We start from the raw sequence: 144,179 nt of genomic DNA on the forward strand, positions 1-144,179 counted from the left end.
GTACTTATTTGAAACATGGGGCTCTGCGTGAGTGTTGTAACCACATTTCACTGGAGGGATTTCCTCTGTTATCTTTATCTGCACCACGACAACTCACTTCCTGTCTGGCCACTGTCTGCGCCTCCCAAAAATACGACCAAACTCCAACGTCTATTTATGCAGCTCGTGTTGTAGCCAGCAATAGAGTTTACTGGAAGATTTTATTTTAGAAGTTTTAATTTGAACGTTTGCAATTTATCACAGTTTATCATATCGTTTATGCACGGAATAAAACATCTAAATTATACTGTGGTAAATGTGTTTTTCTTTTGTTTATGATGAGTGCAACTTGAGCTGTGATTATACTCAGTTTTCAGATGCTAAAATAAGACTCACTTAGCACTGGCATTGTTTACAGACTGCTCATTAGCGAGTGTGAGCGTTTGGCTGCCGTGAGTTGCCGTGATGTTTCCTTCTTACAGGTGTTTGTGCTGGGCCAGGTATTTACCACACACACAAGGTAGAAGATAAAAAGTACACAAAACACAGTGCGGTGTATGAAAAGTATGCAAACTGTATTTTCTGTGCTCACGAAGAAAGACTTGGCAAACAATATTGTAATATCAAAAGGTGTAGTTGAATTGAATAATAATAAAGATGCATTTATGTATTTGTTTTCCTTATTAGCTTCTGTATTTGGGATTTCACAGCAAAATATCAGTGTTATTATGTAGTTATTAAAATATCAGTGTTATTATGTAGAATTATTAAAATATCAGTGTTAGTATGTAGAATTATTAAAATATCACAGTTATTATGTAGTTATTAAAATATAAGATTTATTATGTAGAGTTATTAAAATATCAGTGTTGTTATGTAGTTATTAAAATATCAGTTATTAATATATCAGTGTTATTATGTAGAGTTATTAAAATATCAGCGTTATTATGTAGAGTTATTAAAATATCAGATTTATTATGTAGGGTTATTAAAATATCAGTTATTGAGATATCAGTGTTATTATGTAGTTATTAAAATATCAGTTATTAAGATATCAGTGTTATCAAAATATCAGTGTTATTATATAGAGTTATTAAGATATCAGTGTTATTATGTAGTTATTAAAATATCAGTTATTAAGATATCAGTCTTATTATGTAGAGTTATTAAAATATCAGTTATTAAAATATCAGTGTTATCAAAATATCAGTGTTATTATATAGAGTTATTAAGATATCAGTGTTATTATGTAGTAATTAAAATATCAGCGTTATCAAAATATCAGTGTTATTATGTAGAGTTATTAAAATATCAGTGTTATTATGTAGAGTTATTAAGATATCAGTGTTGTTATGTAGAGTTATTAAAATATCAGAGTTATTATGTAGAGTTATTAAAATATCGGTGTTATTATGTAGTTATTAAAATATCAGTTATTAAGATATCAGTGTTATTATGTAGAGTTATTAAAATATCAGTGTTATTAAAATATCAGTGTTGTTATGTAGAGTTATTAAAGTATCAGTGTTATTATGTAGAGCTCTTAACCCTAATTCCTGTGTATCGAGGCTTGTGAGCGCTCAAACTCATAATCCTCTCTGATTAGAATGGTTTTGTTTTAATCATCCCTCTTTTATACATGTTGGTGTTATTATTATTAGTGTGTGCATCCTTTTCTGTAGCTGTTTGTCGTGGCCTTTGACACCATGGCCTTGTGTGTTTCACCTGTGCAGCTCAGTGACACCTCGCCCACTGAGGGGAGCTGTTGGCTCTGCAGGGACGCCACACGCTTCTGGATTTGAAAACCTTTGGCAAGTTGTCCCTCGCTCTCCCTGGAGGTTCCCTCTTTCAATCGGGTGTTTGATAAAGGAATCTTTGTCTTTTAAATGGCTGTAAAGTTTAATGAACAATGGTGTGAAAGCTTTAGAGAATTTCAAACTTGACAACACTATTCACCTCAAATGAGCCAGCGGTACAGTACAGTTTTACTACTTTACTACAACAACATTGACCTTAATCATAAACACAATCATTTCAATACACCACAGTATTTGAAAGTCCATGTTTTTGAAGTCACCCAATTCCCATTAAAGGTCAGGTTACATTTGGCTCGAGTGACTTTGGGCCTGATGCGAAACATTGTGGGAAAAAAACAGCTTTATACAGACACAACTGCAGGACACACACTATGATAATTTATGTACAATATTATATTTTACACATCTCTAGCGCGTAAAGCCAGAGCAAGATTTCTACTTTTAATAGCACTTAAAATAATCTCTAAAATGTTTTACTCTGAAACATTTCTGCATCCTAATAAAATGCTCCATTGTGGATAATGTTACTGTACAGTATAATGCTATGTACATAATGCTAAAATGCTTAACAGCTGAAATGAATGGATTATGTCAAATTACTTGAATTGAGATAATTAAATTTTGTGTAGTTTCATAGATTTTAGTATTTAGCAACAAAATGTACATATTGGCCCAATGAATAAAAATTAAACTGCTCCAAACTACCCAAAGCTCTCTAAATGTAAGTAATTGTATCTTGTAATAGATAGTACATATTGTTAACTCTCTCTGGTGTGTGCGACTAATGTTTCCTGTCCAGATGGATCTTTCCCAACACCTCGTCGCTGAATTGATACGTCAGCTTCTTCTTGATCTTCTTCACCTCTCCAGTTTTGCCGTAGTTACGCAAAGCCCGCGCCATTTTCTGATATGTCATTTTTTTGCGGTTGCCCTTCTGGATGCCCCAGCGGTGAGCGAGGGCCTCTTTGTGCTTGGACGAGAACTGGAACGTGCCTTTGTCCCGGTCAACCCACCAAACACTGTCCTTCATGTCGCCGTTTCGCAACAGGTCCAAAAGAAACTGGTACAGGCGGATCTTCTTTTTGTTGCCTGGAGTGAATAAACAAATAAGTCAAATGTATTTTTACACTAAACACTAAGTGGGGACCATAAATCATCCGTCTGCTTCTTAATCAGTTACTGTCGTGATGTCCAATGAGTCATTTTCTTTTTTTTACATTTATATTTCTCTTGTACGTGTCAGTACTCCATAGTGTCTCATTACCGGAGTATTACCCGTACATACTTCAATAAATGAAGTCAGAAACGTTTTTTTATTGGAGCAATACATTACTTGTGTGAAATGTATCAAAGCAACTGAACCTTCATTGTTTTTTACACACTGCCGCCATATTGGTTCTAGTTGCTTATGTAAACTTGAAAGGAAACCTGCATCAACTGCCTAAATTATCAGTATTAATCAGTTTTTAGATCATTTTGAGCTTTCACTTCTTGGATTAGTAGTATACGCTACAGTCCACAAAAAACACTTTTTTCCCCTCCAAACTGTGTTCATCGCATCTTAGGATCATTCTCCAGAGCAGACTTTAGTCTCACTTTAATCATCAAAATAAAAGTATCATTAAAAAGTCTCAAATAATGGTAACATTTGAATGAATTAAGCTGCCAATTGTCTCGAAACTCATGTCGACTGCCTTAAATAACATAACATTGTGTATTTGTTTTTAGCGACCCCGGCTGACCCTTTGCCCCGTACCGAGTTCTCCGACGAGGTACGGCAGCCGGTCCCGGTGGCACTCTTCGTCGGACACCTCCAGAGTCCTGTTGTCTTCATCGTCGGAGCTGCGCTGTGAGAGCTGAGGATACACCGCCCGAGAATAGTAGGCCACCTGTGACACGCAAAGGCTCTTTTAAGCTTTTGAGGTTCGTTTCAATCATTCTTTCATTCATATTCTACCGCTTGTCCCCAAATGTATTGTTATTGACAAAATGACATTAGAGCATCAATCAGTCAATCAACATATCTATAATATAATACAGGTGCTTTGCTTTTGTCCAGCTACATTTAGCCAGGACGCTCGCAAAATGTCAAGGAGTTTTTAATCCTGGTTAATTAAAGGTTAAAAAAAAGAAGACTCTTTCAATTGTTTTGCTGTTTGTGTTTGTCTGGAATGCATTTTTACTTGAAAATGCATTAAAAAGAGAGTAAAGTGTCCATAAACGTATTTAACCTTTTGTTCACCAGGAGGTCCCTTGAGATAAGGGGCACCTCGGCAAACTATACAACAGTAATTAAACAGCTAGAATAACATCTGCACATTTCACTTAAACTCTTCTTAAAATGTGCTATCTGTGTCCCCAGAGACGAGGTAAACATCAAATCAAACATAGATTTTACTGAGAACTACTGAGAACAATTGTAATGTCAATTTATCCAAAACATGATGGACAAGTTGCAGCTCCGTGAGTGAACTCCATTTACTGAGACAGAAGAAACAGTCATGAAGCAGGTGAAGGCGCGGGTTCAAATGTGACGGTAATTCCTATTTGAAACCAGCAAGAGGCTTCACACGGTTCCTTTAAGCAAAGCGATCATGTGGAACAAGCTCACGAAGCTGCAGAGAGTTTTAAATAAAACAACAACTTTTCTTTCAAAGTTTAAATGACCTCTGTTTAGGTGACCGATAAATAAAGTTTTGATATCAGTTGAGATTAACCAACGCTTGAGTGCAATACCGCAAACGTCTGTTTCCATGGAGAAGTTATTTAAACCGCAGATGAAACATGACATGAAACATTTTCCTTCTTTATTTCACAGTAGATCAATTTAATTGACTGTCGACGGCTTGGCAACCGTCTAAAGCGTTTCATGATCTTAACAAATACATGTATAATAATAAGTAAACACACGCAGCATTTTAACAGTGTTGGGTGGCAGTTATTCACAGTTGTGTGTGGGCTGAACTAAATTTACCCGGTTACAGTAAGAGGAGCACGTTTCTGCATGGGCTGTGATGTGTGGTCGCTGTATGCCTGGGTGGGCAACACTTTATCAGTGGAAACGCTTGAAATTTAGTGAAAGCGGCAGTTTGCACATTTTAAGGCTGCGTTTTACACATTATAATGCAGCAGCAGCGCTTCTGTGTTCACTGTGTTTTAAGCACACCCACCCCACACCGAATTGTCCAATAATATGAGATTCTGAGAAAGGCTAGGCTGCTTTTTTAATTTTTTCTTTTAATCAAAAATACCACGAAACAAGACAATACAATAACGCAATGACAAAAAAACAAAACATCAACTAACTTTTTACAGTATTTGCCCACGCACTGGAGAGTAAGAGGTTCAAACAGACTTGATAAATGAGTAATAAATGAGTGACGAAAAATAAAGTTGCGACAACTATTTCACCACGTTTGGCAACTCATACTGTCCGATGTCCAATATAAGATTTTTAGAGTTCAGAATTGGTCTCTCTCCATGTATTGACAGTGGCACAGAGGATTAAGTATTTGCCCACTCACTGGAGGGTAACAGGTTCAGATAATTAAATTTTTTGGGCAAGACATGGAGCGAAACAGACTAAATGAATAATCTGTGAAAGAAATGAAAGTTGTTTCCACTCTTTCATTTGTTCCATCATTTATCAATTCAGAAATATCTTTAGACAAATACTTTTATGTAGTAATAGTTATGTAGTTAAGTCCCTTTTTTAAACTCAAATCTGTAAAGATCTGTATTTAATTTGTTTTTTAACAGTACATACTTTTTACTTTTACTGCAGTATTTCAGAGCAGGAATCTGTGCTTTTCTGAACTGGACTGAAGTAGAGAGTACTTTTTTGATTGGTCATTTTAGGCACATTCATGGTGACATTTTGAGTTCCAGTACCAGCTTCGAACAAACACAAACAGACTCATAAATTATCCAGAAATATTTAGATTTTGCACAATTATTTATCAAAATCACAAAATTTAACTCAATTTTCCAAACCTCTGTGAAATACTTTTTTCACTCTTTAAAGTACATTTTCAAACGAGTTCTTCAAAACAATGACTCAAGTAGATGTTTCATGTGATAGATTTACTGCACATGTCTCTGTACTTTTACTCAACACACACATGAAGAATACTCACAGGCTGCTGCAGGACATGGGGGTGGGCGCCCAGGTTGGGGTCCAGCAGGTTGTCGGGGTCGTAGTGAATGGCGTCGTGCCTGATGAGCGTCGGGTGAAGCGACTGGACGCTCTGTAACTCTGTGAAATTGGTCTCTGGGAGGGTTTCGAACTCCACTGAATGAACCTGAGGGTGAGTGTGGTACTCCCAGTGATCTGCACACAACACGACAACAGACGTTTGTCCACTGTGGGAACCGAGATACGAGGACACGCAACAGCAGCTTACAGCATATTATTTTATGCACTAAAGGGCATTCAATAACTCAAGCTTTTAGGCCTACACAGAAAGTTCCAAGCGACGTTTTACTTTCTTGGATCAATAAAGTATGTATCTATCTTGACAAGTATAATTTGTCCGAACTATTTTTGATTCACAATCATTAACCAAACAGCAATGAAATCCTTTGTTCATTCACACAAACCATCATTTGTCTACGGGAATAGCTTTAATAAATAATAATAATAATAATAAATATAGCCGCAAGCGGCAATGATCGGCCCTCGCCACGCATGATCGGCCCTCGCCTCGACAATTGGGGCGCTTACGCGCCCCAATTGTCCTTTTATTACGCCTACTGCTGAATCTGTGACACTGTCACATCTTCTCCCCTTTGTTTTACCATCAAAAAGCAATTTTATTTTGAATTCTTGGCAAAATGTGCGGCTTTGCTGCACCGTGACTCTTTGAATAAAAATGTGGATAACTTTTGACGGTTCACCCCTGAAGATGAGTCTCACCAAATTTCAAGTTAATAGGGCTAACGCCCTGGGAGGAGTTTGTGAAAGTCTAAAGTGTAAACATGTTCTGGCGATTTCCCCATTGGAATAACATGGGAGGTTTTGGTCATCGTTACGGCAAAACCATAACAATTATGACATGGGTCTCATTGACTTTTTTGATGGGGATGCCAAAATTGAGTTGTGTGTCAAATTTCATAAAATTTCGCAAAACTAAACATTTAACCTCCATATAAAATCTGTAGGGGGCGCTGTGGCGCCAAATAAATTTATTTCACTTCAAGTACGTTTAGCGCAAAGAGTTTAACAACTGATTCTAATTTGACGCAATTCGGACTTTATCTGTGCAAACGGCAGAAATGTTAAATTTGGGAGATTTCTGAAATTCTTGCTACAGTTTGCGGCTTCGCCGCACCGAGACCGTGACAGGTATCAATGTAATTTGAATAACTTTTGATGTCCCACTCCTCAGTAGCATTTTCACCAAATTTCAGCTTTTTAGGGCCAACGCCCTGGGAGGAGTTTGTAAAAGTAAGACGTTTGGAAAAACTCCCAAGTCATAATTAGCCATTTTTGAAGCAATATGGCCAACATTTGGTTGGGCGGACGGCGTTGCCGTGATAATATTTTTTACTTCTCTTGTCACCATCTACCTCTGCGCCAAATTTCATGATTCTACGATAAGATTTTTTTTGGGTCATTTTCTATCTTAATGCATTTTTGGTACATTTGAGGGCGCTGACACGCCAATTTTTTTAATTTTAGAAAAGTGAGATAGCCAGAATGTAAGGAGGCACGATTTTTGTGACTTTTCGTCAATGTTCACTGGGTGAAAAATAGGGGGGTTGGTCCCGAGAAGAAGAAGAAGAAGAAGAAGAAGAAGAATATTCCGATGCGAAAACAATGTTTCCCATTTTTCAAATATCATAAACAATACATTTTCGGAAAGCGCTCGCGCTTTCCTACCTCATGGTGTGGGTCCCTGGTCACTGACGGGTACTTTCGTTAATTTTGAGTGGGCTCCGCCCACTTTGTGTCTTTGGCCCTCTATACAGTAATAATGTTCAATTTTTGCATTACATGCTTATATGCACGGAACATGCAAGAGATGGGGAACGTATTTGTGAGCTACTTAGCGCAAATGAGTGCTTTATATGTAAAGTGCTCGTTTAGTGCGCACTTTTGCACGGGCTTCGCCCGTTTACAACGGTAATGTTCCATTTTCCTACAACTAATTAGTATGCACGGGGCGTGCATGAGTGAAGGAGTGCGTTAGTGAGTGTTTGGAAGTGGGCGAGCGCTTCGCGCTCGATTTCGTGCGCACTATGTGCGCACTTTCGCAGCCGTGCTTCGCACGGCCTTACGAGACTAATAGGCCTCTCGCCAGCTTGTGGCGCTCGGGCCTAATAATTTGACTATGATTTGACATAAAAGTTCAGAAAAAAGCACTTTGCATTTAGGTTTTCGTTTTTTGAAGTAGAGATTGAATTGAATTGACTTTTTGGATTCTTACGATTATTATTTAGTTCAGATGATATTGAAGCATCTTTATCATTTAACCTCTTTATCTTGACTTTTCAAACTAACTAATGGCATATACATTGCTAATATACTGTACATTGGCATTTCCTTCTTTTTATGCACAGTACAAGGCTGTTACTCAAACAAAATGTAGGTTTAAATAAATATTAACATTTAATGTACATGTTTTTGAACATCTGCCTGGTCACAGAACAGCACTGAGCTCAGCATGAAGCTCTTTCCTGTTTGTTTTTGCACTTCTTTTGCCACGAGGACTTTTTCAAAATGTGTCATAGCTTTTTCATAAAGAAATATTAACCCCTAAAATCAAAATAAACTATTTTTGTTATTACTATTTTAAGTAGAGCGATACATTTCCACTTTAGTCAGCGTTGTTAAATCAAGGCATACTTTTTTTACATAAAAAAAAAAAGAAGTGTTTCCCAAAATGTTATTTAAGCTCCAGGTAAAACATCAGAGAACTCAATACAATTTTAATGTGCTATTTAGGTTTATTTATACACAAAACCGTTGATGAGTAGAGAAAGTAAAGCACCTTTCTTGTGTCAAAATAAACCCTTGGGAAAAGATGTCTTAAATGTGTCTCGGGCGAAACAAATGGCATCTGTTTCCTGTGCATGGTTCTGCAGCAGGCGCTTTAATATCGAAAAGATACTGTCACAGTCAACTCACAATGTATTTAAAGATCAAAATGCCTTGTACCCTTCGGCCAGTAACCAGCCGCAACATTGGAAACAGCAGATCTCAACACATATTCTTACCTTCTATGAAAATATGGCATTTAAAGTTGAGCAAACGTGCAATAAAAGCATACAAAAGTCAAACTCACCAGACTGGATATCTGTCTCGAGCACATACGGGTTGTAATATTCGGCCATTGGATGTCGGTAAATCTCTGGGTCATACATTTCTTCGGAGGGCTAAAAGGCAGTGAATTTGCATATCAGTATATCACAAAGTCGCAATAAACAAAGAATCACAAAATACAATAACAATGTTTATTCTTATACTTTATTGAATTGTGTCTTTATTGCCAGTTCGTCATTTCCAAAATTAATAAAGCCTTTGTCATCTTCCACGTCTCTCTAAAGAGTCGATTACCATTTTCGGGGTTGACGGTTTTGAAACCCAAACTCAGTAGTAGTTTCAATTTCATGTTTCCCCTGGTTCATTGTGTATAAATATATATTTTTTTAACCAGAAACCAATACCCAAGAAGGTTTTTAAGTCGAATGGCAGAATAAGATCAGAGGCGCAACATTTTGAAACTGAAACGATAGCACGGAACAGAAATAGAATTTAGGGAGTTGAGTGAAATATAGTTTGTATTTTGGTAAAATGTTGAATTGTACTTACAGGGGGGATGAGGTAGCTCTCCATTCTGTACGGATGCAACATGGAGACCTGTAGTCCAACGACCAGACTCACGAGATGCTCAGGCAAATTGCTCTCACAACCTTTCAAAACTTTTGTGGCTCCATTGCACAATATTTCAAAATTTCCTCTCAGTCAACGTCAAACCAGAATTGTGTCTCTGCCTGAATCTGCAGTTGTATCTGTGGAACTCGGAGGCCTGTAGATGTGTTTTAACCCCGAGAAATTACCCCGGGCCGACGCTGGACTGACAAACGAATGGGGAACTTCTGACTTCTGTAAATGTGTGTGGGTGGGAGCATTGGAGTGCGTCTGCCACTGGCTTTTGGTCATTGATGAAACTTTTATCAGGGTCTTAATGCTGTGCTCGCCTCAAACAGCCAATCAGAGGCGAGTCAAGCAATCCCCCACAAAGAGGCTGTAAAATACAGGGGGGGGGGCAATTAATCGAGATAAAGACACTTTCTCAATCCACATTTATTTGTAGGGCACAATTGGTACAAAATGCAATTGAAAATGCTTTACAGACATTTAAAACACATTGAAATTGCAATACAAATGCTTTAAAATTACAATGCAATAAAATACAAGCAAAGAAAAACATAAAGAGTTAGTAATTTATTTGTGTTGCCAAATGATTTCATTAAAAAAAAAACAATTTGAGACAAAAATAAATAAAAAAAATACTTGAACAATCAATTGCACTGACAGTGTGTTGTTGTTGTTGTTGTTTTTGCCAAGTATTACTTCAACAGACTTTGTAGTTTGACAATAAGCGTTATGTTTTATTAGTCAAGATGGAGTTTGCTTGCGTAAAAACACACAAATGCACGTGCAGACTGTCAAGAATTTGTCAAAAATGCCCTATACCTCAATAGTGGAGTTGGCGTACTTCCCTTGGTCTTTTTAGCCCTTTCTAGCGTCATCAAAGGCTGTTGTGCTTTAAATGTACTGTAACAGTGGCTGACAACTGTATGATAAGATACTTGTGCCTGTGTCGTCAGATGACTGCGATGTGGTGGTCCTGGTTATCATTCCCTGTTTGATAACCAAACAGGGAAGATACGGATGCCACAGCAGCAGCTGCATCTCTATGGGTCCATGATGAAGCATGGTTTGTGAAAGCTGTTTGACTAATGTGGTTTCTCAATGCGTTTAGCAGAGGGGGACATCACCGATGATGGCTGGCAACTATAAATACAAAGAAACAGGACAAAATGGGACCTTTCCTGAAAAGTATTTGAAGGATCTTGAGCTTTATCGGACCATGTGGTAATATATAGAAAGTGCTATTATTTTTTTTATTTTTTTTTATTACCATCTATTGTTTGAAAAAGAGCATTTTACTATTATTGGTAACATTCCTTAGTATCAAAATTGTGTTCAAAATGTTCATATTGGGACAACATTATCACAAACCAAAGACAACAAGATTATTCAGATAATGGATAATTATGATTATTCAGGTCACAATATAATCATAAGAAATGAAGCAGCTACTTGGAAGAGTGACAAAATGTATTAACTCTAAAAACTCTGTCCAGTTCAGAGAATTCAACCTTCTTTTGCTCTGGTCCCTACGTGGATGACTGAGGGATTACACACAACCAAACTAAAACTAATAATAATGATTTTTCCCTCTCCCAAGTGTCTTGGGAGAGGGAAGTCTGGGAGTCCCTGCTTACACTGCTGCCCCCGCGACCCGGCCCCGGATAAGCGGAAGAAGATGGATGGATGGATGGATGTTTTTCTTTTTTTTTTAAAGCATATAAAGCATAAGTAATTCTGTTAAATATGGACTCCAAAAACTTTGTGTGTACTTTATTATTCAGTTTCATGTCATTTACCAGAGAAATTGCACAGTATCAGACCAGTGGTTCCCATAGTGGGGTTTGGGACCGTCCAGGGAGGGTCTCAAAACATGAGCTGGGGGTCGCGAGATTATTTCATAATGTAATTTTTAGATTATGCCACTGTATTACATCTATTTATTGACAAAAGACTGTTTTATTGAGACTGATAACACAATAAAATACTAAAATGTATGCAAATAAACCTAATTTTAAAACTTGAAATGATTACAGTCGGCCTAAAAAGTGTGCGAGCCCCTGTATTAGACAATAGGATTTTTTTTTTTTAAAAAAGAGAGATTTTTACTGTTGTTTGGGCATGGCGTCTATAATGGTTTAAAATTGTTAAATTGTAATGTCTCTTCTCACAATTACCGGTATTGTACTATTAAATATTTATATTGGGACATAATTAGCTGCCTTCACTTGTCTTGGATTGTTAAATGTTGCAGTGGCAGAGAGGAGGAAGTATTTTGTTCTTCATAATTGTTCCGTCAAGTAAAGGTAAAAGTACTCAATAGGACTTGATGGATATTTACTCTGACTACTACTAATCTGCTCTGTGTCTGACTTGCTGCTACTGCAGTAACAGGCATGGAACCACTCTGCTAAAACAATACACAAATACTGTCACTTAAAGGGCAAGTAGCATGTAAACGTGACTTTTTTACCTGTAATCCCGCGGTCAAAATGTCTGTTTTCCCCTACCTCCTATCTCCACCCACTGCCCTGTACTTGCCATTATGAAAGAAATTCGGAGGTTAAAAATGTCACAAAGTCATTTTTCGACAATAAAAACACATCAAATCCACTGTGTGAAATTCCACAATGACGAGGATGTGTTATCAGTTCTGCAGTTTTGAACAGGAAGTCAATGGACCCGTTTCTATTATTAAGCTCTTTTAGATCAATTTTACAGTTTACAATTAATACAATTTAAAACTCGGCTCTACTTCTGATATAATTCAATACTAAGTACGGCCCCAAAAAGCATAAAATGTCATAAAAAATTTAATGGAAATCTTCTCCCAAAAGTAGACCCTGGACCCTGGACCATTAAAAGTATAAAGAGTAATACGTTTGACCTTTATTGAACGAACAGTTCTCAGAAAACAGGATAGAGATCACTGAGAGACACCCGTGAATCATTGTAGACCAAACTCAAATCCACGTTGTGAAGCCGGGACTCTGCTGCACTTAAAGAAATCTGTATACTTATATATGTTCCATGTTATGATAATAATGAGATTGTACATGTACTACTGGTGTTGCTCGTGTTAGAGAAAGACTGCAGCTCCGTGATAAGAGCGCTTCTTAAAATCCAAAATACACTGGATATATTTGTCCTTCTTGTGCTTAATTTGTTTGGGTCAATAAATGCCTCCCTCTGACTTGTGTGGTCAGGCAATATTTAAAACAGAATCAACAGTTTTGCCTGGTTTCTCTTCCCCAATGCAGTTGATACTTCTGATTTTGTTGAACAATTGAGGTATTTATTCTTTAAAATTGTTAAACTACATATTCCAACTCATAGCTTATAAAAAACTACTTTTTGCAAATGATTGGTCTGTACCGCGCACATCTAAAGTCCATATGATGGGTCAGAATACTCATTTCACAAAATCTGGCCCAGTTTTCCTTAGTTTGACAATTTGGTGAAGTTTATAGTTTTACTTCCTCGTTGGACATTGGCAGCTAATAACTGTTAATAACTAGCAACTATACTGTAAACAAGGGCCCGATGGCTTGTATTAATAAAACTAGAATAATGATGGATACTGTCGTCTTGGGATTTTAGGACAAGCAAAAATGTAATGGAAAATAGTGTGAAAACTATAAATGCCATTGAGTAAAGGCTTGAAATTGAGTCGCAGCAAGTCGCAGCAATGCAGAGAACTCCGTCTGTCAGAGCCTGTTTTCACTGAATTATTTATGCATTGATAAATAAAGTATTCCATAGATGAATAATGGCCTTGTGAAAATTTGTACGAGCAAAATGTGTACATTTTTCAGGTTTTCCCATCAGTGTGATACAAGCTCAGTTACAAGATGGCCGCTGGAACTGGATGTCTGTTTCTATAGGTTGCCATGTTGCTTCTAGTTTTATTATACTACATTGACAAGGGCCGAAATGTATGGGATTTATGCCTTTTTTGGTAAATGAATGTTTAAACGGTCAGACGTTTTCTCCTTTGTGCGTAAATGAAGTAATACACTGAAAAAGGCATGTACTTTTACATGCAGCGGAACACTAAAACCAAAAACAAGTGGTACTAAGGTCTCTATCGGCTCTAATCTTCTTTTTTTTTTTAACATCGCTGATTGTGTAACTGTCCTGTTTCTGCCACAGTAGACAAGAAATTCTATAGTGAAACAGTCCAGAAACTGTGACCTATTGATGAAAAGGGGAAGTGACAAACCTTTCAGATTCAGTTCCCTGAAGCTGGACTGAAATGGATGTCTTACTTGAGGCCTGGACACCAGCACTCGGACTTAAAGTTATTAGTAACTTTGACATTATCTAAACCTGACTTTGTACAGATTCTGTTTTTGCTCGTTACAAAAATTCTCTCTCTAATCGCACGTTTCGGGTCAAGTATGAATTGTGGCTAAGTCTTGGAAATGCAAAGATTGTTTGTGTAGTTTTTCATCACAATACTTTTTTTTTTTGCATTAAGACATAAAGTTGAAAAGAAAACCTGTTCACTTTGGTTTCTCTCAATTGGAAGATCATGTGGCCATTTACCAATTTAGCCGTTTGGAGTTTGAGTCTGTGTGTCAACGGATGGAAAAGCCTCACAAATATAGATCAAAACAAACAAATTAGGGGCTTTTCAGGCATTAGACATACCATGCTTATACAATACCAATTGGATAAAATGTATCATATTTAAACATTTGCTCTTTATTTCAAACCAAAGATATTGTGAAAACTGCGTGCTCCTTCACACTCTCACAGTCTGCAGACACTTGCATTGCACCATCGCAAAAACACCACCATTACAAAAATATGAAAATCACATGAGTTTTCCAAATACTTAATATTTATGATATGCTAATTATAACTCATGTATTATCATTATGTTGTCACTACGTCTGAACAATTTAACATGTGCATCACAGGGTTTGGTTATAGAGAGTGTTTATTTGAAATGATGAAGCTGCCTGTTATTACGGTACATTTTTATGTATTGAAACTTATTATTACCGTATTTTCCGGACAATAAGTTGGAAAATACCGTTTTGGTCGGGGTGCAACTTATACTCCAGTGCAACTTATATGTGATATTATTCATTATTTTCACACTTGCAACCACATTTCACATGAGGGCGCTCAAAGGTGCTCTAGACTCTAATCGACGCAGAAGAAGAATCTGCACTTTCTCTGCCTCCGGAATTTGTGGAGTTGTATAGAAATGACACAGAGGAAGAGGAATTCAATGGATTTAGTGATTTGGAGTAATACTAATGCTTTGGTAAACTTTTTAGCATGTTCTTTATGTTATAGTTATCTGAATAACTGTTAATATGTTACGTTAACATATCAGACACTTACAAGAGTTCGACATCTTTGCGTCATGTAGCTGAAGGTGTTATGTTAGCATACACCATGTTCTTTGATCTGATATTATTCTAAATTGCATTTCAAGATGAAATGTCTGTTCTTGGTCTTGGATTTTATCAAATTAATTTCCCCAAAAAATGCGATTTATACTCCAGTGCGACTTATATATGTTTTTTTCTTCTCTATTATGGATTTTTTGGCTGGTGCGACTTATATTCCGGAAAATACGGTATACAGTACATTATTTGCAACGACTGTCAAATCCAAGCCAGCACAGAGCGTCCACTGCCTGAACATATTGCTTTTTGCTACATTTGTGTGTTTAAAGGAGAAACTGGGACCAGCTCCAAAAAACAAACAAAGCCAAAGCTCAAAACTCTTCTTCATTTGTAAAATAGACGTTTAAATAATAAGTTCTGACATCATTATATTTCTGTAATTTAAAGTTGAGCTGGAGCGAGTCAAAATGGTGAAATGTGCTGATTTTTTGACCTGATTTTATTGTTCATATTGCTATAATTACTGGACCTATCCACTTGAAATAAAACCCAGCAAATAGTTCAATGCATTCTCTGTCAGCATAAATAAGCAAAATTGAAATGCTTTTTTCAAAATCACCTCAAAAAGTGGTGCCATTATTCAACTCTAAAGTGTCAGTTGAAAGGAATTTAAGATATGAGATTAATGTTGCAGATTTGTGAACCCAAACAATTAATGATAAGCTCCAACATTTGTGGATTTCTACAGTATTTTAGATATTTCTTTCTAAAACTGTAAATCTCACAAAGAGTGGCATAGGCCCGTGTTCTCTATCTGAGATCATAATATTATTACATTCTAAGACGCAAATGCACCGGATTATCTAAACCAAGACTAATGGTGACGCCACAGGGCCAAGTGACCAGGTCAGATCTGTGGAGTGAATGCATGTTCAGAATGTACATTTTTCAAGCTACTTTTTAATACCATACCGTGTAACATTCCAGGCAAAGCAGAAACACCATCGTCAAACAGATGGTGGACGCCCCAGAAAAGTTTCATGCATGTATTTTAAAGCATAACATAACTTGCAAAATAAGTTGTGTATTAACAACTCTGTTCTTAGCACCGAAAGGTTGAGGTGTTAAATAAGTATATGGGCTTATTCTTATTTGTCCCTGTGAAGTGACACATGCGTAACATGCATATGTGACCAGTGCCCGCTTTTGGGTTTGCCCCATCTCAGACTGTAGCTGTTTTTGACAGTTTTTGGTCTGAATGCAGCCACACGATCTGCATCTGTGAAGCTACTAACCAGCACACATTTACAGTGATAACTTCTGGCCCTATAGCACCCAAAGGTGTCAGCGTCAGGCCTTTATTACAAGAACTAATATGTCCACTGGTGTATGAAAGCGCTGTTATCGCTCATGCTATATTTTGTAAGTTTCCCCACATGCCGTGCTACTCGTGTCTTTGCTGTTTTTCCTGTTATAATTCAAGGCTGTTTGTTGACAGTGACTTGTTTCCAGACTGTGGACTGTCCCCATGTCTGGTGCTGCTGTGGTGACAGCAGGGTCACAAGATGTGGCCACGCGGCTCTGAGGAGGGGAATAGTCACGCATGACCACTGACTGTGGAAAACAGGATACAGGCTACGTTGCAACAGGAAGTCTTGCACTCATCCTCTGCACAACATCAGTTTGACCAGAGTGAGTGCAGCGATGTCCACACTCTGAAACTCCTGTGGCACGGCACACATTTCGAAATCATTCGCACTCAAAATCTTCTAAGAGGTGGTTGAGTAACTGTTCATGAATTTATAAATAAAGACTGTAAATAAATTCAACAGACATAATAATGTATCCCCTAGATGGCATTCTCTCTTCATCTTTCTCTAGAACACTTTCAGAATATGAGGACATGTATTTATTTATTTAACAGGGACAATGCAATCATACATAGTTACAAAACAAAGCTTGTAGCCGATGCGATACATACAATATTTATAGCCAACTCCTGTCCCTGGTTGGGCTTTTCTACACTTTTTACAGATATAAAACATTAAAACACTTTTCCATTTCTTAATATTTTTAAACTAAGACAGTAATATAATATATTCTATTCATACAATCTATTTTCTCAGTTTAGCAACCAACACACATTATCAATGCTTCAATGGAATAAGTACAACCAACAAATTCCTAAATGAACAATTTTTTAAGATGCGAACACACATCTACTGTTTTTATTCTGTTTTTAAATGCATAAACTAATAATAAATCGAATCATAAACTACTTAACATAACATCCTATATTTAGAGTCAGTGGAAAGAGGGAAACGCCCACCGTTCAGCAGACTTGAAGAGGCTTTGGTCCTACCGTCTCGTTGCACCAGTGAAGAACAGAAAAGACATCCACAGAGGAGCTGTTGTTCTACTGAAAGACAATTGTCAAAGGTGGTTGAACTTTTCAGGCTTTGTATGTATCTCTGAATTAACAGGGGAACTAAAAACTTCCTTAATTCTACCAATTTAGGCTGGTGCCATAAGGCTTCTCCTTCTTCTCCTTCCCCATTAAAACAAGAAGGTGACCTAAACTTCCTATTTGAAGGTTTATGCTTCAATATTTCAGTGCAATCCATTTGACATAATATGCAACATTATTGATATTTTTATTAAATATAAAAAAAAAAACTCATGTTGGAACATTTAGTGTATTATTTGTGTGTTTCTGATATAGTAATTCTTACAGCCCTAAACTTATCAAGCAATAAGAGCAATAAGAGCACAAAGCAAAGCAAACAGCTCGCTGGGCATAACAAGTAAACTGAAAAGAAATGCAAGGTCATATTAGTCATAACATTGCTACATCGTTTGAATGTTTTAACATTTTTAAGAAACAAAGATTGTCTATAAAAGGAGTTAAGAGTTGTTTCTGGAAATGTATCTCTTTCTGAACATCCATTGCTGTTTGTCTAAATGTTTCATGCAAATAATTATTTTTCAGTACAGGAAAGAGGCATTGGAAATTAGTATTAAATTGTAGAAATAAATATAACATGCATCTTGTATTATTCAACACATGTTGAGGGTAATGTGAGCATGGTCACTCTCTGGGCCTATGGTTGAGGTTTTGGTGGTCACTCACTAGGCTGAAGGGACATCCAGACCTCTCACTTCTTATTCCTCAATTTCTCTGGAGTTCAAACTTCACACAACCTGTTTATTATCAGGCAAAACCAATTAAAAGTATGGCCTTAATAACAACATCAACAAGAAAATCAGCTTTGAGGAGCAGTTATTTATTGATGATTATATTATTGATGATCATGGCTCTTGTAACGGGAAAAGATCCGGATATATATTCCTACTAAACATGTACAATAATGTTTATTTGTTATGATATTACACTCTGACATCAGATTTAAGAGCGAGACAGAAATAGCTGGTGGGTTCTGAGTCTGCAGTGGCTCAATAAGGATCACTGTCCCACTCCACCTGCAGCAAGATTCAGGTATGTTCATTCACCAAATAATACAAACAATATCATGACAATTATTTGCTTACCATATAAGATCCCTAAAGAACTTAGTTCCTCTTTTAGTCTATCGCTTAAGAGAGGCAAGTATGAGTCGGTGTAAAAAATATCATGCTTTTGTAGTTATCTATCTCGTCTTAACACTTCATCACCACAGGTAAACTTTTATAGAACATGTGTGACATTTGATAAGGTTACTAACCTACAAGCAAACTAACATTCACTAATGTTGATTAATATGCTATAACAAGTTGACTTTATTTCATGTTGAAAAATGAAATAAAGTTTAAACTGCAACAGACAAGCCTTTGTGATAGCTATTCTTTCTGCTCTGTGAAGGCCTGCAGCATGCACCACCTGGTGGTGAGGCAAATACAATATTAACTTGATTCAAACTTTACAGTTTGACATGAGCCTGATCCTTTGATCAGTGGAGACACTCTGCCCTCACCTAAGAACAGAGTTTGACTCAAGCAGAAGCTCAGGTTTAGTCTTTAATCAACAGTTGTCCTTTGACAGGGGAACCTCATCACAGCCCAGGGCCCAAAAACATGGGGTTTTACTCAAATTGAGATTCTTACTCTTTATTAGAATAATTCAACCCTCCCTATCTGCTCTTGGGTTGCAGTTTTATACAGATGAATTATGGAAGGCTTGGTGCACATTTTGTTTTTCAGGTGTTACATGTGCATTATAAATTAAACTGATTGTAATTACTTAACAGGGTATCAAAAGTAATTTTCCTAAATGAATACATTTGCATCAGCAGGTAATTTTGATAATCAACTTGAAACAAGGAACAGAATGAATCAAGCCCAGCATAACATATTCTAGACCGAGCACCCTCTTTAAGCCGAGCTTTCCAATGATGTAGAACTGTGGAATGCTCTACTGTGGGACATTAAGAAAAAATACAAAGAGGATTATTGACCTGATTCTTTAATTAACTAAATCAATCTCTAGGCTATATGACGTCATACAAAAAAAGAATAAACAAAATACACTGTTAACTTTAGGTAAATGTATGTTAGTGGCCGACCCCACTGACACTGATTATCTGCATTTACAGTTTGAGCCGATTCACTTGTGAATGTGGCCATGTGTGAGTGAGATGGTTTGTCTGACCTAAAATACATTTTTGTTTTGACTAGTTCTCTTCTAGAAGTTGTTAAACTGGGGGAAGGGGTTGAGTTTAAACAGGTTGTGTGACCCAATGGTGACCCTGGTTCACCAGGTGCTGGTGGAGAGCACGGCTCAGAGAAGTGCCTCCAAACTTAGATCAAGTCTTCATTTGTTGCTCTAACAAAAGTAATAGTTTTCAACCAAGACTATATTTGTATTGATTTCCCCTTACACTACACACGCCCAGTACACTGTAATTACAACACCTTCCTCCAGCACAGTAACACTCTTCTACATCATACTATTATTATGACCGACGGCTCTGCACACGTGAAGGGCCATAGACTTTGTCTAGAATCTGACACTATTATACTGTTACTGTACTGTACTATTGTGCTGTTATATATTATACAGTTGTAATGTTGTACTGCTGTATTATTGTACTGTTATACTGTTGTATTATTGTTCTGTGACAGAACCAGCGTGCAGTCTTTTCTAGAAGGTCCCACACTTCCTGGGGCAGAGTGTGGGGCTGTGGGGCTGTGGAACTGTGGAACTGTGGGACTGTGGAACTGTGGGGCTGTGGAACTGTAGAACTGTGGGGCTGTGGAACTGTGGAACTGTGGGGCTGTGGAACTGTGGGACTGTGGAACTGTGGGGCTGTTGGACTGTGGAACTGTGGGGCTGTGCTGTGGGACTGTGGGGTTGTGCTGTGGGGCTGTGCTGACTGTGGGGCTGTGCTGTGGGGCTGTGCTGACTGTGGGACTGTGGGACTGTGGGACTGTGGGGCTGTGCTGTGGGGCTGTGCTGTGGGACTGTGGGGCTGTGCTGTGGGGCTGTGCTGACTGTGGGACTGTGGGGCTGTGCTGTGGGGCTGTGCTGTGGGACTGTGGGGCTGTGCTGTGGGGCTGTGCTGACTGTGGGACGTGGGGCTGTGCTGTGGGGCTGTGCTGTGGGACTGTGCTGTGGGACTGTGCTGTGGGGTTGTGGGGCTGTGCTGTGGGGCTGTGCTGTGGGACTGTGGGGCTGTGCTGTGGGACAGTGCTGTGGGGTTGTGGGGCTGTGCTGTGGGGCTGTGCTGTGGGACTGTGCTGTGGGGTTGTGGGGCTGTGCTGTGGGGCTGTGCTGTGGGACTGTGCTGTGGGGTTGTGGGGCTGTGTTGTGGGGCTGTGCTGTGGGACTGTGCTGTGGGGTTGTGGGGCTGTGCTGTGGGACTGTGCTGTGGGGTTGTGGGGCTGTGCTGTGGGACTGTGGGGCTGTGCTGTGGGACTGTGGGGCTGTGCTGTGGGACTGTGCTGTGGGACTGTGGGGCTGTGCTGTGGGGCTGTGGGGCTGTGCTGTGGGGCTGTGCTGTGGGACTGTGCTGTGGGGCTGTGCTGTGGGGCTGTGCTGTGGGACTGTGCTGTGGGACTGTGGGGCTGTGCTGTGGGACTGTGGGGCTGTGCTGTGGGACTGTGCTGTGGGGCTGTGCTGTGGGGCTGTGCTGTGGGACTGTGGGGCTGTGCTGTGGGACTGTGGGGCTGTGCTGTGGGGGTGTGGGGCTGTGCTGTGGGACTGTGGGGCTGTGCTGTGGGGCTGTGCTGTGGGACTGTGGGGCTGTGCTGTGGGACTGTGCTGTGGGACTGTGGGGCTGTGCTGTGGGGCTGTGGGGCTGTGCTGTGGGACTGTGGGGCTGTGCTGTGGGACTGTGCTGTGGGACTGTGGGGCTGTGCTGTGGGACTGTGGGGCTGTGCTGTGGGACTGTGCTGTGGGGCTGTGCTGTGGGACTGTGGGGCTGTGCTGTGGACTGTGGGGCTGTGCTGTGGGGCTGTGCTGTGGGACTGTGGGGCTGTGCTGTGGGACTGTGGGGCTGTGCTGTGGGACTGTGGGGCTGTGGGGCTGTGCTGTGGGGCTGTGCTGTGGGGCGGGCTCTGCTCCTGGTTTGGTTTCCCTCCATGATCCTGATACGTGGCTGTTTGGGAAAGCCCTTCTGCAGCTGTGATTCCTCGCAGCCGCTGCCCGGGACTGGGACGGTTCCTGCTCAAACTCAGCCCAAGTCTCGTTTCATCCTCGGGCCTGGATGGCAGGGACACACTGGTGCAGCGACGGTCCAAAACACAAGGTAACAGCACATTTAGGACCGTCCGAGGCGTTTTAGGTTGAGTTTGTCCAGTGCAAAGCAGCGGTGTGTTTAGCATCAGTGTGTTTAGTCCACGGAGTCTGCTGCGTGAGCGTTAGCTTCAGTCTCAGATTGCGTGCTAACGTTAGCCGTGCGCGCTTACGTGCGTACGGCTAACTCCAGCTCGCTTTTAAAATGTGGAAATAAACTATTGTTACCTTAAAGTGTCTTCAACATTTTACGTGGAAAGATGAATGTTTTTCCGTGTCTGCTTTGTTTACATGCCCGTCTTGTTTTTATGTGTGACTCCGGAGTTGAATTACCTCCAAATCAAACCAAACCCGCTTCATGGAACATTCTCCACTTTAGTCTTATTCTGTGGAAGCTTCGAGGCTAATAAGAGACAAACAGGCGCTGTGCCCTCCAACACAAGTTACAAGTCAGTTCTGTGGAGAGACGAGCCTCCTCACAGCGAGGGTGCGAGTTTTTCAAGGTTTTTAGGGCATTAAAAGCTCCTGCAATTAAGCAAATAAAATCGACGGGCTTTAAAATGAAACGTGCTACATCAAGGGTAACCCATGGCAACCACTTAGCATTTAACAGGAGATTATGATCTATAGTTTTTAGCATTTTTGAAGAAGGCAAAATCCTGTATTTGGTTTTACTTTACAGATGGCTACAGAAACATTGACCCTAAACGTTTTTTCAGTTTATTTACAGATACATTACTAGCAGCAATTTAACTTTAATATAATTTTGAGGCTAGTGAGTATTTTTTATTTCATCAGTGAAGTCGTGGTCTCTTCCATTCTGAAATGATGACAGTATTTTATAGGGTGTAAAATAAGTAGGCCTGGTTACTAGTAGTACAAGAAAACTCACCATTTTACAGTTTTCCTTTTTTTTGAACATTTAAAACAACACAAACAAGAACAAATTAAATTAATTAAAGATGGCATCCTTAGAAAAGAAAATTAAGGCACACAAAGTCCAAAATAAAAGTCCAATTGAATAAAAATTTGGTCATATTTGTCAATTTTCAAGTTAAGTTCAAATGTTATTTTGTTCATTGTCTGTATGTCAGTTATGGTGTCAGTCCAGTTCTTGATGGTCTGCGAATTTTGTGTCATGCATTTTTTTTTGTGATTGTCGTTTTCCCTTCTGCCAGGAGTCTGCTCCAAAGGTATCCATTTATTGTGTCCATGGCAGGAGTTTTGAGGGCCAGATACATAGTTCTGAATCTGAGTATATTTCTGATCAACAGGACAGTCCCAGAACACATGATAATGATGTGCCTACCATTCTACAATGTTCAATATTGTTTCAAAAGCATTAAACTTACATCCATTATACTGACTAATTAGTCTAATTTTCCACACAGCATTGCTGGTTACTGGTGCATATTGGACCATGGGCTGGATGAAAGGCAAAAGCAGTAGTAATCCCAGCTGGGCCCTGGCTGTGCTGGTGGTCCCAGTGGTGTTGCTGACGCTGACCTCCAGGGGGGCGTCCAGCAGTCAGAGGATGATCCAAACAGTGATGGCTCAGGCCACGGCCACCGCCGCGAGGCCCAGCGCCACAGACCTCCTGCAGGGCCTGCAGGTTGCAGCCGACTTCCTCTGTTCTGAGGAGGCTCATGTTCTGCTCCTGGCTCTGCTCGGCTCCATCGCTGTGGGCCTCAGTGGGATCTTTCCATTACTTATCATTCCCATCGAGGCAGGCGCAGCTCTCAAAACTGAAGGTAAAATTAAAGCAATATTTGTTAGAGGATTATTCTGCGCAGTATTTGAAATGTGTGTGAAAAGCTGTGTTTAATGGTTAAACAATCTGCTTGTTGCAGCTGGATCCCAGAGGCTGAAGCAGCTCTTGAGCTTTGCCATTGGTGGTCTTCTTGGAGATGTTTTCCTTCATCTCCTGCCCGAGGCTTGGGCGCTGTGTGACTCCTCAGGTACAGATTTTTCTTCAGCTTTCGATGGATAATTGGCCTCCTTAGCTGTGGAGTAGTGGCTCTTAACATCCCTTCTTTGCTTTTGCAGTGAGTAAACAAAACCACTACACAACCCAGGGCTTATGGGTAATTGCTGGTTTGCTGGCCTTTTTACTGTTTGAGAAGATGTTTCCAGATGAGGACAAACAGGAAGGTGCCACGACACACTCAGATTTGAATTTCAACTCGGTAAGTGTTTGAAATGTGTCTTTTTTTACAGGCCGAGGTCATTTGTGTCCTGAAGCACACTGACAAGCCAACACTTGTCATACGTAGTCTAACTTACACTGTGCATCTCAGACTTGACTCTTTCCTGTTAATTAAGCAAGTTTAGTATCTTTAAGCAGATGTTAATGATATACAGTTCTGTGATGCAAAATATGTAAATGACTGCATAAAGTACAAGTAATACAATACAATCACTAACTAAGTAAATGTAACTTTGATTGGTGATGTCTTATAATAGCTGGTTATTTTTATAGTAGTCTAGCCTCCTTCCTTCCTCTGAGGAATCCACCTCTCAACTCCTCCACGGTGTCACTATTTTTGGTGTCTGAAGCAGCTGCTTGACCTGAATGTCCACTGCAGAAGTCCCATTGTGAGCTCTAAACTGTAGACAGAAGTTGTTAATGCATATTATTGAATAAAATGTACTGAACCTGTAGATACTGCTTATTACTCTCACACATGCCATGCAGCAACTATCGTATTTTCCGGACTATAAGTCGCACCTTTTTTCATAGTTTTGGCCGGGGTGCGACTTATACTTATATTTATACTTATATACTTATACTTATTCTCCAGAGTGACTTATATGTGATATTATTTGTTATTTTCACGCTTGCAACCGCATTTCATACTCCAGTGCAACTTATATATGTTTTTTTCTTCTCTATTGCGCATTTTTTGGCTGGTGCGACTTTAAATACGGTATTTAGAGTGATTCTTTCATTTAAAGTCTACTCTTAAACACCTTTTTGATTCCTCTACAATTAGGTATTGCACAGTATTGACAGTGCAGCCCTAATATGCTGTGATAATTGTCTATCGTGTTGTACAAGCCATTATGTTTATTTTCAATTCGCTTACTTTTGGGGTTTTGAAGCCTTAAGTGTGTATTACAATATTCAGTCAACGTTTTCTGTCTTTTATTCACAGAAGCAGTCTATTTTAGCTTTCAGTGGAAAAACAGAAGTGTCATTCCAAAACGGGCTTCACGCTGAGTCATGGAAATCTTCCAAGGGCCCGAGCCTGCCACAAACGTCTCAGAAAATCAAGGTTTGTTCAGGACATTTCAGATGTACAAAAGTGACTGTGGAGGGAAGATGTGTTGTGATTCAGTGTGGCTGGTTTGAAAGTTTTATTTATTTTATTGCATCATTCTCAAGAAGGGAATTCATATTCTCAGACAGATGACATATTTTCCAACCACTAATTAACGCTACAAATAAATATGACACAACATTGAGCTGAATGACTCAGAAATGTGTATTTTTTATCTTATGTATTTATTACAGACAAGTGGGTATTTAAACCTGTTGGCAAACTGCATAGACAACTTCACCCATGGCCTGGCAGTAGGAGGAAGCTTCTTGGTCAGCAAAAAGGTAAGAAAATGATTCCATCCCTGAGCTATGGGCTGCGACAAGTTAATCAATGAATCATAACTGATCCATTATTTAAATAGTTGGCAACTAATAGTAATTGAATAATTGTTAACTGCCCTATACATATGATTCCAAAGCATGTCATGAGCTAAGAAAATGTTTTGTGACTCAATCCAGATGCATGAAAATGAAACATTTTGTGTATTTGATGAAAACACACTTTAGTCCATAATGTGCTTCACTTCAGCTTTACCTGGAATAAATGTAAACAATCTTTCATCATGTGTCTTTTGCATTCCAAACAATTAATCAAAGGAATAATCGCTAGTCGATTAGTAAAATGATTGTTAGTTGCAGCCCTGACTTGTTTTTGAGTCTCTACTGGTTTACACCATGGCGGTTTGCTAACAGGCTCCGAGTAATGTTTTTGACCTTGCACTTGATTTGCTAATTATATTTCTGTAAAGCTAAAAACAGGCGCTTTAAGGCATCCATGTGTACGATGGAAACGTGCAGAAGTAACACCTCCCATGTCAGAGTTTGGCAGCACACTCAGAGCATTTGGCAGCGTGAACTACCCCAGTTGTATTTATATTTTTAGTCGCCCGTCGGATGCAGAAAGTCGTAATTGGACACCTACCAGGCTTAATTTTAATATCCTTATCATTAATAAATCGTCTTAGCTATTTAAATCAATCAATCAGTGGTAAAAAAGTGCAGAGTGACGCCTTAGCTTGGTGTATTGCTATTTAATGGTGGCGTGGCCGTCGAGCGTCCAGCTGGAGCGACATAAGGCGAGCAGCGTGAAGCGTGTGCGCACGTGCCAGAGAGGAAGTTATCGACGCACATGTCTATAACTAATGTACAAGACCTCACACCAGCCTTTCATGTGTAGCTGATCCTACTGAAGCACAGCACATTGAACGAGTCGAGCTTTCTCACCAGATCCAAATGACTGGCTTAGATTATGTTAGATTACTTGGAAAACAGGTGCTCGCCGGCTTCATCGGGGGTTTTGTGAATGAACGGCAGCTGTGGCAGTTCTAAAGCTGAATTAAAAAGCTGGAGAGTAAATACGTAAATAAGATCTATATAAATATTAGAGGTGGGCAAACCATCAAAATTTTGATGATATTGTACCTGTTGTTTTGAAGATATGCAACATTTTAACATCGACTAGTGATTAAAAAAAAAAGAGATTAAAAATGTAAATGAAAAAAGTTTCAAATAAGCCTTTCAAATAAGGGTATACAGTATACCAGAGTGATTTTTATGCATGTTTGTGTTTCTTTTGACTGACATTTTGCATTTTTCAGATACCGTTTAAAGACATGTTCAAACACATTTCTTTTGGATGACATAATATTATTGTTAACTTATAACTTAATATCGTTACTGGGACACTCCAAACAATGACAAATAATACCCTACATCTATAAAACCACAATGACTACATACTCATCTTGATTTGAGCTGTCCCAACACAACTAGATGATTGAAGTTGAATTGAAATAAGCTTGGAAATATAATTTTTTGTTTGTTTTTCTTTTCCGTTCTATACTGTACATACTTGTGTTTCAAAAAGTGTACTCTACAAACATGATGATTTAACTTTTTTGTGTTCGAAGCAAGATGACATGTTATGAATATTCTCTTGTTTAATTCTGTATTCAAAGCGTGTTGCTGCGTCCTCATGAACTCCCTGTTAAACACTGACGGTGACTGTTATTTGCATACATTTTCATTTTAATGACGCTTTTGCAGGTTGGCCTCCTCACCACCTTTGCCATCCTGCTACATGAAATCCCTCATGAGGTGAGACTGACAAATGTTTTATCACATTTCTGTGTTTTTCCTCTGGCTTTAATGTTGACATAGTTTGACTCGGGGTAAAAGTTTGCACTTGTTCACCGTGGTGTAAATATATGCTGTGTGTATCTAGTCCTGAGTGGTGGTAAATGTCATGATCCGCAGGTGGGAGACTTTGCCATTTTGCTGCGTGCTGGGTTTGATCGCTGGAGTGCGGCGCGCATGCAGCTGTCCACAGCCTTGGTCGGGGTCCTGGGGGCTTGTGTGGCCCTCTACGCACAGTCTCCAAAAGGAACAGGTACGTTTTAAACTTTTGTCGTTTACAGGAAGAGTTTAAGCTTCTTAGCGTCTCACCTGTGTTTACAGAAAACACAGCCTCCTGGATATTACCTTTCACTTCGGGAGGATTTCTTTACATTGCTTTGGTCAATGTGGTCCCAGATCTGCTGCAGGAGTCCAATTTAAGGTATTTTAGACACATGGATTTGTTCTGTCACTGTTTTAGTAGACTATGTGAGGATAATGTTAGGTGTTATGGTTTTAAAACATAACTAGGGCAGAGCTGTGGGTGTTTACCTCTCACTATTGTGTGTGGATCCGTTTGATTTAAGCTTTATCAGATATCATCTAGTGTTACTGATACTTTCTAATCCTTTAAATAACCAAAGCACTCTGCATTTGCCATTTGTTTTACTATGTAGCACTAATGCATTTGAATATGCACATGTTTGTCTAAATGTAATCTCTCATTTTGCAGGCAGTCCATGCTCCAGATCTTACTCATATTCTCCGGTGTGGCTGCGATGGCTCTTCTGTCGGCCATTGTTTAAACATGACTCTCTCTTGCTCTCCATTCACCTGGTACCCACAGTGTATTTAATGGAAAGTATAATACCCTCCACGATCACAGCTTGTTACTGAAATGACTGAAGATGGCACTTTATGGACTGAACGGACACTAATAATGTGCCAAATTTAAACCAAGGGAATTATATGAATGGCTATTACCAAAAACCTCTTTTGCACATTATATCCAGCGCATCACTTTCGTTGTCACTGCAGCTATGTTACTTTCTCCTTTTATATTTGAGCTATTTAAAATTGATCTTATTTTAATTCAGCTGCTGTATTTATTGAATCTGAGACACTCATTGTGTTACCCAACATTCATGATTTGTTTCTCCCCCATCATGTTACAAAAGAAGTGCCAAACACTAGAATCTGTCCCACTTGTGTCAAGTTTAGTTCCCGATAACAAATGCTGTATTATATACAGTGAAGTCTTCCCCTTTTCCTCAAGCAATAACTTTATATTTTTTTAATAGATATTAACAATGTTTAGATATAGATAAGTTAAAAATAAATCTAGAAATAACATTTGTTTATGTATATTTGTCTAGAAAATGTTACCAGAATAAAACTAACCATAAGATAGCATTGCCTTTTTGTCATCTTTAAAATAAACGCAAAGGAAAACAGTAAGTCTGTTTTTGTGGTGTTTCTTTAGTTTGTTTGCTCTGCTACTGTATTTATGGCCCTAAATGTTTTTAGTGTAATGAGTTGAACACTGTTCCGATATTGATTGTGCACTAAAAGGTGCTGAGGCAGGTCCTGATCCTGTCCTTTACAGAACCTAAAGTGTCACATGGGACAAAGGAGACAGAACTGGATCAAGACTTGAGTCCTTAAACTGGGCTGTTGTTTTGTTACCGGGCAATAATATTGCCCAGTTTTATCCTTTTTATTAGTCTAGTTTTCGAGAGGGCAGCAGAACACACTCCATTGAGTCCAAAAGAGAACAATCGTATGTAATTGAGTGCAATGTACAAAACACTTAACATCCTATTACAATTAAAATGTTTTATTACTTGGTGTTTTATATGGGCTATAATAAAATAATTATTGATTTGAGTAATAACTTGGATCATGATTTAAAAAAAAAAAAACTAGTCAACCGTGAGTGCAGACTTGGTTCTATAAGATTGACCACCTCATAAAAAAGGGCGGTATGTATTGTGTAAGATACATACGTAGATTATTATTTCACATTTTGTTTCAGTGTAACCTGCTATATTGATCTAAACTGCTTAAAATTGAAACGGGTCCATTGACAAAACTGCAGACTTAAAAGCTCCGCCCCTTCATCGTTTGTCCATTTTATTTTTGGCTCGAGCCTTCCATGGAACATGACATTGTTCTTGCCATGGTTTCTTATTATAGTTTTTAATGGTAAAATTTTGCCACAACTCGGGCATTTTTGACCCTCTAACTTTGAATGTCACACATGGGGCATAGACGCGATCGGCTCGGCCCGAACTCTAATAAAATGTAGGTTGCGAGAACGCCCGTCGCAACAGTGCCGACTAGTTCAAAAAAGAAAAAAACATGAAATGCTTAATCTTTGGGCACATGAGACTTGGGACAGTGATAGAGCTACCTTTGACCTCTGACCTTTGAGGAGTAAAATACACCTGGCAGCATCGCTCTATGATAAAACAGGAAGTCAGCCATGTCAAATCAAAGTGGTACCGCCACGCTTGACTTTTTTTTTTCAAAATCGTACTTGTCCTAGGTTTTTTGTCCGCTCGAGCTCAAAACAAACCCTTTTGCATCTAAAGACATTGAAATTTATTAAATATCCAAAAGAATGTTGATATTCTTTACGGTCTCCGCGTAACGCCCTCAAAAAAGGCTTAATTTTCAGTGTTTTCAAGGACAAGTCACGCCTATTGGAATTGATCTGCGGAGCTCATATTTCACTCACTAATGTGTTTTTATGATCTGATTGGAAATAAATACCCATGTAACAAATGTACTATATAGCGCCCCCTACCCATTGTGTGAAAAACTCAACATTGTCTGATTTGTTTGAAACTCATAGTTTATATTCTCCTCGAGATGCCGTGAAAAAAGTGCATTGCAGATATTGTGTATTTTCACAATTGGTCAGCAGAGGCGCAATGAATGCCTTCACTTCCTCTTCCGCTTTTATTTTGATGGGACATTTCCTCTCGTGCCGCATTAGAATTATTATTCTTTAGACTTTATTCTTTAGACTTTATTCTTTCTGCCACAACTCGAGAGCGAGAGGGAGAGAGAGAGAGGGAGGGAGGGAGAGAGAGAGAGAGAGGGAGATTGTAGGATTTTTGACGCGTTTCCACTCTGTAGCCCGGGTCATTTTGTAGTCTCACTCCATTTTTGTAGTTCTTTATTTTCCTGCCTCTGGACAGGCGGGAAGGCGGTCGCGCGGGAGGCGAGAGCCATCATCGCTGCTGCCGCGGCTTTATTTGTATTTATTTTTATGGTTTGGAAAATGGCAACTTTAATTTTTTTCAACCCTTTATATATATATAACCTGAAGTTTGATTGTATTTGTTAATAATTGCAAGTAAATACAGGTAAGTGGGCAGTGCTTCAAACGTTTACTAACATATCCTACTTTTGATTACAAGTTCGACTGGACATTTCATTTAAACATTATGAACATGATTATATTCCAAGATTTTATTGAAAATGTCGCCCTTTGTCCAAGTTTATGGTTGCACTTCCTGGTTGGACATGGGCAGCAACAGTTACCTAGCAACCATACTCTAAACAACAGCCAAAATCCACACGAATTACACAAAAATTATGATTTGAGAAATAATACCTGATAACTGTCACAAACTGTCAGTTGTGTGTAACATGCATTTTTGATGGAATTCTGTTTTAGAACTAAGCACTACTTCCTGTAATTGTCCTTTTTTTTCTTTTCTCTCAAGCAAACTGACACTTTACTGATACAAAACACTGACAAATATATACCACAGAGTAAAAACAAAAAAAAGTAATACTTGGAAAACATGAGAATCTGTCCCATGTACTTTCCATTATTAAAGTACATGGGACAAGTAGCTGTGCCTCATGTGCTCGTCCCAAAAGTGATGAGAGGAGCTTCCACATAATGACCACTCCCCTCACAGTCTGGTCCTGGCCCCGCAGCATCCCGGAGGAGAGACGCTCTTCCTCCTCTCAGCATCCTCAGCATCCTCAGCATCCTCAGCCCCTCCCCCCCGCGCGCGCGCTGCTCCTGTACCATAACAGATGGTGGCAACAACATAGCATCCAGAGGCTCACCACCGCCACCAAAGACGACGCTGGCTCCCCTCCACCATGTCTCCAGTCCGCAGCTGCGACAGGCGGTGAGTGCCGTCGTGATTGATTTCACGCGGTACCACGAGCGCGGCCGCGGCGACGAAACCTGCTTCTGCTTCTTGCGACTGTTCGGGCTCTCCATCGAGTGGGGAAGGAAGATGGCCGCGATGAAAATGTTAACCAGCGCGGGGCTCTTCTTGGCGATGTGCGCGCTGGGGCTGCTGGCCATGGCGATCTGCACCGACTACTGGTACGAGACGGACGCCAGGCGACACCGGGAGAGATGTAAGAACTATGCCAACAAGCCATACCCGGGGTACATCTACATCTCCAACCCCAACCTTCCCCTCAAGATGCCCCCAAAGAGCGCGCCGGAGAGGAGAGCGAAAGGCCCAGATGTGGCTCCTCTCCGCAGGGTGAAACGCCACTTCGTGCCCGCTGCGTCCGCCATGGAGTCTCACTGCAGCCGCCAGTTCAACTCCACCATCACCGGGCTGTGGAGGAAGTGTCACCGGGAGGGCTTCGACCTGGAGACGGAAGACCTGATCTACAAAGGTAAACAGCGTGATAGCAGCAGACGCAGGCCACGAGGCTCACCTTTAGGCCCCCCACGACACCAGGCTTTAGCTCTGCTTCATTTCACTCTTGTGGAAGCATCTGTTTGGATTGTGAGTGAAAAAGGCTTCCTCATGCTCTGTCACATAAAGGCTGTTCTGTCATGGCATTTGTCTGTCTGCCTCATTAGCATAATGACTGTTACAGCTGGAATGAAGGAGCCAACTCCATATTCATATCTGCATTTCTGTGTGGCCATTCGGGAGCTTATTTGTCGGGGAAATGAGATTCTGAACATTCAGCAATTCACTGCATAATTCTAACAATTCAGTATACTTTGTCCCACGGTGGTCCTGGCAGGCTATTCTGTTCATATACATGTTCCACAGATATGGTTTTGTCCTGAGCATATTTCACACCCACCCCCTTCTCCTGTCTGAATCGGCCGGGAGTCCTCCACACTGTGACATAATGGCTGGTCTCCTCCATATGTTTTGTGGCTGCTCCCAGCCATATCCTGTCAATGTGAATGACAGTGAAGTGGTGGCTAAAAGGCTTTCACAGAATACTTCTATTTAGTCTTCACCGACAAGAACTGTGCAGCTGCTCTTTTCACAGCCCAGGCCTCACTGTGTGACAAATTAGCAACAAGACTGTAACAGTAAGAGCCTTTACTAATTGTATTCTTATTGATTTTTATCTACAAATGAACCTATTTTTTGACTGTAGTGTTAACACATGTGTCTCCTCATGTACCCACACTCTGCATAAGAGGCCTTGTCTATGTTACAGTATATTCACAATAATAGCTCAGCAGCACTAAACATGCTTATTTGAACACTTCTTTTAAGATTGTTTAACCTGGTGCTTCACCGGTGGTGCAGTGGCTAAAAGCGTTGCACACCTGTGGTTGTAGGTTGTGGGTTTGAGTCCAGCCCTTGACATTTGCCAACTGTCTATTCTCGCTCTCTCCCCCTTTCATGCTCCAACTGTATCAATTAAAGCCTTCAGATGAAAAAAATAGTTGGACCTGATGGTTTTATTGGACACGACAGAGTGTGGAGTGTGGGTGAAGAGTGGGGCGTGACATTCAGCTAAATCTTGAACCCTGAAAATGATCCGTCAGCACTAAGGTCTGCAAAGAGCATAGCATTTCCCACACACTGCTTAAACCACAGCAAGACTAATAAGGCAGTATAACTATATTTGCCTTTGACGGTGCATTTATCCATAATTTGCATTCATTTACTGCTGCAGACACCAAACAGCAGACACGTGTGTGGATATGATTCATGTGAGACAGATGTGCTCAATCCATCCTCAAAACTTAGCCCAAACTAGATTCACAATCACAAGCTTTTGATTCAAAGGTTCAAACAAGGACGCTTGTGTGTGCGCCTGGCTCGACAGTTACGGGACATTCAGAAGTTGTGGTGACTCATGAGACGGGAGCATTAGCGGGCCACAACCTGTCCTGTCCACACAACTGCACTTCATTAGGAGTTTGGTCGGACTCCGGTCGTGTCTTTTTAGTCTAGAAGCAGTGAAGTGGTTATTATAGGCAACCACACACCACCGTACGACTCATAAAATGGTTAATAATAAATAATGTGTGTGTGTTCACTAATATGTTTCATTGTTTTGATAAATAAGCATGATTTTACACAACTTTAGACAGTATTATCCGAGAACAAACCATTCGTTTTTTCAGTAAATGACAATTTGCTGGTCTCACTGGAACGGTTATTGCTTTGCCTTGAATGTCCCGCAGTATGGCATTAAACGTTTCTATTTTCATGAAAACAAGCAGGGCCTAGTTACAGGTGAGATCTGTGGAGAGTTACATAGTTACCCAGTGCACCTTTAGTTGTAGGAACCTGCTGGACATGTTGAAGTTAAAATGCAACCACAAAAAATCTACTGTGTGACAAAATGTTTGAATTTGACCATGTTGTGTTGTTTTTTGTTCGTTTTTTTACCCGTCTTGTCTTATTAATGGTAAACGAAGCCGACGCTGTGCAGTTGTTCCTAATCTTAAGAACAAAACAGTCAGACAAAAGCAGAAATATCAAACAGTGATTGAGAAACCGTACAACACGTCAATGCAATACGACACATTGGACAACTGTACAAATCAGTGATCAGAGACAATTGAAATGGCTTTATGTTTCGTCTCTGTGAAGACTTTACTATAGACGCTGTGGCAGTGGAGTTTGGTTGATTCCTGGTCTTTCATCCCGACTCCGATCACAGCTGAAGTCCCAGTGTTATGACAGCAGCGCTTTGTGGGGAAATGTCTGTTGTTTTTGTTTCAGTTTCAAGTGGTAAAGACGCTGCTAATTTGTGATGCAGTTACTCCAGCATGTGTAAGGATCTTTCTGTGATAATGGGCCAGTGAATTGTGAGTAAATAGTCATTGTCCTTTGGGGTTCTGCTGTGAAACCTTGTACAGTGTTAAATGTCTGCCTAGTTTGTAGTTTGTGATGGTCAAGCCTAAATAAAAGGGAAAGCATCCTAAGCATCCTTTGCATTTGTAGTCCTAGAGAGAACTGGAAAGCCGAAGTGGACTTGGCGGTCAGTAAACATGACCATGGTGACGCCGATTAAGTTTGTGGTCATCCGTTTGAGTCCTTGTCAGGTGCGACTTCTCGATCAGAACCAACGCTTTATGAAACCTTTTTTTTTAAATTCAATTAAAAAAAAATACACAAAATAAGAAGCACACGACCAGAGAACAATAATAATAATAATATTAATCTTATAACCAGGTTAATTTGACACAAATTGAGCCACTAAAAATGTCTGCTTCTAATGTCAAAATGTTTAGACTCTTGAGTCCAGGACCGAGACAGAACCTGAAAACCTGAGCTTGGTTTGAAGACTATAATATTCATAGAGCTGGAAACTAGAGCTGGGTTGAAATAATCAATTTTCCAATTTTTAATCGATTTGCATATTAATGACCGATTATCGATTCGTACGTCCAAAGATCGATTTTTATTATTATTATTATTTTTTTTAATTAAAATTATTTTCTACATTTCCCTTTGTGAACTTCAATCTACCTTCAAGAAAGATAATTCAGGACTCCTGGATTATCTTTCTTGAAGGTAGATTGACCCTTAACCTTTTCATCAGTCTTCCATCAGTAACTACCAATACTTGTAAGATTTGCTGTTTATTATTGATATAATACTAGTTTTAATATGTTGCTTCTCTACACAGTCATGAAGTGAAGGAAACGGTTCAAACACATTTTTCATTTTTAGTAACATTATCCCCGGATCGAATCGAAATCGGAGCGAATCGAATGGGATCTGAGAAATCTGAAAAAAATCGATTTTGAAATGTAAAAATCGGAATCAAATTGATTCTTGAAATTTGAATCGAAACCCAGCTCTACTGGAAACCACAGGAAAACTGTGCCACTAAATAACATTATAATTACTCATCTGCATCATTTAAGGCCACAACAAAGGAAGTCCTTTAATATGTATAGAATATGGCTTTTTTAATTTCCCCATTGTTTTCAGTAACTGATAATTGTATTCCTGTGATGTCGCCTGGACCCAACATAATCACACCATAAGTGAGTTTGTCCATGTTCTAATTATTTGTCTCCACATTTCTTCCAGGAATTATTCAAAGATGCACTCCAGTCAAATATCACTACACTTCGTCCATCCTCCCGAGAAATCTACCCGTGAACATCACCAAGACCATTCGGCAGGACGAGTGGCACGCGCTCCGTAAGTCATTACATCTACTCAAACTTGAAAGGTATTTTAGGACCATTTCAAGTGTCTAAATACAGTCGGCTTGTGTGCCCATCCCACACATGGAAAGTTGCCTGGCGAGGAAGTTTCCCAATTGCAGAAAACTCCTCTTGAATATTCTCAAATCATTTTCAAAACTAAATCTGTTGCTTTTTTGCTTGTTGATTCTGTTTTCGGTGCCGTTTCTCAGTTCTTTGTGTTATTTTTTAGAGCTAGACCGATATAGCAATACGCCAATATTTGCACGTTTTAGTGTACTGGCTTGAATCTCAAGCGGAGATCAATATTTCGTTTGGATCAACCAGACGCCTAAAAAAACAAATCAGAGCAGGTTTTACTATAACACGTTTTTGTGAAGAGGACACTGTACGTAATGGGACTACAGTGCACTCTATGTAGTAAACCCGGGCTGTGGATGAGTTTGTAATATATCATTTTGGAACAATGATATAATAAGTCATCTGTACATATTGGTCATCAGTTTCACTGGATTCTAAACAATCTGCATCAGCCATGAAAAGAGAACAAATTGGTTAATCTCTAATATTTTAAAATACATTTCCGCCAGACCACGTGTTTCTCTGATTAAATAATCCGCCTGTACATCAAGGAATATAATCTTGTCTTGATTAAACTCACATTTTTTTTAACATGTAATAACCCCAAAAGCAGATAACTTACAATTTACAAGCCACATTTAGATTTTTGGATGTCTAGACCAAAGGTTATCAGGTCGTCCCTCAGAGCTCTGTGTTATCTGAGTAAATGCTTCACAGATCAATGTCTCCTCAGCCGAGATGTGGACAGGCGCCTTCACTCGCACTTTGACCTTGGATTATGTCATTAGTGATTTTCAATAGTGATTCTGGAGCTTCAGACGTGACGGTCTTATGAAACTTGAAACTGATCAGTGTTAAAGTTGAGAATGTACTAACAATACACCGTTTACACTGCCCTTAGAAGACTAACTATGATTCCTGTGTGGAGTTTGGGCCTGTCGGCTTTGTGTTTTAAAGTACTTATTTTCGCAAACATGTTTTAGCAATTTTACCACAGTTAAGATATTTTTGATGTTTATTATTTTATTTCCAGACGGAAAATTATGATGTCACACTAGGTAATTCCATAAAAGTATTGTACACTGAGGTAAAGCTCTTCTAATTTACACAATAGTTTGACAAATAATATACAAATAATTAAACATTATGATATAATATAATTATTTGCCAATACATTGACCTGGTTTAACTAATATTTAAAGGGGCAGAATTGTTTTTTCCTTGTGCATAAATGCTCCATTGTGTGGATGAGAGTCTAGTGTCAATATGGTTTAATTAGAACTTAGCACTGCTTCCTGTAATTTAAAATGTTTTGGTAACTTTTCTTCACAAACTGTGATAAATATTTAACGTAGGTACTATCCCATCAAACAGAGTCATAATTAGATACACCTAAAACCATGTGCAGTGTTTGTGTTTGTGAAGTGGTGTGTCCTCTGTGCAGACCTGAGGAGGATGACCGCAGGCTTCGTGGGCATGGCTGTGTCCATCATCCTGTTCGGCTGGATCATTGGAGTGCTGGGCTGCTGCCAACAGCATGACCTCATGCAATATGTAGCTGGGCTACTCTTTCTCATGGGAGGTAAAAACACACAAACACATACTTTGAGGTAGTGTATGTAAAATAAAAGTTCATATTATAACAAATCGTAAACCGGACCTATCTGTTATTAGATGAGAACATGTTCAAATCACATTCTAATCTTGATTTTACTCACACTTAAAGGTTGAATGGACGATTTTTTTGGCACAAATCTGAGTCTTATTTCCTCGTGGCGTGGACTGCCAATTAGTCCTGCCATGTATCAATCATAAAACGCACCTATCGCTCACCTGCAGCCGCGTTCGGCTCGTCCCCACGTTTCTGCGTGTCTAAGCGAATTGATCTATCATAATATAGTTCTCTCAGTGTACGGGGGAGTGCGCATGCGCACTTCCACCTGCGTTCTCCAATCACCGAAAAATCGTCCATTGCGCCTTTAATGAGCGTAATGATGTTAAAGTTGTTCATGTTGATCTTTTTGTTTTGCTTCTCTTAGTTATTGTCCAATCAGAAAGCCACACTAGCCTCATGCTTTGCACTGCCAGATCCTGAGGCTAAAACCAGTTTGTCCAAGACAAAAGATGCAGCACATTCTACAAATACTGTTTGCACTACACTTAAATCCTAACCATTTTTGTGTGTTTGCCTGATTATACAGTATGTCAGATTTGTCTGGTTACAGTTCACTTCAGTGTGTGTCATGTAACTTCATGTTCCCAGCATGAAAATGAACATGATACGTAATGTACTGGAATATGGGCTCTGTACAAGGTCTTAAAGATGTACAAACACAACAACATGATACTGTGGTCTGAAATATCAATATACATGATTCATTTAATCGGGGGCTTCCCATTAGTGGAAACGACCCCATCTACTATTCATATGCTTCACGATCTGCACTCAGCACATACATTATTAATGATACGGATGCTGTCTGAATCACTGCTGTCTGCTCACAGGAACATGCTGTATCATCTCCCTCTGCACATGCGTGGCAGGAATCAACTTTGAGCTGTCGCGCTATCCCCGCTACATGTATGGCCTTCCCGAGGACATTAGCCATGGCTATGGCTGGTCCATGTTTTGTGCCTGGGGGGGTCTGGGCCTCACGTTGCTAGCTGGGTTCCTGTGTACCTTGGCCCCCTCCTTAAGCACGCCTACTCGCACAACGCCCCATAAGCCAAGGCAGGAGAACGGCACCGTGTGACAGGACGGTGCAGTGACTGACCACTGAACGCACAAACTACATCCCGGACCCCGCGACCCCATGTAACTGAAGCAGTTTGTGTGTCATCACTGTCTGCACCACCTCATCGTCATCCACCAGTGCTCAGTGTGCCTGACAGAGAAAGAGGTCTGACCACCACTGGGACAGGGCTGTCATAGCACAAGACTTGAATGGACATGGTAACTGTCTTCTCTGAAGAGTATGTCTCAAAATGGTGCTGTTTTTCATATGCCACTCACACATGCACACACTGCATAAACATACAAACCACTGTCCTATGGAGGATCAGGGAGTAATCCTCTGAACCAGAGACATGACGCAGGCCAAAGCTTTCCGTCAGCATTCCTCTTTCAGTCCAGTGCTGTGTGCTGTGTTACTGTTCATAATGAAAAAATACTCTGGCATTGACCATTGCTTATCTTTAGTGTAGCATACTATGATATGAGACGAAGCCCCGGGTGATTGTCTGCAGCCGCAGCAGAACACTGGGAGGATCAGAGTGGACAGGCCTCAGTATGTACAGACACATCTCCATGTAGACCACATCAGTGTTCGTGTACAGTAGACTTTCAGTAAGAATGTGTGTGTGTGTGTGTGCAGTGGAAAGAGACTTTTATGACAGTGTTACAGAGTCTAGGATCCACCTATCTCAAGAACCAAATGAAAACAAGGCATTCAATCACAATCAGTGAAGAGCCACTGCTTAGACAGAGCCATTACTGCCTCAATCTGACTCAAAACACATGTGGACTGCTCTGTTGGAAAGCCTCAGTGAATACCTCAAAACTTCAGAAATATAGCATTCAATAATAGTATAAGTGTTGATGTGCCCACCGAAAATAAAAGCACAAGCCACATTCAAACCTTTTACACAGAGTCACTATCAGCCTCCAGTGTCAGAGGCAAAGGGAAAAGCAAGACCGATCAAACAAGGATAAATGTGCTCACTCAGTTTTGTTATAGTTAGGCTAGGTTCAGCTTGTAGCATGTGTCCAGGTGTTTATTAGAAATCAGTATACCTAAAAACGTAAACGCGTAGGGCTCTGTCTGCAATTTGGTTTCATAAAACATTGCCACAACAGAAGCAAATTGCAAAAGAAAAAGACTTTCCAATAATTATGAAAATAGACTTTTATATTGTCTTGTGTTTACGTTGCAAAATATACTGATGCGACCAAGATTTGTCTGGTTTGTTTAATATGGATTTAACAGAAACCGCTGATGTTCAATGCAAAGCACAACTGAATGAGCCAAGGTGTATCGAGACAGGAAATAATGTGGCATTTATTTTTAATGTCTGTATTTGATGAAGGGAAATTTGCTCCAATGCCATTTGAGAAAACAGCGGTGACGTTAGCAGACTGCTGGTGAGTCATTTGATCAGAAGTTGATGACATTTATAGACAAAAGTCATACAAGGAAGCGCCTCATAGTCAAGAGAAGGACAATGGAGTCGTGATTTAAAGCAGTTTGTGCAGTGTCTTTGCGGCACTTTGCTTGGTCTATACTGAAATCTGTGCGCCAGTAATGTATTTCGAAAAGAAAAGAAAAATACACATTTAAAAGCCACGTGCAGAGGGAAGAGGAGCAGAGCATGTCATAAGCACACTATTTGTGACGTTTACAAAAGACTTTGGGTTTAATAATCTTGTGCGTTTAGGGTCAGTCAGTTCATGCTCTTAGTGTGATGACATTATGCCAGTTATATGGACATAAATTAAAATACAGCTGCCATAGAAATAACATTGTTTCATATCTATGGTCACTTCACATGGACGCTCGAGTTGCTGTATTTTTCAGATGTCCGACATTTCACATAATGCAATGCTGTTTGGTGTTTTGGTTTTTATTACGTTTTAAGTTCACACTCAAAACTGATAAACAGTAATAGAAGAATTACTCTAAGCAGTAAACTGTAAGTAAAAGTACATTGTGCAAGTAAAATGTGTTGTTGAGACTTAAAGCACAATTACGCAGGTCAGTGTTTTTGTGTATTTTTGGTTATTTAAAATATCTGACATTTTTTCAGATACAAATTACAAAGTTGTATTGACAAAAAAGAATAAAAGCACACATTTTTGTCCCAGTTACAGGTAAAAACAAGACAGTTAATGCACGAGACAACATTTTGGTGAATCATGTTTAAATACAAAAATAGTAGAACACTGTAAAATAGGAATCAGTTACAGAAAAGGTCAGCAGTTTTTAATTTAAGTAACTGTCAATCAGATCTAAAAACAAACTTCCTGAATCTTCTGAATCTGAGAAATGTATTGTGAAACGATCTATTGCTAATTATGTCACTTTAACCCTCAAAGTGGCTCTTGTTTTAGTAGCACACCTATTTTCTAACTCATTTATACCAGACCAGTGCAGGCAGTATTTGGGGACAACTGAGGCTGTGAAGTCTTGCATGATCTCATTACAATTAATTTCTTTCTGTATATTAAACTTGTGTCAATTTTTAATTAATTTATTTTATTGAAATAAAATATCTAATTATTACTGTTTGGTAATGTCACATCTGTTAACATTATGTGTTGCTTGATGTTTAATATTAATCAAACGTGGTCGCCACAAAAACGTGACTGTTTTCCACTGGATTAGAATTTAGTCCCTGAGTCCACAGTGCCACCTAGAGGACAGACATAGAGTTGTTCAGGTAAATATGAAAAATACTATATTTTTTCATTCATTCAGCTAGAAATGGAAATACATTATATATATATTGAAATCAAATGGATAGAGATTGCCATGATTTACACTACCAACAACATATTCATAATCTTGTATTTGACAAAGCAAAGTTGATTCGGATCCAAACAACAACAACAAAGACATTACTACATAATCGATACAATATCTGGCAAAGAAAAACCTTTAAAAGTTACAATTCAGAATATACAGTATAAAGACAGCTTTTCAGATGATAATAGTTTCAGTACAAAAAATATAAACTTGAGGTAATAAAATAGCATCTTTTCTGTAAATCCCACCCCCTAAAACTACAAAGTACCTGTTCAAAAGAGGGCTTGAAGGTGCGTTCACACTTAACTACGCATTTCGTTCTAAATTGAGCGATCTGTGTGTGGTTTGGTCGATGCCAGTCCGTGTTTAATCCTGAGCTAATTGAGTTTGAGTTTTGAGTTTTGTCCTGGTTTTGTCACACTTTTGATGCGGTGAACGTGTAAGTGTGAACGCACCCTAAGACTGCTCCTACTTCTTATTTCGGTAATGGGCTCCCACCACCATGTAGCTGTCTGGAGACATCTGCAGAGGTGCTGTTTTGACCCTGTCCCGACACACTCTGACCTCGGACCTGCTCGGCGCTCCTCTGCACGGGTCGTGTTTCTGCAGGTAGCTCAGGAAGGTCTCCCAGCCTCCTCCAACTCGCACCATCACGTGACGCTCATTCAGCATCTGTCACAGACAAAGTGAAGTTAAAAGTACAGCATCGTTTTACACATCTGAGCTAGTACTTTGTGGACTCGTTTAAAGCATAATATCAGTGAAGGTCTGTATGGGGGCATAGCAGCAGTAGTAATAAGCCTAAGTAATTATTGCACTACCAACAACAGTAGCCATGCAATACAAATAAATGTATTATGTTGTTGGCCTGCATTGCACAAAACCAAATTAGAATTGACAGATAGGGCTGGGGGATATTGACAAAAATGAATACCTCGATATGTTTTTGGAGTATTCTGATAATGGTAGTTAGACGTACTGTAAATCCAATGAAAATGTGTTAAAACATGTCTTCAACGTATTAGTTGAGGTTGTCATTATCAGACAAAAGGGAAATGTCAGTTAAATTAATCAAAAAGTGCAGGAATATCGCCTCACTTTTATTTTTGAATCAGCTATTTGTAGCATTTTTACTTTTTTTAATGTATTTTTTATTTATTTTTTTAACTATGAAGAACACACTCGCTATTCAACATTCACGATATTAATATAATTTTTCGATCTATTTCCCACCGACCATACAATGAAAACAGCCGAACAGACAATGATTTGGGGGCACTCAAACACTTAATTTTGACTGAATTTTTTATTAAAGGTGGCAAATGTATACAAATATCAAAAAATATTGTTAGCGTTGTTTTGAAGATATGCACAATTTGAATGACGATAATATTGTTCATTAAAAAAACATGAGAAAGAAGAAAGATCAGATTTTTTTCTGCACTTTAGTGAGTAATTTTATTGCCATTTCATATAGATCATTAATTGCACTTATTGACATGTTTTAGCACATTTCTGATAGATTGCTATACTACCGTCTGAATATAATTTTTCCTCTGATGAACGTCACTGTAACAAAAGTTGTTAAAATACTATTGAAAGGCTGTAGACATACAGCCTAGGAACATTTGCTCCCACAACACATTCATGTAATATTCATGTAAGAGTCTCCTGCCTCGATGCTAGCAGTGAACGGCAAGTGGTTTCTTGGAACGCTTTGTCAAAATCTCATTAAAGCAAATGAAACAACACCTCACGTCACCAGCTGAGCACACATCAAGCACTCACTCACTCACAAAGACTTCAATTATACGATCACAAAGGCACTTATAAGCACCACTTTCAAATACTAAATCCACTATATGTTTATCTGGTAACAGTAGTCGGCAGTAGTCTGCATCTACACATCAACAAATATGCACGCGATATTTCTTCACAAAGGGAAAACCAACTGCTGCCATGGCAACCACAATCTGAAAGCCTGAAATTAAGATAAGTTCAGCAACTCCCAGCGGACATCTGATTTCCCTGAGGGCATTGCTAAGCTTGTGGTTGCCCCTGTCAGCGCCAGCCCCGCCCCCTTTTCTAGCCTTATCACCAATAAACCCTTCATTATAGAGCCATTAAGGAAGTGATAATACAAGGATATAGCAGAGGTGCCATGTGCGCGGGACGGAGGATGAGGAGGGGGTCAATCACTCACAGTCAGGGACAAAGGAGGAAACCCCATCTCAGCTGTCATCGGCCAGATTAAAATGTTAAGGCGGACAGGGGTCAAGACTGACATCCCGGATACACCAGTCGCCTGTCAGGCATGCACTGAATATAAATTGCAGATTTTATTGCAAAAAAATCCCAGAGGATTTATAAAAGGCAAATTGCAAAGACTGTGACTGTATCAGATTGTGGTAGTATTGTGGTAGTACAGGGCTCAGCGAAGTCAGCGGTCACCTTATAACCATTTGTGATTTGAATTAAGCGCTAACCAGTTCCAATGTGTGTGTGGTTGTGTGTGTGTGTGTGTGTGGTTTGTGTGTGTGTGGTTGTGTGTGTGTGTGTGTGTGTGGTTGTGTGTGTGTGTGGTTGTGTGTGTGTGTGTGTGTGGTTTGTGTGTGTGTGGTTGTGTGTGTGTGTGTGTGTGTGTGTGTGTGGTTGTGTGTGTGTGTGTGTGTGTGTGGTTGTTTGTGTGTGTGTGTGTGGTTTGTGTGTGTGTGGTTGTGTGTGTGTGTGTGTGTGTGTGGTTGTGTGTGTGTGTGTGTGCGTGTGGTTTGTGTGTGGTTGTGTGTGTGTGTGTGTGTGTGGTTGTGTGCGTGTGTGCGTGTGGTTTGTGTGTGGTTGTGTGTGGTTGTGTGTGTGTGTGTGTGGTTTGTGTGTGTGTGGTTGTGTGTGTGTGTGTGCGTGTGGTTTGTGTGTGTGTGTGTGGTTGTGTGTGTGTGTGTGTGTGTGTGGTTGTGTGTGTGTGTGTGGTTGTGTGTGTGTGTGTGTGCGTGTGGTTTGTGTGTGGTTGTGTGTGTATGTGTGTGGTTTGTGTGTGTGTGGTTGTGTGTGTGTGTGTGTGTGCGTGTGGTTTGTGTGTGGTTTGTGTGTGTGTGTGTGTGGTTTGTGTGTGTGTGGTTGTGTGTGTGTGTGTGGTTGTGTGTGTGTGTGTGTGTGTGGTTGTGTGTGTGTGTGTGTGTGCGCGTGTGGTTTGTGTGTGGTTGTGTGTGTGTGTGTGTGGTTTGTGTGTGTGTGGTTGTGTGTGTGTGTGCGTGTGGTTTGTGTGTGGTTGTGTGTGTGTGTGTGTGTGCGCGTGTGGTTTGTGTGTGGTTGTGTGTGTGTGTGCGTGTGGTTTGTGTGTGGTTGTGTGTGGTTTGTGTGTGTGTGGTTGTGTGTGTGTGTGTGCGTGTGGTTTGTGTGTGTGTGTGTGGTTGTGTGTGTGTGTGTGTGTGTGTGGTTGTGTGTGTGTGGTTGTGTGTGTGTGTGTGTGTGTGCGTGTGGTTTTTGTGTGGTTTGTGTGTGTGTCTGTGTGTGTGTGTGTGGTTGTGTGTGGTTGTGTGTGTGTGTGTGTGTGTGTGTGTGTGGTTTGTGTGTGTGTGGTTGTGTGTGTGTGTGTGTGGTTTGTGTGTGTGTGTGTGTGTGTGTGGTTTGTTTGTTTGTGTGTGTGTGTGTGTGTGGTTTGTGTGTGTGTGGTTTTTGTGTGGGTGGTTGTGTGTGTTTGTGTTGTTTTTTGTGGATACATGCAGCGCTATGAAGACAATTGGGATTATGAAGACAGCCAATGTCCTCATAATACACCAAAAAAAAAGATTATTGTGTATACTTGTGGATAGACATACTGCCCCTGGTGGATAAACATTGTCATTGCATGTCCTCATAATTCCATACACACAGACAGAAGGATTCTGATTGGCTGGCAGGCAATGTCCCCATAATCCACCATTTGGTCAAATGTATAGTGAGAAAAATCTGACATCAATAGCCTAATAGAACTGCATTGCTGTGCAGAGACATATTGTTTCTATGGGAGGCTGCAACGGATTATATTTTGTACATTTGTGCAAGCAAAATTCTTTCTTGCTCATTGTTTTTTACAAAGTTTAATGCCTTACAGGGCAGTCAGACAGTGCAGATATCAGGGTTTTTAAATGGCTTTTCCAGGACTTTACAAAGACACGATCAGAGACAGATACCAATGTAACCGTAACTTAGGGCAGTTAAGTTTTAGATGCCATGTTTATTTGATTACAACCAGAGCTTATACGCAGCCCATTTGCGCAGGGTCCCGCAGCTGCAATGCCCTTTGCTTTCTATCTATCTGTAGTTACAAACTTCTTCAGACTTTTCATCACTCTTTTCCCTACAGTCACTTCTTGCACTCCTTGAAAGTGTGACCCTCCATTGTCTTTTTATCTTTCTTTCTTCGGACACAGACAAGTGGTGTTTAGGATATTTTAAACCCCCAAAAATACAACATATTTGGAGCGTGTGAAGCCTCAGCGCAGAAGGGGGAAAGGGGAAATCAAAAGTGAATGGGCAGTGGCCTTCAGAATGTTCCCCCTCCCAAAACAAAAAAAACATGCAACATACTTTTCCCAATCAAATAAACCTAAATAAATAGATACAAATAAATGTCCCAACCAACCCTAGCGTCAAAGTTAGGCCCCTTGCCTGATTACAAAAATAATAGGAAACTTTAATGAAAGTTTTGTGTTATCACATTGTAGCTAAATATAATGTAATATATGATGGGCCAATAATATTTATAATAGGTAAATTTAAACATAGAAAAAGAGCATTCAAATAAATCTAGACATTGAATTGTCAAAAAATGTGGAAGAAAATGTCACAAAATGTATGGAAAAAAGTCAGGGTTAGCCGCTTTGGTATAACCCAAACATCACAATCAATAAAGAGGTAGTAAAGTGTATTCCATGGAAGGAATTACCAAACTTTGTTGATGACAATTCCTTTAACTAATTGAATGAGTAAGTTGATGAGTATGATATACCACAAAGTAATTTCCTAAACTTAATGACTTTCATAAAAAGGCGTATGGTCACCCTGATATTTTATCTTTATACTTTACAAATCACTCTAGCATTGCTGCTGTTGTCTGGCAGGCATTTGAAAGGTTTATACATTTTTTTCTGTCTTTTCCATTTAAAAAATGTGGCACTTGTTTTATTCCAGAGCAGAACTTAAGATAAATGTGAACCGCATGTTCAGACTGCAGCCACTTTGTAAAAGATCAGATCTTAAGTAACACATGGGAAAGTGGCCTCGTCACATTTGAGAAAATCAGATTTCGGCTGTTCAACACTGTCATGAAAAAATCTGATCTTGGGTCACATTTGGGCAAAATTAGACCAAATGCGGACCTGCACATTGGCCTGCACATTGGCCTGCACATTGGCCCACATTGGCCTGCACATTGGCCCACATTGGCCCACATTGGCATGCACATTGGCCCACATTGGCATGCACATTGGCCCACATTGGCCTGCACATTGGCCCACATTGACCTGCACAAAACATTGGCCCACACTGGCCTGCACATTGGCCCACATTGGCCTGCACATTGGCCCACATTGGCCTGCACATTGGCCTGCACCTTGGCCACCACATTGGCCCACATTGACCTTCACATTGGGCCACATTGGCCTGCACATTGGCCCACATTGGCCTGCATATTGGCCCACATTGGCCTGCACATTGGCCCGCATTGGCCTGCACATTGGCCCACATTGACCTGCACATTGGCCCACATTGGCCTGCACATTGGCCTGCACATTGGCCCACATTGGCCTGCACATTGGCCCACATTGGCCCACATTGGCCTGCACATTGGCCTGCACATTGGCCCACATTGGCCTGCACATTGGCCCACATTGGTCTGCACATTGGCCCGCACATTGGCCTGCACATTGGCCCACATTGGCCTGCACATTGGCCTGCATATTGGCCTGCACAATGGCCCACATCTGCTTGCACATTGGCCTGCACATTGGCCCACATTGGCCTGCACATTGGCCAGCACATTGGCCTGCACATTGGCCCACATTGGCCTGCACATTGGCCTGCACATTGGCCTGCACATTGGCCCACATCTGCTTGCACATTGGCCTGCACATTGGCCCACATTGGCCTGCACATTGGCTCACATTGGCCCACATTGGCCTGCACATTGGCCCACATTGGCCTGCACATTGGACCACACTGGCCTGCACATTGGACCACACTGGCCTGCACATTGGACCACACTGGCCTGCACATTGCCAACATATTATAAAATATTGTTATAATTATTATACATTTATAATAATTATAACAATATAAAATTATAAATGTATAAACAAACCAGGAGATTTTATAATTGTATCTATTGCTTTTTTATTTTATTATTATTATTTTTATATATAAATAAAGAGTAGGCTACTTAAGTGAAAACATTTTTAAATTCTGGACAAAATTAGACCGACCCAGCCATGATTGGACTCACTCCTCAGTGTCTGCAGACCAGACAACAGACAAACTCACACTTTTTCAGCTTTTGAAACAGGTGAACTTGATGACATCACAGGATATAAACCTCATGTGGGCACTCGCCATAATAAAAGCTTCTGACACTAACAAATTAAACAAAACAACAGCTTTATCCAAAATGTGATTGTTATTACATCAGTCCTCTTCATTATTTTTGGCAAAATATTTGAGCTTGAATGTTTTTCATTGTTATGAGAAAGGTTTATATTGTGTGAATAGCATGTACGGATGTAATATACTTAGCATGACAAAAGAAACACAGAGGTCCTACTGCAAATACAGGTTCAGAATACTAATTTTGAACTGAATTCTGGCACAGTTCTCTTTCATTTGATGGGATTCAGAATTCTGAAGTTTAGGTCTAGATTAGGTTGATATTAATATTGATATTAATAATAATAATTGTAATTACCATTGAAATAAAGATATAAGCAAGGTCACTTGATTCTGTAAAGATAGACATTTAGATTTGAGAAAATCCATCTTTAAGTTATTTTTATTTGTTCATTATTCAAATAGAAACGTAATAGTTGTTTAAAAGTTTCTACAAAATACTGCAGTTATTTTCACCAGTGTTCTCCTGGTGTTCCTCTGGTGTTCTACAGATGTTCTCCAGATGTTCTCCAGGTGTTCTCCCAGTGTTCTCCTAATCTGCTTCTGTCGTTAACCTGGTGTTTTTCAGACGTTCTCCTGGTGTTCTCCCAGTGTTCCCTTGATGTTCTCCCTGTGTTCTCCTGGTGTTCTCCTGGTGTTCTCTTGATGTTCACCCGGTGTTCTCTTGGTGTTCTCTTGATGTTCTCCCTGTGTTCTCCTGGTGTTCTCCTGGTGTTCTCTTGATGTTCACCCGGTGTTCTCTTGATGTTCTCCCTGTGTTCTCCTGGTGTTCTCCCAGTGTTCCCTTGATGTTCTCCCTGTGTTCTCCTGGTGTTCTCCCAGTGTTCCCTTGATGTTCTCCCTGTGTTCTCCTGGTGTTCTCCTGGTGTTCTCTTGATGTTCACCCGGTGTTCTCCTAATCTGCTTCTGCTGTTCACCTGGTGTTTTTCAGACATTCTCCAGGTGTTCTCCTGGTGTTCTCCCAGTGTTCCCTTGATGTTCTCCCTGTGTTCTCCTGCTGTTAACCCTAACCCCTGGACAGTTGACCTGTGAAGTGTTGGAGCTGCAGCATCGACTGGGGAAAACGGAGTGACAGGTGTAGGAACAAAGGGACAGGTGAGACAGGTGCAACAGGAGTGACAGGACCTGGACCTGAGCTGCACTACCTCCTGCAGGTGGCACTCTCTTTTCGAACGTCAATTCAGTTTCAGGAAAACGCAACACAAGACGCCGCTCACAGTAACAAACACTTTGGAGCTTTGAAGGCAGAAACCACTGGCTCAGCAGCTCCACCTGCTGAGCCTCTGTATCTGTGCAGGGCACGGGAGGTCAAGCTGAGGTCACAGAGGTCACTAAAGAGGGGCTAGGCTCACTGACTAAATAAACCAGGTTATCATGATCCAGTTTGACTAGTGGCCAGTTTGTGGTACTGCAGCTGAGTCCACAGAGCGACATGTTTATGCCGACAGGGGCCGACTGAGGCCAGGCGTGTATTGAGGAGGTGATGCAGATGAAAACATAAATTTTGTCAGGTGTGTGTGTGTGTGTGTGTGTGTACAACCGTACACTGTACATTCTAGAGTTGTTGGACACATTTTTATAGCTGTTAACAACCTCCAATGGTACTCAAATCGCTTGACATCACACTCATTCACCAGTGCACACAGACACTACAGGCAAGTGAAGTGTGTTGCCCCAGGACACAATAACATTGCACCTGTGGGATCTGTAATTGAATCACCAACACCACGTGTATTTTCAGAAGTGGGATTCGGACCACTGACCTTCAGATAGTTCAAGCATTTACTGTGAAAAAAGGCCTGTGTAGAGTGCAGTAATCTTGAAGAGCCATCTTTGCCCTCCAGACTGTATCTGTGAGCAGAAAGGCCCTGGCCCCTGGAGCATATAGGACTGTCCTGCATCTGCAGCCTATAAACCAGTGTCTGGGTTCCCCTGTGTCCCCCAGAGCTCCCATTGATTCCAGCTTGAGTTTCTGTTTAAAAATACAGTGTGCTAAAATGGGAGACGAGGCAGTTTCTGTAAGTTCCAGTAGGGGGCAGAGTTTAGCTGCAGCCACCAGTAATTTAACAGTACAGTAGAAGAGCATGCACTAATCACATCACACACAGGGTATATACAGATGGAACAATGAACCCCTTACAGAGGGTTTATTTTACTATTGAAGGGGATTTAGAGCCATGTAAATGTTTCTTTTTAAGCCCAATCTCTTTATTTTCTCTTTTCGAAGTTTTCGAAATAATATATAATATTACGGTAATCAAAAAGCTTAGAGGCCTGCAATCTTTACAGATTAATCTACAGGTAAGTTCTATAAACATTTGAAGACACTTTAATGACCAGCACAATTTCATCCAGCCCTCAAGTCATTCAATGTAATATAATAAACTAAACTTAAAGTCTTTCTACTCAATAAGATCAGGCAGCTCAGACTGCCATTAAAAACACATGTAACATAATGCACACTAAGGTTTGCTTCTATTGTCCCTAATGTCACCTTTTACGGTTTTCAGATGTTTCTGATAATCATTGAGATAGATTATATTTTAAGTCTGTCTAATGTATTTCCTTCTATTGACATAGCCAGACTCCTCATACAATACCAGAAGCCTAATTGAGCACGAGAAGAAAGAAAAGCCTTTTCCTTTTCATCACAAAGAATAGAGGTGCACTCCAGAGCTGACATGATTGAATAGTCTCCAGTGGAAATGGGGGAGAGGGGAGAGACAAAAGGGGAGGGGGTTTGTCATGCTTGGGTCACTCATTAACAAGCTGTCTTATTAAAAAACCCTGGCTAATGACTTCTGTGTAATCAATAGTATCTGCTCTTTAGAAAGGTTTGCACACATTTCCCTCGGAGCGACACTCTGCTAATCACGCAGCGCGGTAATTGAGGATCATGCCACATTGCCTTTCATGCAGGTACGTGTGTGCAACAAGGTAATGGATGGATTCATGCATACAGTAGCTTAATGTGGGGGAAATTCACAGCTGCTGAAATGTGCATAACAATACATTACAGCAGTCACGATTTGTTAAAATTTTCTGTTAACATGCCATTTTATCTCATTCATGTGAATCACCATTATCGGTAACTGTTAAAGTTTGTGCTCCATACCATGTACAGTATATGGTGATGAACAAATCAATTCATAATTTACTTAAAGCCAAAAATAAAAGTCTCAATGTCTACTTTTTAAACATAACATATTTTACATGTGATTTTGGACTTGGTTGTTTCCCCTGTTCTGTTCAGACGTGCACTCCCTCGTAATGTTCTTGTTATCTTTGCAGAAACAGGTGGTGTTTGACCCTAACCAACCCCAAAAATAAGATGTCTGTCAGTCGGGTGAATGGAGCTGCTACTGTGTCGCACGCTAACTGACACTGACACATTGATTACTGAGGTGAGTTAGACAAATGTTTTTCAATACAATTTAGAGGGAATTCAATGGATACAACTAGTAACCACTTACCTAATAGACCTCTCTGTGGCTAACAAGAAACTAACCATTGTGGTAAGTTGCACTATGTAATATATATTATTATATCATAGTTTCCACATACAAGATCATGCTCACATAGAATCAGTTCCAATCCCAGAAGAGCTGGCATTTCCAGTACTCTTATCTTAGTGAAAACCATCTTTATAGTGACATGTTTGTTTTGCCTTCAGGTCTGAACTCAGAGTTGAAGGTCTCAGTACTGAATAAAACCATTGTGAGCACGGTCTTATCCTGTCCATTGGTTGCCAAGCAACCCAGCCTCCAAGATGGCCATTTCTCGAGCCTTTGTACCACACATATTGGTGGTGTAAGACTCGTGAGAGGCAGCATCCCATACGGCTCGATTCAGGGCACTTGTTGCTGCCTCAACTAATAACAACCAGGTCATTTATTTAGTTTCATGCAATAGCTAATATGTCCAACAGAAGTATAATTACGTTTGGGGAAATAGCCTATCAGCATAATGAGGAAATTCGTTTGTGATTATTTTACAAAGTGAAGATACTTACTCGAATGTAGAGAACCTTTTCCCCAATTCGATAACAACCTTTTGGCTGCTTTTCAACAGGAAACCTGGTAGGACAAGTGCATGGAGGGTTCTCCACAATGTTTCGAACCTAGAAGTTACAAAGGTTAGAGAAAGTACATTTGCATGTGTAATATTAATATAATGTAATCAAAGTTCTTACAATATCATCCAAAAGATTGTTGGTGTTTGTGCTCCGTCTTTTTGTAGATTTGTTGGAGGTCCGTGGGGTCGTGGATGGGGTGATGGATGGTGTTATTGGGGGAGACTGGATGATCAGTGCAGAGACTCTGGCAGCAGGCACTGGGATTTGACATGGAGCTGGTGTTGGCAGCAGCGGTGAAGCAGGCGTGGTCTTGGTGCTCAGGGGAATAAACACGGGAGTTTGTGTCGCGCTGGAGGTTGTAGCAGGACTGGGAGATGGAAGAACAGGAGCAGGAGGAGGTGGGCTTGCAGGTTTGGGAGCAGGAGCAGGTTCAGATGGAGTTGTGATGGTGAGAAGCAGCGGGGATGGGGGTGTGGGGGAAGGTGTGGGAGGTGGAGGAGGACTGAAAGAAGGAGAGGGGAACAAGGACAGAGACGACGGGGACAATGGCGACAGACCGGCCTCTTCCCTCTCAATCTCTCTCTCCAACTTCACCAAACCTGGAGGCTCCACGCCGTACCTGCAAAGTTTAGGCAAAATAACAGCAGATAATAGGCAAAATAACAGCAGATGATAGTCTTGTAAAAGGCTGATTTATTATGATTCTACATTAGGGGTGGGAGATATTGACAAAAAACAGTACTCAACTGCACTGATAACAACTCTACTGTGTCAATCTAACATACATTTGTTAAAACATGTCTTTGAACATTAGTTGAGAATCAATTCTCAGACAAATATGAAATGTCTACAACATGAATCACAAATGTGCAGAAATTGTTAAAACCTTATTTGAAACACTTTTTTCAATTTCCTTTTTTGATCAGCTCTTTTTGTAGCATTTATACTATGAACAATAATATTTGTCATATCTTCAAAACAACATTCACAATATGATCTCATTTTTGATATAATTCCCACCTGGTTTATGCATGATTGAATGTGCTTTACCTGGCTGCGATCCGGCTCAGCTCTATCAGACACAGACACACTTCCCGAGGCTGCTTCTGCAGGACTTCCCACAAAATGCGTGTCGTACAAACAAATAAGGGAGGGGGTGGTGGAGGCGAGACATAAAAAGTGAGTCATCCTCATAGAAAAAAGATGTTTCCAGAGATAAAAGTATGTCTCCCTGAAAAGAAGCCACAGTCTGAATAAAGGGCAAGTTTCATGGTGTGCATTGCTGCTATTGTGAATCTGCCTTTGAAGCTGAGATGAAACTTGTGTGTGCTCTGGGTGAACGGCTGAAGGCAAGAGGGTGCCGGTGCATCCAGGCATCAGTGCACAGCCAGACACTGCACTCACAACATCAAAACACCACAAACTAAATGAGAAAAGCTGGGGTAGACATGTACGATTTTGCGTTTTTACAATTTATTCATATGTCCTAAATCGTTGAACCAATAAAAATCTACAGATATGGAATACTTGGATAATAAATAAATTTTTAACTTTGCTTTGTCATTATGCAAAATCAACCTTTATGAGCTTTTATGTTTTTTATGTTATGAGGTTGTTTTCTGATCATTTAATGAAACAGTTCTTTTTTCAGACTACAGTATGTTTACCTGACAGTCGTGACAGAGTAAAAAGCCTCGTCCTGGTTTATAATTGCCTCCTTAATCCAGCGACAATGTTTGGGACAATAAACCGGGACGAGGGAGTCTTTTCACTCTCTCACATCTGGGATACTGTCCTGAAGAAGTCAAACTGCAGACGGACAAAACCTGTGTAAATCCACTGACAAGACAGCAAGTCACTCACAGCCACATCGTGCGACACTGCAAGATTGCAAGTGAGTGAAGTGGAGTTGTATTTAGATTGATCTATGCATGGCTGAGTAATCCTGTGTTGTCCTGCATCTTGGGCTTGAGTGAGGAAAATGTCACCCACTTTCCTATACTAACTCAAAGTCATACAGGATTGTTGTAAGGGAATTAGTTTTACAATAAAAAGTAAGCAAATCCACTGCTTGCTATGGTGAAATGCAACTACGACAAGGTGGGGTTTATGAATTATATGTATGTTTTAGTTTATTACAAAGGGCTGGGGGGAAAAAAGCATAACATGTCTCCTTTAAAGGCCCTGTACCCAACTTTTATTGCATCTAGTTCAGGAAAAAGCCCAGTATGATACCACCTAATGCACTTTAAGAGACAATTTATTGGGTGAGAAGCATAAAGCTGCAGGAACCAGGCGTGATGTCCATATTGTACGTTTTTTTATTAGAACATTTGACAGTGACTATCCCAGACAGTTGTTCCTCTACCATGGGGCAGTGGGTGGAGCTATTACAGCAACGTACTGCATAAATTACAGTTAGAATATTCACCTGTGTGAGACATCCTTTATGGCTGCATTATCAAAAGAACAAGAGAAACACGCAATGTTTATGACTGTCTGGTTTAGAAAGCCTTGTTTTTGGGAGGTTAGTTGTTTCATGTTTGTGCCTCAACATGTCTAAACTTACCCAAATCCTCAGACTCAAAAAGATAAGCTTCATCCACACCAATTTTCCGACACCAGTAGAGGAAGTTGGCTGTGTTGTCTCTAGCAAAAAATGAGCCTGATGTGGCGTCTGATCTCCAGTGGATGACCCTCCTGATGAAGTGCTGTGGGAGCGTGGACACAAAGGGAAGGGTTTAATGGTTTCTTACACAAAGTAAATAAATATGATGTAAAAATGAAGTTCATGTACAAGAGAATAATAAGAATGAACAATTGAATGCTTTCCAGTCCAGTGCCATTTAATAGTTCAAACATGTATCAGATTTAATCCTAGAAATTCAAACATTGCTCCAAACTAGGGGTGGGCAATTTTACCCAAAAATGTTTGACAAAAAAATATTTTATCTAATTTTTAGAATCCTCCTATATAATCAGAAGATATTATGTCAGTCCTACATGAATACGTTTAAACATGTCTTTAAATGTGTAAATTGTGAAATGACTGTAAAATTACCCGTAAAAGTGCAGAAATATATTTTTTTAAACGTCTTCATTTCTAATCTGCTTTTATAAACCATAATCTCTCAAAAACAACATTCATAATACGCCCACCTCTAATCAGAGAGATTAATCAGAAGATTGAGAGATAAAGTGATGTCCAATCGTCATTATACAGTGTGCTTGAGGGTTTCAAATCGAGAGGTGCAAATTAAGTGTGATCTTTCTTTCGAAAAGTTGTAACTTCCCTGTAATTGATTAAATCAACTTGTCACTCACTCAGATGACATGACTGAAGGAGTATGGAAAAGAGCTTAAGCATGAAGCGGCATTATACAGAAAATTATTGAATCACAATATGGTGATTTCACAAAAAAAGTAGATTGTCGCAGGGATCAGAACGTTTCTATTTTTAGAGGCATTATGCCCATGCATACTGTGTAGTTAATGATCACATAACATCATTACTAAAAGCCATTTTTATGTTGTTTTTTTGAAAAGAATAAAGAAAACTGATTTGAAAATCTAATCTTTTTTTCCCCCCATATCCCCCAGCCCTGACTCCAAACAAGATTTAAATGGCGCAGGAATGACTGTAGACAATTTCAGAACAGCGAGCCATCTCCAGATCTCCATTAGATTAAAATGAAACAAAGGAAAACTGTTCTGCGTGTGCAGTGGAAACTGCAGGATGAACCAGGGAAAGCATTCGTATTAGAACCAAGCCAGTTTCCTTTTGCTGCAGAATTATCAGACACTGTGGACTGAGTGAAGCTTCACAGAGGAACATGAAAGGATTTAAACAAAGCTCAATCCAATGTCCTCAGCCCTGACCTGTTCAGTGGTCTGAGCCTCTCCCCTCTCCACAGGCTTTCACTGTGACGTCAATAGACATGTTCTTGTAAAACAGATCACACGCCTCACCTGCACTCGCCTCATTTATATGAACAAGCTGCACCCAAACACTTCAAAGTTTCAGACAAACTTAATTGTTGTCTAAAGTATCAAAACCTCTCATCCTACTATACTGATCAATACTCATTTGAAAACGTACCACGACACGATACACTACATACCTTGCTGTTGTTTGCCTGCATCATCTTGTCCTGCAGCACCTGTGCAAGGCGACAGAGGACAATGCCGTTGTCGAGTTGGTCCATCAGGCTGTCCGCTGTGAGGTCCACGTCTGCAGGCAACAAGTGATAATAATGTGAAATGTATGTAGTATATAACCCTGTCAAGATAATCACTCATCTTTGAAATAAATAAAAGCTGGTACAATATTTTTGGGGCTCAGTATTTATCAAATGTAAATGTTTTTTATAGTATAATAAGATCTGAGCTTTAGAGAGTCAACTGACAAAGTATAGAATTATAGCTTTGGTCATATAAAGAATTAAATGTATGTTGTATATATTATATACGCATTATAGGGTTCTCAAAAGTATCAATACCCAGGCCAGATACTAACCAATACTGAAAGTAGCTAAACTAGATGTGAACAAGTATTGATTAAAAAAAAACCTCACAAAATCGGACAAATGTGGACATTTCCTGAGAACTGTCTTGATCTATATCAGAACTAGTCGAAGACAACATGTTCTTTAAGAACTACTATTCATTTGATTTCACCATAACAAGCAGGATTTTCCTCTACATGTTTTTGACACTCTTTACATGTTAAACCCAACAAGTGTCAAATGGAGACTTCATGTTTCAAATAACAAAATAATACAAATGATAATAAAACACAGTTACATAACATGTTCCCTTTAAATAGAACTCAATGTTTGTACTTAAGAAATATATCATAGTGATATTGAAATTGGTGTTGAGTATCAAGCTAGTTCCTTACTATCAAAACAGAGTATGAAATGTTAGCTGAATGACAACACCAGTGCAGGAATCTGTGTAGTACAGATTTATAGATACCAACACAACCACAGGAATGTCAAGATGGGCACGCAAACATTCAATGAGTTTGCAGTTTTGTTTATGATGGGATCACCTCCCATGTTGTTAAATCCTCAGTTCTCTATGATGTGCAAGCTGTCTGGAAATAATTATGATTGTAAAAACAAACAATCAGTCAGAAAGAAGTCCTAAATCCATGTCACTCCTCACAGGTCCAGGCATGTAACCGACACTTAGGTCGAACCTCGCCTTGCACTAAAGCGGTGCAGGAACATCCGCTTTCCGTGATGTTCCCGGAGCTCTGCCCAGGACGTGCATTTCAACGCTCCAGGATAAGTGAATGTGCCTCTGTCTCTCATTTGACTGCAGTGTTTGTACGCCTGTCACAGGAGCTTAATTTTGAAGGGAAATATCATCATAAGCAATAATATTGACAGAAAAATGTATTTCAAAAAATGCATGAGCAGCATTACATAACAAGCCAAATTAAAGACTACAATAAATAAATGGTAAATGTCATTAAAATGTTTATATAAAAACATTGACATAGCACTTTTCTAGCTTGAGGGCGCTCAAAGTGCTTTACATCAAGGAACCATTCACCCATTTACACACATCAGCTATAGAGGTTTGTGGTTTTGAGTGAAAGACGCATTAAGTAGTATTGAACATCCTTACCCGTGATAGTGTTGAGCCACAGTGCCAGATCCTCCTTCATGGGCAGCAAGCTGGCGTCGTGTCGAAAGGGGAGCCACTGGCTGTACTCCTGAGGGCTGGTGAGGCCTGGACCATAGTACTTGAATCTTTGGCCAGCGACACCGTTCAGTCCCAGACCTGTGAGCTGCCTCGGGCTCTCGGCTCTGTCAGAACTCACTTCCACTTCACTCTTCATGATTCAGCTCCTGTGGAACCACATTTGACTCTATGACTTCAGACATTGATCTGCATGATAAAAATGCCATGTGCCAAAAACACTAGCAATTACAGAATGTACGTTTGGTTTGCCACTGATATTATGACAATATTATTCATTGAAGGTAGCATGTCACTTTTTTGGTGGAGGGTACGCTAACTGCTCGTCTCCATGGAGATGTTATTGCTTTTTCTGGAAGTATGATATTAGACTGATCTATCTTACACTTGAAAAACATATGCTTGCCTTAATAATCTAATGCTATTCTGTGCAACATTCTAGGTAGGGCTCAATTTTGTTGGAGTCGATATTACCTTTTCTTTAAAATAGCTTTAAAATGGCTTTCCTTATTGATCCAATGAACAACGGCAGCAGAAGCAGAAGCAGCAGCAGCAGAAACAACAACAACAACAACAACAACAACAACAACAACGACTTCTAATAGTGTCATTTTAAACATTTCTTCCTCCAAAATCCAAACTCTGCCCCAGACAACATGATTTTGCTGATAGACACTTGGCTGTAGTCTTTTCAATTAAAAAACCCCGAAGCAAAAACATCTCTGTGGAGACAAGCAGGTGGCTGGACCCTTCACCAAAACACTTTGATTAGACATAACAATTAACCTCTGGCAAACTCCCACACAAACATATGTAATATTTTGTAAAAGTTGTGGTATATTGACTTGAAGGTTTTATTACCAAATCATGCTTGGTACAGATATTATTTCTATTATTATTTCAGAGCCAGCCAGCTCAAAAACCTTAACACGAGCCATGAAAGCACATTTTACACTCGCGCCCTCGCTGTACCCCAACAACAGCATCATTAATCAAAGGGATTAGAGTTCTGACTGGAGACTCGGGCTTAATAAGACCCACAGTTACAGCGGGTCTCCTGGTACCTGCATGGCTCATTTGTTCTGCTCCCAAAGCAGGCTCCATTGTGAAGCTTCAGCCCCATGTGGAGACATGCTTTGTTTGTAATATTTGCTGCTAATCAAGAGGAGTAATGGCAACATTAGCCCTGGGTCAGTGCTTGTGTTAAGACAGAAGAAAATAAGGACATATAAGGAAAGAGAACAACCATAACTGTAACATTCAGTCCACCTTTCCTCACTCACACTGATGTAAAGTGCTTTGAGTCCCAGCAGAGGTAGAAAAGTGCAATACAAATTTAACCATTGAATAATGATTTACCATTTAATCTAAGAAAAGCTTAAATTCCAAATTGTAACATAGCCTTGAAGAATATCACAATAATAAAATATATTCAAAATACAGTGTTAAAATTGTATTTTGCAAGTCATTTGTATCTATTCTCTAAAAATGCAGCTATTCTTTAGTTCTGGTCATGTCTATATCATAAAAAGTCCAAAATCACATATTTCCACAATTATGTCCAGCACTTCAAATGAGACCAACACATCATTCTCTTCAGTTAATAAGCGCTCTTCCAAACGCTTTGTCATAGCAGCGCTGTATCGTACTCATGTAGAGTCAAATCCCACCTGGTGAACAGATGTTAGGAACCAGACTGGCAGCACCACCGCTGGCACGTGTGGTACATTTTATACTGAGTCTACACTTCATGAACAACTGTAGATAATGAACAACAAGACCATCATAAATCCCAAACAGCGTGAAGACGGAGGAAGTAGGACATGCCATGGCACTATGGGAAAGGAAACCCGTGTTTAACATGTACCAAATGAAGTCCAGGGCAAATTGGGCTTAATCTTGAACACATGAGTTACATGACATGAGGTTTTGAGAACCTGGAAACTGGCAATAGACAAGACCACCAGGGTCAAAGTTGATTGGTGCTGTGAAGATTTTTTTCAAACAATTTAGAGCAGAAATTAAAATAAGTGACTCCAAATTATTCCAATTAAATATGATTAGATAAAATAATGTGTGCAGCCAATCAAATTATAAAAGAACTAATCAATAATTTAAATGTTCAACAAATCATTTAATAATTAAAAGCTTTTTTACTATACACAGTCTGAACACTTCAGGTTTTATCGCACCTTTTGTTCTTTTTTATAAACAATCTCACTGGTGCATTGTAACAAATGTGCGTAACCTTTGCCACTAAGAGAATATTTAAGTGTAAAAAAGATTCTAAAAGCAAAATAGACATCATAATTTGCCGACCGGTAATTGTCTCCTGAAAAAGAGAGTATCATAGTTTGAGAACCACAACAGTAATATGTGTGTTGTTACCTTATAATTGTCAAAACATTTCAAAAATCTTATATTTGGTCTAGATTCTGTTGTGTGTAACTGGTCTGTCTGATCTGTGTCAGTCAGTCAGAGCGCGTGAACTGTCTCAGTGTGGAGCGCAATCTGATCTGGGGTTCGAAGCCAGTGTGAATGTAGCACACATCTGTTTCTGGACCCAACAGCGGGATGTCCAAGGCCCCCTGTCCGACTGCGATGGCATGTAGGAAGAAGGACCCTTTTGTAAATATATGCTGGAGACAGGGACTTGGGAGAGGGGATGCCTGTCAACTTTGAGCTGGGTTTACAGGTTGACCAGCAGGGCACGAGCGCCTCTGTCTCCAACTAAACATCCAGGTGCAATATTCACACTTCTGCTACAGGACGGCACTGCTGGGAAGAGAAGCCAAAGGTCGCACAGTGGCCTCGCTACCAGACATAGCCGCCTTTATGCTGCTGCAGAGTGTAAGGTCTGTCAGTAAACACACGCAGGAACGGACACAAGCCCAAGCATGTAGCTTTGGTTTCTCACCTCATTTAATTTAATGTCTACAAAGTCAGATTTGCTTCAGTGGTATTTCACAGCCTTTAATTGCCGTCCCAATAAACTGGAACGTCTTCACAGTCTAACTGGCGGTTATGGAGAATGGTTAGAAATTACAGCCCAGCCTACCTGAAAAATGTGTGGGATTGACTATCTTTTTGCATCGCTGCGTGAAAAATGTTCTATACCTTTGGAATTTCCGGATAAAAAAATGCAAAAGTAACAAGTTCATTTTAAAAAGTATCCTGCAACTTGGGTCCCAAATATCTCAACAAGGAGAACAAAAGGTTTGAGCTGAACATTTGGGGCATGTCTGTAAGCTGCTGTCACCCTTTTCCTCGGCCTCTTCCAGACAAAATAAACCAGGAATTAAAAGTTTATTACCTGCCGTGCTGTAGAAGAGTCACTGAAGACTACATGGATTTAAATAGGAGTGGAACATAATGTAAAATCTCTGAACATAATGCACGATTGTGGACAAAATTGAGAACATACTGATGATAATTCTTGGCATGTTTGAATTCACAGTCAGCTTTAATTGTAAAATGCGTGGGTTAAATGAATGGGAACGGTTGAAACCAAGTGCACACATGGGATAATAACTGGCAAAAAAGTCTAAAAAAAGTTTTAAAACTACACACAGAAAGTATACCCTTGGCTATTTGAGTAAAGATGCAAATACTTACGATTTCAGGCTGCTTTCCCAGGGTTCCTCAGACACGGGGCTCTGGTTGTCAAGTGCAGGAGCTGTGCATCCCTCTCAGCCCAGATGTTGCCCCGCGCAGGTTGGACACATGTACTCTGCAAACAAACACGGGACTGCGGGCGTCTCTCCAAAACCCAAACTCTCCTCTGAACCGCCGCCGCTGCAACTTTGTGGTGTCGATTTACACTCCAGCAGCAGCAGCAGCAGCAGCCTAAAGCCAAAGGGAGTTCTGCCTCTGTGCTGGGGCAAGAGGACAAGAGTGTGTCAACATGCAGCTAAAATGCAAATGAACAACAAAGAGTTCAATTAAACTAAATTAAAACAGATATCTATGTTGTATGTTTCTTTATGTTGCCATGTTCTACAGTTAAAATAATGTCGAGTGGATTGTATGAACAGGCCTATTTTGAGTTCAGTAAAAGTACATTTGGCCTTTGAACGCATTGCTACACAAAGACTAAACTGCACAGATGACTTATTACAATGGCACTTGTCTATTTTTTGCAAATCAATTCAACTTGCTAGCTATTTTAGCTTAATAGCTACTGAACTAAAATGTTTTTAATTTGTGGTATTCTTCAGAACCGCTCATTAAAATAACTGTTCTTTTGGATTTGTTCTGTTTTCGTAGTGTGTTCTGTTCGCTCACAGTATTGACCCTCAAGTGTCCTTGAAGAAAACACACATTTATTCTTATTCCTCAATTTGACTTTAAATCATGTTTTGTAGCTATTTTAGCTGCTTGCCTGGATTATTAGCTAATAGATATTCGTGGATTAGCTTGTGTATGAAAGCATTAAAGTAGTTTGTTGTGCGTTAAATACATCAACAGTGATCAACAGCATTGTGACATCACACATCAGCAGAATGTTAAAACAATTGAGATTTTAAGATACTAAACTAACTTTATAGAGTGATCAGTGGATTTACCAGTAGTGACCCAGGTTGTTTCATGGCTTTTTTGTCAACTTTCTTACTTTTTTGGCTAATCTATCTCGATGGACGTTTAGCAAATCAACAACAAATATGGCTGATTTCCATTCCATTTCCATTTTTAACGTTCCATCCCGTGTGTTGCAAACTGCATAAAACTACCAGCCGAGAACAATTTTAGCCAGACATTTTTTACAAATGATTACAAATTAAAACTTAATATACTGCATATGTATAAGTCTAAGGTATTAAAAATCCATCTCCCTTGGGTGTTGGCGTGCATGCATGTGTGTTGTGTTTCTGTGTCCAGTCGCAGGTGCTGATGCTGGCTCATTTTGCAGCTCTGTCTCCTGGGATAAGTCACTACTCTATCAGACACTCCCCTCTCCTCCCATGGAGCACCTCTGCTGGCCCTCAGCCCATTTGCACTGGTAAGTATTCATCAAACTCAAGTACAATTTGTGAGATGTGTGTTTTATCCATATTGTTACCATGGCCATTCTCAGATATTTTGAGGGATGCTTGTACTGAACTGTGTACATGGAAAGGTGCATGTGAGAACTTTGAAGTTTTACATGAAGATAGGGTAAATGACTTCCTGCTTCTGCAGCTGAAACAATGTGCCTTTGAGCTGGTATGTTATAATGGACACACTGATGACAATATAAAGACCTGTTAAACTCCCTTCACAATGACTCAGAGGCCCCCACTGAGATAATAAATAGTCCAGCACCACTGTAAAACTGAGGCATACCTAACACTGCTTTTCACAAGGCCAAACGTCAGGCTTCATTCTGCAAAGGGTCTGTGTTTATTCTCAGGACTCCGCCTCCTTGTTAAGTCTTTGCTGACATGACTGCACCCATTTTAGCAGGAGGTCTGGCAATGAGAAAATGATTAAATTAAAACTGTGTCTCAGTGACACGATTTGGTTCAGTACACAGATGACAGATGGCGTCGCTAGTTGCCAAGACAACTAAACCTTAATCCGCTACCTCCTCCTGCTCCCCTTGAATGGTGAGGAATCGATTATTCAGCACTGGGCACCATGTGCTGTGTACCACTCAAATGAGTCCCCAGGGTCAAAGAGACCTCGACCCGTCAGATGGGGACACAGTTATTAAGAATGCACAAGTGTTTTTAGGTGCTGCGTACAAAGACTTTATGATTACAGTGTTTTATGTTTTAATTTGTTAAAAACTATATTTTGTTTTATACTTTTTGGATATTTGAGTGTCCTTTCTTACCTAAAAACCTAATATGTTTCTATTTACTTCTTGCCATCTACAGTATACTGTGGATATAATGTGTTTATTTAAAAATGATTTTGTGTCTGTAATTCCCAGTATAAACTATTCAACGAACATTAACATGTTCCTTGAGTCACTGCTTGTCAGTGGGAAAGTGCCCCTGAGGCATTCATATAAAGGAGTAATAAATAATAGGTAGGTTTCCCTCATGACCGATGTCTGCTGTCAGCTGAGCCAGGCTGGCAGAGCAGGGGGTCAGTGGCTGCAGGGCCAGCCTTTCTTTAATTAAACTTCCTGTCAATTACACCGCTCTGTGCTCTTGGTGTAGAGTCTGTCTGTGGTGTAACATAAAGTGCACTATCAGGTGCGCAAATTATACATGGTCATTTACAACTGGCCCTAAAACACATTTCTTAAGGTTTTTTCTTTTCACCATACAAGATTGTATTAATTCAGAGCTGGCGATTTAATATAACAACTGACCACCAGAGGGCATTCTAGCTGCTTCTTCACAAATGTACATTTTGTCTTCACAAATGTACATTTTGTCTTCACAAATGTACATTTTGTCTTCACAAATGTACATTTTGTCTGGAACGGCTGATCATACGGATTTTGTTTCCTTTATAAAACAGTATTACAAAATAAATCTTCTTATTTTAGTCAAATGTAACCAGATGTTAGAAATATTTAGAGATATTTCATGTAAATGAGATTAAAACAGTTGAGTCAGAATAGCCATTACCCGTGCACACCATTATGCGCTGCTTGGCGACCAAACAAAAGCCTAATGCACATGAAAACCTTGAGTCAGGCTTGAAGAGGGCTCCTCGTCAGCGCTGAAAAGAGGAATCGCAGCCCCATTCGTCTCTCTGTCACTGCGCCTCCAATCACTGTGATTTTAACAAGATTACTGAGACCGAGTGCAAGCAATGGAGTAGTGCCGTAATGTAATTATCATGTGATGGAGTGCCCCAAACAGTTGTATTATCACTGGCCAGTTGCTTAACCCCTGTCATCACATGAGGGATCGCTGCCCCTGTGAATCTGTGATGACGAACAAAGACTTATTATCTGTTGGTTCAGTGTCATGTGCAGACTGTACAGGAAACAAGCTTTTTCTTTCACTTTACAAGGTTGGGTTCCCTTAAATTTGAGCTGGAGGGCAGGTAACATTGGGGCTACAGTTAACTGATGCCACAGGCTTAATATAGTTAGTTTGTCAAAATTACATAAAATAATGAGGTGTGTTTCATTGGTGGATTTTGAAACGTTTGCTTCAAAATCTCTGGATTGACATTAGCCCATGGCCTTTATCTGAAATATTGACATTATTTACTTTGATCATGTGAACCAAACCACAATGTGTACTTTACAAAGCAGAACAAACTATAAATGTCCTAATAGATAGTGTCTGCTCTTTCAGCCTCCGCCCTTTGCTCCAGAGTGTCTCCTGACAACCACATTTCTCTCCTTTGCCACTTCCTTTTTTTTTTCTATTCAGTCTCCATGGCAACTGATGTGAGTTTTAGAGGCAGTGACAAAAGATCCCAAGGACAGTGCACAAATAATATATTAATGAATAGACCTGCACACCAACATCAGAGCAAAATGACAGCTATGATCAGGTAAAATGAAGACTTAAGACTAAATAATAATAAAGCCTTTAGTCTTATATATTGCTTTGTCATACACGTTGCTTGTCAATTTTATGCACAATTTCATTCACTACCCATGCTGTGTGGAAATTATTTTCAACTCAATGAGCTAGATATTTGGGAATAAATAACCTCAAACAGTGATCTGATATTTCTCCTTTTATTTTACATTGAGTGAACACATTGTAGTAAAAGTGAAATGTCATTATTTGCAAAAAAGTGTACTAGAATGAATTAATACCAGTTATTGAAGTGCCAGCGCTTGTAAAGATTACAAATGCAATACCTGGTTTAAGATAACCTGCAGCTATTGTATGTTTTCAATTAATATTTCAAAGTAAAATATTCAATTTTTATGCTTTTTTCACTGTCACAAAGTTCACAAATGCTATTCAAGGTTGAATCAGATTTTCTCCTGTTGATCAGTTCAAACGCTGAAGGATGTGAACGTCAAAGAGAGGCTTGGTCGTCACGCTGACAACACTCACCTCCAGTGGGCCCCTGAACGTTGTCTTTGTTATAAAGTTGCAACAAGGTCATATTAACTGCAGGTAAGATTGTGAGGGCTTAATACAAAACAGGTTTCAAAGTTAGTTTTGATTTGGACTGAAGGCAAAGAGTCTTTAACAAACTTGAACATTATAGAATTTGTTCCGCTTTCTCATGCGAAAAACTGTCTCGACCAGACTGTTGATTTGCCTCTTTGCCTGCATTTGCAAAGGTTTTTTGAGCAGTGAGCAGAGTTGTTGACGCGATTTTGTGTCTGAGAAGTGATTTAAGGGCTTAAATACCAAGCTGGAGACAGACTGACAGACAGAACAAGCAGAAGAACGAGCGTGCCCTCTGCGGACAGCCGGATTGACAGGTCCACTGCCAGTCTACACACTCCTTGAGCAGCGGCGGTCAAGACACCATTAAAATCTGCTTGTTTGTTCGGTTTCGGGGCAAAGGCGCAAGGTGAAGAAGCCGGGAACTCTGACAGGCCTCCAAAACCAAGCACACGCAAATGACTCGATGCATTTGGTGCGGCGATGTCGTGCCAGGTCGGATGGAAGTTTGAAAAAGACACACTGCGCTGGATACGCGTGATGTATCATTCAGATGGAGCGTCTCTGCAGTGTCTGACTCACCATGCAGCAGTGACAGGCTGAAGCCGTGCATGCGGGGGGAGGGGAGGGGCCGGCGGGCGGGCGGGGGCCAGAGTGCACGGACGGCCGGAGAGCACGAAGCGGGGAAGGCTGATAAAAGAAAGATCGTGACATTATCTTATCGCCCTCATCAAGTCAGCCGTCACTCACTCCCTGTCAGCTCTGCGGGATGGGGACAGGGGGGAAGCCTTTGTGAGGGGACTGAAAGCTCAGCTCGTCTGCCCCACTGCGCCCTGAGTTTGTGTTGAGAGGTGCAGCAGGTGGTTTGTCAGGTATGTCCTCAAATATGAATGTTTATGGTAAATTATTCGACAAGTGAGGACCATCGGTTTGATTAGTTCACTAGTCAAACGATTATGTCTGTAGTACATTGAGATTTTTAACACAACATTATCAACCAAATAAAGGTAGATTTATGCTGACTGAAGGCTGCTAGATAGAGGCTATTTCCAGATAAAGTGTATTAGTGGTGAAAAGACAAAGTACCACCTGAGAAAATGCCTTTCAAGTACAACCAGGTTGAAAACAGGACTCATACCAAGTCCAAACATGAGCTAAACTAGGTCTAAAATAGAACTATGCCATTCAGTCGTTAGGAAAAGGCTGCCAGGTTGCCATAGGTGCCATAGGTGCCATAGGTGTCATTGGGTGCAAACGACTAAACTGGGCCATCAGGTAACAAAGACAGAACAGTTTCAGGGCAGGGCCAATTTGGCACAGGGCAGTGTAAATGTCTAGCTTCTCAGTACAGTCCCATCAGATTGAAAATGACTTCCAGATGGCAGTCGAAACCTTTTGATTTAAGAAGAATTGTCCAGAAGACCAGCTAGGAAACTGTTTCTGCCGTCGACTATGGCACTAATGACTCAAAATTAAGTTACCTCTAAAACTGAAGCTCACTTGCCACAGTTTGAGAACCACTGATCTACACTGTAGGAAAAACAAACATCTAAACTCTAATCTAATCATCTAAACTAAAACTTGTGGTAATTTGAGTTGTCAAATTTGTCTAAAGTTCAAACCAAACTCAACACCGCACTTGCCTTTATTTCATAACATCTAAATATTTCCAGAAGATGGTCATACAGTACATCATATATTTTTCAATTATTATGCAGCCCTTGTGCTAAGAACTAAAGTCATTCTGCTCATTATCTAAAATGTAGAGAAATATGGGGCAGGTTCCAGTGGAGAGAGCATTTCATTTTTCTATTGTGTGTGTTTACTTTACTCTTTGCACTCACCTACAGGCGCTTAAAGGGACAGCGTTTTTTGTGTTTTTTTCACCCACCATGACGCTTAACAAAATCAATTTCCAATGTACTTAAGCAATGTTCACAACAGCATTATACCCAAAGGTGAAATGCTGCTTTAGTGGTTTTAGCCAAACTGAGAGGCCATTATTGTCACCGCGGAGGATAGAGAGCAATTGCCTGTAATTTCTCTGCAATTTGAACCTTAATGGGTAAATTGCAGGTTGTTGCAGAGGGCTGGATGTTGTGCCATTCATACAGCAATTACGGCAAATGGTCTAACCAGACAATATAAAGGGCTGTTTTTAGATCCAAACTGTTAAACACGTTCTGTTGCAGATAATTGGTTTATCTTGATCAGCAGTGGCAGCGTGCCTCTGTCTCTAAACGCTGGACAAAAGAGCTGACAGCGATCGGGTTGTCCTTGTATTGTCTCATGGCTTTGGGACCTCTCTATCAGACCTGTCACTTCACTCAAGAAATCAAATAGACATAGAATGGTCCACTGCACAAAATCAATAAGGCGGGAAGAAAATACTATACGCATGATATTGGCAGTGTTGTTTTTGAAGAACATTTGAATGGCAAGTATGTGTATTGTATTGTATTATTCTAATAATAAATACTACAAAAAGAGCTGATTTTAAAAAAAAGAAAGGAAAAAAAAAGTTTAGATTCATGTTTGTGATACAATTTACAGAAATTTCACATTTGTCGGATAGTTAAACATTTAAAGACATGTTCTATTGTTGTTGTTTTTTTACATATGAATATCATTATCAGGATATTCCAAAAAATGAATTTAGTCGTAGAAGATATTATTATTTATGCTTACCAGTTCCACTCTCCATAAAAGCCCTCCCCCATCTCCCCATCTCTCGCTTTTTAATGAGATTTGGAGTGTGTGTGTCACCCCACTGCGATGCCATCGGTGACAGAGCAGAGGACAAAAGGAGGCCCGGCGCGTGGCTTTTGGAGAATACCCCTCCTCAGCCAAAGCACACGAGCATGCACCCTCTCACACGCGCTCCCATCTGGACACAACCATCAGGAGGCTGAAAGCAGTGAAGGACACACACTTACACATATCCACACATCCTGAGCATCCTGAACACTCACAGGGGCCTCAGCTGCAGGGGTGTCTCCTGTCTCCTCTGCAGCAAGATTCATGTCTACAAGTGCAATTTTAAATGTGAAATTAGTAGCAAATCTCTTAAGAAAATATGTCCTTTGCAACAACAAAGTAAAAAAAAAAATAATAATATAATATTATCCATTAGACTGGGAAATCTGTTTAAAATTTGAACTGAATCTTTATATAAATGTATGTATTTGATGGAGACTGTGTAAATGACTGTTACACCAAAGCAGGAAACACAGAAGACAAATACAAAACATTACAAAAAACATAATAAACTCACAGACTTGGTTGTCATTATCCACATCCACTTCTGACAGAATTTGAATATTGATTTGTTTGTCACAAATTTTGACTCAAGCACAATGTACTTTTTTGTGGAGGTCTAAAACCTTTTTCTCCATGGAGGTGTGTTTTGGAATGTTCCACACAATGTCATAAAACCTGGTGGTAAACACCATAATGTGGAACATTTCAGGCAAAGCAATAACATTTTAGACAAGCAGGTGATGGGCCGTTCATCTGAAAAGTTAAATAGTGCACCTTTAGGGGCTATAACACAAAAACATGTTAGCAATAAGATATTGAATCAAGTTTTTGATAAATTGTCTTCCACCATTATCATCTTTATAATGGGTCTTGTGATTTCCTGATTGCAGAGTGTCTTGCCCCAGAGGCCCCCCTTGACGACGTCTGACGCACTTCCTGACGAGAAGCTGGGATGTTGCTACACGAGCAGGAGGTGTGGATGTGAGCAGAGCGGCTAAATTTACACCAGCCACACAGATAGTGCTAAGTGTTAGCATGTGGAGCCAATCATGTTCATCGACCCGCGCCGGAGGAGGAACCTGCTGCTTGGGCTTAACCAGTCACAGCCCTCCCAGCGTCTGTTGTGAAGTGCGGCTGCTGTGTAACGAGGTATGTTATAGGACCATACATATATTGTTCCAAAGCATTACAAAAAGTGTATGGTTGAAATAAGCAATAACAGTGCCTGCTGTTCTGATATGGCCTTTCAAAACCTAATCTAATCCTTAGTCTTTTGAAACTATATACAAAATGCATTTATTATGAAGGATCCATACATCCTTTATTGGTTGACTTTTTACTATACGTAATTGTTATGACTCAAATATTCAGGATTATTAGTTTTTCCATGATCAAGCGACACTATTGTGATGAGGGTAGTGGTCTTTTTGCAAGCTGCATGTGCTGTACATCTGGGCGGTGCTTCTGCTTCTGTTGTCACGCTCGTGTTACGCAGCAAACGTTCATTGAGCACCATGGACAGCTCACGTGTGAGGCTATGTGACTGCATAGAGCGGAAAGGCTGCAAAAACATTATTTTCACTCTTTGTCCATTGAGAAAGCGTACACAATTTATATCTGCATATTGAAAAAGAGCATTAACCTGTGAGAGAAGGCTGTAATATGAATTACAAACTAATACAACAATAACTATACATTTCACAACATGAATAGAATATTGTGTTTGCAGAGAACATTATATCTACGTATATAAATGCATTGTGATTATTAAAATGGCATTTCCAAATCAATTGCGATTAATCTTGCTGCCTACTAATATTTGTCTTGTATCCACATGAATAATGACTATTGGCCTATAGGGAAGGGTTATGGCCACGAAGCCATTTCAACCATTTGGCCAGGCTGAATAAAAAGTAATATCACGTTTATATTAGGGATGTAACAATATCTGAATTAAAATGAATTACACGGTACAATATTTATTGTTTTGCAGACACAGACATTGTAGAAATTACACTTTTTCTTACAAATTTGACATAAACTGAGACATACCATAAGGCCTTTGACGAGATAATGTCAATATATTTTGGTTATTGTTACATCCCTAGTTTTTATGCATTATTTAGCAAAACAGAAAATGCCTAATTAATCATTGTCAAGTTTGGTCTTAATGAAAGAAAGAAAAAAGGTTAAAAAATAAAGAACTTAGGTTAGGGATGTTACTATCTAGTGAGTTTGAATACATATATATATAGTTCATTAATGTATTTTATTAATGTATTTTTCATGTGTGTTTCCCTTCACCTTCTGACATAGTGCTGAAGGAGAGGGAGGGCCACTGTGCAAATCAGGACCTTATTTATGAGCTGTACACGTCCTTTGGGACCAAACACAACACCAGCAGCTCAGCCCGAGTCATTAATGAGAGGTTTCAGCCGTCTTTCCCCTGTCCCTCCCCACAGGCTGTGACACACCTGCCTCATATCCACATCTGTTTAAGACCACAAACGTATGCACACACACCCACTCAATTTAGCCTCCGCCACACGTCCACGCGCTATATATGTCCTCGCTGATGCAAATGGAGACATTAAATAGTGCTTAAGGAGCGGCCTGCTGACGTCTTTGCATGGGCACAGGTGGGGCTGTCGTGGGTTTAGTTAGTGGTGTAATCGGCAGTCTGGTGGTCACAACAAGGGCTACGGGTCGTCTCCCTCGGTTGCACTGGATTGGGATGCCGGTTATGGCTGGTTGACTGTGAGAAAATAGTGTTTAAGGGCGGGCCAGGGACACGTTTATTGAGCCTGTCAAATTAACAAAAGCAATGAGCTGAGCCGAGACAAGAGCCAAAATAACAAGCGCAGAGAGACGGTGGGGGCAGAAAACACCACAACCACAAGTCAGGCATCATTCAAACTCTGCTCATGTCACCTTGGCTTTAGGCCCTGCTATTGTTTGACGTCAATGAAGGCAAAAGCGGAATATAGAGTGGTCCTTTTTTGTTTGAAGAAACTGTTGGTATCAAATAAAACATGGGGAGAGGGCAAGTTTAGGCCTGTGCAAATGTATAAAACATATGGCTTGGCTTATTTTATCTGTAGAACGTAATAACATAATAAGCTAGTAAATGATGTGTGTACTAGTAATGTTAGTTTTACCGATATATGCAATAGGTATATATATATATATATACCTTTATATAAAATCTTGAACTATATGATGATGGTGCAGGTAACTAAATATTTGATTCCTGATACAAATCTGACATGGACAACAATTGATGCTGATTGATCCTAAACCACATTGTTATTATGCGCTGTATACATCTCTGATAATCTTCATGCTCAACACCAGACTTTTAAAGATGAGGGGTTGACTTCTAAATCAAAATTACACCTCCAAATAGCTCAATAAGTGCTCCTCCTCCCCTCATCTCCATTAAGAGGTTAGAGAAGCCAATAGGCTCTGTCCAATCCTGGAAACTAACTCTATTGATTTTACTGACAGACCAGAAGGGCCGCCATTAACCGTGCATTTCCTCTGTTCTTTGTGAGCTTCTAGAGTTAACGCAGTTTGTTATCTTCATGTTCACTGATCCTTGTTTCATTGAAAACTTTAATCAACAAAGCAGGCAAACAAAACGTTTCTTTTCTCTTTTTTTATCAAAAGGGATATAGAGTATTTCATTTTGACATCAACAAACCTCTCAATTTACACAGCAACAGAAGCCATAAAATCACACTGTAACTCCAGAGGCACAAAACAGGAAACTTTTTTACTACTTTTAAGTTGCACAATTGTTGAAAATGGACAATGGCTGGTCTGAGGATTGCGTGATCGTGGAGGTGGAAGGGAGAGTGGTGGGTACATTTGGTTAAGTCAGGAGCTCGAGATGTACAAACCCAAAGTGGGATGATGGAGGAGGTGAGGGGCGTGTGAGGGGGGCATGGAACACAGAAACAAGAACATGAAGAAGAGCTGCCGTTTTCACACGACGCTCTTTTTATCATTCTCATCTGGTGAGCAGCCCTGTCGCAAAGTCAAAGACATGGTCTGAGATCTTTGTCTAGGGCTCTATTTCTATATATTTTACATTTATTGTTATCTTTACAAGTGTCTACATTTCTTTATCACAAAAACACCACATTTGAACAAATGCTTCAAAGACATTAGAATCATTCATGATTTTTGATCAGATTTGTTACTATAGGTTTATTGCTTTGTACACTGAGTAATGTTTGGAGTCGTCTGCTTGTGAGACTCCAGACTGACCACTAGCTGTTGGACGTCCTGTTAAAATCAGATGGACTCTACACCTTTGGTAAATTGTGCAAAGAAATTGAAGCATAAGTAACAGTTTCTGACAAAAAGACCAACAGAAATATTGTGTAAATTAAAAAACAGTGTTTAAAAGGAACATAAAAGACACATTTCACTTTGTTCCATGCATAAATACACACATTTATATTGTGAAGTGCTGAATGAATGTCTCCACAGACAAGTGAAAATGACATTTGGCCCCTTTAGACCTTAAGTGCACAATCTGATTCAAACGAGTGAAGATGAGACTTCCCAAACCTACGGCTGCATTCTACTTAAGCTCATCTCCAACTACACATTGTTGTGATTGCCTTTGTGCTCTGCGTCTCTGAAGAGAACTCCCCTGTTCATGAACATAGACACACACAGACACATGTAAACATTCAAATACTTTTGGGAAATGTTCACTTTATACTTTTGAATTTAGTTTTAAATCTGAAGCAGTGTTTCCTAAAATATTTTCTGCTGTACTTTTGCATATAAAATCATAAACAATATTTATCTTTTTTATTCCATATTTTAGAATCTCCACTTTAAATGAATGAATGCAAAATAGACACATTTAAAGCCATACGGTGAAACATTCCAGGGAGAGCAGTAATAGCTCCATGGACACAACCTGGAAAGTTACATAATGCACCTCTATCTTCTATTGCCACTGAAATCTAAGCTGCCACAAACATGAATTTGAATTTAAAATCAATTTCATATTAATTCCAAGACGATTGTAAAACATTGATTGATAAATTAAGTTTCTACTAAGCAATACATAAGCTAACATATTTATGTTTTAAATATATAAATATCTGGGATTCTTGATACTGAATGGTTACTCTGTCAAATGTGAATTGCACAATCCCCTCGTAAGGCGGTGTGTGAGTAACAAGGATAATTTATAAATCTATATAGATCATGTTTTATGTGCTTTCTATCTTCATATTTGCTTCATATATGTGTAGTATATATATTTCATTTAACGATGCATTGGTACAGCTGGGTCGCAGTTAGATGGACTGAATGGCTTGTCTCCAGCACTACACACGTGATGATGCAGACGCAGACTCACTCACAGTGTTACAACATGTAGCAGATATTTGTGAGACTTCCTTTTTGCTTTTGATCCTCTTCTCAACATTTAAACACCGCTCAAAACAAGGCATGATCAAACAGGCAAGAACCTCCACACTCAAACATGTTCGAGGTCTGTACACAAAAGCAAGTGATAAGTCAAAGAAAAGATCGTATTGTGCATTTAAAGGACACGACTCTGACACGAGTGCATTCAGGAGTACAGTAGAATCTACGACGACAGAGTGTCCCTAGCTTCTCTTTACAATGCTGTGCAGTGACATATTTACTATTATACACTGGATTAGCTGGCACAAGAACCACATCTTTGTGTATGTTTTGGCGTGTATGAACTAGTTTATCTAACTTCCAGGCTTCACTGCCACGCTGATGATGTGGAAAGATTCACATTTACACACAACTGCACTCCAGATAATTATACCTATTATCAATATGCATATTAATACATTTACAGACTGCCAATCGGATATGCATTATACTGCCATGAACGTATATATCTTTTAATATGATTTAGCCATTTTACATCAAGTTGATAGTTTTTAGTGTTGTTGTTCTTGTTGTTCTTGTTGTTTTTTTAGTTTGTGCAAAGAACACAAAAATGGATTGTACTTTGTACTTTTCATTTGTGAATGTATAACTAAATTGGTACACACTCATGAAATAAGTCTACTTTTGTGCTAGTGGTGTGTGCTTTCATGATTTGGTCTAGGAGTATCCTTTGTCTTGGCTGTATCCATAGCCTCCTTCCTGTGCTTCCTCCTGGACATACTCCTCGGTCTTCTCCCAGTTGGCCTGCCAGCCTCCGTTCACCTGTGTGGTAGCTCCGTACGACCTCCCCGTGGCTCCCCCGAAGGCACCGTAGTTCTGGGTGATGTCTCCAGTCTCCTCTGCCAGCTCGTCCTCATCGATGAAACCACACTTCTCCTCACTGGTCAGCTCCGGGTCGGCCCACGGCTGCTTCTCTCCCGAGGCAAAGATCCCATAGAACACCACTCCTCCGTAATGCACCATGGAGGCGATGAGGAACACATACTGCCATTCCTCTCGTGTCTGAGACAGGAATGAGGAAGCAGTCTTTACTACAAGCAGCACTTCATTCAATTATACTACACTTTTTTTCCAAATGTATGTCAATCCAAATCAATATTTCCAAACATTGAGCATGTAATAATGATTCACCTTGTTTTTTGTCATAGTGCCAACAATGAGAGGACACACCATCCCTGACAGTGTTCCTACACCATTGGATATTCCCATCAGGATACTGGCATAGCGCGGAGCAATGTCCAGATGATTCACATTGAAACCTACAATAAGAACAAACGTAATTTTAGTACTATGTCTGTAAGGCAGTGTGATTTTTCCATTCATTTTTAGAGGTTCATGAAATCAACAGATCCATATTCCAGCTCCATTCTCCTCCCCCACTCTGCCTCTGACAGCCTGAATGAGGAGTGCCCTCACTGGCTGCGGCTGCAAGCTGCCTGCTGGCAAGTCCCTCGAGACAGCCAGCACTGAATTATTAAACACTCCACAAGAAAGCACAGGAACAATAGGAAATAGGATTTGGAGCGCAGACATGATCTCTGATAGCAGTAGTACTATGTGGCTTCAACAACTCAGTCATGTATCTGTTGAATGAATGAGCTTCAGGGCCTATTTTAACAGCTTTAATAAAACAACAAAAACTAGTGTTAGAAATAATTAAAACTTAAAATACCACATCGACTAATGACTCAAAAGATAAATAGATTGGATTTTTTTTGTCCATCCATGTAGCAGTATTGTACCCGTTTTTACTGACCTGATATAGCAAATCCACTGAAGCCTACCGCCAGCACCAGGAAAGAGATGGCCACCCCTTTACTGTGTGAATATCCGACCACCAGCAGCAGCGTGGCCTCCATGCCAAACCCTGACGGAGACAGACAGAAGGTCACAGACACAAGCACAGTGCAGCACAAAAGGCCCACGGCTGTTGGCCAGAGCTCAGTGCCAATTGAATTAGAGATGATTCGCGCACCACACTCAATTACATAAGTGTCAGATACAAGATCAATGCTCACTCACAATCACAGTGCTATTATTGAAGAGTTTAAAACACTTAAAAAAAAAAAGAAAAACTGTTTGGGTGTCAAGCATACAAAATCTCAACACTGGTCTGTTTTTTTGCCAAACAAAAACAGTATGGATTTCAACACCTCTTGGCTGGGAAAATGAGAGGTGTGGAAATGTGATTTGATCTGGAGTGCAGGCTCTCACCTCCACAGTTCATCATTTTCCTGACATTGGTGGTGGACATGATGTTCTTGGCGCGCAGGTAGTCAGCCAGCTGGCCGCCAAAGGGCACTATGATGGTCATGACCAAATGGGGCAGAGCAGAAAGCATACCAACCTAAACACAAGCACCAAGAATGAGTTAAAGGGATCTCGATTCTTGGTTCAAATGCATGGATGAACAATAGTTTACCTTGCTAATCTCAAAGCCAAAGACTTCCTCAAAGTAGGCTGGCTGACTGATGAGCAGCAGGTAAAATGTCCAGCTCCTACAGAAGTTTGCCACAATAATTGCATAGACGGGCATAGAGGTGAAGAACTTTTTCCATGGGGTCTTGAATTTCTACAACGAGAATTGTGTGTAAGATGATCGCTGATGCGAGTGTTTTGCCCTCAGGGTCTGGTCTCACCTCAGAAGGCCCCATTAGCTTGGAACTTTCTCCAATACTCTCCTCTATGTAGCAGCGTTCCTCATCACTAATAGTCGGATGGTCAGCAGGGCTCTCATAAGACACAAAGATCCAGAAACAATACCAGAACATGCCAACGCATCCTATGAAAAGACAGTTATTGTCAGAAAAGTTTAGGATTGCAAGTAATCACAACAATCAAACCAAAAACTAAATCACTTAATTCAATCAACCACTGCACTGTTCACTTTCTGCTCTACATATGTGAATTCAACTGTAAATTTGTGTACATATTAAGCCTATTTTTATTTTTATCTTACAGCCTATTTTTTTTTTTTATCCCATAGCAAATTTTAATTATTTTTCTTTCTGACTTATATAGGTTGTTTTGTCATTAGTGGTTGTTTTATGTTGCACAGAACCACCAAAGCAAGTTTCTATGTTTGTGAATTCTGTTCATTGACAATGACAATAAACCTCTTCGTATTCTGATTCTGATTCTGAAATACTAAATAATAATACATTTGGACATTAAGTTGTTTATTTACAAGTTAAATTTTGTATGCATTAGCCACTATGTCTTTAAATTGTCACTATAATACATTTAACGTATCTTTCATGTGAATGCAACATTAAAGCCAGGCAGGATCACTAACATTATCCAGTCCTGAGAGAGCAATGGATGCTGTAATTATTGACTCAGCAAAACATCAATGGCCTCTCTGCCTGGATAAATCCATTTGACTTTCACTATATTTTACAGGACAATTTAAACTAAAGCTTGTGTGTTGGACATCACATATTCTTACCATAAACATAGAAGACCGAGGACCAGCCTGTATACTGAACCAGGATCCCAGCCATAGGCATGGCAATCACAGCACCAGCATAAGAACCTGCAGAAGACACAGCGTCAGACACTGGAACACAAGGACACAATGTATACTCAGAAACTATACTTTACCGCAGAAAGAAATGGTGGCAAGACGACTTCTCTCCAGTGGAGGAGCCCATTTACTCCAAATGCCATGGCATGCTGGGTAGGTCACTCCCTTAAAAAAAAAAAAAACATTTATTTTAACTTTTTTAATAATTTAGACAAAAGCCACAAAGACATTTTCCTGTCTTCCTGAAGAAAGCAGCCAAAGCTCACACAATTATATCAACAGCCTATTTTGATGCAATCATGTCAAGTGTATAACTAATATTTTGGCTGTCTGCAAATATTTAAAGGTTGAATGGATGATTTTTTTTTACCCGAATCTGAGTCTTATTTCCTCGTGGTGTGGACTGCTAGTCCTGCCACGTATCAATCATAAAACGCACCTACGGCTCACCTGCAGCCGCGTTCTGGCTCGTCCCCACGAACAGCACGTTTCCGCGTGTCTAAGCGCATTGATCTATCATAATATAGTTCCCTCAGTGTACGGGACAAAATGAAGACGGAGAAAGACTGTTCGAGCTGTCTCAGAAGAGACGGAAATCTACGGGAGACGAGAGATGCGATGCGATTTGAGAACTCAGGCGGACGCTCGCATTCGCACTCCCCCGTGCGGACTGATACAACACACACGTGCGTTTGTTTATTAGCGTGACGGATCGCATCGCATCTCTCGTCTCCCGTAGATTTCCGTCTCTTCTGAGACAGCTCGAACAGTCTTTCTCCGTCTTCATTTTGTTCCGTACACTGAGGGAACTATTTTATGATGGATCAATGCGCTTAGACACGCGAAAACTTGCTGCTCATGGAGACGAGCCACCTGCAGGTGAGCAGTAGGTGCGTTTTATGATTGATACGTGGCAGGACTAATAGGCAGTCCACGCCACGAGGAAATAAGACTCCGATTTGGGCCAAAAAAAATCGTCCATTCAACCTTTAAGTAAGAGAATCATGTCTTCTATTGTATGCAACACTTTGTTTGCCAACAAATCGTTGAACCTTTTGTGGTGATAGTACTCATATTGATTAATACCATCTTCAATTTCAGTTTCTACAACTAGGCCTAGGCTATACATTTCAGTATAAAAAAATAGAAGGCAAAGCCAAGAAAAATGACACCAATCACTCACATACCTCCACCAGCCCTTGTAATATTCTGACAAAAATGACACAGCCGTAATGGACTCGTGCAGCAGAGGGGATGAACATGTTGAGCGTTGCCGTTAAGAAGATTGCTGCACCAAAAACCCTGTAACATAAATGCTATGTCACTATTTTGCCTTTTTAAAAATACCCTACAACCTTGGCTAGCATTTCAGGCTATTTTTCCTCCATTGGCCTGTGTTCCATTTGTTCAACTAAATGTTTCGATTACAGTAAATGACTGAAGTATTTCAAACTCAACGAGCAAGTCCTTTTTCCGGGGGGATTTATATATTTATTAATTTAACAATCTCGCGGGGATCGTGCAGAGGCCGTGGACAGCCCTATAATTACCTGGACCCCCAGACTACATGAAATGTTTTTGGCCTGCTGTACCGCGCCACATTTTAGAAGAGTATCGCTGGTATAGATTTAAATGTGCATAAATTGCCTTGGCGACAGCTCAGGGCCCACATGCGCGTGCCCTGAGAGCGGGACAGACTGAAGCCGCTCCCCTGGGAGCTCATTAACAGGTGGCACAAAGCCCGCGGCCGGGAACAGTGTCTGGGGCCCCTCCTGCCCTCAGCACGACTCCTCCACGGAGCAGCTCTGGGCCTTCACACGTCACGTGTTTTTTTTTTTTTTTTCCACGCTCGTCTGTCAGTCACATTTGATGCTCTGAAGCACACATTGCAGTGGGTTGCAGAGCCTGAGACAGCGCGTACCTGTTTGCTGCCAGCCGCGAGCATATGTATCCTCCCGGTATCTGCGTCACGATGTAACCCCAGAAGAACGAGCCGTGGATCATGCCGACTGTCTCCGGGTCCCAGTTGAACTTGGCTTTCTATTAACAACAGAATCACATCGTTAAAATGGCGGATTATTTTTTTTATTGACAAGAATTTGAATATTTTGCCACAGTAGGCCTCATTATTGTATTTATTTTTCACACTTCAGATTGTATTGTACTTTACGATAGGCATGGGGCCTATTCACATAAAATGTACAAAATGATAAAGTGCAGCATTAGATTTTGCGAGGTATTTATGGAAATGTGCTTAGGACCAAAAATAAAACGTCACAAGTCCATAACAGACAATCCCAGTTGGTTAGGCCCAATGGGCTGCATCCTTTTCTTGCCTGATTTCCCATAATAATATAAACGTGACCATCTTTAATTTGTTGTCAATATTCAATTCCAACACCGATCTATTTGATTCAGTGTATTGTAAGCCTCTTTTCTTTACTCGGCCGCATGTAGATTATTATTTGTGTTCTGTCCTAAAGCCTTACTACCTCATTTTATACCTTCCATCTATCTTCAGTTCATTAAATATGTGTTTATCGAACTCTTATTTATGTTTGGACCCATCTGTATATCTGAAGTGAGGGCACGTGCGAGTGGAGGGATGTTGTACGTGCTGCGTGCGTCATCCGCGCTGAGCTGGGCCACACCTCTTTGATGATGATCTTTCCGTTTTGATGGATGGTGCTGTTGTTAACCATGCTCACTATGGCCACGCCCAAGTTACACCGGATACCGAAGGAGATGCAGAAGCCCATCCCGCTCAGCATGGCGATGATGTAGCGGCGAGGCAGACCGAAGCAGCTGCAGTCAAAGATGGGAGGCTTCTTCTCCGGGGCCTCTTTAGGCCGACCATCTTCTGTCAGCTCTATCACATCTCCAGTGGTCTGTTTCTTCTCCATCGCCCTGTGGAGAGAGCAAAGCCCTGTGTGTGGATCTGAGTATCAGACTGAGAATGTGATCACCTGACAACTTGTTTATTATTTTGCCATTCACAAAAGAGGCCTTGTGAATGCTTCATCTTTTTTGTATAGACATGTTCCGTTTAAATACAGCTAAATGAATTAAAAGCATCTATAAACAACCCATCAAAAACTAGAATCACCATCGCTGAGGCCTCCAGAGAGCAGTGACCCACGTCGTGCGTCATTTTTCAGTGACCCACCGTGAGCTTGTCTAAATTCACAAACTAGGCCATTTTATTGTATTTTTTATGCACATAAAGCACCTGCAAACACTGAAGGTGCCGTGTTGCTGTACCGCATTGCAGCAGCCTCTCTGCCGCTCATTAACATTCAGAACCGAGCTTCTCTTTGCTCCAGATGCTCCCTGGGCTTTCCTCAAAGTCTTTCCTCTTTTTAGGAAAGTCACACCTCATCTGACCGCTCGATCACATACGCTGGACTCAACACAATTAGACTCAGAGTGAAATAGATATGTGCTAATGTGAATTTACAAATTCATGTTTTTTTTAGCAAGATTACAACATGAAAATATTGTCAAACTAACTGTAAAATACATTTAATATTACGCCAACAATGGATTTAGTGCTATGGGGTTGATAAGATCATGGAGGTAAATATTTCCAGTTGAAAATGTAGTGAGCAGAGCAAAATGGTAACGCCCTAAAAGATGGATGATGATCCCGAATATTATAGGAGTGGAAGTCCCCAAGTTATCATTGTTAATTCTTAAAAAGAGCATAGCAACAAGGTCATTCTGCCAGTAATGTTTATTTCGGCTATTCAAACACAGAGGAGTCATAAAATGGTTGAACTTGAGTTTCCCTGGGCTTTAACATTCTCCTGTGGCCTTCAAGTCGCTTGCATTGAGTAGACCCAGGCCCGTTTCTTTACGTGCCTGTTATTAACCCTGTTCTACTGTAAAGCCATCTGAACGGAACCGTGCCAAAGCCATCACGCACACGGCCACGTACACGCACTGCACGCACGCACGCTCTCACCAAGCTCGCACCAAGGACAGTGCGCAGATGATTGCACAATTCACTTCTAGTGGCGAGACCAGTGGCCTATTTCTTTACATTTTTTAATATTTAACATTTGCCTTTTAAAAAACTCTGAACTATTCTGTAGGATTCCCGGAGCATACACCTTGGCGCACTGAGGTCAGCTGAGGGAACTATGACAGCCCCATGTTCTTACCTGTACACATGGCCAAGGGTTTTCCCCGCGAACTCCTTCACTCCCGCCGCGGCTCGGCTCTTCACGGACTCCATGTCCAGATGCTGTTCGTCAGGCCTCGTCTGAAATATCTAAAGCTTGTTGGCCATGTTCCGACGCAGGACGGCCGACTAAAACAACGACCCGACTTTTAAAATAAAACGCGAATCCGACGGGGCGAAATGACTGGGTGAAAAGCAAATAAAAAAAACAGCCCTCGGTTCAGCGCGAATCAAACGAGATGCGTGCGTCCGTCCAGCAGCAGCAGCCCATCTCGTGCGTCGCGTACAGTAAGCAGCACAAGCGCACCAAAAACAAAAAGCAGCCAAACGAAACGTCGATGTGTTAAAGGCACTGTAAAAGAAATGAGAGGATAAATATATTGACGTAAAGAAAATGCCAACTTTACAGAGCAGACGGTGGTGTTTGTAGTAGCGTGAATAAATCAAAGAGGGAGTGAGGCGGGCTTGCGTCTCCCGTGGCGCGCGCAGGTTTATCTGACGTCGTTTTCAGCACCGAGGTCAGCTCCGCGTGCCACATCTGGACTGCTGCACGCGCCAGTGCAGGCCATGTCCACCATATACATCTGAAATAAATAACATATACCTTTAAAGCAAGAAAAACTGTCAACGTGGCATTAAGAGAAATATTCAAATTTGAGGCAATTTCCAAGTAGCATTTAATGTCCTAAGTTAATATATATTCATGTGGGACGCAGTTTATTCTTAAATATTGCTGTTGTGTATTTTTCATACATAAATATAGCATTACAGACATGTGTTAATCGCTGCAGATCTCTAGAGGGCGGTGCTATGGAAACCAAATGAGCGGTAGTGGATTCCTCCTTCAACATCCAACTCCTTTCCCCTACGCAAGAATCCATCAATAATTCACGTCCCCCCAGTCTCCATCCCCCTGGCAACCACATCCTCACACGGGTTGCCTCGTGCTTCTTTAACACTGGAAAATTTGGGATATGCACGTGACCATGTAAATATAGGCTGCATGGCATTGTTTGTTGAAAGCATTTTTTCTGTCTTCTTATACTACTACTACTACTACTACTACTACTACCACTAATAATAATAATAATAATAACAATAGATGTGTACAAGCATTACACAGACATAGACAAAGATACAGAAGGAAGAATCTGCAGTCGTTCAGTCGTTCCCTTTTATTTGCGGGTTCCGTACACCATCTGCTGGTCAGAAAAAGAATAACAATTTGAGGGTTTAAACAAAGTAACCCTTAAATTGTTGCTTCTCGGGTTCTGGCTTTACATTGTGCATATGTTCCTTGGTTTTTAGTTTAGAGTTTAGCTCCAAAGGGGCTTGGGACATAACAACAGTACCAGTTCATGTTTACTCCTATCTTTCGCTCGCTCTCGTTCTCTCTCTTTCTTTCCCTCTCTCTCACTCTATATATATATGGAGCATGTAACTGTGATAGTTGTTTGTATAATCTAATGAATACAAAAATCTTTTTTTGTTTAAACATACATTTTATTATATTGTATCCACATGTACATTAGACTTGGCATCAGCAGTGAGGATTACTTTTGACAGAACAAACTAAATTTGCAGGTTCTTCAAGCTCAACAAAAAAAGACTACATTGCAATGTAGACGCTGCAACACATCTTAATAAATATTTTATAAATGCTTATTTCTAACTTCAATACAAAAATGATATAAATACAAGTAAACATAGACTTTTAAGGCATTTGTTGGATAAAGTACAGGTAATGCAAAGTCCTTCCACATTACATTTTGGCTATCAGTCTTGACCTGAGTTATGAATGGATCAGACTACATTTGATTTTTGCAGTGTCCTAACATATCTGCTTTATTTGCAGCGTAGAAAAAACTATATGAAATTAGCCCCATACTTGATAGGGAAGTTTTCACACTGACAGAACACTCAAAAAACAAATAATGAAGAGCTGTCAGATGTCAGAGCTGAGGTTGAATGAGGAAACACCTACACGCCTTCCAGCCCTATTACATTGGCATCATACAAGGGTCAAATATAAATGAAAACATTTACATCAACACTTTTATCCAGGCACAAGGGATAGCCAGCTAATTTGATGCTTCTGCCTCAAGATGTCTCAGACAGTAAGCTGCTTTAATCAAAAGCACAATGTCAACAAAGTAATACAATTCATTTACACAGAATCTGGCAGATTGTGTTGATGTTAATTGTGAGTGGATTATTTTGTTATTTTATTGGCAGAACATAAGGCTTGGTTGTTGCTTATCTTAAGTTACATTACTATTTTGGAGAAATAGGTTTTGTAATAGCCATTTTTATGTTAAACATATTTTTATGACGTAAGAAAAAAATGAGAAACTGTTTTCTACATTCATAATTTAAACATAAAATATATATTACAACATGTTAAACATCAATCTACACAATTATATATATATTTTTTATCACACAAATCCAGCATATTTGGACAAGTACACACATACATTTAGCTTCCTTCTCAGCTTTATAGTCCTTCATGTTTTAAGCATTTTAAGAAACTGCATGCAAGGAACAAAGAACAATTTTAAACTTAAATGTGTTTACAGAAATATGACAAAATGCGGTGGCTGTCTGTAAGTAACACTTTCTAAACCTTTGCTACATCTTCACCTTTCATTTTTCACATATAAAGGTGCATCACAACACTTTGATGATAACAAAAAAAATATTCTAGTAGTTAACCAACTCAAATATGTGTAGTATGTTGACTTTGTAAACCATGTACATTATACTGTGCAGAATGTGAATCTTCAACTCAAAATGAGGAACTTCTGTCTGTACTGAAACTAAACAGTGTAAATTACAGGTCACTTTTTGTTGAACCACTAAAATCATTTGCCCTTTTCTTCTATAATCTATCTACCTTCTCTTCACATCCTAATATAGGAATATGCGGTTAGTAATGGAGAATGCAATCATTTAAGTTTAGTTTGTTAGTAGAGGGAGGCTCCACGCACTAGTGGTTTTTTGCGTTTGTCCTTAGAAGGTGACCTTTCTGAGGGAGGCTCAGTGACGAAACTGGCACTGATCTGGATTTTGAGTTTCTCCACTTCATAGTCATAGAGGTACTCTTGGACCAGGTAGCGCTCTCTTTTGATACGGGCTTTCACATCGGATGGGATGTCCGGGATCATCCAGGCGACAAAGAACTTTACCACATACACAACATGCTGCAGAAACAAAAATATATATATATATATATCAAATGTACACACAATAGTATTAAATTAAATAACATTTCAAAACAAACCTCCATGGCGATAATAAAGGCCATTTTGGCTGCCAGGATGTGCCAGAACTGCATTGTGTGAGTGTACTCTTTCTCATGACCTGGAGGGTACCGGTAATCTCTGTATCTGAAACATAACATTTAAAACATAACATATAGGGTGCAATATCAAATACGTATTTTAATACTTGTATTAAAAAATACATAAGCTAGACATAATGGCTTTGGTTAATTTAAAAGGAGGTACAATCACAAATAGCCCTGCTTATAGAGGACAAAACACAAAGTCTCAAGTTAGATTCAGTTGTTGGAACTGGCAACCCAAACCCCACATACTATTTCACACAAACATTTGGATAATGTTTTACACATTTTGGATAATTGTCCCGAGAACCGAAGCACCAAATGACAACATAAGCAACATGGCCATCATATCCCATGTTTTTGTAATTAAGAATAAGATTAAGCTACACTTTATTGTCCCCGTAGGGAAATTTGACCCATCCTTCAATGCTGCTGGGACAACCTGTCAGGAGCCTCACAGCACATCGCTCGAGTTATCAGTAAAAGCAATATTTGATTTGAACACATTTACCTCATATGGGGACACAGAGAGGCCATGTTTGTGAAATTTGAAATACAAATTCTACAAACCCAACCTTTTAAAAGCATAGACAAAAGACAATTCAATCTACGATCTGTGTTTTTGTACCTGCAGTTGGTGGAGTTGTCAAACCAGCTGCCTAGCTCCTCTGGCATGTTTTGAGCTGGCATCTCAAAGATTTTATACACAGACAGACTGTTGTTGATGTAGCCCTTCATAGTGAACTTTTCAGCGTAGGCGTACAGATAGACCATCCGAGGAATCATGTCCGACGTGAATGCCATGATGAAGGCCTGAGGACGAATGTGAATGTTCAGTTATCATTGTGCTATAGTCAATGAGACGTTTCACACTGCCGTAACAGGCTGTGGAGAGGGTTTAACTCTATATCACTAGGGCTCATATCTACTTACATTAGTGACAACTGACAAAATGGCCACTGCGTTTAGGATCTCTTGCCAGGATCCAATGTTTCTGGCCTTTGAAGCCACTGGGCGTTTGTACTGTGTGGTAAATTTCCATGCATCTACTCGGACCTCCAGGATGTTGTTGAAAAGAGCGAGCAGTGGAGCCAAAGGGAAAGACGCCACAAAAAGAGTGATGAAGCCAAACTGGACCACTGCAGGAAAACAGTAAAGTCAAGGCCATTTGTGTGAAAAGATGGTGACTAGTTTAAGCATTAGTCAAATAAAGGAAAGTTACTAACCCATCTCCAGATACTCGTAGAACAGGCCGAGCTCAGTGAAGTTTAAGAGCACGTAGTCCTGCTCCCACCGACTGTGGTGTGTCTCAGGGTTTCCCCGGGTCTTGCGACTATTCCACCAGTTTCTCATCACCCTGAGAAACGACGATACCAAAACAACAAATTTCAGAATTTTCCATTTTTTCCCCACATATTTAAGCTTTGCCTTCTCAAACAGAACATGGAAAGAGTTCACAAAGGCATGAAACCGCTTAGGTCTTACAGTTATATTGTGACCTGACTAATAACAAATATAAATTAATTGGATCTCTAATCGTGACTAGTCGACCTTAGAAAAATATTGTTATTTTGATATTCACAATCGTTAACTGAACAGACTTTAAAACACGTGCTAAAAAAACTTTTATAATGAATTATTATTATTATCAAATCTAAATGTTATAAACGAATAAACAATTTCAGAATTTGATCAATAATTCTTCGTACATATTTCCTATCAAGAAGCCTTCAGTCACCATCAAACCTATATTTATTTAAGATGTACAATAGATATAATCGATGGACGAGTCGACTAATGTACTGATGGTCAGCTGCCGCCCTGCACGAGGGTTTGTCTGCCACAAGGTGATACAGTTTTCTGAATGTCTCTACTTACTCTTCACCTGCATTTCCCACTGCCTTTTGTCTTGTAAATACAGTAAAGGGGCCAAATATAATTGTAAATAAACTGAAATGATAAATAAGCTAAACTGAATGATTCCTTATTAATTACTTATAAAAAATAAGTTTAATCTTTTCTCTGCTTTCCTGTTTAGCTTACAATTTATTGACCAATCATTGAACCATAAACGATTGATTTAATTATGTATACACTTTGCCATATTAACAGCGTTTGATAGTAGCTTTAATAATCATAATATGAGCAAATATGACTTACGGCAGAAAAGCTTCCTGAATGTTCCCACACATTTGTTTTCCCACCATGACGATTACCAGTTGAGTTGAGAGCTCGATCAAGCAGCCTCCAGGGTCACACTGTGGTACAAAATACAAGTTAAAATCAACCTAAATCACACATATCATTGAACTGTATGGACTCTGTAAAAGACGGCCACCTCTTCATTTCTCAGTTTGCTGTTGGTGCCGAACATGTACGTGTAGTGTCCAGGAAATCCCACAAACTTGCCCTTAAAGAAGGCCACATAGAAGCAGGACGAGTAGTAGTTGACAAACTGAAACAGGAACATCTTTGTGGTGAGACGGTTCTCATACTCCAGGTGAGTCTTTGGGATTTCTGGAATATGAGAAAAACATGGGAAGTTGTGAGATTTTGTTTAATGACATGACCAATTTTTATTTTAAATAGTATTTCTCAAAGTAAAAAGTAGTGATGGATTGTGTTTAATCTTGTAAAATAAGGGCGGTAAATAGATTTGTCTCTCCTTATGGTTCAAATGCTTTTCATAAAAATAAGTAAACAGAAGGAAATCAACTATGCCCTTGGGCTTGCTGTATTACATAAAAAAATCTGTTTATGTCAATGTCAAAGTTTATTTCTAGAGCACACTTATAACTCTAAAACCTAGTGCTGCACAGACAAGTACAATAAAATACATTAGAGATACATAAAATACAATCAGTTACAATTACACATAAAAATACTGACAGCTCAGTTCATGTGAGAAAAAAGGTACGTTTGCATGAAATTGCTAAAGTGTTTATTAAAGGTGGAATGGACGATATTTTGGCGCCAAATCTGAGTCTCATTTCCTCGTGGCGTGGACTGCCGATTAGTCCTGCCACGCATCAATCATAGGACGCACCTACTGCTCACCTGCAGCCGCGTCCGGCTCGTTCTGGCCCTCAGTCTACAGGACAAAATTAAGACAGAGAAAGACAGTTCGAGCTGACTCAGAAGAGACGAAAATCTACGGAGACGAGAGATGCGACGCGATTTGCGCTAATAAACAAACGCACGTGTAGCAGCGAGGCTTTTCTCTGCGTCCGCACGTCCGCATGCTTCCGCTAGAGTTCTCAAATTGGCGAAAAATCGTCCATTAAACCTTTAACATTTATTTTTTCCATCCTTTTAGTTTGTTCATTAAATAATATCGACTTATAGATATCTAAAATCGAAACAAAAAAAAAGTTTTACCAATTCATGTCGCCCAGTGATCTCCCATAGACTTTTTTAGGATAAAAAAGAAAAGAAAAGAAATGAGGATAAATGTCTAAACGCTTGCTGGGAGCTAATCATCTGCAATCAGAATTGTTTCTAAAATCATGTGTTTCTTTGTTTTATTTTATATAAATAAATGCAACTAAATACAAAATAAACAATACAATCAAGTGAACTTTAAACAACCGCATTATGAACCTGGTTAGCCTTTGTCGTACCTTTGAACTCTTAATATTTTTATTTAAAAGTCAATGGGGAAATTTTCTTTTGGAAACTTGGCACATTTCAACTGCTGAGTTCCATTGCACTGGATATTAAAAGTACTAATTCTCATTTTTCTATCAACAGCTTTGCATCCATGAATGATCTAATATGCAAATATGTATATATATATATATATATATATATATATAATATGTTTCCTTTTTGGGTATGAGTAGGTCTTTACCCAAATCAGTGATCCACACGGCCACCCTCTCGTACATCAAGTTGAGGATCATGATGATGCCGAAGTTGATGCTGGAGGCGGTGACAGACGTGGCGAGCTGCGGAGTGATAAATCTGCCCACAAACTGAATCTTCCTCAAGGGGTCTTTGATGATACTGGCGAAGGCAGCGTACACAGCCAGACGATAGGCTATGACTGATATGATGCTCACCAATATCAGAAACATCTGTGCACACATGGAACGATGACATGTTTAAGATATAATAAGGATTATGATCACTTCAAGCACTACAGTTAAATAAGTAAAGTAAATTGTTCACCCAGAAGAGAACAGTTGTACCGGAGAAGCAGAAGCGAGGGCACTTTGTGGACATAGGAAGATATGGCTCCATTTCCTGAAAACATACACAAAAACAACAATTCTGATAACTCAGCGAACAGAATTTACACGTATAAAGACCGGGATTGTGTCGTCCCACGTCATAGAATTTGTAACTCAGACTAACGTTAAACCAGTGGAGATTTAAGATGCTAAATCAAACAAAAGTATTGGGCTATCATAGTCTACTGGTAATGTATTTACAATGCAGTGGCTTCTTTGTGTTCTATAGGTGACAGTCAGGTCAGAAATAAAATATCAAATATTAAAGTGCAAATATTGGCCCAAGAGTCTGTTCTGAACTGTGGTTCCCGTAGAGATTTAGAACAAATTAAATATTATATATGTCATACTTTAACTATTAAATATTAATAGTTAAAAGGTACAACAGTGGCAAAAGAGTGGTGTGGTGAGCAATGTCCATTGTGTTCAGTCCAAACTGTTCAAAAAACAAACAAACAAACAAACAAACAAACAAACACAATCTAGAACTGAGAAAAATGTAGCCTGGATTAACTGTTTTCTACAATCAAGAGGAAAACACATAGTAATTCTTAAGAAGAGTGAAAATGAATGGAAAAGTAACTTCCAGAACCCAGCAGGGGGCGGTCACTGGTGAGCTCCATATCGTCTGTGACCCAGCGGCTTCTATTTCTAGTATCATTTATATGAGTGAATAATGTATAAGTTTGCCTGTGTGATCTTGTTGAATCTGCGCCCAGTGCACTGGATCTCAAACTCGGGCCTGGTCTGCAGCTGCTGCTGGTCCTCCTCGAAGTCCACCAGGTCCCACTCGTACTCCAGCCGGGCCTGGCGCCGCTTCCAAAGCTCTAAAAACAGAGTCACTGCCACAGAAATTCACAGGTGAGTCCACAATGATCAAACATGGATATTAAAGATGCTTGATTATGTTATAAACCGCCACCGTTAAAATTCTTTCGAGATTTTTGATAATATAAGCTTGGAAAGACATAAACCTTGAAAACTGATTTACTTATGTCCCTAAGAATGTATTTTTAAGTTGAGACACAACATGACACTTACCCCAGATCCCCATAAATATGGCAAATAAAATGGTTCCCTCATTGTCAAACAGATGTGATTGCTGAAAGAAACAACAGAAAGTGACACACTGTCTTCAGAATGACACAATGATGGATAAAAAGGAGGTTTTGTGCAGTAGTTATTTTTGGACTACTATTTTAAAAGTTTTACAGTATGTAATGCTTGCCTTACCCAAGAAGATAAACACGTTGTGTTGAGGGTCCAGAAACGACACTTTTTGTCACAGAGCGGACACATGAGGATTTTGCCCCCAACATTAGGATCACATATTTCTTTACTGCGAAACAAAAATAATGCATATTTTGTTACTTTTTATAATAAAGGACATGAATGAGTTCACTATGATTTATCAGGAAATACCATGACTTAATCTGGTTTAAAAGACTTTATTCATGAAGTAAACCATTAACTACTGTAATGAACTAAAATGAAAATCTTGTTAGTTCATCATGATCTATAAACCTACTACAAATATGAGAAATTCAAGTGACAACTTCTCAATGGAGAAAAGCAGGTTGGTCCTCAAAATGGTGGCATCGTTAAATTCTATAAATCATATCCAATAAACTTAAAAGCATGTTTGAATCTTTGTTTAAAGAGTAACAAAGGCACCACTTTTGCTGAGGGGACTCAATAATGATGAACTAATGATAAGGTCATCACTGCTGTAAGGTTTACGGTATATTAAAGTCTGTAACTTTTACAAACACAATCCATGTGTTGTTCATCGAGGACTTTTAAAATCATGAGTGAAACATTTTTGTATTCATAGAAGGGTTATAGATCACGGCGATGATATTACATGAATTCATGTCCCCTTATTGAGTCATAAAGCAGACACTATATGTTCTTGTATTCCCATTTATTTTTCCATATCAGGATTTTTGACACGTTTGAACTCCATAACACTTTCACCGATTTCAACAAGTTTGACCTCTTTACGATCGATTTCACCGTCTTAGGGGGGCTATTGATTTTGACATTTGTACATACAGTACTTTTTTTCAGTATTTGCAAAAGTAAATTGCTAATGCTAACACTAATGCTAACGCTATTGCTAACGCTAATTAGCCTTGGCATTATCGTCTCTGTTGCTAGGTGACGGAGGTACAAGGAGGAGGGGGCGCAGCCGGGTCACAGAGGCTCTCTCTCTCTTTCTCCCTGCTCAGGTCTGCGTTCAGCACAATCTTGCAATTTGTCAGGACAAACAACAATTAGAGTCGCAAACTACGCAATCATCAACTGTGAATTACTGAGCATCGTTGGTGTGCCGCAAAACGCAGCAGAAAACATGGACGAGCGAGATGGGGGTTGCACGGGAAGGCAAGAGCCATCATCGCCGCTAGCACGGCTTTAATGTAATTTGTTGTTACAGTCCTACCAGTACTACTTACACACACGTTGTACTTTTACGCAAGAAAGCAGACACTTGCAATGGCTTCAGCCATTGCACATTATCTAGTTCTAAAATGTTACTACTCGTTAACATTTGTTAATAGATAAATGAATCTGCATACATAATAAATAAAGCCATATTATTTCCCCAGCCTCTTGTTTACCACTGACCTTGTTATGTTGTCATCATAACTGAAGAGTCCATAGACAAAACATATGACTCCCATAACAGCTGCATAAAACAGCATTTCTGTGTAAAACCCCAGCCATGCAAAGTAGATCCCGATCTTCTCTCCATAGTATTCCCTGCAAGAGCATTTGTTATTAACAATGCATTAAGTTATGTTGTGGTTAATTGTTGCTTACCTGACAAGGTTGAGGGGCTGCTCTTTGTAAAAGATGAGAAACCTGGCCCAGTTTGAGTACAAGTTGTATCGTTCACTCTCAAAAGCTGGATTCCTGCCTCTTTTCCAGTAACAACACTAAAATAAATCAAAATACAGCATATTTTTGTTGTTAGCCGAGTTGAATAGAAACTTCTATCAGGTTGAATTTAGTAGATTGACTTACATCATGAAGCGGAAAAGCTGCTGTGTAGGTGCTGTTATTTAACAGACGTTTAATCCCAGTCTTATCTTTATCTTTTCTACCCTCTTTATAATACGGACACCGAGACAAGATGTAGAACACCTTAAAGGAAAGACAGGATCAAACATTGTTAAAATTCACTTTAACATTTTGTGCATTACATTCATTCACTCTGTAAACTGGACTGGCCTGGACAAGGTGGGACGGCCACAGAATAAAGATTTTGACTCATTTCTAATCATGTAGATTTGTGAGTTTAAGTTAGTAGCACAGTGAAGAGGGTCGACCCTTTTCAATGCACACGGTCTTTAGTTGACCAATCATTTGTTACAGCCCCAATGCATATACATTGTGTTGTTTAAAAAAAAAACCTCTTACAATTCTGTTTCTTGTTGATGGTGGAAAGAAAGTTTCTTTGTCTTGCATGAGAAAGAAGTCTGCCTTGTCTTTGTTAAAGGGGTAGGTGAAGTATTCGGGGGCTGGGTTCATGATGTTCTCTGGAAGTCGGAAATGTTGAGACAGCCAGTGAAAGGCAGCGTCTCGTCTGTGAGGGATGTCACTCTCTTTGAAGGGAACCCTGATTTTTAAGATTTCTGCATACTTTGCCAGCACTTCCCAAGGAGCGTGAACCTTTAAGAAGTAAGTTGTTTGATCCTTTGCCTCCTGGAAAAAAGAAGAGCAAAGAAATATTGAACTTTAATGGAAATATTTGTAGGGCAGAGTTCTTTGTTAATGGAAGCATTAGTCAGCACATCCCTTTAAGATGGCACATGGCACATGTTGTGATTGCATATAAAATCCACTAGATGGAGAAAGAGGTTGACTTTCTTACAGACTTGTCTTCCGTTTCCAGCTCAAGACCTATTTTCTCAAGGTTGGCTTCAAACTCGCTCCTCTTTTCCTGGGGAAAATACACACACCATGATTACATTACATTAGTGACAAAAACATACTCAAAGTATTCCATCTGACGAAAGCCTGTTCATGACAGGATGTTTTAAGCAGACGTAACGTTTTAGCTCATACAAATATATTTCAAGAACAAAAGAGTAAAAGTTCCAGAGAAAGAATGAAGTGAATATATAAAGTAATGGCGCAGTACTAAAAATGAAGTAGGAGTGGCAGTGGACACAGTGGCATTACATCTAAATTTAGAAATACCCAAATATGGCATTCATCCACAATAATAAAGCCGTTCATGGGACTTCATGGGACCACTAGGTACATAAATATAATCACTAAACCCGGACTATTAATAAAAACTATTATTGGACAAAGTTAGGTTGAAAAGTGAATGTAAAGAGCCCTTGACAACAAAGCAGTAGGTGTTTTCCTTATCCCTAAAAAGTGGACTATTCACACACAATGACACAATATAATTAACTAATTTTATTTTTCCTGGAATAATTTCATTTGCAACTCTATTTACATATAGCCCATTTAAATATGTCACCTTGTATTAACAAAGTACCGACCTTTGTAGCACATCAGAGAAAGAGGCTGCGCAGCAAGTGGCTTTTGTGCATGTTAGATTATGAAATTATGAATTGGAAAATAAAGACATTTGGGGCAAACATAATATTTCAGACAAAATTGCATAAAATTGCATCCTTTTCCTGTCTGAGATCTAATTGTGTTCTCAGACCCACAGAGCACACATAATGATCACTGACGGATCAGATGAGTAGCACTTATTGTATCATTATATCATTATATCTTTAGTTTTGTCAAGAGAACATTTTATCCTAGGTTTGAGTGTGTCTGGGAAGGGCCAAAATTGTAGTACAACACAACTCTCAATCTAAAACTGTTCAGGAAAGGCCCAACTTATTCCTATAACACTAACGCAACTAAATCTTAGATCAAACCAGGTCCATGTCACGAGGACTAAACTGTGCTCAAACCCGGACTAAACCAGGGACAATCTGGCAACAGTGACACATGTAATAAAGACCTGCACAATAAGTTAAAATAAAGATAGATACTCAGATTTGAACTGTGTTAAATATTGTTTACTTGATTGATAACGGAATATACCAAGATAATCAACCAAAATAAGGCAACCCATAACCATTTAGTGAACTGACTGAAGAGAAAATACTGCTGTTACTATGAAAAAGAATCAGTTTCAGCTCTTTGTGTTTGTGGAAAAACAGTTTCAGCTCATTTCCTCTTTTCTCATAGTTCATTCGTGTTGTGGATTCATGTTGTGTAATAATGACCAGTGCTGCATACGGTGCGTCACGCAGACAAAGGCTGACTATGTACATATTATTTTTTATTTTCTTTAACCGACCTGTTTCTTCTCTCCATCTTTGTCGTCCACGTAAGACAACACAAAGTCGATTCTTCTCACCCCGTCCCTGAAGAACACTGTGTCTTTGTTTTGTCGTAGATTTTCTGTCTGCGGACAAAAAAATGATACATATTTGATCAGGTGTGTGGGAAGTGAAACCAAAGCACAGCCAAAGAAACGGAAATTGACATAACCAAAACAGCCTGCAAATTATAAAGACATTCGAGGACATTATGTACTTAACTAGGACTCTCTCACACCACAGATTCTTTAACCTTTATATATTTCACTATTAACCTTGCTGCTGTAGAAGGTAAAGAAGTATTTTGTGGTGGTTTAGTGAACTCCACCCACTTTGTTTATCAGACTGCACCATTCAAACTACCACATGTCTGCACTGGGCTAAGTGAGAGGATAATGGCAGAGTTGTGGTGCAACTGAGAGTGTGTTGGGCCCTCTCTGCATCCTCTGACACAATAACTGTAATAGACAGTTCTGTGTTGCATGCATTAATCTACAGTTATGTACTTTTGCTTTCCCTGTGTTGTTTGCGGAGACGGACGGCACAGCATATAAAATGGTGAGTGAACTAAAAGTCAGAGCGTTACTCCTACAAAGGCTTTAAACAAAACAAAGCCCACCATTATTCACCTTTTGGTCAGTTATTCTGAAACACTCACCTCTCCAGGCAGCGTCTGGTCAGACATCGAACTGAGGCCAGTCCCATTGTTTTCATCTGCAAAAGAAATAAACACAAGAAAATATGTTGATAATTCAATAACTTGAAGTATGTAATCTAGTTCAACCAATACAGGAAATAGGAAACACAGATGAAACGAGGGGCAAAAAGGAGGGAAATAAAAGCTGTTTTAGGTAAGCCAATGCATCTCAAACACAATCATACTCATATATTACACCGTTTTATATCATACGTCATTGTCAAAAACGCTCATTTTTCTAAATTGTACCAAACAGACTAAACTAAAACGAAACTTCCTTCTACATTGGCTCCCTTCTTCCATCCTTCTGTATCAAGATGTCATGTCCAACTCCAATCCATGCTGTTCAAATAGAAATCACTGTAATACTTGATGTAATTCCTGCTTTTTCTGAGTCATAAAGCCGCTTTTCATATCCCATGGCATGTTTTGAAGTCTGTGAATTGTCCAGATAACTATTATTCGATTACTAAATTAGTTGAAAATAATCTCAATAATTGCTCAGTTGCGATTTATTGAGGAATTTGTTTCAGTCCTAAAGCTGATATTATAATTCAGTATCCTCTCAAAATGCAATCTTGTCATACGCCAACCTCTAGTCATTCTACTTGCTCTTGCAGACAGACAGGAAACATGAATGTGAGAACACTTTACCAGATGAGCCCCCATGGTTTACAGTGATGTTTAATATAGTCAAAAAGTCTTCAGTTTGTTTAGATCTATATTAGATTAAACAAAGAACCACATTGTGTTGTAAGTGTGGGAAAGAGACCATTTGGAGGCTCAATGTTTTGGCACTGAACACATGAGCCAATGATGTGAATGTTAACTAAGTGGATGGTCTCATGTTCAGCGTGGGTAAAAGAAAGCAGGAAAAAAAGAAATTGTGAGTATTCCCCCCCACAAAGTATAAACAGAAATTATTATTATATAAGATAATATAATAATTAAAAATATAAGATAATATACATATAAAAAAATGTATGTTGATCAGAGAGAACATGCCCCCCAATGTACAATTGCTGTTTTTCCTGCCTGCTCATGAGTTAAAAACATGTGCAGTCTTGAGAAGTTCAGAGCAGAGCCACCTTTGCATACAGCTAAAGTTCAGTAAGGCCTAAAGGCAGAGTATGCGTGGCATGCGCTGTAATAATCAGGTTTGCAAAGACGCTGTCCCTTTAGGAGCAATTGCCAAAAAGCAGTGCTGTTATGACCACATGCTTTTTTAAACCAAATCCAACTTGGGGCCAGTAAACCCCATCAGCAGATCTCTGTATTAGTAACTGGATCTGAGGGAGAGAAAACATTCCTTTCTTTCCCAGCATGGCGAGCTCTGCCAAAGGGAATGTGCACCGCTAGGCTGCTCTTTTATTCGTGAATGGTGGGAGAGTGGCACTTCCGGTGGGGGAGGCTGCGACCTGCTGCAGACAGGAGTGGAGGAGGAAAAGAGGTGGAGCTTAGAGCTGGAGTCGGGTCTTAAAGAAAGAGGCTCAAATAAACACAAAATACAATCAAAACCAATCAGGGCTGTAAGATTAGTAACATATACAATCATGAGAATAATAATGAATGAGGTTTCTTTGCCAATATCTGTTACATTTATCACGGAAGTTAGAAAATCTATTTACTATTATACTATTAATTATTCTGGATCTCCATTAGTTATTATTCCATAGACATTTTTTCATTTTAAATCACGTTACAATTTCTCACTTTTGTTGGTGATCCCTTCAAAATCTTTCAATTCACACATACAAATCCAAGAACTTCAAAAGGCCATTACCTATTTTAATTGAATAATATCTAACTTTTAATGACAACTTATGAAGTATAGCTTGTTTTATTTTATTTTTAAATGTCCTATTTTCTTATTTGTATTAAATATGATACACAAATGGTTCAAATCAAGTTTTTTTTAGCGCTACTCTATCATTTCGTGACCATAGTGAGAGGATCGTCATAGCTACAGTAAGTCCTCCTTCTATTTACACAGCAAATTACAAAGTACAGTCGAGCGCTGTCTTAACCAATCGGTGTGGAGCTCTGGAGTATCCGGGCTGTGCTTGAACAGTCACTAGAGAGGAATTTGAAAGTGCTGTATCAGAGCGGGGGAATCTCGGGGGAGATATCTCTGAGTAATATTTCCATTGGGATCGTGGGAAGAGCCCGTCGTTGCGAGGCTGCTGTGCACGTTGCCCTTCTGCAGTTCTCCCTGGTTCTGTTTTAACTTGCTGAGTGTGTAAACAGTTGGTTATCACAGCAAGGGTTGAGCAAACAACAGCAAAAGGCCTGCAATCAGTGGTGCTCCAAAAGAAAGAGGAAAAATAGAGATCTGGGGAAATGCGTTAATTATAGAATGGTATAAAAATGCTTCTATTGTGCCCTATACAGCAAGAATGTTCACGATGTTCTCTCTCAAATTACGCTACAGGATAAATACTCTTTGACCTGATATAGGCCTTCATTATTTCGACCTGATTTTTTTTTCTTTTGTTCTTCTTGTGTGGCAATTTTGTTTCCGTTTTTATCATCCTTTTAGTTCTGGCCCCTTAAAAAGCTGTTTCTTAGATACTCTGAGTGACAGCATGAAAATCATAAGATCGTGTATTTTACTGCAAATTAATTCTGCTCATTTAACTGTAAGAGCACATGTTTTACGGTCACTAACCAATAGTTACTGCTTTAGTGTCAAGCATTTATTGAACACCTAAGGCCAGTGTCCTCACTGACTTGATACTTACTCATATTTGTTTTTAGTCAAGGCCTCTGGGACAGCGCAGAATTGTTGCTTCACTGCTGTAAATACTGCATTTCAAGGAGAAGACGGACTCGCGTTACTTCTCGTCACTGTGGATCACTTTTACCACTGTGGGTCCACGACCGTCTCACGCAGACTGCTTTCTTGGTATCAAAGTGTTACATTACCGCCAGACTTTATTCTTTAGACTTTATTCTATAGACTTTATACTCTTTTCTTTAGACTTCATTCTTCAGATTCCGACCGGCTTTATTCCAGTCTTCTTCATTTTCCTCTCCTTCTTTGATGTTCGGTGCTTCCGCCGTACAGCTCTATTCTTTAGGCTTCATTCTTTAGGCTTTGATACTTCCATTGTTGTCGTTGCTTGGCAGCCGTGCATCTACTGGATTGGGCGAGGACCAGCAACGACCCTACCTCCATTTCTTCACTCTGATCACTCTGATTCCCCAAAAGTAGACTTCCATCACTCTGACTCCCATTTAGCGCCTTTAGCCTGTTTTCAATTTCTGCCCATTCAAGCTCTTTTGTTCCAAGGAATCTTCCTGCTGCTTTAGCAATGATCCTGATCCTGATCCTTTCAGTTCTGCTTTGAGTTCGAGCAGCACAGTTTATAACATCCACCATAAAGAGTACAAAATCCTCTCTCTCCGCAAGCAAGGTGTTCTCATTGAGTGTCTGCGTCATAAAGCAGACACTATATGTTCTTGTTAGGCCCGAGCGCCACAAGCTGGCGAGAGGCCTATTAATCTCGTAAGGCCGTGCGAAGCACGGCTGCGAAAGTGCACACGTAGTGCGCACGAAATCGAGCGCGAAGCGCTCGCCCACTTCCAAGCACTCACTAACGCACTCCTTCACTCATGCACGCCCCGTGCATACTAATTAGTAGTAGGAAAATGGAACATTACCGTTGTAAACGGGCGAAGCCCGTGCAAAAGTGCGCACTAAACGAGCACTTTACATTGAGATTATATTTATATGGGGATGACGACCGCGAAGCGGTCGTCATCCCCACTCATTTGCGCTAAGTAGCTCACGAATACGTTCCCCATCTCTTGCATGTTCCGTGCATATAAGCATGTAATGCAAAAATTGAACATTATTACTGTATAGAGGGCCAAAAACACAAAGTGGGCGGAGCCCACTCAAAATTAACGAAAGTACCCGTCAGTGACCAGGGACCCACACCATGAGGTAGGAAAGCGCGAGCTCTTTCCGAAAATGTATAGTTTATGATATTTGAAAAATGGGAAACATTGTTTTCGCATCGGAATATTATTAGGCCCGAGCCCCAGCAGGGCGGAGGGCCTATTGCTCCCGCAACGCTGCCGAAGGCAGCGTTGCAACTGTCTTCACTAATTAGCCCATTCACTAATTAGCCCATTCACTAATTGTTGACAACAGCAGCGCGAAGCGCTGCATTCCTCCAAAAACCCTCCTGGCATCGTCCCGTATGCGAGAATCCATGCCGCAGGCATGGGCCATGCTTGTATCTGCTCAAATCAATGGAAGTCTATGGGGAGTGGGCGGGGCATCCCGACGGAATAGGGAGTGACGAGCGCGTAAGCGCTCGTAATGATAATTCCACCCCATGGCGGCATCGGGAAGGCTTAGAGCTTTCAAACGATGTATCATTTGTTGTTATAGTAAAAACGGCTATATTGTTTTTGCTAAAAATATTATTATTATTTTTCTTGTTCTTCTTCAGCGCTTTGATCTCTAATTTGACCCCCTGAACATGCTCAAAAACTCACCAAACTTTGCCCAAAATTCAGAATCGGTGAAAAATTTTATTTTTTCTGGGCCATTTTTTTTTTCGTTAAAAAATGGCGCGACAGCGCCACCGACAAAAGTCAAAATACATTGCGCCTATGGGAGACGCCCCGAGGTCAACTTTGGCGTAAAGCTACGAAATTCGGGACACGCATTCCTCTCGTGAGGATAAACAAAAAAAAAACATTGTGGCCACGCCCCCAAACTTACCCTATGGCCGCCATCTTCCTTTGAAAATGAAAACAAGCTGAGTTAGCCATTTTGTTTACGTCAAACTTTGACGAACTCCTCCTAGGGCGTTTTGCCCACCGACTTCAAAATCGGCGTACGTCCTCTGGACAAGTGGGGCATCTAAAGTTATTCAATTTTTTGAGATACCTTTTACGGTCTGTGTGCGGCGCAGCCGCAAAGTTGGACAACTTATTTTGGAATATTGCAGGTCTAAAAATTGCTCCCATTTGATCAAAACCAGTCCGATTAGGACCAAATTTGAATCAGTTGTTAAACTTTCTAGTTTGGACCAGTTTAGGCTGACAAAATTGAAATGGCAGTGATAGCGCCCCCTACAGAGTGACCTTTAAATTAACATTGAAGGTCAAAAATTAGTTTTACCAAAATTGTCTAAACTTTACCCAAAATTCTATTTTGCCGTCCCGATCACAAAAGCCAATCACAAAAATGCCTAAATTTTTACGGCGTAGTCGTAGCGATGACAGAAACCTCCCATGTTATCCCTATGGGAAAACCACAAAATCTCTCAAATTACCACATTTTTATGTTTTACACTTCAACGAACTCCTCCTAGTGCGTTTTGCCCACCAACCTCAAAATCGGTGTACGTCCTCTAGACAAGTGGTGCATCTAAAGTTATCCAAATTTTAAGGATAACTTTTACGGTCTTTGTGCGACGGAGCCGCAAACGTTTCCCAGAATTCTGACTATTTGGCCTTCAGAGTGGCCTATAAACAATAGAGTTTTTCCAAATGACATGATATTTTGAACAAAATTCTAATTTGCCATCCTGATCATAAAAGTATGAGAGCCAAAGTCATATTTTGTACGGCGTAACCGTAGCGTTGACAGAAACATCCCATGTTATCCTTATGGGAAAATCGTAGAATCGCTCAAATCACCACATTTTTACGCTTCACACTTTAATGAACTCCTCCTAGGGCGATTGTCCGATCAAGTTCATATTTGGAGAATATCATCTACACAAGCGGGGCATCAAAACTTACCCATATTTTGATTCTAAGTGCTACGGTCTCTGTGTGGCGGACCCGCAAATATATGTCAGAAATGGGAAAACAGCGAAATCTCTAAAATCACCACATTTTTACGCTTCACACTTTAACGAACTCCTCCTAGGGCGATTGCCCGATCAAGCTCATATTTGGGGAAAATCATCTACACAAACGGGGCATCAAAAGTTATCCATATTTTGATTTTAAGTGGTACGGTCTCTGTGCCGTGGAGCTGCAAATATACTGTCACAAATGGGAAAAACGCCAAATCCTTGAAATGTTCACATTTACGCTTCACACTTTAACAAACTCCTCCGTGGGCAATAGCTCGATCAAGCTTTACTTTGGGGAAAATCATCTACACAAGCGGGGCATCAAAAGGTATCCATATTTTTATTCCAAGTGCTACGGTCTCTGTGCGGCGGCGCAGCAAATTTGACTGACACTTGTGTTCATTTGCACTGGATTGGCCATGTCCAATGTGTCGCCGTCTGTCAAGTTCTTTTTTTATTCAAGACACAATAAGGGCGCCATCTTTATCAAGTCAAAAGCGCAGAGTCGGAAGGCCGGCGGCCCGCGAGGGCCGTTGGATGCCGCTTGCGGCTTTAATTTTTCTTGTTCTTCTTCAGCGCTTTGAACTCTAATTTGACCCCCTGAACATGCTCAAAAACTCACCAAACTTTGCCCAAAATTCAAAATCGGCGAAAAATTTTGTTTTTTCTGGGCCATTTTTTTTTTCGTTAAAAAATGGCGCGACAGCGCCACCGACAAAAGTCAAAATACATTGCGCCTATGGGAGACGCCCCGAGGTCAACTTTGTCGTAAAGCTACGAAATTCGGGACACGCATTCCTCTCGTGAGGACAAAAAAAAAAATCATTGTGGCCACGCCCCCAGACTTACCCTATGGCTGCCATCTTCCTTTGAAAATGAAAACACGCTGTGTTAGCCATTTTGTTCACGTCAAACTTTGACGAACTCCTCCTAGGGCGTTTTGCCCACCGACTTCAAAATCGGCGTACGTCCTCTGGACAAGTGGGGCATCTAAAGTTATTCAATTTTTTGAGATACCTTTTACGGTCTGTGTGCGGCGCAGCCGCAAAGTTGGACAACTTATTTTGGAATATTGCAGATCTAAAAATTGCTCCCATTTGATCAAAAAGAGTCCGATTAGGACCAAATTTGAATCAGTTCTTAAACTTTCTAGTTTGGACCAGTTTATGATGACAAAATTGAAATGGGCGCGATAGCGCCCCCTACAGAGTGACCTTTAAATTAACATTGAAGGTCAAAAATTAGTTTTACCAAAATTGTCTAAACTTTACCCAAAATTCTATTTTGCCGTCCCGATCACAAAAGCCAATCACAAAAATGCCTAAATTTTTACGGCGTAGTCGTAGCGATGACAGAAACCTCCCATGTTATCCCTATGGGAAAACCGCAAAATCTCTCAAATTACCACATTTTTATGTTTTACACTTCAACGAACTCCTCCTAGTGCGTTTTGCCCACCAACCTCAAAATCGGTGTACGTCCTCTAGACAAGTGGTGCATCTAAAGTTATCCAAATTTTAAGGATAACTTTTACGGTCTCTGTGCGACGGAGCCGCAAACGTTTCCCAGAATTCTGACTATTTGGCCTTCAGAGTGGCCTATAAACAATAGAGTTTTTCCAAATGACATGACATTTTGCACTAAATTCTAATTTGCCATCCTGATCATACAAGTATGAGAGCCAAAGTCATATTTTGTACGGCGTAACCGTAGCGTTGACAGAAACATCCCATGTTATCCTTATGGGAAAATCGTAGAATCGCTCAAATCACCACATTTTTACACTTCACACTTTAACAAACTCCTCCTAGGGCGATTGTCCGATCAAGCTCATATTTGGGGAAAATCATCTACACAAGCGGGGCATCAAAACTTATCCATATTTTGATTCTAAGTGCTACGGTCTCTGTGTGGCGGACCCGCAAATATATGTCAGAAATGGGAAAACAGCGAAATCTCCAAAATGACCACATTTTCACGCTTCACACTTTCACCAACTCCTCCTAGGCCGATTGCCCGATCAAGCTCATATTTGGGGAAATCATCTACACAAATGGGGCATCAAAAGTTATCCATATTTTGATTTTAAGTGCTACGGTCTCTGTGCCGTGGAGCTGCAAATATACTGTCACAAATGGGAAAAACGCCAAATCCTTGAAATGTTCACATTTATGCTTCACACTTTAACAAACTCCTCTGTGGGCAATAGCTCGATCAAGCTCATATTTGGGAAAAATAATCTACACAAGCGGAGTATCAAAAGTTATCCATATTTTTATTCCAAGTGTCACGGTCTCTGTGCGCTGGAGCTGCACATTTGACCGACATTTGTGTTAATTTGCACTGGTTAAGCACAGCATTGTACATGTCCAATGTGTCGCTGTCTTAGTTCTTAGACAATTGCGTTAGCGCCATCTCTGTAAAATGCAGAGAGCAGAGTCGGAAGGCCGGCGGCCCGCGAGGGCCGTTGGATGCCGCTTGCGGCTTTAATTTTTCTTGTTCTTCTGCTTTTTGATCTCTAATTTGACCCCCTGAACATGCTCAAAAACTCACCAAACCTTGCCCAAAATTCAGAATCGGCGAAAAATTTGATTTTTTCTGGGCCATTTTTTTTTTCGTAAAAAAATGGCGCGACAGCGCCACCGACAAAAGTCAAAATACATTGCGCCTATGGGAGACGCCCCGAGGTCAACTTTGGCGTAAAGCTACGAAATTCGGGACACGCATTCCTCTCGTGAGGACGAACAAAAAAAATCATTGTGGCCACGCCCCCAGACTTACCCTATGGCCGCCATCTTCCTTTGAAAATGAAAATACGCTGTGTTAGTCATTTTGTTCACGTCAAACTTTGACGAACTCCTCCTAGGGCGTTTTGCCCACCGACTTCAAAATCGGCGTACGTCCTCTGGACAAGTGGGGCATCTAAAGTTATTCAATTTTTTGAGATACCTTTAACGGTCTGTGTGCGGCGCAGCCGCAAAGTTGGACAACTTATTTTGGAATATTGCAGATCTAAAAATTGCTCCCATTTGATCAAAACCAGTCCGATTAGGACCAAATTTGAATCAGTTGTTAAACTTTCTAGTTTGGACCAGTTTAGGCTGACAAAATTGAAATGGCCGCGATAGCGCCCCCTACAGAGTGACCTTTAAATTAACATTGAAGGTCAAAAATTAGTTTTACCAAAATTGTCTAAACTTTACCCAAAATTCTATTTTGCCGTCCCGATCACAAAAGCCAATCACAAAAATGCCTAAATTTTTACGGCGTAGTCGTAGCGATGACAGAAACCTCCCATGTTATCCCTATGGGAAAACCGCAAAATCTCTCAAATTACCACATTTTTATGTTTTACACTTCAACGAACTCCTCCTAGTGCGTTTTGCCCACCAACCTCAAAATCGGTGTACGTCCTCTAGACAAGTGGTGCATCTAAAGTTATCCAAATTTTAAGGATAACTTTTACGGTCTCTGTGCGACGGAGCCGCAAACGTTTCCCAGAATTCTGACTATTTGGCCTTCAGAGTGGCCTATAAACAATAGAGTTTTTCCAAATGACATGACATTTTGCACTAAATTCTAATTTGCCATCCTGATCATACAAGTATGAGAGCCAAAGTCATATTTTGTACGGCGTAACCGTAGCGTTGACAGAAACATCCCATGTTATCCTTATGGGAAAATCGTAGAATCGCTCAAATCACCACATTTTTACACTTCACACTTTAACAAACTCCTCCTAGGGCGATTGTCCGATCAAGCTCATATTTGGGGAAAATCATCTACACAAGCGGGGCATCAAAACTTATCCATATTTTGATTCTAAGTGCTACGGTCTCTGTGTGGCGGACCCGCAAATATATGTCAGAAATGGGAAAACAGCGAAATCTCCAAAATGACCACATTTTCACGCTTCACACTTTCACCAACTCCTCCTAGGCCGATTGCCCGATCAAGCTCATATTTGGGGAAATCATCTACACAAATGGGGCATCAAAAGTTATCCATATTTTGATTTTAAGTGCTACGGTCTCTGTGCCGTGGAGCTGCAAATATACTGTCACAAATGGGAAAAACGCCAAATCCTTGAAATGTTCACATTTATGCTTCACACTTTAATGAACTCCTCTGTGGGCAATAGCTCGATCAAGCTCATATTTGGGAAAAATAATCTACACAAGCGGAGCATCAAAAGTTATCCATATTTTTATTCCAAGTGTCACGGTCTCTGTGCGCTGGAGCTGCACATTTGACCGACATTTGTGTTCATTTGCACTGGTTAAGCACAGCATTGTACATGTCCAATGTGTCGCTGTCTTAGTTCTTAGACAATTGCGTTAGCGCCATCTCTGTAAAATGCAGAGAGCAGAGTCGGAAGGCCGGCGGCCCGCGAGGGCCGTTGGATGCCGCTTGCGGCTTTAATTTTTCTTGTTCTTCTTCAGCGCTTTGATCTCTAATTTGACCCCCTGAACATGCTCAAAAACTCACCAAACTTTGCCCAAAATTCAGAATCGGCGAAAAATTTAGTTTTTTCTGGGCCATTTTTTTTTGCGTTAAAAAATGGCGCGACAGCGCCACCGACAAAAGTCAAAATACATTGCGCCTATGGAAGACGCCCCGAGGTCAACTTTGTCGTAGAGCTACGAAATTCGGGACACGCATTCCTCTTGTGAGGACAAAAAAAAAATATTATTGTGGCCACGCCCCCAGACTTACCCTATGGCCACCATCTTCCTTTGAAAATGAAAACACGCTGTGTTAGCCATTTTGTTCACGTCAAACTTTGACGAACTCCTCCTAGGGCGTTTTGCCCACTGACTTCAAAATCGGCGTACGTCCTCTGGACAAGTGGGGCATCTAAAGTTATTCAATTTTTTGAGATACCTTTTACGGTCTGTGTGCGGCGCAGCCGCAAAGTTGGACAACTTATTTTGGAATATTGCAGGTCTAAAAATTGCTCCCATTTGATCAAAACCAGTCCGATTAGGACCAAATTTGAATCATTTGTTAAACTTTCTAGTTTGGACCAGTTTAGGCTGACAAAATTGAAATGGCAGTGATAGCGCCCCCTACAGAGTGACCTTTAAATTAACATTGAAGGTCAAAAATTAGTTTTACCAAAATTGTCTAAACTTTACCCAAAATTCTATTTTGCCGTCCCGATCACAAAAGCCAATCACAAAAATGCCTAAATTTTTACGCCGTAGTCGTAGCGATGACAGAAACCTCCCATGTTATCCCTATGGGAAAACCACAAAATCTCTCAAATTACCACATTTTTATGTTTTACACTTTAACGAAGTCCTCCTAGGGCGATTGTCCGATCAAGTTCATATTTGGAGAATATCATCTACACAAGCGGGGCATCAAAACTTACCCATATTTTGATTCTAAGTGCTACGGTCTCTGTGTGGCGGACCCGCAAATATATGTCAGAAATGGAAAAACAGCGAAATCTCTAAAATCACCACATTTTTACGCTTCACACTTTAACGAACTCCTCCTAGGCCGATTGCCCGATCAAGCTCATATTTGGGGAAAATCATCTACACAAACGGGGCATCAAAAGTTATCCATATTTTGATTTTAAGTGGTACGGTCTCTGTGCCGTGGAGCTGCAAATATACTGTCACAAATGGGAAAAACGCCAAATCCTTGAAATGTTCACATTTACGCTTCACACTTTAACAAACTCCTCCGTGGGCAATAGCTCGATCAAGCTTTACTTTGGGAAAAATCATCTACACAAGCGCGGCATCAAAAGTTATCCATATTTATATTCCAAGTGCTACGGTCTCTGTGCGGCGGCGCAGCAAATTTGACTGACACTTGTGTTCATTTGCACTGGATTGGCCATGTCCAATGTGTCGCCGTCTGTCAAGTTCTTTTTTTATTCAACACACAATAAGGGCGCCATCTTTATCAAGTCAAAAGCGCAGAGTCGGAAGGCCGGCGGCCCGCGAGGGCCGTTGGATGCCGCTTGCGGCTTTAATTTTTATTGTTCTTCTTCAGCGCTTTGATCTCTAATTTGACCCCCTGAACATGCTCAAAAACTCACCAAACTTTGCCCAAAATTCAGAATCGGCGAAAAATTTTATTTTTTCTGGGCCATTTTTCTTTTCGTTAAAAAATGGCGCGACAGCGCCACCGACAAAAGTCAAAATACATTGCGCCTATGGGAGACGCCCCGAGGTCAACTTTGTCGTAAAGCTACGAAATTCGGGACACGCATTCCTCTCGTGAGGACAAAAAAAAAAATATTATTGTGGCCACGCCCCCAGACTTACCCTATGGCCGCCATCTTCCCTTGAAAATGAAAACACGCTGTGTTAGCCATTTTGTTCACGTCAAACTTTGACGAACTCCTCCTAGGGCGTTTTGCCCACCGACTTCAAAATCGGCGGACGTCCTCTGGACAAGTGGGACATCTAAAGTTATCCAATTTTTTGAGATACCTTTTACGGTCTGTGTGCGGCGCAGCCGCAAAGTTGGACAACTTATTTTGGGATATTGCAGATCTAAAAATTGTTCCCATTTGATCAAAACAAGTCCGATTAGGACCAAATTTGAATCAGTTGTTCAACTTTCTAGTTTGGACCAGTTTATGATGACAAAATTGAAATAGGCGCGATAGCGCCCCCTACAGAGTGACCTTTAAATTAACATTGAAGGTCAAAAATTAGTTTTACCAAAATTTTCTAAACTTTGCCCAAAATTCTATTTTGGCGTCCCGATCAAAAAAGCCAATCAGACAAATGCCTTAATTTTTACGGCGTAGTCGTAGCGATGACATAAACCTCCCATGTTATCCCTATGGGAAAACCGCTAAATCTCTCGAATATCCACATTTTTCTGTTTTACACTTTAACGAAGTCCTCCTAGTGCGTTTTGCTCACCAACCTCAAAATCGGTGTACGTCCTCTAGACAAGTGGTGCATCTAAAGTTATCCAAATTTTAAGGATAACTTTTACGGTCTCTGTGCAACGGAGCCGCAAACGTTTCCCAGAATTCTGACTATTTGGCCTTTAGAGTGGCCTGTAAACAATAGAGTTTTTCCAAATGACATGACATTTTGCACTAAATTCTAATTTGCCATCCTGATCATACAAGTATGAGAGCCAAAGTCATATTTTGTACGGCGTAACCGTAGCGTTGACAGAAACATCCCATGTTATCCTTATGGGAAAATCGTAGAATCGCTCAAATCACCACATTTTTACACTTCACACTTTAACAAACTCCTCCTAGGGCGATTGTCCGATCAAGCTCATATTTGGGGAAAATCATCTACACAAGCGGGCCATCAAAAGGTATCCATATTTTGATTCTAAGTGCTACGGTCTCTGTGTGGCGGACCCGCAAATATATGTCAGAAATGGGAAAACAGCGAAATCTCTAAAATGACCACATTTTCACGCTTCACACTTTCACCAACTCCTCCTAGGCCGATTGCCCGATCAAGCTCATATTTGGGGAAATCATCTACACAAATGGGGCATCAAAAGTTATCAATATTTTGATTTTAAGTGCTACGGTCTCTGTGCCGTGGAGCTGCAAATATACTGTCACAAATGGGAAAAACGCCAAATCCTTGAAATGTTCACATTTACGCTTCACACTTTAACAAACTCCTCCTAGTGCGTTTGGCTCACCAATCTCAAAATCGGTGTACCTCCTCTAGACAAGTGGGGCATCTAAAGTTATTCAAATTTTATGGATAACATTTACGGTCTCTGTGCAGCTGAGCCGCAAACTTTTCGCAGAATTTGGACTATTTGGCCTTCAGAGTGGCCTATAAACAAGAGTTTTTCCAAATGACATGACATTTTGCACACAATTCTCATTTGCCATCCCCAAAATAAAAGTATGGGAGCCAAAGTCATATTTGGTAAAGCGTAGCCGTAGCGATGACAGAAACATCCCATGTTATCCCTATGGGGAAACCGCAAAATCTCTCAAATGACCACATTTTTACACTTCACACTTTAACAAACTCCTCCTAGGGCGATTACCCGATCAAGTTCATATTTGGAGAATATCATCTACACAAGCGGGGCATCAAAAGTTATCCATATTTTGATTCTAAGTGCTACGGTCTCTGTGCGGTAGAGCCGCAAATATATGTCACAAATGGGAAAAACGCCAAATCCTTGAAATGTTCACATTTACGCTTCACACTTTAATGAACTCCTCTGTGGGCAATAGCTTGATCAAGTTCATATTTGGGGAAAATAATCTACACAAGCGGAGCATCAAAAGTTATCCATATTTTTATTCCAAGTGTCACGGTCTCTGTGCGCTGGAGCTGCACATTTGACCAACATTTGTGTTCATTTGCACTGGTTAAGCGCAGCATTGTACATGTCCAATGTGTCGCTGTCTTAGTTCTTAGACAATTACGTTAGCGCCAACTCTGTAAAATGCAGAGAGCAGAGTCGGAAGGCCGGCGGCCCGCGAGGGCCGTTGGATGCCGCTTGCGGCTTTAATTCTTTCTTCTTCTTCTTCTTCTTCTCGGGACCAACCCCCCTATTTTTCACCCAGTGAACATTGACGAAAAGTCACAAAAATGTTCACACCTCTAAAAATCGTGCCTCTCTACATTCTGGCTATTTCTCTTTTCTAAAACAAAAAAAATTGGCGCGTCAGCGCCCCCAAATGTACCAAAAATGCATTGAGAGATGGGAAATGACCCAAAAAAAATCTGATCGTAGAATCATGAAATTTGGCGCCGAGGTAGATGGTGACAAGAGAAGTAAAAAATATTATTACGGCAACGCCGTCCGCCCAACCAAATGTCGGCCATATTGCTTCAAAAATGGCTAAACATGACTTCGGAGTTTTTCCAAACGTGGTACTTTTACGAACTCCTCCCAGGGCGTTGGCCCTAAAAAGCTGAAATTTGGTGAAAATGCTACTGAGGAGTGGGACATCAAAAGTTATCCAAATTACATTGATACCTCTCACAGTCTCTCTGCGGCGAAGCCGCAAACTGTAGCTAGAATTTCAGAAATCTCCCATATTTAAAATTTCTGCCGTTTGCGCAGATAAAGTCCGAATTGCGTCAAATTAGAATCAGTTGTTAAACTCTTTGCCCTAAACCTACTTGAAGTGAAATAAATTCATTTGGCGCCACAGCGCCCCCTACAGATTTTATATGGAGGTTAAATGTTTAGTTTTGCGAAATTATCTGAAATTTTACACACAACTCAATTTTGGCATCCCCATCAAAAAAGTCAATGAGACCCATGTCATAATTGTTATGGCGTTGCAGTAACGATGACCGAAACCTTTCATGTTATTCCAATGGGGAAATCGCCAGAACATGTTTACACTTTAGACTTTCACAAACTCCTCCCAGGGCGTTAGACATATTAACCTGAAATTTGGTGAGACTCATCTTCAGGACCATCAAAAGTTATCCACATTTTCATTCAAAGAGTCACGGTGTCTGTGCGGCAAAGCCGCACATTTTGCCACATTTTGCCACATTTTGCCAAGAATTCAAAATAAAATAGCTTTTTGATGGTAAAACAAAGGGGAGAAGATGTGACAGCGTCACAGATTCAGCAGTAGGCGTAATAAAAGGACAATTGGGGCGCGTTAGCGCCCCCTCCTCTTGCGGCGTGGCGGCGGCGTGGCGAGGGCCGATCATTGCCGCTTGCGGCTATATTATTCCCATTTATTTTTCCATCAGGATTTTTGACACGTTTCAACTCCTTTACACTTTCACCGATTTCAACAAGTTTTACCTCTTTACGATCGCTTTCACCGTCTTAGGGGGGCTATTGGTTTTGACATTTGTACACCTTGTACTTTTTTCCAGTATTTGCAAAAGTAAATTAACGCTAAGGCTAATGCTCATTAGCCTTAGCATTAGCGTCTCTGTTGCTAGGTGACGGAGGTACAGGGAGGAGGGGGTGCAGCCGGGTCACCGAGGTTCTCTCCCTTTCTCCCAGCTCAGGTCTGCGTTCAGTACGATCTTGCAATTTGTTAGGACAAACAACTATTTGAGTCGCAAACTACGCAATAATCAACCATTACTACTTACACACATGTAGTACTCTTACACACATGTTGTACTTTTACGCAAGAACGCAGACACTCGCAATGGCTTCAGCCATTGCACATTATCTAGTCAATTTTGGAACCTTCACACTTGGAACCTTCACACATTTCAGTTTAGCTCCGTCGTCACACTTCCCATACTCGTGATCTCCAGCACATTTACCACATCTTTGGTTCCCTCTGCAGACCGCTGCTATATGTCCAAAGCGTTGGCACTTGAAGCAACGCAGGGATGGCCGAACATATGGCCTTACGCCATAGCTTACGTATCCATGGAACACCTTACTAGACTGGCATTTCCCTTCAAGTTTTATCATTACCAACAGGCTGTCACATCTTTCTCCAAACCGGGTTGTTTTCAACTGCCTAGCGTCCACTACCTTAGCTCCAGTTAAATTCTCCTATACTTTATCCAGAGTCACCATCGTAGGGATGCCTGTGACAACTCCTCCACCACCACGGACTCTTGACTCCTTGACCTCTCCCACAGCCTTATATAGACTCGTCGTCAATGTCAACGGATTCCACTCCTTAAAGGATGCAATACCCCGTGCAAGCTTTATGATCACCTTACACACTTTGCTCTCATCCCCAATAATAACAGCTTCATCCTGCTTCTCACTTCCAGAACCCTCGGAAGGGCTAAAGGACAACAGCCAGAAAAGGTTGCTCCTCCTCGCTGTCCAGATCGTTACTGACCATCAATTCACTCCCCTCCGCCATCCCCTGTCAGAACCGACTCTTCTTCTTCTTCTTCTTCTTCTTCTTCTTCGCCATAAGTAACCGGTCGGCCCAACTTTCCAGGGGCCTTGCGCCGCCTGTGCAGTGCTGACTCGTACCCCTGTGCTTGTTTCATTGTCTCCAAAGCCCATGGGATTAAAACGGAAAGGAATCGAATGTATAAGCATTCTTTACGCATTTGCTTTATATTGTTACATGACTGGTCAGTGGCAGAGCAACTACAGTAGGTGGCGGTGAGGGGGCCTCGGGCCTCAGGGGATTGTGGGAAAGAAGTAATGAAGTCGTAAGAGTAAAGTCTAAAGAGTAAAGTCTAAATAATGAAGTCTAAAGAATGAAGTCTGAAGAATAGTCTAAAGTCTAACTACAGTAGGTGGCGGTAATGTGACACTTGGCTACCAACCGCCATAAAACACCAAAGAATAAGTTCAAAAGTTAGATTCAAAAAGGGGAGTGTAGCTTCCAGACAAATAATTAGAATAAACTAAATGGTAATTTTAATCACTGTTTAATCACAGAGAGAGAGGGGAGGGACAGAGGAGGAGAGACAGAGGAGAGACAGAGGAGGAGAGACAAAGGGACAGAGGAGGAGAGACAGAGGAGGGACAGAGGAGAGACAGAGGAGGGACAGAGGAGGAGAGACAAAGGGACAGAGGAGGGACAGAGGAGGAGAGACAGAGGAGGGACAGAGGAGAGACAGGGGAGAGACAGAGGAGGAGAGACCAAGGGACAGAGGAGGGACAGAGGAGGAGAGAAAGTGGAGGGACAGAGGAGGGACAGAGGAGAGACAGAGGAGGGACAGAGGTGGGATTGATATTATATTGTCATCGAGCTTTTACAAAAAACTATCATGAAGATCAAGTGCACAGCCTTTGAAATGACTGTGACCTTCTCCTTTATCTTTCCAGTGAATGTTGGCTTACTCCATATGGCAGAGAGATTAGGTCTGACCTTGTGTCCACTTCTGTTGAGTCTATGTGTTACACAATTGCTCTCACAACGATTCCATTTAAACCGGCTTGTGCAAAGTTTTTCAAGAAATATCAGCACAAAGTAAATATAAAATACTACAAATCTGTCTTATATATATTTATCAGTTTAGGTGAAAGTCACATAAATATCTCAGACATTCAGTGTAAAACTCTGACTTGGTTGGTCACACAACACAGCGACGAAATCGCTGATGAATGTATAATTGAACAGCAGCACACGCGGCTGTTCGTGCACAAGTGATCACACGGATCACATGAATATAGATCAGAGCTTGATTTTGCAAAAGCCAGGTTCTGCAGATACAATACGGAGATGCAGGAGGAGAGGAGATGCAGGAGGAGAGGAGATGCAGGAGGAGAGGAGATAAAGGAGGAGAGGAGATAAAGGAGGAGAGGAGATAAAGGAGGAGAGGAGATAAAGGATTAGAGGAGATAAAGGAGGAGAGGAGATAAAGGAGGATAGGAGATCCAGGATGAGAGGAGATACACGATGAGAGGAGATAAAGGATGAGAGGAGATAAAGGAGGATAGGAGATGCAGGAGGAGAGGAGATGCAGGAGGAGAGGAGATAAAGGAGGAGAGGAGATAAAGGAGGAGAGGAGATAAAGGAGGATAGGAGATCCAGGATGAGAGGAGATACACGATGAGAGGAGATAAAGGATGAGAGGAGATAAAGGAGGATAGAAGATGCAGGATGAGAGGAGATAAAGGAGGAGAGGAGATAAAGGATGAGAGGAGATGCAGGAGGAGAGGCGATGCAGGAGGAGAGGAGATAAAGGAGGAGAGGAGATAAAGGAGGAGAGGAGATAAAGGAGGAGAGGAGATAAAGGAGGAGAGGAGATAAAGGAGGATAGGAGATCCAGGATGAGAGGAGATACACGATGAGAGGAGATAAAGGATGAGAGGAGATAAAGGAGGATAGGAGATGCAGGATGAGAGGAGATAAAGGAGGAGAGGAGATAAAGGATGAGAGGAGATACACGATGAGAGGAGATAAAGGATGAGAGGAGATAAAGGAGGATAGGAGATGCAGGATGAGAGGAGATAAAGGAGGAGAGGAGATAAAGGATGAGAGGAGATGCAGGAGGAGAGGAGATAAAGGAGGAGAGGAGATGCAGGATGAGAGGAGATACACGATGAGAGGAGATAAAGGATGAGAGGAGATGCAGGAGGAGAGGAGATGCAGGATGAGAGGAGATAAAGGATGAGAGGAGATGCAGGAGGAGAGGAGATAAAGGAGGATAGGAGATCCAGGATGAGAGGAGATGCAGGATAAGAGGAGATAAAGGATGAGAGGAGATCCAGGATGAGAGGAGATGCAGGATAAGAGGAGATAAAGGATGAGAGGAGATAAAGGATGAGAGGAGATGCAGGATGAGAGGAGATGCAGGATGAGAGGAGATGCAGGAGGAGAGGAGATGCAGGAGGAGAGGAGATAAAGGATGAGAGGAGATGCAGGATGAGAGGAGATGCAGGAGGAGAGGAGATAAAGGATGAGAGGAGATGCAGGATGAGAGGAGATGCAGGAGGAGAGGAGATAAAGGAGGAGAGGAGATAAAGGAGGATAGGAGATCCAGGATGAGAGGAGATGCAGGATGAGAGGAGATAAAGGAGGAGAGGAGATAAAGGAGGATAGGAGATCCAGGATGAGAGGAGATGCAGGATGAGAGGAGATAAAGGATGAGAGGAGATAAAGGAGGATAGGAGATGCAGGATGAGAGGAGATGCAGGATGAGAGGAGATAAAGGATGAGATGAGATGCAGGATGAGAGGAGATAAAGGATTAGAGGAGATAAAGGATGAGAGGAGATGCAGGATGAGTGGAGATAAAGGATGAGAGGAGATAAAGGATGAGAGGAGATAAAGGATGAGAGGAGATAAAGGATTAGAGGAGATGCAGGATGAGAGGAGATAAAGGATGAGATGCAGGATGAGAGGAGATAAAGGATGAGATGCAGGAGGAGAGGAGATAAAGGATGAGATGCAGGATGAGAGGAGATAAAGGATGAGATGCAGGATGAGCGGAGATAAAGGATGAGATGCAGGAGGAGAGGAGATAAAGGATGAGATGCAGGAGGAGAGGAGATAAAGGATGAGATGCAGGAGGAGAGGAGATAAAGGATGAGATGCAGGATGAGAGGAGATAAAGGATGAGATGCAGGATGAGAGGAGATAAAGGATGAGATGCAGGATGAGAGGAGATAAAGGATGAGATGCAGGATGAGAGGAGATAAAGGATGAGATGCAGGAGGAGAGGAGATAAAGGAGGATAGGAGATCCAGGATGAGAGGAGATGCAGGATGAGAGGAGATAAAGGAGGAGAGGAGATAAAGGAGGATAGGAGATCCAGGATGAGAGGAGATGCAGGATGAGAGGAGATAAAGGATGAGAGGAGATAAAGGAGGATAGGAGATGCAGGATGAGAGGAGATGCAGGATGAGAGGAGATAAAGGATGAGATGAGATGTAGGATGAGAGGAGATAAAGGATTAGAGGAGATAAAGGATGAGAGGAGATGCAGGATGAGTGGAGATAAAGGATGAGAGGAGATAAAGGATGAGAGGAGATAAAGGATGAGAGGAGATGCAGGATGAGAGGAGATAAAGGATGAGATGCAGGATGAGAGGAGATAAAGGATGAGATGCAGGAGGAGAGGAGATAAAGGATGAGATGCAGGATGAGAGGAGATAAAGGATGAGATGCAGGATGAGAGGAGATAAAGGATGAGATGCAGGAGGAGAGGAGATAAAGGATGAGATGCAGGAGGAGAGGAGATAAAGGATGAGATGCAGGAGGAGAGGAGATAAAGGATGAGATGCAGGAGGAGAGGAGATAAAGGATGAGATGCAGGATGAGAGGAGATAAAGGATGAGATGCAGGATGAGAGGAGATAAAGGATGAGATGCAGGATGAGAGGAGATAAAGGATGAGATGCAGGATGAGAGGAGATAAAGGATGAGATGCAGGAGGAGAGGAGATAAAGGATGAGATGCAGGAGGAGAGGAGATAAAGGATGAGATGCAGGATGAGAGGAGATAAAGGATGAGATGCAGGAGGAGAGGAGATGCAGGATGAGATGCAGGATGAGAGGAGATAAAGGATGAGATGCAGGATGAGAGGAGATAAAGGATGAGATGCAGGAGGAGAGGAGATAAAGGATGAGATGCAGGATGAGAGGAGATGCAGGATGAGATGCAGGATGAGAGGAGATAAAGGATGAGATGCAGGAGGAGAGGAGATTAAGGATGAGATGCAGGATGAGAGGAGATAAAGGATGAGATGCAGGATGAGAGGAGATAAAGGATGAGATGCAGGAGGAGAGGAGATAAAGGATGAGATGCAGGATGAGAGGAGATAAAGGATGAGATGCAGGAGGAGAGGAGATGCAGGATGAGATGCAGGATGAGAGGAGATAAAAGATGAGATGCAGGAGGAGAGGAGATGCAGGATGAGATGCAGGATGAGAGGAGATAAAGGATGAGATGCAGGAGGAGAGGAGATGCAGGATGAGATGCAGGATGAGAGGAGATAAAGGATGAGATGCAAGAGGAGAGGAGATAAAGGATGAGATGCAGGATGAGAGGAGATAAAGGATGAGATGCAGGATGAGAGGAGATAAAGGATGAGATGCAGGAGGAGAGGAGATAAAGGATGAGATGCAGGATGAGAGGAGATAAAGGATGAGATGCAGGATGAGAGGAGATAAAGGATGAGATGCAGGATGAGAGGAGATAAAGGATGAGATGCAGGATGAGAGGAGATAAAGGATGAGATGCAGGATGAGAGGAGATAAAGGATGAGATGCAGGATGAGAGGAGATAAAGGATGAGATGCAGGATGAGAGGAGATAAAGGATGAGATGCAGGATGAGAGGAGATAAAGGATGAGATGCAGGAGGAGAGGAGATAAAGGATGAGATGCAGGAGGAGAGGAGATAAAGGATGAGATGCAGGATGAGAGGAGATAAAGGATGAGATGCAGGAGGAGAGGAGATAAAGGATGAGATGCAGGATGAGAGGAGATAAAGGATGAGATGCAGGAGGAGAGGAGATAAAGGATGAGATGCAGGAGGAGAGGAGATAAAGGATGAGATGCAGGATGAGAGGAGATAAAGGATGAGATGCAGGAGGAGAGGAGATAAAGGATGAGATGCAGGATGAGAGGAGATAAAGGATGAGATGCAGGAGGGCAGACTGGGACACACGTCTGAGTGTGATTAGATAAAGCGGGAAGCTTTATCTAATCACACTCATGCATGAAGCACCACCCATGACAGATATAGACGACTACACAGCAGAGTTGTGATCTGATCCTGTGAAGATCTGCTATCATCTGTTAGATCCACATATCGAGGTTATAGATGTGGGAGGAAAATGTATTATTGTTTTGGAGATATGATAAATAAGAATATTGAGTTTATAACCTACCACTTTTAAGAATGACAGCAAAAAGAGACAATTCAAATAAATTTAACAGAAATGTCTAGTTTCATTTTCAAAACAAGGGAATAAAGTTTTATTCATGAATATTGTTACCAAAAAATATGACATTGAATTTGATCAATATCGTCCAATATCTAACAAACACTTTTCCCCACCGACTCAAGTGTATTTACCCAATCACAGTGAAGTATGGCCTCACAGAAGCAGATTTAGTCACCCAACCTGTGAATATCTTGATTAAGAGTAAAATATAACTGTATATATAGCTGTAAAATTGACCACAGCATTATGCCAAAATATCCATTAATTACAGAGGGAGTTTGTTTTATTTTAGATTTAGTCACCATTTTCTGCTTTTTAATAGCTATATTCTGTACTCCATATTCAAATGTAGTATGTTCAAAATATATTAATATAATTTTGATAGTATTTTGTCGAAATATCTCATAGATCTAATTTAAGGTAATCTTTTAATGTTTCACAGTTGTTCTAGAGTTGAATTTCAGCTAGTTTATCTCCTGTTCATTTTCAGCTTCTACAAAAGCAGAGCTGCTTTGAGCTGCATCAAAGTGTCTTACAGAAGTTTCATTCAAAGCTTTTTTTCCCTTGGTAACACAGATATGAAAGCTTCTTTGTTTCACTCCAAATTTCTCCATCAATATCATGTTGTATCAACATGTTTCCAACAATGAAAACAATTTCTCTAAATTCCTAAATGTTTGCATGAGCTCAAATTGAAACTTTTTTCTGAACATAACATTGTAACCACAACATCCTGAGCGCGACCCATATTTGTTGTCAATGTCACGTCATTGTTTCTATCTTGCTTCCTGTAAAGAATCTACAGTTTGCAGTGAACGCAATACACATTTACAGTGTCACTGCAGGTGGAAAAAATATATCAATTTGAAACTGCTCCTGTCGTTTACTCATATGAAGTTTTTCATCATGCCATGTTTTCTAATAGAAATAAGGCATTTTATATACATGTGTAAAAACTCCTAAAATTCCACATATTTGGGATATTCAAATCTGAAAAATGTTGTCATCATTAGATACAAAAAAGTACAGAGGGGATTTTATATATTTGATTTCATGTTGAGTAAAGTATTGGTGTAAGATTTCTAATTTTGCCATCTTTTTTAGACTTACAAGATTAGAAAGTTTGGTGTGTGTAGGTGCTACTATAAATGGTGATTTTTATGTCTCTTTGAAGTTTTAATGTCCCACAGAAATCTAGAGATGAAGTGGATTAAATGAAATAATAAAGACAACTTAGAAGCCAATCGGACAATTGAATTGTTTCCACATGAAAGCCTATATGTTGAGAGCGCAAAATGACCAAAAAACTAAAAAAAGATTGCCTGCAGTGTCTTAATCTCGAGTGGACAATGCTCCCAAAACAGTTTCCTCCCCGGTCATCTGGGTATGAGGAAACAGTTGTGACAATTCAAGGGAAAGTCTAAAAATAAGACAAGTTTTGTAGACTTAACATAATACTTCAAAATATGCACAGTACGCTGCATTCATCTTTAAGTATTTGGTGATGTTATTTTGTCAGACGGAGGGCAGTAGCCTATAACTACCAACGACCAAACTGAAAATCCTCAAATGTTAAACCTTATCATTATTTGTTAGGCTGATGCTGCTCAAACTAGTCATATTTAAATCCTTTCAACAACAATCACATCTTTAGGGTTGAATAATGGCGCAGTTTTCTGAAACAACTGAAAAAAAATTAAGAAAATCCCCCTTTTTTTACACTGACACATACAATACATTAAACTTTGTGCCAGTTTTTGTTTCTTGTGAATAGGCCCAGTAATGACAGAGATATGAACCATACACCAAATTCCACCAGAAAAGTCTTAACTGCCTCAGCTCAATGTTAAACTGTCACTGATGTGAGAATTATGAGAAATTAGGACTGAACTAAATAATATAACTTTTAAGTGGAGAAATAAAGGTATTCAAAATGTTGCATAAAACAGGAAGCTGAAATCCATGAAAAGGGATTATAGAATGTTGTGAAGTGTCCTGAACTCAACTATCAAGAATACAAACAGATTTTAAGGGGGAAAAACCAGTGTATGAGCAAATATTGGTAAAAAGGAAATAATAACTTAAAACATTTTGACTTTCTGTCTTGGTCTGCAAGGCAAAATGCTCTTTCCATTTCATCACAAAACACATATTTCACATCAAGAATCAGCAAAACCATGTTCTGTTTTGAAGGTGCGTCAAGTTAGTATTTTTCTATACATTTCATTAGAGGCAGACTATATATAAAAAATGGATATAATGTTGTGAATGTTGTTTAATGCTGAATATTGAGTATATTAATTAAAGTAAAATAAATACATTTGCTTGATAGTTAAACCTCAACAGTTCAAGTTCCTCCATTAATGCTTTGTTCTTCTCCAGTCACTCGAAGCATCTATCATCACGTCTCCAGTGCTTGTTGCAAAGATTCAGAATTTCGTCCGATTCACTGATTAGCATGAGTAAGCAACAGGGGTAACGTGGTAGTCTTATGTAATCTGATTAGCCGTCTTCGAGAGGAGTGGTGCTGCAGTCGACACGGCGCCGGGTGAAGTTACAGCCAGTGGTCACATAACACATTAATAAAACATTATTTAAGAGCCAGCAATGCGAGAGTGTTTCTTCCCTTTTACAGCCCTGGGCCCCGTTACTTAAAATAATAAATAAATAATTTGAAAATTGTATTTAAATTCAGAAATCAATTCCCTAAGTGTTGAGGGAAAGTCTGTCTTGGTATCACGCCTAGGTCCAAACACTAATGTCATCATGGGATCTGTGTCTCCATAGAAACCCATTGGCTCCGTCCCAGCTCAGTGAACAATGACTTCACAATCTGCAGACACTGAAGAGATACAGCCTTAAATGGACACGGTCTTATTGAATTCCCTGTAGATCTGACGATATCAGGCCACAGGACCTGGAGCCAGACACAGTACACAGATGTAAGATGTAAACACACTGCAATCCATCTGTTGGCGCTGACGCTACATGAGGCTGCTGCAGTCTGTCCATAAATCAGTGTTTGAGCAGCTGGGAACAATACTTGGCCCTAAAATAACAAGGTGAGGAAAGAGCTTTTCCTGAAGTGTCAATGTTTCCTTCTCTTTGTAGTGGAGCCACAGGGCAGAGCAGATAAGAGCCTGATGAAGCCGTAGGCACACGGCACAGTCTGTTAGCTTACACCTAGCAACAAAAGAAATTAAAGCGGCATTGTTGTTCTACCCAGACGGATCTGGAATTTGTACATGATATTTTAGTGATAAATTAGTAGAAGCACATTATTAACAATTAGAGATAGGGCAAGATGTCGTGCCACAAGATCTCTCGAGATAAAGACACATGAGGAATATGACCATGTGAGCTGTGTTTACATTTGGATCGGGCAAAAAAGGGTTGGTAAAGGGTGGAGTGACCTATTGTTCTTAAATATTGGACTGAGATTAACGAAGCATTGGACTTGAATGCATTTGAATTCAGAACAATGTATTTGGGCCTCAAAACACCTGCCATAGACACTATGAATAGATACTCATACATTGATACATTGTGACCACATCACATTTGAACTTAATTTGGAGATGGACAACTATGAGGGGCTTTGGACCATTTGGCCTTAATACTCTTAATACTTTCCCAGTTTTGTTTCCTGCTCTTTTTGGTCGTGTTCTGTTCTTTTTTTGTGTTTCTTTGTGCTATCTTTTATATTTAGAAACTAAACTAAACAAAATTGAATTCAATGTGTACAAGTTGTAGTTTCAAAAGGCAGTTCTTCAATCACAATAAACATTTTAAATAAATCAAAAATTGTGAGGCCAAAAGTGTGAACCGGGCACAATTTATTCATTGTAAATTATGTCATAATTGTGTCTTGTCTTTGTAGAAATCCTGTCTTGTCCCGCCCCTATTAACAACGCATGTGTTATAATCTGTTATTACAAACATGATCTATCTTGTTTGCTCAGTTTTTGTCATAGCAATAAGGACTGGAAAACATAGTTTTTCATTCATGTATTTATACCTTTCAATTTATCTACATTACATAAATAGACAGCATCTTTATTATTTAATTTTCTTTCAGAAGCAGGTGTAAATCATCTGCCTCCAACTCCAACAGCCCTTGATTCTCATAAACTGGTCTACTCTGGTTAACGCCCGGGTTCATTTTGAGGGACAGAGAACAAAAACAGTGAGCACATCCACGACAACAAGACAAAACAACTGCCTGACTCAATTATACGAGATTAGTCTGGGAAACTGTCCCTAATGAATACACTTTCCCACTCGACAGGTACAGATCTCCAAGATTCACTTTAACTGCATTAGCACGGGCGGTTGTGTGAGCAGACCTGTGAGAGGCGTAATACATCAACAAACGGGAGGAGGACGGAAGTGCTGCCTATTCATCTTCATTCAGTGTCTCTCCAGAGAATCCATCAAAACAACCAATAACTGCAGGAGAATGCCTTTATCGAGGTCATGTCGGATATTAAACAGCCGAGGTAGCATGGAATTAGACTGAACATGAAACTAGGCAGATAACTGTTCAGATAACATTTAGTTAAGCCTGGGAGGTCTACTGCAAACTACAGTGGCACAACTATACTAAATACTTACTCATAGTGATTGATAATATATTAAATGATCAATAATATTGTAAACAAGGGAATAAAGTGATATTTTGTGGGTCGTTTTAGAGTCCATTCACATTTGTCTCGTACTTAAACCTTAACTAATCCATTCAAAAACATATTTTAACCCACTTTGATGCCACGATATCTTCTCAATAATGTTAATGTGATTCTCCAAAACTATGCTATTTATTTTTGTCAATATCGCCCACACCTCTACCCTTGTTATTACAATTCACTAGTTATTCAGGCTCAATCATGTTTCCTTATACTTTCAGGGAAACTTTCTTGTGCCTTACTTAGACTTATGAAAAAAGTAAAGACAGTAAAACAAATTACTGGAGTATTACTGCACAACATATTAAAATCAAATTGAAATCACAATATATGGCTAACACTTTAATCAAATGCGTTCTGAAATGCATGGGAATCAGTTTAGAAGTTCACATTACAGTCTTTACTCAAATGTTAATGACACTCTGGACAAAATGTGCACTCTGAAGAATTCTACTAAGTAAACATATCGCAATGAGCGCAAATCTAGTCGCAATCGAAATATTTGTCAGAATTGTGCATCCCTTGGTCCTGGTTTGCCCTTGATATAAATCTGGTTTAGTCTCTGTCTGTCTGTGATTGTACATAGATATTATTTGAGGATCAGTACTGTGTGTTTAGTCTCTACTCATAGAAACACACAAGAGGATTTGTTCACTGGAAGGCACATGACATACTTATGATTTTATAACTGAATGTGTTGTCAGTGTCACTTTCGATGTTATTCCAGTATGACCCCACAAAAGTATTATAAGACTCTTATTTTGTGTTGACAAAATCAGTTCATAAACCACACATCAGTTTCTTCTTCTGTAAATTTGCATTAAAAATATAACTTTTGTTCCAGCATGGAAAATTGCAAAAAACATTTTAATACAGTTCTCTGAAAGACGTCAATGAACCTAAACATCTTCTTCTTCTTTGGCGTTATATGGCGGCTGGTATCCAAGTGTTACATTGCCGCCAGACTTTATTCTTTAGACTTCATTTAGACCGCCTGTACTTCAGACTTTATTCATCAGACTTTTATACTTCAGACTTTATTCTTCAGACTTTTATACTTCAGACTTTATTCTTCAGACTTTTTTCATCAGACTTTTATACTTCAGACTTTATTCTTCAGACTTTTTTCATCAGACTTTTATACTTCAGACTTTATTCATCAGACTTTTATACTTTAGACTTTTATACTTCAGACTTTATTCTTCAGACTTTATTCATCAGACTTTTATACTTCAGACTTTATTCATCAGACTTTTATACTTCAGACTTTATTCTTCAGACTTTATTCATCAGACTTTTATACTTCAGACTTTATTCTTCAGACTTTATTCATCAGACTTTTATACTTCAGACTTTATTCATCAGACTTTTATACTTCAGACTTTATTCTTCAGACTTTATTCATCAGACTTTTATACTTCAGACTTTATTCTTCAGACTTTATTATTCAGACTTTTATTCTTCAGACTTTATTCATCAGACTTTTATTCTTCAGACTTTTATACTTCAGACTTTATTCATCAGACTTTTATTCTTCAGACTTTATTCTTCAGACTTTATTCTTCAGACTTTATTATTCAGACTTTATTATTCAGACTATACTCTACTTGAACCGACACCTTAACGTGGTGGAGGGGTTTGAGCGCCCGAATGATCCCGGGAGCTATGTTGTCGGGGGCTTCAAGCCCCTAGTTGGGTCTCCCAAGGCAAACAGGTCCTAGGTGACGGGTCGGACAGGACAAAGATCGGTTCAGAAGCCTCTTATGATGACAACTATAACAAGGCCGATTACGTCGCCCGGATCGGCGTCACCAGGGCCCCATCCTGGAGCCAGGCCTGGGATGGGTGCTCGATGGCGAGCGCCTGGTGGCCGGGTCTTACCCCACGGGGCCCGGCCGGGCACAGCCCGAAAGAGCGACGTGGGGCCGCCCTCCCGTGGGCCCACCACCCGCAGGAGGATCCATAAGGGGCCGGTGCAGAGAGATCTGGGCGGCAGTCGACGGCAGGGGCCTCGGCGACCAGATCTCCAGACACAGAGACTAACTCTGGGGACATGGAATGTCACCTCGCTGGGGGGGAAAGAGCCTGAGCTTGTGCGGGAGGTTGAGCGATACCGACTAGATATAGTCGGCCTCACCTCCACGCACAGTTTGGGCTCTGGAACCCATCTCCTCGAGAGGGGCTGGACGCTCCACTTCTCTGGTGTTGCCCGCGGGGAGAGGCGGCGGGATGGTGTGGGCTTGCTGATAGCCCCTCAGCTCAGCCGCCACGTGTTGGAGTTTACCCCGGTGAACGAGAGGGTCGCGTCCCTCCGCCTTCGGGTGAGGGACAGGTCTCTCACTGTTGTGGCGGCCTACGGGCCGAACAGCAGTGCAGAGTACCCGGCCTTCTTGGAGTCCTTGGGAGGGGTACTGGACAGTGCACCGACCGGGGACTCCGTTGTTCTACTGGTGGACTTCAACGCCCACGTGGGCAATGACAGTGACACCTGGAGAGGGGTGATCGGGAAGAACGGCTTCCCCGATCTGAACCCGAGCGGTGTTCAGTTATTGGACTTCTGTGCTAGCCACGGATTGTCCATAACGAACACCATGTTCAAGCACAAGGGTGTCCATCAGTGCACATGGCACCAGGACACCCTAGGCCAAGTCAATGATCGACTTTGTTGTTGTGTCATCAGACCTCCGGCCGCGTGTCTTGGACACTCGGGTGAAGAGAGGGGCAGAGCTGTCAACCGATCACCACCTGGAGGAGGAGGAAGCCGGACAGACTTGGCAGACCCAAGCGCATTGTGAGGGTCTGTTGGGAACGTCTTGTGGAGCCCTCTGTCAGTAGGGAATTCAACTCGCACCTCCGGGAGAGCCAAACTGTCTAACCCGCCCCTTCATTACGTCACCACGCAGCCTCAGTTCCACAAACGCATGACACAACTTCACAAAGTGGCAATTACTAATTAGCATCATAAAATCTATTCAAGGAATGTGTCATATGTTGGAAAAATTAGCTACAAGTGTTACAAAATGTAGCTCGTTTTTTTTTTAAATAATTAAAGCCACTGATTCAGGGATTGTAGACAGAACGTAACAAGCTGCTTAAGGAGCTGCCTCGTCACAGTAAAACGACATTGCGAGACAAATCAAAGACAAACGTTCCCACTGGAGACATGCTCAAAGCCAATTACAGAAGGATAAATTGTCATACCTGACGCCTGTGAGTCGGCGGTGCCTTGTAGCTCGATCAAAGTTTCATCCTTCGCCATTCCCGTTATTCGCCTCATCGCGCGGGACCGAGCGCGCCTCCTTCCGAATACCTTTGCCACAAAGCACCGCGCGTGGTGATGGAAGTGCGGATGCGACCGGCGCAGACAGAACCGGGGAGTCCAGGGTGTGTGTCCGGCTGCGAGGTCATGGGTCCAGACGCGTGTTTGTCATGATGGGATGTGTTATATTGGCCTAAGATCCTCGCAGGAGCCGCGCGTGAGCCCAAGTGCCAGCGCGTGCCACGGCAGAGCCCACTTAAAGGGGAGGGGCGGGCGGCAGCGTTTACGTCGGCCAAATGTAATGCGCTTATTCAGAAAACGTGTTGAATGTTGGCCGTATGAAGGCTATGAAGGGCAGTATTGAAACAAAGAGGAGCAGATCTTTGCTTTGACAGAAATAAATGACCGTCTCTAATGTTGTGCTGCGGTGTGTGGTTTTAAAAGCAACAACCATAGAATCCTTCTTCAAAGACACTGGAAGACACAGTTTTGATGAGGACCTCTTGTGGCTGTTTTAGGCTACGACAGTACGTCAAATGTTATTCCAGAACCTAGACTCGCAGTTGTGAGGGTGATTTATCCAAATGAAGCATACTGTTATTATCATTATTTTATTAACTGAAATGAACCAAACCAAACCATTTGTCTTTTGTTTGTGTTCCAGCACTAGGCCCAGTGTTCTTAACATTTTCATCTCTGGGGACCATTTTTATACGACATGGGTCTGATTGGATTTTTTTGATCGGCATGCCAAAGTAGTATTTAGTGCAAACATTTTGGAAGAACTACGTTTTTTGGTCCCCATTCTTTGAAATTCTTGGCAAAATGTGCAGCTTCCATAACACTTAGACTAAAAAAATGTATAATGTTTGATAGCCCACTCCTGAAGATGAGTCTCACCAAATTGAGACTCATCTTCATTTCGGATAATCAGGCCAACACCCTAGAAGGAGTTTGTAAAAGTTTGGTTGAAATTGGTTGAAAAGTTGAAATTTGAGAGATTTTGAGATTTTCCGATTGGGATAACATTGGAAGTTTCTGTCATTGCTACGGCAACGTCATAGATATCAAAATATGGCCCAGATTGTACTGGCTTTTCGATCGGGATGCCAAAGTAGAAGTTTGTGCAAAATTTAAAACATTTTCGAAAAAGGAAAATGTTCACGCCCCATATAAAATGTAATTTCTCTCTGTAGGGGATGCTATTGTATAAATTTTGAGGGGGCCTGGCTTGAAAGTTTAACGGATTCAACTTTGTGTGAAATTGGACTTGGAATGAGCAAATAGGAGACATTTTGTTTTTTAGTAAAATGTCTAAATTTGTGGGACAAATTTGTAGCTGTGCCACTAGACATCGTAATTCGAATAATGAAATTTTTTAGGACTTTTGATGCCCCACTCCTCAAGAGAATATTCACCCAAATTAGAGCTTGAGGAGGAGTTTGTTAAAGTGTGAAACGTAAAAATGTGGATTTAAATGTAAAAATATACATATTTTCACAATGAACAGGTCAAATCTTAGTTTAACAACTGATTCAAATAGGGTCCAAATCGGACTCATTTTGTGCAAAATGGGAGCCATTTTTAAATTAGCAAAATTTCCAAATACGTTTAAATTTGAGGCTTTAGTGTTTTTGGAGAACAAGCTTTGTTTGCGTTGCAGGATCAATAGGGCCCACGCCCTGCTGGGGCTCAGGCCTAATAATATTCCGATGCAAAAACAATGTTTTCCATTTTTCAAATATTATAAACTATACAGTTCAAGCTTTTCTACGTCATGGTGTGGGTCCCTGTAAATAATGGGCACTTTCGTTATTTTTGAGTGGACTCCGCCCACTTTGTGTTATTGACCCTCAATACAATAATTTAAGTTTATATGCATGGAACATGCATGAGTTAGGGAACGTATTAGTGAGCTTCTATAGCCCATTCACTCATTGTTGACTATTTTTCTCATAGCAGGAGTAAGTATGCAGGCCTTTCTTACTGGTCATTGCCTGTTTGGGGCGACTGGGTGATCGTCCAGGCAATCGCCACAGTACTTGTGCTTTCCTATGTCATGGTGTCGGTCCCTGGTCACTGATAGGCTCTTTTGTTATTTTTGAGTGAGCCCACTATGTGTATTGGCCCTCTATAGCAGAGCTATTCAACATAAACCCTGGTTACCAAATCAGGCGCCCCAAGTGATTTAATCCAGCCCAGGAACCATCTTCCAAATATTGAAGAAAAAAAAAAAGAAAAAACGTTAATACAACGTGCATGAGTTGGGTATTAGTGAGTGACTCAGCTCAAATGAACGCTTTACATGTTTAATTTACAGTCACTCAAAATGATGTATATTAAATATAAAATATATATTTATTATTATTAGAAAAAAAAACTGTATTTGACATACAGTCAATGTGATCGCTTTCGGCAGATCAATATTTCAGATCGGGGATCGGCCTTTGTTGATTGTCTTCAAAGTATGTGTTTTACCATATACCATAGAGCGAGAGAAAAAGAGAGACAAAGTAAGAGAAAGAGGTTGGAGCAATGGTCACTGCGGATGACTCAAACCTGTGTGATGTCATCAAGCTTCAAAGCTACAAAGCTACAACTTTTGACGGTGTGGCGTGGAGAAGTCTAAAGGATACAAAGTCTAAGGAATAAAGTCTGGCGGTAATGCAACCCTCGGATGCCAACCGCCATAAAACAACAACAACAACAACAACAACATAAAGTCGACAACCAAAAAAGTAGAAGAATGTCTAAAGTATAAAGTCTAAAGAATAAAGTCTGGCGGTAATGTAACTCTTGGATACCAGCCGCCTTAAAACACCATAGAAGAAGAAGTCTTAAGTCTAAAGAAGACGTACAACTACAGTAGGTAGCGGTAAATGCACCTTTTCAGTTGGCTGCCAACCGCCATTAAAAGTAACACAACAACAACAACAACAATAACAAAGGATAAAGTCTAAAGAATAAAATCTGGGGAATAAAGTCCAAACAATAAAGTCTGGCGGTAATGTAACACTTGGATACCAACCGCCATAAAACACCAAAGAAGATGTTGTGGAAGAGGCACCTTGTCGGGGGACAGCATCTAAAGAATAAAGTCTAAATAAATGATAAATGGCGGTAAATGCACCTTTACAGTTGGTTGTCAGCTGCCATTAAAAGCAACAACAACAACAACAACAACAACAACAACAACAACAGCAACAACAAGAAATGGTATAGCATAAAACACGTACTTTGAAGATGTACAATTACAGTAGGTGGTGGCAAATGCACCTTTTCAGTTGGCTGCCAACTGCCATTAAAAGTAACACAACACACCAAACTAAATAATTAGAATATTCATAATTTAATATTCAACAGAGTATAAGTGCTGCTTTAAAACATTCTCACAAGTATTTTAAATTATATATAGACAAAATGTCCTTGAACACACAGGAAATTGTGGTGGATGATATTATTTCTTGCAATACTGGCTCATACCAGATAAAAGAGCTGAAAGGACAAGGAGGCTTTGGGCGTGTAGTCCAGGCCATAGATCAACGGAAAAAGGAAATTGTGGCTATAAAAATATCTCCACTCAAGAACATCAACGAAACCAAAAACGAGGTATATGCTCTCAAGACACTGAGCAGTCAAAGTAAAAACGTTGTGAATTTTGTTAAGTATTTTGTATTCCGTGAAAATTGCTGTCTTGTCATGGAGCATTTGGATCAGTGTTTGGCTGATTTAATGAATAGAAGACTAAACGAACCTCTTGACTTTTCGGACATTCGTTACATTACCAAGCAGCTACTGGAAGCGCTTGAAGAACTAGCAAAGTACAAACTGGTTCATGGCGATCTCAAGCCAGACAATATCATGCTAGTCAACCACAAACTTGAACCATTTAACATCAAGCTTATTGATTTTGGCCTTTCAACCACTGTGAAAAAACTGGTTCCTGGTTGTTCCATCCAGACTATTGGATACAGGGCTCCAGAAGTGTCTTTGGGGACAAAATTGGACGAAGCAGTTGATATGTGGTCTGTTGGCTGTGTGCTGGCATTTTCATTCACCGGCACACATTTCTTTCCTATTAATTGTGAATATGATATGATGAGTAGTATTACAAAGATCCAAGGCATGCCTGATATCCAACAACTCAAAGATGGCCGATACGCGAGCCACTTCTTCAAAGAGACACATGGCCACTATCATCTGAACTCGCTCAAAGAATACTTGAAAAAAACACACAAGGTCTACAACCCCAGGACAAACTTTTTTGCATATGCCACCAGTTTGGAGGAAATGGCAGAATATCGCCCAGAGTCAAACCTTGATGACAGGATTGAGACCAGGCAGTTTTTTGATCTTTTGAATAAGATCCTACATGTAAATCCGAGTAAAAGAATCCCCCCAGGAAAGGCGCTAACGCACCCCTTTATCAAGCAGACGATCAACCCTCTCAAATTAATTAAAAATAACCTCAAATGCACAGAAATGGCACACCCTGAAAGCGGCAAGAAAACTTCAAGTAAAAGTAAAGATATTTCCAACAATGAAGATGAGAGCACTTTGGAAACCACCAACGTAAAAAGGCAAAGCAATGATGACTACCAAAGTAAATGCAAACCCATGCAAGCCAAAACTGTGCAAGTCAAACCTGTTATACAAAATGAACCAGGCAGAAAAGAAATGTCCGCGAACACACAGGACATTGTTTTGAGGGAGAATGATGTTATTTCTGGCGATTTTGGCTCATACCTGATAAAAAAGCTGAAAGAAGAAGGAACGTATGGGTGTGTATTCCATTGCATAGAGTGTTCGAGAAGCAAAAACGTGGCTATAAAAATATCTCAACTCAAGAATATCAGAGAAACCAAAAAGGAGTTATTTGCTCTCCAGACACTGAGTAAACACGTGGTGAAGTTCATTAAGTTTTTTCAATACCAGAACTATCACTGTCTTGTTACAGAGTATTGGGATCACAGTTTGCATGATTTAATGAAAAGGAGACAATACAAACCTCTTGACCTTTCGGACATTCGCTACGTTACCAAGCAGCTGCTGGAAGCGTTGGTAGAACTGACAAAGTCCAAACTGGTTCATGGGGATCTCAAGCCAGACAATATCATACTGGTCAACCACAAACTTGAACCATTTAACATCAAGCTGATCAATTTTGACCACTTTTCGACCACTGTGGCAAAAGTGGTTCCTGGTTCTGTCATCCAGACTATTGGATACAGGGCTCCAGAAGTGTCTATGGGAACCAAATTCGACGAGGCAGTTGATATGTGGTCCGTTGGCTGTGTGCTGGCATTTTTATTCATTGGCAAAGATTTATTTCCTGTTCATTGTGAATATGAAATGATGAGGATCATTACACAGATCCAAGGCATGCCTGATTTCCAACAATTCAAAGAAGGCCTATTCACGGGCCACTTCTTCAAGGAAACACGTGGCCACTATCATCTGAACTCACCCAAAGAATATGTGACAAAAACAAACAAGCCTTACGTCCCCTGCAAAAACATGTTCACCAGTTTGGAGGACATGGCAGGATATCGCCCAACGTCAGTCATTGATGACAGGATTGAGATCAGGCAGTTTTTTATTATTTTGAATAAAATGCTGCAGGTAAATCCAGTGAAAAGGATCTCCCCAGGAAGGGCGCTAACACACCCCTTTATCAAGCGGACAACCGACCCAAGAAAATCGATTAACAGTCCCTGCAAAGGTACACAAACTGCACACCTGTCCGCTGGTGGCAAAAAAAGTAGCATCTTGTTAGATTCTAAAGGTAAGTGTGAAAGAGTCAAACAACAAAATGTCAAAAAGTTAGTACAGCATGCCAAACCTGTTATGCAAAATGAACCAGGCAGAAAAGCAACAAGTACAGATGTGTGCCGCTCTCCATGCATGCCCAAGTGTACTCAAGGGGGCAATAGAATAAGCCCTGAAAGCTGCAAGAAAACTGCAAGAAAAAGTAAACTTAATTCAAACTCCAAAGATGAGAGCACTCTGGAAAGCACAGACATAAAAATGCAAAAAACTCAAGAGCCTGTTTCACCGGAATTGGTGAGTAGAAATGTGGAAACGGAAAGCGGTGATGACTACGAAAGTAAATGCAGTATAGCCAAACGGTCGGTCAAAACTGTGCATGTCAAACCTGTTATACAAAATGAACCAGGCCGAAAAGTAACAAGTACATATGTGGGCCGCTCTCCATGCATGCCCAAGTGTACTCAAGATGGCAATATAATAAGCCCTGAAAGCTGCAAGAAAACTGCAAGAAAAATTAAACTTAATTCAAACTCCAACGATGAGAGCACTCTGGAAACTACAGACATAAAAATGCAAAAAACTCAAGAGCTTGTTTCACCGGAATTGGTCAGTAGAAATGTGGAAATGGGTCGACTTCCGGTTTTGGTAACAGGCTGTGTGCACAAGCCCCCTCCGCCGCTGCAGAAAGTACATTCAAAAATATCATTTGACCCACATAATCCCAGAAAAGACGAACAAGTAATTAGTGGACAAGGAAAATACAAGCCTGGTAAAACTACGGTAGCAAGACAAACAAAGCTGCTGACCCACAGCCCTATTAAAAAAGGGCCCGCTTCACAAGCTAACGAGGCTAACACGACTAGCGGGTCTGATGCGGCGGACTGCAGCTCTTCACCGATGGCGGGATCAGGCTCCACCAGCCCAAATAAAGAATATCATGGCGCCATCCTGTCGGAGGAAGAAGAAGAGTTGACGCTGAACCGACTAGCGCTCATGCTGTATGAAATAAAATGCGAAATGCAGTGTGAAATAGCGTCAATGAAAGTTGAAATGAGAGCAGCAATTGGATCGGCCAAACCCGACCAGTTTGAAAGCGATATAAGTGAGCTGAAAGAGGGGGGAGGAAATGGAGCGCGCATGGAAGAAGCTGAACAGCGTATTTCAGACAATACGGATGAGCTGCAGACACTGAAGGCTGAGATGGTGGAGATGTGGGCCCAGCTGATGATGCTGCAGACAGAGAACAAGAATATGAAAATTAAGATCTTTGATTTGGAGTCCAGGTCCAGGCCAACCAAACCTAAGACTTGAGGGGTTCCCAGAAGGAGGGAGAAGATACCGAAAATGATCTGGAGAAAATTGTCCCAGAGCTCCTTGTATGTTCTGGAGTTGAGGTCCCCCATCACAATAGAAAGAGCACATCGCCTGGGCAAACCAAGACCAGCAAACCATGAAGCTTGATAATGAGGTTTCTTCACAATCGTGTGAAGGAAGGCGTCATGAAGGCTGCAAAAGTTAAAGGAGACCTCCAATACAATGGCAAGCACGTCTCCTTTGCCCCAGATATGCCATACGAGGTTCGGCAACATCAAGCAAAGTTCCACCACATTTGTGAGGAATTCAGGAAGAGAAAATTGAGATATGGGTTTTCTTTCCCTGCGACTCTTCTGGTGAATTTGAAAGGTAAAAAAAACATGTGCTCAGAACACCAGGAGAGGCAGAGGTCCTTCTCAGGAAGATGCAAAACACTGAACTGAACAGCGACGAGAGATGGAGCCACCAGCATGGGATTATATGCTATTGGCTGTCTGCTTTAGTACATAAACTGTGTGTATGTAATGTTATCCCTTCAGCTGTCTCCTGTTTTTGTAGTTCTTGTGTTTGTATGTTGTGTTCAACCAGAGTTTAAAGACACTCCAGACACTGGCAAAATTATTTTTTTTGGAAAGTCGTGCTACTCATGGTGCTACTCATGGTGCTACTCATGGTGCTACTCATGGTGATACTCATGGTGCTACTCATGGTGCTACTCATGGTGCTACTCATGGTGCTACTCATCAACACAGGAAGGGAGTTGCAATGTTTACGTCAAGCCGAAAAGCTTTAGAACAAGGTTTTGGATGTAAAGATGTAAAGGTTAAGGGAGCTATTAACAGAAGGGTTTTTGCTCAGGTGAACGTATATGCTCCATCAGGGCTCGATATCACCTTTTATACAGACATTATGGACCTGATTGTAAACCACTCAGGGAGCCCTGGTCTGTGGCAACGATTGGACTTTTTGCATCCAATCTGTATTGGACGTGTCGAGCTCAAGAGGCAGTGGAGGAACAACGGGGAGAGAGTTCTGTAAAAAAGACAATAGGACTGATTGACATCTGGGGGAGATGAACTCTAGCGCACATATTTTTTAATCCACATAGAATAGAATAGACTATTTTTATGATCTAAAATCACGGCTGCAGATGTAGGCACAATGGACCACTGTGTTTGTAATTGTGTTTTTCTGTTCTGTGTGTTGTTGTATTTTGTTTTTTGTCTCTCTGGTTCTGTTTATTTGTTTATAACAATTTGAAAAACTAAATAAAATACATATATAAGAAATGTGGAAATGGAAATGATGACTACGAAAGTAAATGCAGTAAAGCCAAACGTTCAGTCAAAGCTGTGCAAATCAAACCTGATATACAAAATGAACCAGGCAGAAAAGTAACACGTAAAAATGTGGGCTGCTCTCCAGGTGCCCAAGTGTGCTCAAGGTGGCAATAGAATAAGCACTGAAAGCTGCAAGAAAAAGTAAACATCTTTCCAACACCAAAGATGAGAGCACTCTGGAAATCACCAACGTAAAAGGCAAAAAAATCAAGAGCGTATGCTAACTGCATGGGTCAATGGAAATATTCCCATGCGAAAACAATGTTCCCCATTTTTCAAATATAAAAATTATAATTTTTTGTAAGCTACGTCATGGTGTGGGTTCCTGCTCACTGACAGGCACTTTGTTATTTTTATATTTTTTTCGTATTACATGTTTATATGGGGACGCATGAGTGAACTTCTTGACGCAAAGGAGCGCTTTACATGTACTCAATGTCAGCTATTTATGTCATGTTTTCAACAAGTCATTTTTAATTCATTATTTTATTTTATTTTTGTTGATTTGTCAAAGTCCTTTGAGTAGATCACTGTATTCTCTGGGATCGTCTGGATGCTATTGGGTTCGATATAAATTCTGTAAAATGGTTTACAGATTACCTCAAGATGCTTCTGCTGATGGTTTCATATCTGATTCTGAATCACTTACCTTAATAAAGGTGTTCCCCAAGGCTCTGTCCTTGACCAGTATTATTTACAATTGATATAAACTCAAATGGGCCTAATCTAAAACACAGTAGCATCCACTTGTATGAAGATGATGCAATTCTGTATGCTAAGGAAAGAATTTTCGCTCCATCCAAAAAAGCTGTTAATTTTGAATTATTAATGGATTCAAATAAAACTAAATGTTTGCTGTTCTCAAAAAAGAGCCTCATGTGACCGAAAAAATATATTTATTCTTACGCTTGATGGTAATATGATTGAACAAGTACTCCATTACAAATACTTGGGCATCTGGATCCATGATAATCTCTCCTTCACAAACACATACAAGAGCTGACAAATAATCTTAAAGCCAGATTGTCATTCCTCTTTAGAAATAAAACGTTTTTATTACTATTTCTTTGATTTATTGTTAAACAGTTAATTCAGGCTACATTTATTTCAGTTTCTAGATTATGGTGATATTATATGCGTTCTACCTCGGTTTATCATTCAGCTCTGAGGTTCATTGCAGGAGAAGGAGACAGAACTGTGAGTAGTAGTAGAAGTAGAATGGCAATCATTGGATGCAAGAAGAGAACAGCGCTGCATTGTGTTTGTGTGTAAGGCTCTAGTTGGCATTTTGCCTGATTATTTATCAAGTTTATGGCACAGACAGTTTATTTTCTTATAGTTGTGAATTACAACTATTTGCCGATACCATCCATAATCAACCACACTTTATTTGTGTCCCTTTAATTTACATTATGTATAGCTAACTTGCCTAATACCATTGTAAACATCAAATTGACAGTTCCCAACATTTGTTTGCGCTTTGCACTTGTGTCCACTAGAGGGAGATCTTGCTCTAGTTCTAGATCTACATTGATCCACACATTTGTACCAACAGCCTTCTGGAGCTCACATTTTGTAACCCCATGTCCTTAAAATACCCAATAGTTTTCTAGTGTGGTATGAATATTTTAGTTTACGCTATATTCTTTATACTTTACTTTCACTTTTCTACTTAAAAACAACATTAATTCATTTATGGTGTGATGAATCAGACCAATCTTCTAAAGCCAGACTCACTTCCATTAAGATTTATCTAAGATTTAATTTATTATCCTTGCTTTGCCTCTCTCTCTCTCTCTCTTTCACGTTCGTTTCTGTCGAAGTTGTTGAAAATCCCAAGACTCCTGTTATAACTCTGAATTAATCAACCAACCAGTGCTGCGGGCGCTCACTTGGAGACTTGGAAACAACCGTCGCTAATTACACTTGGATTTGTACTGCATATTACCGCAATTATGATCTTAATTGGTGATTAGTTAATAAGCACGATTAAAATAGAGCACCTAAACCGCTAGGGGGCGCTCGGGTACAGCCAAAATCGCAGGGCTTTGTTGTAAATGAGAGTTGGGATTTGACTTGTTTATCATAACAGGTTCACTTGTTCTGAACCATTAGCTTTAAATAAACTGTGCGCATTTGTCTCTTGTGCGCGCGCGTCCTTTACATTTCATGGTACATTTGCAACGATTTGTTTCAACACATTCTTCCCCAATGTAACCTATATTTTACGACCGTCTTTAAATAAGACATAAAGCAGGACTGTTAAGTTTGCAATTACCGCCATTAGCCGTATTTAGGGCCCGCACATCAAACACCGCGCGTCATTTGGCATTAGTACTTTACGCACTGGGCATTGGGCATTACATCACATCACATCCAAAACATAAACAGAACCTTGTGTTTACACTGGTGCAATTGCATTACAACAATTACATCTGATTAAACACGGAAAGAGGCACGTTTTGCTTTTTTGGGGGGGGTGTTTTTTCCTGCAAGAAGAGGGGTCTAATTTATTAATGACACGCTGCAATGTTTTTGTCGGCTTCTCATGCGTAAAGGTACAAGTAGTCAGCAGTCGGCTCTTTTGTTCCGTGCGCGTATTGAGGGTGAGAAAGAGATAGAGGAGAGGCAGGGAGAGGGTGAAAGAGAGAGAGAGGGAGAGAGGGAGGCGCGGACGGATGTGGAGGCTGGCTTTGGGAACCAGCAGAGTGAGAAGGAGACCGAGGCAGAGCGGGATGCTGGCAAATTCCTGATAGATGGCTAAAATGGCGAAAGCCTGTTCGACCCTAATGAACCTCCAAACTGCAGCGTGGTAGCTCGGACATGTGATATTCAAAGCTCGGGATACGTGCGCTCCCCACTCATTTTTACGTGCGCAAAACGGCGCTTTTTTGTTGTTGTTTATTTTGGAAACCTCACGTTGTTTTGCCTGGATAATTCTGTTGGAGAGGTGTTTTGCGTAAATGGCATCCACAAGGCAACGCCGCCTTGTGTTATGCTTTGGGGGAATGCTCCTGCACGCGTTGATAGGTAAGTGGCACGTTAATGGATAGAGGATAGACAGTGCATGGAGCGGGGGTCTGGGGGTCTCTTGCATGGGGCTTTTTTTTTGGGGGGGGGGGGTGTTGCTGACCACTGTAACCCTGAACCTGGCCCCTCCGCTATAGTCTGAGCGGCGCGTTTGAAGTGTGTGGGGCACCGGGGACACTGAGGGGAACGTGTTTCGGTTTGTGTTTGAATCGGTTGAAGGAGAGCTAAGGTTTGTAAAGGGGCGTAACTGAAATACACGTGGGTATTTAGTACAGTACTATTTGTATTTTTTTTTTGGGGGGGGGGGGTTGCACGTGCGATGTGGACAAACAGTTGGATAGTGTTTATAACGGGTTTATAACGGGTTTAAAACGGTGCTGAATTGGTGCCGGATTCATTTGCAACATGGGCACGTTTGTTGACAAAATGCATCCTCTTTGAATGGCTGATAATGAAGTACTTTGTTGTAAGATGTTTGATTGGCCGAAAGAGAACAGTTGTTTTTAAATCCTGCATCATAGTACCATTTCTGAGGCGAGTTTCATTGACTTAAAACTTAGAACTTTTATAAATCTGAGTGTCACCAGTTTATGGGCATAGATCGATATTGATACATTTGAACCAAAATCAATCTAAAAACTGTATAGCCGCAAGTATTACTCTAAAACCAATTCTAGTTTAGTGGGGTTTGCGTTCATGTGCAATATTGAGGCTGGTTCAGTGTTTTTTTCTGTACATTAGGCTATGGGAATTCTGTCACCAGTGCACAGCTGTTAGAAATGACACTTCTTGTTAATCTAAGTACTTTCATATTGCCTGCTGGGGCGTATATCTGTGCAGATGAAATGTCAACACTGGCCCTTTTGTCCGGCACTATTTTTCATCTTTTATTCCAAGCACAGGATATTTTCTCTGTCTGTTTGTGGCCCCTTGAATTGAAAGGCAGAGAGTATAGAGTATTTGCAAAAGCGTATAGCCCGCAGAGACTGACAAAAGCCCCCACCGGCCTCATAAAGGATCGTACACAGTGGCCCATAACATGTTTCGGGGCGCTTTGTGACGAGCCCCTTTTTATGAAACGAATCCCTTTTAAGTGTTCATCTTCCTGAGAGATTAGATTCAGTGAGGATAAAACCACTTTTATGACATTCAAGTTGGAGTTAGTGAGAATAAGAGCGGGACTATCAGCATTAAGATCTCTCACACTCAAGAGTTCAAACTCGTGAAAGTGCACAAGATCAGTGAGGAATATGTGAGAAAAGCGCTCATCAGAGGCGACTGTACGCTTCCAATGACCGGGCTTTAGTGTCTAAGCATCTGCAAATGGATATTATCATCTACAGACCTCATTAAAAAGACGGCTTTGCATGTACTTCAAAGGTTTGCGCTTTGAAACTTCACTATCAGTCACTTTATTCTCTATTTTGTACATATTTGTTACTGGAATGTTTGAAGTTGGCATTTCAGCTAAACTTATTCAAAAAGACTAAATTAACTACTTATTCAAAACAAATTCAAAATTGCAAGATGGGACACAAAAGTATTGTCTGTTTGTTCTATACGACAACAAATAAAAGACAGGAGTCGTAATGTTATGCTTGATCGTGTGTAAAAGTAGAGTTTGTAATCGTTTGTCAGGAAACCTTTTGTGATTGACAACTCTTTCCAAACCAATTTCAAATCCAAATCACGTACTCTTAATGTTTCTAAGTATAGTTACCTGGCAGATCATTCATCAAACAGACGCCTTTTTCTCGATTGACCAAAGATTGCTTTTTAAGTTGACATCTCAGGTTGATAAAAAGAGGATTGCAGCTCCACTCAAAAGCTCATTGATATTGGTGACAGTGATCCATGAGCATTTCATGTGACGAGGAAATTTGCAACTTTATCCGTGCATATGCGCTGAAGACACTTTTTTGAGGGATACTTGGTAATCCCTGCCTCGCCTTTGCCCCCCTAAATAGTCATTACTCATGTTGTGTGGAGCAGTAGGTTTTCATTTGATAGTCATAGATCAGGCTCAGACTTCCATCTGCAGCTCTTTGAAAGGATTTCGGATGCAGTGTATTCAAATGATGAGTCTTCCTGCTCTGACTCTATTGCCACACACTGTATTTTTGTCCTTGGAAGAAAAGTATAAATCACGTCTTTATTTCATGTTTAATCACAAACTTTATGAATAAATGATAAGAACCATTGTCATCGTGATATCTTTCATAGAGGAGTTTTGCACATTTCAGGCTTCGTGCTGGAGATATTAAAACACAGTAATGTGTAGCTGAATATATCAGATGGAGCTTGTTCTATGTGTGGATGTGAAACAAAGAAGAATACAAGTGTTGTAAAGAGACAGATTGTCAGATTTGGATTTGAGTTTTATAGTCCAGAAATGAGTTCCAAACTGCATTTTCTCCTTGGTCACTCCTTGCTAAAAGGCAAACAAACCCATAGTAAAAAGCAACAGTAAAAAGAGTACTTGGCAAATGGATGTAAATATAAACAAAAATATAGAAAAAACACTTGGAATTTCCACTTCTACCTCAAAATGTGTCTCTAACCTCAGATGTCCAATACTACTGTTATGATTATTGTGAGAAAAAACACCACGCTTTAAAAGAATATTCACGGTTATTAATGAGATTGTGAAATCCTGGTTAATACTTTACTATTTTTCAAGATTGTGACCAGCTTCATAATAAAGTAATGTGACAAAAACAGCCAGATAAAAAACAGTTTACATTTAGATGTATTTTTCAACTATAAATTAAATTCATTTTGCTACCAAAAAGGTCACAATTATATATTTTTTTACTTGTGATCTAAATAATCACTATTAGCGATTAACCGAATAGTCTTGACATTCCTAGTTTTCACAATACTAAATGTCGTACTCGACACTAAGGAAAATACTTGATAATTGCTGATTATAAATGAATATCATGTAATTTTCAGGAAAGGTTGAATTTATATATTTTTTTTCTTTCTTCTGGCCATTAGTTTTGTTTTTAGTTTTAATATCGATTGGTATTTTGGTATTGCTTGACGCGAAGAGTAAACCAGTTTACTTCCATCTTTTCCCCCTGGATCATCAGTAAAGTAGTTTATTGGTTGACTAATATACAGTAGCTCTGATAAGTGTTTCAGCCTGATCACTACTTGGTATTTGGTATTCGGTATCAGTATTGGGACCACCTGTTCCTTGGATTATCACATTGTGTCCGTCACTCTGTTCTTGCTCTTATTCTTGCACTTGTCAGATGCCCCTGGCTAACCACATGTGTCTGTCTCTCAGGAGCTTCTGTTCTGAGAGCTGCTTTACAACAGCACAGCAGCAGTAAACAGCATAAACCTCAAAACACTTCTCCTTAGTAAACCAAGGCATGAACTACACTTATTCCATGTTATTCTCTGGACAGGCCTATTCCACAACCATGATAATCCATAATAAAACATAAGGCAGTGTGGCTGAACCATGATGGAAAAATATCTGATCGTGATTACGATTAGAATTGCAATTTACGGTATGTTTAAGGAGAGGATTCTGTTCCTTTTAAACACAAGACGTTAATTTACAGCTTATCTAATACAAGAATTCGTGCATTTAAGAAGATGTTTGTAGAGGTATAAACTACAGGGTTTGCAAGATTAATTGCAATTGAATCTAAATTTGAATGGCTGCAATTAGGAATCGCAAAGACTATTATCCGGGGCTAGGTCGCAGGGGCAGCTGTCTAAGCAGGAACTCCCAGACTTCCCTCTCCCCAGATACTTCTTCCAACATCCAGAAGAGATGCCTTAGCCACCTCAGGTGGCTCCTCTCAATGTGGAGGAGCAACGGCTCTACTCCGAGCCCCTCTCTTTGTCTTTCGACTCAGCTCCTTCTTCACCACAACAGTCCAATGCATCGACCTCATCACTGCAGATGCTGCATCGATCCGTCTGTCAATCTCAAGCTCCATCCTTCCCTCACTCGTGAACAAGACCCCGATAAACTTCAACTCCTCCACTTCTCCCCCACCTGGAGAGCCACCTTTTTCCGGTTGAGAACCATGGCCTCGGATTTGGAGGTGCTGATTCTCATCCCAGCTGCTTCACACTCGGCTGCAAACCGTCCCAGTGCATGTTGCAGTTCGAAGTTTGATGGAGCCATCAGGACAACATCGTCTGCAAACAGCAGAGATGAGATCCTGTGGTCCCCAAACCGGACAGCCTCCGACCCCTCACACCACAGCTTCGAGCAGCCACTTTGACAATGGAGATTCAAGAACATGGTCCACTCAGACTCAATGTCCCCAGCCTCCCCTGGGATCTAGGAGAAGCTCTCCCGGCGGTGCGAGTTGAAGACCCTGCTGACGGAGGGCTCCACAAGACGCTTGGGTCTGCCAAGTCTATCCGGCTTCCTCCTCCTCCAGGTGGTGATCGGTTGACAACTCTGCCCCTCTCTTCACCCGAGTGTCCAAGACACGCGGCCGGAGGTCTGATGACACAACAACAAAGTCGATCATTGATCTCCGGCCTAGGGTGTCCTGGTGCCATGTGCACTGATGGACACCCTTGTGCTTGAACATGGTGTTCGTTATGGACAATCCGTGGCTTGGAGAGAAGTCAAGGTGTCACTGTTATTGCCCACGTGGGCGTTGAAGTCCCCGGTCAGTGCACTGTCCAGTACCCCTCCCATGGTCTCCAAGAAGGTTGGCTAGTTAGCGCCTAGGTAACGCCATTCCGGGCGACTTAACTGGCCTTGTTGTAGCACTCGTCATAAGGAGCTTCTGAATTATTATTATTTGATCATAATAATAATAATAATAATATTATTTAAGATGATTTAAATCCTTTGCAAACAGTCGTATTCTGTATAAAAGCTACTAACTATAGTTCAGACCTTAACACACACATATATGAATATGAATGCTCCTGGACATGTTTAAAATGTTCACAGTGAAAAGAATCCAACTAGAAACAAATCTAATCGCAAAATTACATGTTTTGCCAAAACATTCAGCCCTAGTTTGCAGGTTACATAATAAGACCAAATATTTAGTTGCTTGTAGAGGAAATTATGTTATCTAAATAATTGCAGTGAATAATATGTTTTGGAAATTGCGTTCACAAGTAGCAGTAATACATTTGAGCTAGTACTGTGATTAACCTCTTCTTTTCACTCTTCAGTCTCCTTCATATGAAACTGTCACTTTAATCTCTCGCGCGCTCATTTAAAAAGATGTGTAATTTCCAGCTGTGTTTTTTTATTGTTTGCTCCATCTTTTCAACAAGAAAATGTTTTAATGACAAAATAATGACCGTGACCCATTTAAGAGCCTGCCTGTTACGTAAAATGTGGAATAGCAGCAGTAGTGAACAAAAGAGCGTGGCTAGTGCAGGAACCAAATGAATCAGAGATGCTTTGATACCAGTTTAATAGTGGCACTCTAAACATGTCAGATTGAACTTGATAGCATTGATCATTATCTTTTTAAATTATATACCTTTGAGATGTCAATATTGAGTGTACATTTTTTACTCAAAACATCCTGTTTCCTTTTTTGTTTGTGGAACACCCTCTTTTCTGGCACAGTTTCAGTGTGGCCATTGCAAACCATCTGCCCCCCATCAGTCAGCAATTTGCATAATTAATTTGTCATAGGTTCTACTCAAAATGGCCTCCTGTCATTACCATTCTCATTTTCCCAAGCCTGGTCCAAACATAAAAAGTATATTAATTTGTTGCTCCATCCATTACACAGCATGTAGTTGACTATATCCATTAATGACAATGTTCACTGATAAACTGATAAATGACCATTCATAAAAGCGAACTTAGTAACCGTTATGATAGAGCTCCCCCTGCAGCTCCCTTGTGAAAATGAGAATGGACCCAAAAGTTATTTATTTATTCATTTTTCTTTGTCTTCTTCTTTTTTTCTGAAGGGTTAGTGTTACTTAACAATTACAGGGACTTATCTTGTAACATTTGGAAGGGGAAAAATGCGACTTAGTTCAGAAATCAGGAAATTATTTGCCAAAGTATTTGCCCAAGTGTGAGGTCTGACAACTGTAAAAAGACGATAGTTTTTACATTAATTTGTCGGATTCTTTGTGCAAAGCTGGTGACTTAAGGGTTAAATACCTCTTGCTTTTAAGTGGTAGCACTGATTTTTTTTGTCCTGTCCCCTGGCTACTCTGCTCGCTAAGTGAAGAAGAAGAGAAAAATGGTGAGGCAAATAAAGGGATACAGATCAAAATGAGAGGAGTGGAAATGTTTCTTTGCATTAGGGACCGTTTGTGATCCAGGGGAGTCTGTCAACAGCGGGGAAGTCTTTCTGGGGAAGGAATTTGAGGGATGGAGAGGGAGGTCCTCTGTTTTGACCCCCCCCCCCCGTCCTACCAGATTCCTGGGCCCGGGGCAGCGACTGGTAGTGCTTAGTCCATCAGCAGTTGTAACATGATATGCACACAACTCGCTAAGCCCCTCTTTTATAGTACCAAGCTAGGTCAACGTGTTTACATTCACTATTTATTGTCTTGGACTCCCCTGAAACCATAAATAAGAAAATTAGACTATTAGAAAGGTACAAATCTGCCACTGTTGGACGAGGCCCTGCATGTGTGCAGTTTATATAGGTATATTCAGAATACTCATGGTGCACAGATCCATAGACCATGTATTCCCTGGTGACTGTAGCCTGGAGGTAGCTCTGTCAGGCCTTTTAATTCATTAACCATAAGGTCCAGCTCACTGTGATATGACATGAAACCAGTTTTGTCAGGGGTAAGCAACAAAATGTGCGTTTGTCATGCTTTGCTTTATAAATACATGGGTGATCAAATATATGGCTACCAAATATATATATGTTTTTTTCAATTCTACACATTTTATTTAAAAAACAAGTAACAAAAAAAAAATATGACTGCATAATATCTGAAAAATAAATGAATCTATTTGATAACATTTAATGAAATGATATGTACAAAGGCTGATTTGTTTGTGTGTTGCAGGCGTGATATGTGAAGCAGAGCTGTCCTTCACGCTGGAGCCCAGTGATATCATCGCGGTGCAGGAGCAGCCCCTGATGCTCCACTGTCAGGTGGTGGGCATCCCCCCCATCACCACACAGTGGAGGCACAACGGCCAGCTGCTATCTCAGGACCAGCACCACAACACCTTCATCAATGGCTCTCTGCTCATCACCCACTTCCTCAAGACCAAATCTGATGGGACGTCCGACGAAGGGGACTACGAATGCATGGCCCAGAACTCCTTTGGGCTCGTAGTGAGCCGCAAGGCCCGGGTACAGGCAGCGAGTAAGTAACAACTAAAATTTAACCATACAAACAGAGCATTTCAAATGAGCACTTTATGAATGAGAGGCAGCCCTTGTCTCATATTCATCTTGTCACCTGGTCATTGACATTGTGTAATTTGGTGAGGTGTTT

The 144,179-nt window shown here is 40.5% G+C and overlaps 7 protein-coding genes across 8 annotated transcripts in view; 3 read left to right on the plus strand and 4 right to left on the minus strand.

The window, feature by feature from the left end:
- Window positions 1-2,094: 2,094 nt before the first annotated feature.
- On the minus strand, window positions 2,095-9,762 carry spi1b (Spi-1 proto-oncogene b). Its single transcript, XM_072464504.1, has 5 exons — window positions 9,610-9,762; window positions 9,083-9,173; window positions 5,933-6,126; window positions 3,553-3,685; window positions 2,095-2,885 (listed from the first exon to the last, which is right to left on the minus strand). The coding sequence occupies exons 1-5, from the start codon at window positions 9,649-9,651 to the stop codon at window positions 2,578-2,580; spliced, it is 768 nt and encodes a 255-aa protein (XP_072320605.1). The 5' UTR covers window positions 9,652-9,762; the 3' UTR covers window positions 2,095-2,577.
- An 11,823-nt stretch (window positions 9,763-21,585) lies between these two features.
- slc39a13 (solute carrier family 39 member 13) lies at window positions 21,586-28,666 on the plus strand. Of its 2 annotated transcripts, none has more exons than XM_072465134.1 (10): window positions 21,586-21,784; window positions 23,163-23,522; window positions 23,622-23,729; window positions 23,818-23,957; window positions 24,927-25,046; window positions 25,286-25,375; window positions 27,140-27,190; window positions 27,350-27,482; window positions 27,551-27,650; window positions 27,942-28,666. In XM_072465134.1, the coding sequence occupies exons 2-10, from the start codon at window positions 23,192-23,194 to the stop codon at window positions 28,012-28,014; spliced, it is 1,146 nt and encodes a 381-aa protein (XP_072321235.1). In that variant the 5' UTR covers window positions 21,586-21,784; window positions 23,163-23,191; the 3' UTR covers window positions 28,015-28,666. The 2 variants fall into 2 exon arrangements, with proteins under 2 accessions (XP_072321235.1, XP_072321236.1); XM_072465135.1 differs by having other exon boundaries at window positions 24,930-25,046.
- Window positions 28,667-31,202: 2,536 nt separating this feature from the next.
- On the plus strand, window positions 31,203-40,987 carry tmem276b (transmembrane protein 276b). Its single transcript, XM_072464502.1, has 4 exons — window positions 31,203-31,873; window positions 35,509-35,622; window positions 37,153-37,290; window positions 38,214-40,987. The coding sequence occupies exons 1-4, from the start codon at window positions 31,477-31,479 to the stop codon at window positions 38,459-38,461; spliced, it is 897 nt and encodes a 298-aa protein (XP_072320603.1). The 5' UTR covers window positions 31,203-31,476; the 3' UTR covers window positions 38,462-40,987.
- Window positions 40,988-41,630: 643 nt separating this feature from the next.
- gas2b (growth arrest-specific 2b) lies at window positions 41,631-61,349 on the minus strand. The gene is made up of 8 exons (XM_072465065.1): window positions 61,269-61,349; window positions 57,579-57,802; window positions 56,063-56,172; window positions 54,511-54,652; window positions 52,992-53,055; window positions 52,059-52,560; window positions 51,879-51,986; window positions 41,631-41,902 (listed from the first exon to the last, which is right to left on the minus strand). Exons 2-8 carry the CDS (start codon window positions 57,790-57,792, stop codon window positions 41,699-41,701), a joined length of 1,344 nt encoding a protein of 447 aa, XP_072321166.1. The 5' UTR covers window positions 57,793-57,802; window positions 61,269-61,349; the 3' UTR covers window positions 41,631-41,698.
- A 10,731-nt stretch (window positions 61,350-72,080) lies between these two features.
- Window positions 72,081-82,093, minus strand: slc17a6b (solute carrier family 17 member 6b). Its single transcript, XM_072465898.1, has 12 exons — window positions 81,584-82,093; window positions 80,072-80,327; window positions 79,342-79,460; window positions 78,608-78,722; window positions 77,498-77,585; window positions 77,343-77,429; window positions 76,534-76,676; window positions 76,317-76,466; window positions 76,109-76,241; window positions 75,651-75,761; window positions 75,026-75,153; window positions 72,081-74,896 (listed from the first exon to the last, which is right to left on the minus strand). Exons 1-12 carry the CDS (start codon window positions 81,655-81,657, stop codon window positions 74,552-74,554), a joined length of 1,749 nt encoding a protein of 582 aa, XP_072321999.1. The 5' UTR covers window positions 81,658-82,093; the 3' UTR covers window positions 72,081-74,551.
- Window positions 82,094-84,479: 2,386 nt separating this feature from the next.
- LOC140380876 (anoctamin-5-like) lies at window positions 84,480-125,489 on the minus strand. The gene is made up of 20 exons (XM_072464827.1): window positions 125,232-125,489; window positions 95,203-95,258; window positions 94,523-94,630; window positions 93,059-93,127; window positions 92,605-92,889; window positions 92,209-92,328; window positions 92,005-92,120; window positions 91,810-91,944; window positions 90,415-90,520; window positions 90,223-90,283; window positions 89,872-90,023; window positions 89,120-89,194; window positions 88,800-89,025; window positions 87,288-87,466; window positions 87,110-87,207; window positions 86,176-86,306; window positions 85,883-86,088; window positions 85,578-85,762; window positions 84,887-84,992; window positions 84,480-84,806 (listed from the first exon to the last, which is right to left on the minus strand). Exons 1-20 carry the CDS (start codon window positions 125,305-125,307, stop codon window positions 84,570-84,572), a joined length of 2,727 nt encoding a protein of 908 aa, XP_072320928.1. The 5' UTR covers window positions 125,308-125,489; the 3' UTR covers window positions 84,480-84,569.
- An 11,123-nt stretch (window positions 125,490-136,612) lies between these two features.
- igdcc3 (immunoglobulin superfamily, DCC subclass, member 3) overlaps window positions 136,613-144,179 on the plus strand; it is a 70,381-nt gene continuing 62,814 nt past the window's right edge. The window contains exons 1-2 of the mRNA XM_072464501.1: window positions 136,613-136,742; window positions 143,742-144,047. Of these exons, the coding sequence (XP_072320602.1) occupies window positions 136,676-136,742; window positions 143,742-144,047 (373 nt within the window). The 5' untranslated portion in view covers window positions 136,613-136,675. The remainder of the gene's footprint in view (window positions 136,743-143,741; window positions 144,048-144,179) is intronic.

Source organism: Eucyclogobius newberryi, unplaced genomic scaffold, assembly GCF_026437365.1.
Source record: "Eucyclogobius newberryi isolate DKJ021-1_F unplaced genomic scaffold, fEucNew1.0.hap1 SCAF_5, whole genome shotgun sequence".
Classification (NCBI taxonomy): domain Eukaryota; kingdom Metazoa; phylum Chordata; class Actinopteri; order Gobiiformes; family Gobiidae; genus Eucyclogobius; species Eucyclogobius newberryi.

Coding starts and splice junctions, on each gene's coding strand:
- spi1b (XM_072464504.1), bottom strand. CDS start 9,651: ATGTTGCATCCGTACAGAATGGAGAGCTACCTCATCCCCCCT. Junction 3,686..5,932: donor CCCATGTCCTGCAGCAGCCT/GTGAGTATTCTT, acceptor TGCGTGTCACAG/GTGGCCTACTATTCTCGGGC. Junction 2,886..3,552: donor GTACCTCGTCGGAGAACTCG/GTACGGGGCAAA, acceptor TATTCACTCCAG/GCAACAAAAAGAAGATCCGC.
- slc39a13 (XM_072465134.1), top strand. CDS start 23,192: ATGGGCTGGATGAAAGGCAAAAGCAGTAGTAATCCCAGCTGGGCCCTG. Junction 23,958..24,926: donor CAGATTTGAATTTCAACTCG/GTAAGTGTTTGA, acceptor TTTTATTCACAG/AAGCAGTCTATTTTAGCTTT. Junction 27,191..27,349: donor TACATGAAATCCCTCATGAG/GTGAGACTGACA, acceptor CATGATCCGCAG/GTGGGAGACTTTGCCATTTT.
- tmem276b (XM_072464502.1), top strand. CDS start 31,477: ATGGCCGCGATGAAAATGTTAACCAGCGCGGGGCTCTTCTTGGCGATG. Junction 35,623..37,152: donor GGACGAGTGGCACGCGCTCC/GTAAGTCATTAC, acceptor TCCTCTGTGCAG/ACCTGAGGAGGATGACCGCA. Junction 37,291..38,213: donor GCTACTCTTTCTCATGGGAG/GTAAAAACACAC, acceptor GTCTGCTCACAG/GAACATGCTGTATCATCTCC.
- gas2b (XM_072465065.1), bottom strand. CDS start 57,792: ATGAAGAGTGAAGTGGAAGTGAGTTCTGACAGAGCCGAGAGCCCGAGG. Junction 56,173..57,578: donor GTGGCTCAACACTATCACGG/GTAAGGATGTTC, acceptor TGTTGCCTGCAG/ACGTGGACCTCACAGCGGAC. Junction 52,561..52,991: donor CTGAGCCGGATCGCAGCCAG/GTAAAGCACATT, acceptor TAAACTTTGCAG/GTACGGCGTGGAGCCTCCAG.
- slc17a6b (XM_072465898.1), bottom strand. CDS start 81,657: ATGGAGTCCGTGAAGAGCCGAGCCGCGGCGGGAGTGAAGGAGTTCGCG. Junction 80,328..81,583: donor ACCCTTGGCCATGTGTACAG/GTAAGAACATGG, acceptor CTCTCTCCACAG/GGCGATGGAGAAGAAACAGA. Junction 77,586..78,607: donor TATTACAAGGGCTGGTGGAG/GTATGTGAGTGA, acceptor TTTTTTTTTAAG/GGAGTGACCTACCCAGCATG.
- LOC140380876 (XM_072464827.1), bottom strand. CDS start 125,307: ATGAGGCGAATAACGGGAATGGCGAAGGATGAAACTTTGATCGAGCTA. Junction 90,284..90,414: donor CAACGTGTTTATCTTCTTGG/GTAAGGCAAGCA, acceptor TGTTTCTTTCAG/CAATCACATCTGTTTGACAA. Junction 86,089..86,175: donor CTACGAGTATCTGGAGATGG/GTTAGTAACTTT, acceptor GTTTTCCTGCAG/TGGTCCAGTTTGGCTTCATC.